General features: G+C 41.2%; 6 protein-coding genes across 13 annotated transcripts in view; 4 read left to right on the plus strand and 2 right to left on the minus strand.

Moving 5' to 3' along the window:
• Positions 1 to 3,976, plus strand: part of LOC145425727 (uncharacterized) — a 14,216-nt gene extending 10,240 nt beyond the window's left edge. Inside the window, exons 2-3 of one of the 2 annotated variants that reach the window (XM_080299033.1) lie at positions 579 to 719; positions 1,172 to 3,976. In XM_080299033.1, coding sequence (XP_080155159.1) covers positions 702 to 719; positions 1,172 to 2,164 — 1,011 coding nt within the window. In that variant the 5' untranslated portion in view covers positions 579 to 701 and the 3' untranslated portion in view covers positions 2,165 to 3,976. The remainder of the gene's footprint in view (positions 1 to 578; positions 720 to 1,171) is intronic. The other variant, XM_080299032.1, reaches the window with a different exon arrangement.
• Positions 3,977 to 14,438: 10,462 nt separating this feature from the next.
• Positions 14,439 to 23,932, minus strand: LOC113011357 (Fc receptor-like protein 5). 2 transcript variants are annotated; one of them, XM_080299043.1, is made up of 6 exons: positions 23,744 to 23,932; positions 18,923 to 18,958; positions 18,530 to 18,796; positions 18,205 to 18,450; positions 16,342 to 16,481; positions 14,439 to 14,789 (listed from the first exon to the last, which is right to left on the minus strand). In XM_080299043.1, the coding sequence occupies exons 1-5, from the start codon at positions 23,895 to 23,897 to the stop codon at positions 16,369 to 16,371; spliced, it is 816 nt and encodes a 271-aa protein (XP_080155169.1). In that variant the 5' UTR covers positions 23,898 to 23,932; the 3' UTR covers positions 14,439 to 14,789; positions 16,342 to 16,368. The 2 variants fall into 2 exon arrangements, with proteins under 2 accessions (XP_080155169.1, XP_080155170.1); XM_080299044.1 differs by lacking the exon at positions 23,744 to 23,932 and adding an exon at positions 19,769 to 19,880.
• A 1,801-nt stretch (positions 23,933 to 25,733) lies between these two features.
• LOC145425730 (low affinity immunoglobulin gamma Fc region receptor II-like) lies at positions 25,734 to 29,838 on the minus strand. Of its 2 annotated transcripts, none has more exons than XM_080299042.1 (7): positions 29,724 to 29,838; positions 29,234 to 29,269; positions 28,847 to 29,107; positions 28,522 to 28,767; positions 28,267 to 28,374; positions 27,412 to 27,496; positions 25,734 to 26,158 (listed from the first exon to the last, which is right to left on the minus strand). In XM_080299042.1, exons 1-7 carry the CDS (start codon positions 29,752 to 29,754, stop codon positions 26,152 to 26,154), a joined length of 774 nt encoding a protein of 257 aa, XP_080155168.1. In that variant the 5' UTR covers positions 29,755 to 29,838; the 3' UTR covers positions 25,734 to 26,151. The 2 variants fall into 2 exon arrangements, with proteins under 2 accessions (XP_080155168.1, XP_080155167.1); XM_080299041.1 differs by having other exon boundaries at positions 28,267 to 28,443.
• A 10,377-nt stretch (positions 29,839 to 40,215) lies between these two features.
• On the plus strand, positions 40,216 to 62,113 carry cysltr3 (cysteinyl leukotriene receptor 3). The gene is made up of 5 exons (XM_026149731.2): positions 40,216 to 40,294; positions 46,713 to 46,896; positions 53,045 to 53,212; positions 53,557 to 53,724; positions 56,852 to 62,113. Exons 1-5 carry the CDS (start codon positions 40,288 to 40,290, stop codon positions 57,366 to 57,368), a joined length of 1,044 nt encoding a protein of 347 aa, XP_026005516.2. The 5' UTR covers positions 40,216 to 40,287; the 3' UTR covers positions 57,369 to 62,113.
• A 2,643-nt stretch (positions 62,114 to 64,756) lies between these two features.
• Positions 64,757 to 97,954, plus strand: LOC113010288 (kinesin-like protein KIF1C). Of its 5 annotated transcripts, none has more exons than XM_026149303.2 (28): positions 64,757 to 65,374; positions 82,629 to 82,754; positions 83,716 to 83,792; positions 83,942 to 84,020; positions 84,368 to 84,468; positions 84,580 to 84,645; positions 84,721 to 84,899; positions 85,248 to 85,359; positions 85,447 to 85,524; positions 85,632 to 85,697; positions 85,793 to 85,871; positions 86,143 to 86,221; positions 86,340 to 86,488; positions 87,831 to 87,950; positions 88,083 to 88,210; positions 88,550 to 88,629; positions 89,201 to 89,276; positions 90,099 to 90,178; positions 90,749 to 90,843; positions 92,771 to 92,854; positions 93,062 to 93,242; positions 93,442 to 93,514; positions 93,584 to 93,682; positions 93,787 to 93,948; positions 95,292 to 95,609; positions 95,691 to 95,780; positions 95,851 to 96,085; positions 96,227 to 97,954. In XM_026149303.2, exons 2-28 carry the CDS (start codon positions 82,649 to 82,651, stop codon positions 97,156 to 97,158), a joined length of 3,924 nt encoding a protein of 1,307 aa, XP_026005088.2. In that variant the 5' UTR covers positions 64,757 to 65,374; positions 82,629 to 82,648; the 3' UTR covers positions 97,159 to 97,954. The 5 variants fall into 5 exon arrangements, with proteins under 5 accessions (XP_026005088.2, XP_026005097.2, XP_026005106.2 ...); XM_026149312.2 differs by having other exon boundaries at positions 96,245 to 97,954; XM_026149321.2 differs by having other exon boundaries at positions 96,269 to 97,954.
• A 4,732-nt stretch (positions 97,955 to 102,686) lies between these two features.
• On the plus strand, positions 102,687 to 107,582 carry gp1ba (glycoprotein Ib platelet subunit alpha). The gene is made up of 6 exons (XM_026149420.2): positions 102,687 to 102,981; positions 104,127 to 104,222; positions 104,332 to 104,523; positions 105,386 to 105,481; positions 105,601 to 105,780; positions 106,119 to 107,582. Exons 1-6 carry the CDS (start codon positions 102,820 to 102,822, stop codon positions 107,436 to 107,438), a joined length of 2,046 nt encoding a protein of 681 aa, XP_026005205.2. The 5' UTR covers positions 102,687 to 102,819; the 3' UTR covers positions 107,439 to 107,582.
• Positions 107,583 to 115,684: the final 8,102 nt, after the last annotated feature.

Here is a 115,684-nt window from a genome sequence, read left to right on the forward strand (position 1 = left end):
GCAATATCTTTCCCAGAACAAACACCAATTGCAAATGACATACTAAAAATAAACCTGAAAAATCTGTTTAGAACAGCCTACTATGTTGCAAAGAGTGAACTACCACTGGCACGATTTAGCAGTCTTTGCAAACTTCAAAAAAGCAAATGGCCTAGATCTTGGTTCCACTTGTCTCTTACCCGTGACTTCAGTGGAAATTTTAAATTTAGGATCTGACACAGACTGATTCATGTTCTACAGTTCTTACAAGTTCATAGAAATTTCTGTTCAAGTAGAACCAAGTATTTGAGTTGATGATTGTAATTTTTAAACAATGTTGTAATTTGTGTTTCAAAGATTTTTTTGATTAATGTTTCTGTTACAATATTATACTTTAATGTATAATATTGTAAAGGAAACAAAACAGGAAACAAAACATCAATCAAAAAATTGCTCTCTTTTTTATTTGGGCTACTTAAATTTGATTTGGGCTACCAAATACCCTTCCCTGCCCGAAGGGTTACCAGGGATTTTGAGATTTTGCGAGCCCTGCACTGAGGAGTGTAGTAATGTTTATTTGCTCTGCTTCTTTTTGTCAGGGATAAAATATGTCTATATACTTTTTGTGTCCCAGCTGAGTAAAAGGAGGAGAAGAGTCTGGTGGAGCAGCAGAAGGACAATTTCAGCCATTTGGACTCAGCTCAGCCACTACAGAGGAAACAATGACTTCAACACAGAAGGTGAGAAAAACATCACAGTTACACTGTTATTGAAACTGTGTGTGCAACTGGTTGGTCTTTAAAACACAATTAACAGCAGCTTTGTCTTTTGCATCCTGGGCTCCTCCATATATACAGAATCTACATTCACAACCAAAAACCACAGAAGTTAGAAGAAAATACAAAGATCATATTTTATCAGCACATATTGAAACAACAATATCATCAGTTGAACTCAAAATATTTTATGAAGTAAAATATTTTCTCCACTTATATATTTCTTCAATAAGGTAATTTTCATTACACCTCTCATTGTGTCACATCATTGTAATGTGATACTATTACCAGAAGGTGGTGGAAACACACCAACAATGTGTTTGTTGACATGTTTGTTTCCACTGACGGAGGGAGTTTCAGTTTGTTCCACGACTGCATTTCACTCACTGCCTCTGTTTGTATCTCTGTCACTGCAGAACCAACATGGAGCAAGAAGTCAGCGCTCTCAGGAGGCCGACAAACGTCAAAGAAGAAAGGGAGAGAAATCCTACAGCTGTGATGAGTGTGGGAAGGATTTTACCCGGAGTGACAGCCTAAAAACACACCAACTCATCCACAGTGGAGTTAAACCTTACAGCTGTGAGTTGTGTGGAAAGTCTTTTACCCTGGCTCGAATCTTAAAAAAACACCAACTCGTCCACAGTGTAGTTAAACCTTACAGCTGTGACTTGTGTGGAAAGTCTTTTACCGAGGCTGGAAAATTAAAAAAACACCAAGTCCTCCACAGTGGAGTTAAAGCTTACAGCTGTGACTTGTGTGGGAAGGATTTTGCCTGGGCTAGAGGCTTAAAAATACACCAAGTCATCCACAGTGGAGTTAAAGCGTACAGCTGTGACTTGTGTGGGAAGGATTTTGCCCGGGCTGAAAGCTTAAAATCACACAAACTTATCCACAGTGGAGTTAAAGCGTACAACTGTCACTTGTGTGGAAAGTCTTTTACCCACGCTCAACCCTTTAAAACACACCAACACGTCCACAGTGGAGTTAAACCTTACAGCTGCAAATTGTGTGGAAAGTCTTTTACCCACGCTGGAAACTTAAAAACACACCAACTCATCCACAGTGGAGTTAAAGCACACAGCTGTGACTTGTGTGGTAAAGCTTTTGCTCAAAAGCACGACTTACAGAGGCATCTAGTTACCCACTCTGGAATTAAGGCGTATAGCTGCAACTTTTGTGGAAAAAGTTTCAGCGACAAACACTACCGAAATAGACACCTACGGATTCACACTGGAAATGATGTTTCCCGCTGTGATCAGTGTGGGAAACTGTTTATAACAGACGCACAGTTACAACAACACATGTTTAGCCACACTGAGGAGAGACCTTATAAATGTGACCTGTGTGAGAAGACTTTTAAATCTCCACATCACGTGAGAAACCACCGACGGATCCACACCAGAAAGTAACTCTACAAGTGCAGTTACTGTGAGGCTGTATTGATTTTTTTTATCTTGTAATTGTAACCTGAGTGTTTGGAACAAATCTGATCAGTAAACTTATGGAGTTATACTGAATGAATTGTTTGGAAAATTGAAGAGTCATTTTTGTTCAGTAAGCTCAGTCTTATAATGTAAATGGTAAAATGTAATTGGACGTTGGCAGAGATGCTCTTTGTTTCAGGCGACATTCAGGATAAAAATAAAAAAGCAGAGCAACACAGATGGATCCAGTTCTCAACTCTGTCGTCACTGTGGTGGTGGGAAAGAGTTTCTTTGTGACCTTTGTAAAAAAAACTTCCAATCATCAATGGGACCTAAAACCACATCAACGTAGACACACTGGAGACGAAATGAACTACTGCAAAGAATGTGGGAGAGGCTTCCACACACAAGTACATTAAAAATACATGAACTCTTCCACAGTGGGGTCAAAAAGCACTGTGACCAGTGTGGGTCATCCTTCACCACTGAACATGAGCTCAATGAAAAAGCATAAGGGAATCCACACAGGAGAGACACCATACAAGTGCAGACACTGTGACAAAAGCTTCTCACAATCAGGTCATCGTAACAAACATGAATGTACACACATGGAAGTGAACTTCAGCTGTGACCAGTGTGACAAGAGCTTCAGGAATTTCAGTTCATACTCTGAACACAAACGATCCCACACTGTAAATAAACTGTTTCACTGTTACCAATGTGCAAAAACCTTCACTTCATTATCTGCTCTGTGCAAACATCAGCCTGATCATGCAGGACTGAAATCACTGGATCACAATGACTCTGAAGAGAGAGAAAGATCCTCTTCTGGTTTCAGAGTCAGACTTAAAAACCTTGAGATCAGGCTCCACAGAGTTCAGATGGAATCTCCTGTAAAGAGTGTCAGCTGATGTCACACTTGGATCTGATGAGGTAGCTCTGATTTCTGGACCTGCAGTGAATAATCCTGAATGTTACATTTAGGAAGCTGCATGTATAGATATGCATAACAAGTTTGTTTTTTCCTTTGAGGGATCTTAATTCTCTAAAATGTTATCCCTGTTACATTTTAACCTTTGTTCCCTTAGGACACAGTAGTGTTTAGTAGTTGTACTATTAAAGTTATAGGAATGTCTTTTTTACCAAACAGACTTTTTATCAAAATTGCAGATATGGATATATATTTCAATTTCTTTCATTTGAACTTAGTGTTTCCAAAATTAACTTCTTTTTTTAAATGTATTCATTTAATGTGTTACCTCAGTTAAATTTCAATTCTTCATTCATATTTAAACTTTTGCTTCTTCTTCTTTTGAACCTTTTCTCCCAAAATTGCAAATAATTTCACAGCAGTTGCTCTTAAAACTTCCAAAATGAACTAAATCTGTCCACCAGCTTTGAAACGACACCTGCTGTGACTTTATGTCCAGAAAAAAGAAACTCAAGCTGAACTGGTTTTGGGCTGTACTTCCATGTAATACCAGTTTGTACCAGAAGATGGAGCAGTGAGTCAGAGTAACCTTTATTCAATTAGGCAAAGACCACATTCATATTCACAGTGGCAGCAAAGAACTGTTACAAGATCAAAAATTCAAATTCTATTAAACCTCTATTTTTGGCTCCTTTAGTGTGTTTACTGTGTTCTTGAACTCCACATGTTGTTTTTTTAATGAATTCATTTCATTTCCACATGTTCTGCAGCTGTTTTCTTGTTGATTTGAAGTTTGTATTATGAAATCGTGATTTGATTTGATCCTATATTTGATGAACTTTGAAAAATAAAGAAATGGTCTCACAGCAAGTAGTTTGAGCCCTGATTTCAGATTCAAAGTAATTTAACTGTTTTCAGTCGTACATGTGGAGGAGGAGGAGACTTGGCTGTTCTCCACTCACAGCACAGGGTTCCTGCAGCTCATTAAAAACTCTGAAATGATCTTCAAGGACAAAGATGTTTGATTTTTCTTAAAAACAAGATTGTAATGAACATCTCACACAAGGCAAATGTTCCTGCATTGCAACAGCGGTTTGCAGATGTGTTCTCCCCCCTGCCCGGCTGCATGACTCTCATGGAGCACCACTTTGAAACGCAGCCTGGCGTGAAAGTGCGTTCATGACCTAACATGTTGTCTGAGCACAAGAGACCAATTGTGCAAAAGGAATTGGCTGAAATGGTGAAAATGCTGTTATCATAGGATGAAATGAGGATTTGTTCCTCAGTGTTTGGTCTCCTGTGCTTACCTGTTCTCCAGATGATTTGTCGCAGCTGTTGAGAGGGGCCGGTTGTCTTTAAGGTGCTTCCAGGTAATTAAGAAGTGAGTGCAGGGTTTTATACGGTTCTGTGATGATTATCACAAAGTGAACAAGGTTTCATGGATTGATGCTTATCCCATGCCCCAGGTTGACCTGGACTGGTTAAGCACTGCTTATTTTTTATCATGTTGGATTTAACCAATGCCTACGGGCAGATTCCCTTGTCTGCAGAGTCCAAAGACAAAAACGAGCTTCTGCACTCTGTATGGTTTGTACCATTCGTCACTCTTCTGTTTGGCTTCTTTGGAACCGCGGCCATTTTTCAGCACGTGCTGGAGCGATAGATGCGTCCTCACACTGCATATGTTAATTCCTACCTGGATGATGTTGTCATTCATAGTGATACCTCGGTGGATCATGTGCAGTGGTTGGTCACGGAGTCCGTGAGGCAGGCAGGGCTGATGGCAAACCCAAAGAAGTGTGTGGTTGGATGGAGGGAGGTACAGTATGATAAAACTGGCACAGAGCTTCCCCCATGTATTACCAAAGATTCACATTAAACTTATCCCATTCTTGGTTGGTTTAATGAACATTTTTTATTGTCACAGTTTGATACTGATGATTTCTTGTGAACACTCCTTCAGTTTGAACCCAGTGACAGTATCAAGTTATTATGTTTATGTCTTCTCTCACCCCCGTTCTCTGCGGCCCGCTGGAGCGGGGGGGCTAAGAGGAGTTGGCCGTCCGACTGCAGTCTGGAGTGTGGGGCCTCCCTGCTGCTGCGGAGTCGGGGCGGTCTGCCTCTCCCCACCGCAGGGAAAAGGGTAACACCACCTGGGTCTGGGTGCAGTTCCCCCCTCCAGGGGCAAGGGTACCTAGACCCGGTTTGTAGAGTACGCTTGGGGAGTGTGATCGTGTGTACAGCGTCTCTTTATGTCTGTCTCCACGTTGGTTGAGTGTGGAGTAAGTGCATATGAGAGCATGAGGGTGGGAATGGATGTTTGTGTCTGTGTGTGCCTGTATGTCTGTGTCTATATGTCAGGTTGGGTATCAGACGCCACCTCTCTGGGGACACCTCAGGCCCTCCAAGGTTTGGAGGCCTATCTCCCCCTACCACCACTTCCCCTGCCAGTGGCGGACTCCCTCAGACATCGGTGCGTTGGTGGTTCTTTGTGTCTGGGGATGGGCGTCCAGGTACACACCGGCTCACTCCTTGGCAGCCGCTTGTCGGGGCCTGGAGCCTGGGGCTCGCTCGGGCCACTTCGGGGTGGGGTGGGGTGCCCCCGGCCTCTCGGCCTGGGGCTCGGTCACTCAGGCACGGCTGGCTGCCGGCGGAGCTCACGGACACGTCACTGCAACCCCCCCTGGCTTCTGCTCCGCGGCTGCTGAGTGAGCCCTCATCTGGGACTCTCCTCAGCTCTTTCCGGGACAGTGGCGCAGCTGCCCCTCTGTGGGTCTTCCTTGGTCTCTTGTGTTCTGGGGGCCTCTGGATGTCTGGAGTTTTGATCTCCTCCATACCTGCTTCATGCCCTGGAGGACGGGGCTGTGGCCCCCCCACACCCTCTAGCAGGTCATTACATGAAGGAACCTTTTAAAAAAAAACAAAAAAACAAGCGCGTCCATGCTCACAGGTGTACACACGGGTGATCACACCCACAAACTACACCCTTTTTGGCTCCTACCTCAAAGCACACTGTGTTCTGTTGATCTTATGTGCTGCACAATAATGTTTAATATTTAGTATTTACTGTCATATTCCCATATATCATTGTGATGTTGTTTATTCTATTACTCTTGTTCTCTTCTGCTTGCTTTCTTTTTTCTTTCTCAGCAGGTGATCCAGGTGATTGATATATGCATTTTTTTTCTCTGCCCGTTCTGTTGGTTTTTGTCTTTTGCCCTTCTCCCCCGTCCCTCTTCTCAGCTGTTTCTCTTTCCCTCTTTCTTTCTCCCCTTCTTTCCCCCAGTCAAGTCTGTCCCGTATTCAGTAAGTGAAAATAAAATAAACAATAAAAGGTGAATCAAATGGACCATTACGGCAAGGCTGGGATGGTCAGTTTGGTAAAGTAAATCCGTTGGGCATCTTTCTTTGCCTTTAGACAACAATTCTGATGGCAAAAGAGCCAAACGGGACAGGCAAAAAAAAAAAAAAAAAAAAAACTAAACTGGGAGAACTAAAAATAACAGACCTGGGAGCATATGACAACGGATGATGAATAGCAGACGCAGACGAGGAACAGGGTAACAGACTGACACGGAGGAACACAGACGAACCGGCAACAGGCAGGAGAACACACAGGGCTTAAATACACACACCAGTAATCAGGGGATGAGAGACAGGAGGGCAACACAGCTGGGAGGAATCTGAGCTGACGGGACAGGGGAAACGTAAACTGAGCACACTCACATATGACACAGACCTTCACAATAAAACAGGAAACTCAGACACATGGAACCAGACAAGACATTGAACTAAACAGACAGATTCACAAACAGATGGGGAGACACCATAGACAGACAGATACAGATGCGGACTCAGAGGCAGACTGAATATAACACAGAACTTAAACAATCATCATCAAGAAAATGATAACGAACTAAAAGCGCTGGGTCACCGACCCAGGACCATGACAATATATATACTTTTAGCTCTTAATTCTGCTTCAGTTTGTTTTCTGTAACCTTGAACTTCACATGTTAAGTTTGCAGATGGTGAGCTTAAGTTTCCAGAATGTAAATTTACTACAGAAAATATAAGTGTTTACCTGTGTGAGTGTTTTTACTGAGGAAGCTCAACAAAGCCAGTCCTTCTTTGTATTACTTGACCTGACAAAACCAACAAACCCAGGCGAGAGATAAAGGGTATCACAACAGCAGTTATCTGTTTTCTCTTATTTTGTTCTAAAACAGGAGACATTAAAGTCACTTTAACAAAATGTATTTAAATAGTTAAAGGTTATTGGCAATAACCTACAAATACGACTGACCTCTGTTCTAATTTTAGCCCTGCTAGCTGAAAATCACAATATTTTCATCAATCAACAAAATGCAGTGAATGAACAAAAGATGCATCTAAATCAAATCAATACTTGGTTTGAACAACAAGAGAGGAGGAAAAGAGTTCCAATGGATCACAACAGTGAATTCTAAGAAAACAAGATGTATTTAATTTCATCCAATCCAAACCATCTTTATTTATAAAGGACTTTAAAATACCCAGCACAGGACCAAAGTGCTGTACAATAAATGAGTTAAGAACAATAGAATAAAAGAAAACAGTAAAAAAAAAAAAGCACATAATACATAAAAATGAAAATAGCCTTATATTTAAAACAAGATAAAACAGTACAGAATAATTAAATAAAAACAAAACAAAAAAAGAAACAGAAGTGGCCTGTCTTATCTCTAAAGGCAGATTGTTCCACAGTTTTGGAGCTGTTACAGCAAAAGCACTATCTCCTCTACGTTTACACTCAGTCCTGGGTAGACTCCCAAACAGCTGATCACCTGGTATCTAAATACACATTTTGGGGTACCAAAAACCATCACTGCAGTCAGGTCTGGACTGTGACAAAAAATTGCCCTGGGCATTTTGACTGGATATCGGCCCACCAGGTATTAAAGCCATAAAGTCTTTGAATGAAAACAAACACAGCTGTGACAGTGATTTACACTGTCTTCTTGGTATATGTATGATTTCTATACATTTTACATCAGATAAAACTTTGGTTCAGATAATTATTTATTAAAAGTTACACATTTTAAAAGAGAATAAGAAAGAAAAGTATTTCTTTGTGCCCCCTTTCCCTGTTAATGCCCTACCTGGCCCCCTGGCAAAACTTTGCTAGATCCACTCCTGCACAGTTACCAGCTGTCAGCTACGTAGAAAAGGATCCTGGTGTTATTTGTCTCTCAGAAACCTGTTCAGCTCTGATGATTCAATAAGGACATCTCCTGGTTCCATCTTCACGTTTCCTTCTCACCACATATCAAACCAATATCATCAACAGCAGCTTTTACAGCTGTGGCTCCAGCAAACATCAGCTGATGAAGCTGCTTAAACGTGCTGCTGTTGTTTACGAGACAATTACGTTTTTTACGGGACAGTTGGCAACTTTACTAACTAGCCTTATGAATAAAATAAAGTTCACTATCAGTAACATCATAGAACCGGCCCAGCCGTATATAAACTCCGTCATGCTAGCTAGTACACAGGACGCGTTATTGTAACTGTAAAAAGTCAGCACAACAAAAATAAACTACACCTAAACTTGGTTTATATCTGACCCAGATCGACTGCAGGTCATAACTTCTTACCTGAAGTTCAGTAAGAAGCGGACCGCCGGCCGCCTCGGGTCTGTCCCTATGACTGTAGCAAACATTAACAACACCTCCTCCCATTGTGCAAAAATGAAGCCAAAATATCCTGCTTGTGAAGGCTGCCATCTTGCATTTTTAGTATTTAGTATTTAGTATTTATTTATTTATTGTCATTGTCAAGAACAATGAAATTGCGTTTGGGGCTTCCATACAACCCAAAAAAAGAAGAAAATAATAAATACCCCTTAAAACCCAAGTGTACATATTTAACCCAGTGTGACTCCAATGCAATAAGACAATCCTTAGCAATAATGTTCGTAGAAATTCAGACAAAGACCTGAGAAACATGACAAAATACAACAATGCAACCCATTCAATATTATTGTACTGTGAGATATGATATCAGATATGATAGTTATCTATTTAAGAAAGAGGGGGGGGGGGGCAGGAGGGGGAAGAGAATAAAGATATGATGCACCAATGCAGACCAGTTCATTGCTATTAAGAAGTTGGATATATATATATATATTTTGGAGCCAGAGTCTGCGCAGTAGTGTCTTGACGTGACCGCACATACGCCCCCCCCCTACACTTTTTACGTAGCCCGGCTGCTCCAGTTTATTTGCTGATGGGTTTACCGCGACTGACAACTCGTTCAATTAAGGTAAATACAACCATGTCACTGTTATGAAAAAGGCACGCAACTTATCATCTCATAGTTCTAAAACATCTAAAATCACTCTGTTATTAATTTGTTTGCTAGATTAGTCGCTAGCATACGCAATGGGTTGGAGCCTTGTTGCTAGCTAGTTAGCGATGCAAGATGCAGATGTGTAGCGATGTAATGCTGTCCTTTGAGATTTTAACATTTAAGACTGTGAGTGTAAAGGATCTAAAGCTGTTTAAAATCTTCAGAGCTGTCTACGTCCTGGTAACATGGAAACTTTAAAAACAGCAGCAGGTTTCAGTGGTGTAGTCTAATTTGTTCTTTTCATTTAATAATAGAGTCCATATTATATCAATAGCTACATTCACGCTGGGGAGAAACTAGTGAGGGAGACCATGAGGACTAAGCTGGGTTTCCTGGGTCCAGAGGTTCGGAGAAACTTCTTCCCTTTCTTTCATCACAGCTGTCCTGTGCCAGATGTTCTGTTGACCCACTGAGAGAGGCTTTATTTAAGAAACACCAGGAACACTGAAGCTCATCGCATTGATCAAGCAGGACTCATGATCTTCACCAGCAGCTCCCTCACAGGGAAATCTTCAGCACTCCCAGGAGATGGATAAACCCAGCATTTCATGAACACTGTGATGATACCTTTGGTCTGTGTAATGCTATAAATACTTAGATACTCCCCAGAGGCTCCGGACTTTTACATACAGATATTATATTCAGTCCTGTAGAAAGTTATATATTTAAAAATATATGATCCTCTCTGGTTACTCTGGTACAAATACCTCTTAATCACTTTATGGTAAATAACAGACTATCTGCAAAAACTGTGAAAGAATTCCAGATCACAAGTTTGTAGTTCGACATACAAGTGACGACCTTTGACCTTCATCAGATTTTATTTAACTGTGTCAGAGAAAATCAGCTTGTGCTCTTCATGCAGCTGAGTACATCAAGTGTTTAAAACAGAAGCTGTGCAGGTCTGAGATCAGCAGCTTTGTGAAAAACCAAACTGAGATCCTGTTAATGCTGATATATAGTGACAAAGTGACATGGATGATGAATTCTTTGTCTTTAACTTTATCAATAAAACAGCTGCAGCTTTCACTGCAGCACGTGTGGTACTTTAACCTTTGTACTGTTTTCATCAGTTAATTTTGCTGTTAACATGTGAACATGATGGATGATCTGTCTGCTATCACTGGGTGGTGCTGAGGTCAGAATCTGAGGGCAGCTCCTGTAATCACAAACAGAACAGAATTATCACAAACTGAAATTCAAATCTGAAATAAAGCTGATCCTTCTCTCACCAGAGTTGGGCAGTAATGCGTTACTGTAATCTGATTACTTTTTTCAAGGAACGAGCAAAATAAGGGATTACTATTGCAAAAAAAAGGTAATTAGATTACTGTTACTTTCCCTTAAGCATCTACGTTACTGCGTTATGAGGAATATTTAGCTGATGTAGAGTTTAGAAATGTGTTATCATAGAATGTAGAACTATTGTAGAGACACTGTCCTTAAAGTAATGAAGGTCTCATTGTGTTGTGAACTTAAGAGTAGATTGTAGAAGGCTTCTCCCCCACTGAGTGGAAATTCCCCAGAGGATGTTTTAGGGTGGGGGTCTCTACATGTGTAACTGGATACCTGTGGTCTGGAAGTGAGAGGGGTTTTATGACCTCTAGGGAGTTACCTACACCCACAGTGTTTTAACGGTCACGCACACACATCCACACGCACACTTACTTACGTGCTCGTGCACATAGACACAGACACAGAGTTTGCAGCACACCGTAGGGGGGGGGGGGGGGGTTTATGATGGGGTCGCCCTATAAAACTGTGTTTCACAGACAAAGGGGTGAAGATTTTTGCAGAGGGGCACCGGCCTCGTCTTCCCTTCTAGAAGTGGATGCTTAAATGAAGATGAGTAAATGAAGATGAATAAAGGTGAATAAAAGTTTTGTGAAAATGACTACTGAGTCCGGTGCCATCTCTGGATGCTCGAGGAATAAAAAGAACCGGGGTAAAACTGATTTCCCGACAGTTTTGGTGCCGAAACCCTTGGGAATTCGCTCGAGGCCCAGAGATGAATTGGCAGAGCTGAGCTCGTGAAACGAGGCGAACAGAGAGCTAGCTCACATGATTAAAAGGTAAGCACGACCTGTTTATTTTCGAACCGTGCATATTGTTTAAAGCCTAAATTATCTGTTCGCTAAGTTGAACGTATCCCAGTGTAAATTCACTCAGTAGAAAAAAATAAAAGGCGGCTAGCGTCCGTCTCAGTGCGTTAAAGCAAGAGACTTTTGTAAGAACTCCAAGTTGATGTTTAGCGCCCCGTAAGAAAATCTCAGTGCGTTAAAGCAGCAGATTTTTGTTACGGATTAATAGAATCGGTGTTTCATCCGTCTTAGTTATTAGGAAAAAAGTGGCGGTGATCCGTCCTCTTGCGTTAAAGCAGGAAACGTGTGTTACTATTAGTTAGAAAGCGGGGCTGAGAGGCCTCGTCGCCAGCTGAGCGCTGCGCGTGTCACGGGTTTGGTTACCCCACCTAGTCTCGGACGCGGGGCTAGGACCTGAAGGCAGGAGATCCAGGGTGGTGACCTGGGGATTCGTGGCTCCTTAAATAACTAAGTCGGGGAGAGGTCCCTGTCACAGTCTGAAGTATGCATAAAAGCAGGATCGGTTGCTTTCGCCGGTTAGATTCCAAGCTGAGTTGAACCGGTGCCTGATGCTGGGCAGGGATAGCTCAGTAGGTAAAGTGGTCGCCCCATCATCGGAAGGTCGGCGGTTCGAATCCACTTAACGGCTACCCTGAGGTACCCCTGAGCAAGGTACCGTCCCTACACACTGCTCCCCGGGCGCCTGCTTAGTGGGCTGCCCACTGCTTCACTGAGTGAATGGGTCAAATGCAGAGAAAAACAAGTAATTTCCCCATGGGGATCAATAAAGTATCCATTATTATTATTATTATGCAGAAGGAGGACGGTGTAGTGTGTGTGAAAGCGCCGTTAGAGTCTCATCTGAAGTACGGGAGTCAATTAAAGTAACAAAAAGAATTCGTGTCTAAAAGTGTGTGTTTGTGGTGTGCAGAAATCGCGGCAGGCATCCCCTGCTGGGATGGACGAACAGTTGTGATTGAGATGTGTGACTCTAGGTCTTCAGCACTCTCGGGGGTCCATGAACAGCCTCAACCTCATTTCCAAGTTCATTTTCATGACAAATGCTCAACACAGACACTCACATTCTCTCTGTCACTTCTAATATCTTAGCGTTCTTCTCCTGTCTTCTCCCAAAGTGGCTTTCATCCACTTTTTTGCTCTGGAAGTGATAATGAATTAAATAGTAATAAAATAAATAAATAAAACAAAAAGATAAAAAAGAGAGGAGCCTACAGAGAGTCCATAATGCATCTCTTTGTGTTTGGCACAACAAAGCATTCAGACGATGATTCTGCTTCTAAAACTGCCAGACAAAAAAAATATGCTCATCCACAGACTGTATGGGAGCATCACACAGACTCAGATACCTGCTAATTAATGCTCAGTAACATTTAAATCAAATCCCAGGATTTCTCTCACCAAAACTGGGGAATTTTTTTAAGTGATAGAAAGCAGCTCTGATACCCTTAACAAAACAAAACCGTGACTGACTTCCTCACTGTGACTCAGAGACAGAGATAAATATGACCACATTTTGTGTCTCAGACTTTTGGACCAATCACAAATATGTCTGTCTCGTCTCTTTTCAGTTCCATTTCTTTCAGACAACCAGCTCATTGGTTTGTTATATTATCAGAGGACAATGGTGAGTAAAACTGCATAAGTGTGGTAAAATACATGAAAATTATTTATGATAATAATAATAATAATATCAAGCAAATGTATGTAAAGGTTGAACAGTTAGAACCTTTTTCCCACTTGTACCTAATTGAATCCACTCAGTTTTGTCCATTTTCCATTAGAATTTATACCTCCTAATATGTGGGGTTGTTAGAAATGTTGCCCAAAGTCCATTTACGTATGTGACACAAACACAACACAAAAATAGAGGACCCCTGATTGCCTCCGATTGCTTTGAACCCTGTCCAGTATAAAAAAATTACCTGTTATTAGGTACTACCCCCTAATGGAAAACCTTAAAAACAAAGTCAATCTGACCCGAGTAGATACTCGTGAAGCAGGGCTAATAAGAACGAAGGACTAAACTTTGCAGAAGACCTGATTGAATTTCTCTTTGAGCAGATCTAAAACTAATTACAAATGCTAATTCAAACATAATGTCTTTAATTTGGCCTTCAGTGCTACTTTCAGGAACTATCGTTTTTTTGGCTGATTTTTTACTGGTTTTTGCTTTCTGCTTCTTCAGCCAGGTCTCTGCAGCAGGTCAGAGAGTATTCCTCGTGCTCTTTACCAGAGCAACTTTTATCCAGCCAGCCTGTTAGTGGATCGGGTTAAGCTCACAGATGGTTTGTAAGGAATGAAACCATCATTTAGCATGTGTTTAAAATGCAAACAAATCCTAACCTTACCTCTAGGGTCACCAGGTGGGCACTGAAAGCTCAAGCTATAAATGACTGCTGTCATTTAGAAAGAAGCTGCTATGCTGTAACACCCAGTATTACCAGTAGATGGCAGCAGATTTCAAATGTTATTCCTGGGATCACTGTTAGTAAGAGGAGCTCTGAGCTGAATCACGAGTCACATGTTCATGAGTCTACTTTCTCTCTTCAGCTCTCCGTTTTCATGTTATGATATTTTTTATTCTCCTGTATCACTAAATAAGTAAAATATTTCCTAAGAATAAATACACAGTGTACTGTTTTCCCCTTTTTTGTCAGCCAGTTAATAAAGAACCTGTGATACATTTATTGGTTAGTTGACCTCGAACAAGTCAAATTTTCCATCTGGCACCTTTTTGAAACTGCAGACAAGCAACAGACAAACCAGGTCCCCAAATGTAGTATCCAACAAAGATAAAGAAAATATAGAAAACAGTAAAACTCCAGAGGACGCAGCATTATAATAACAAATGACTTTTTTAATGTAAGACTTTTAAAATGGTGCTTTTACCAAAAGGCAAAAGTAGAAAATCCAAAGGGTTTAATAGAGAAATTAATGAAAGACTGAAGGCTGGTAGAGAAAAGACAACTAATCAACTGAAAGTCGGTGTTAGATTCTATTCAATGGAAACATATTCAATTATATTTTATCTGATTCAGATTTATTTCTAATGTCATGGATTATATGTGGATGTCCTCTGGTCTGAAGTGCTGGGGGGACCAGTTAGAGACCAGCAGCTGGACATCAGTGGTTGGACTGGTGGACTACTTCAGTGAAGAGTAGACGACGTCTGGCTCTGGTTTAAAGTCTGAACACAAACACACACAGTTCAAACAACAGGAAACATGATTACAAGCTTTGTAGTTCAATCAAGACCTTCAATCTCCACCTCTCTGCATCACACACAGTCCCAGTTCAGACTTTACTGGGAACCAGCTCAGGTACAAATCACAGAGCTTCCATACTGCTCACATGTTAACTGCTTCTTCAAATTCAAAATCTCAAATGTGGAGCTCACAAATCTGTAACCGTTAGCTGAAGAAATGCATGAAAAGTCATTTTTCCTGCTTCCACCTTCTCTCTCTCTTCTTTCTCACAGTCAGAACAATGTGACTTAAATGTGACTTAAAACAGGAACCATTATTTAGTTTTTATTAAAATCGTTAACAAATGGAAACTGTTACACTGGAAATGATACATTTGTCTTGTGGATTATTTACATAACTCATATTTTGGGTTACAAGCATCAACAAGGAGATATTTTAAATAAACATCAATGTAGAGACCAGGCCCTGCTGACAGGTATATGAGTCAGGTGTTACATGTTATTATTATTTGCAATGTTGCATCACAATGCCAGTAAGTTTATTTTAAAAGAGCAGCTGGTTTTCTGACAACAGAGAGATGTTGTAACAAACACACACAGCCTCTGTTGTGATCAGAAGCTTCCACTGTGGTTAAAATGTGTTAAATGTTCACTGTGTTGCAGATGTTGAGAAATTAGAGTAGTGTGACAGACACACACTGTGTTTTCACGGCGTAGTTGTTATGTTGTGAAGGTGTTATGCACCATGTTGGTGTTTGACACATTAGCATGAAGGTACTTCACCACAGCTGTGTCACAGCTGTGGTGAAGTACCTTGTGTTTTTCCCAGCTGTCAGCACTTCTGCTGTGAACCAATGAATGACGGACAGAACGGCGAGGTGTTTGTGTGAACAGGAAGGTAGCGTCCACAAAGCTGCCATCTTCTTTCAGTGCAGAGTGAGACGCCTCACCACAAGCTGGAAAAACAGTGAGAACTCTCACCAGCATCAGACTAACTGCGGTCGTCAGCAGGATGTTGCTGCTGTTTAACATGCAGAACTTTAGAAATGATGCTGTAACCAAAGGACCGTTTGAGAGGCTGAAAACACACATTTGATGATCTTGGGTCTCTTTATGTGTCTCAGGCCCAGATCTCGTTCACACTTGTTTGTGAACGACATCTGGGCCTCATATGTGCCGCTACTGTACTTCCAAATACTCTGTGATCCAGATGTGGCCCAAAAATCATGATATTAAAGGTTAATAATTTCAAGTCTATATGACAGCTAGCAAACTACATGCAACAGCTGCCATCTGGCATCACAGATGCTAACAGAGTAGGAAACAAGCTGAAGTTGTCTAGAATGGTTCATAAAAGGTGAATTTCCATCATTGTTCACGACCACATGTGGCTCTAAGAAAATGCAGATGGGCCTCACTTAAATCGAACAATTCTGAGATATTTTACTCCTGCTACAGCAAGTCAGCGAGCTGTTGAACTGACTCCTTCATCAGCATCAACACAGACCCGTTAATGATGACGTGTGAGTCTCACCTTAAGGTTTCCTGTCAACATCTTATCTCACCAGAAGAACCAATAACACCAGTAGACTGATCCAACAGATGACAACACAGAGAGAACAGGAGGAGAGAATGATGGAGGAGAGATGGATGTAGGTGTGGTGGTGTGTTTGTCTAAAATAAAGCAAACGCACTCATTAAGTTCTCGTCACATTGTGAATGTTGAAACCTCTTGATACATGCTCAATCATTCAGGTAATTAAATCTCCAAATATTGATTCTGTTCATCGGCACGTAGCGTTTTTAGTGGGAGAAACGTCATGAGACCGATTGTCTGTATGATCAACTCAGTCACCTATAACATCTCCAAGTCTCTTCACTTGTATCCTAGTCACAGAAGCGTTGGAGGTAGTCCGTAAGAGATTACAGGATGACCCCAACCTCAGCAACAGGACCTCTCTCAGCATCGACCAAGTGTGTTTGCTTCTGAAACTGTGTCTTCATTCCACCTACTTCACATACAAGGGTCAGTTCTACAGGCAGAAACGTGGGTGTGCCGTGGGCTCCCCAGTTTCACCCATCGTGGCCAATTTGTACATGGAAGAAGTGGAAAAGAGGGCTTTGCTATCCTACCCTGGAACACCACCAAGCCATTGGTTCAGATATGTGGATGACACCTGGGTGAAAATCAAATCTCAGGATGTACCACAATTCACGGATCACATTAACTCGGTGGACCGACACATCAAATTCACCAGGGAGGATATGAAAAGTGTCAGGTTAGCCTTCTTAGACTGTGAGATTTCCATCAGTAATGGGGGACATCTAAAAGCTGACGTGTACCGTAAACCTACACATACGGATCAGTATCTAAGGTTTGACTCTCATCATCCACTGGAGCACAAACTGGTTGTCATCAGGACGCTACAACACAGAGCGAACACCATCCCCACTGACACAGCGGCCAGGGAGGCAGGAGGACATCACATCAAGAAGGCCCTGAGTAAATGTGGTTATCCCAGCTGGACGTTTGTCAAAGCTGGAAAGGCACCTAAAGAAAGTTCCAGCCGATCCAGGAGAGAAGGACAACCGCTGCCTAAGCGAAAACCTGTAGTGATCCCATATATGTCCGGAGTATCGGAGCAGTTGAGACACATTTTTTCTAAACACCGTGTCTCTGTGGCTTTTAAACCCCAAAACACGCTGCGCCAAAAATTGGTCCACCCCAAGGATCGGGTCCCCCGACACAAACAGAGTAACATAGTGTACGCTGTTAAGTGCAGGATTGCCAGGATTTATACATCAGGGGAAACCAAACAACCTCTGGCGAAGCGGATGGCACAACACAGAAGAGCCACCTCGTCAGACCAGGACTCTGCAGTCTATTTACACCTACAGGCCAGTGGACACTCTTTCAATGATGAGGATGTACACATCCTGGACAGGGAGGAACGCTGGTTTGAGCGCGGAGTCAAGGAGGCCATTTACGTGAAAAGGGAAAGACCATCTCTGAATCGAGGAGGGGGCCTAAGGGGACATCTTTCATCATCTTACAATGCTGTGATTGCAGCCATTCCCCAACTCTCTGTGAATGGTACTCATGGCCATTGATCAGTGGGTTTTGATCAATGGGTTTTGGTCAGTGGTCATGTGAATTTGCATAATTATGATCAAGGAACTGACCTCCCAGCCCATTGTTCCTTCAGTGGGCTGGTTTCATTCATTATGCAAATGTACTGTTTATAAGTTTGGGGAAACCTGCAGTCAGCTGAGACTGAAGAAGTCACTTGGATGAGTGACGAAACGTTTCTCCCACAAAACGCTACGTCCAGATGAACAGAATCAACTTTTGGAGAATGTTGAAAGCTGCAGAAACACAGACAGGTGAGTGTGTCACCTGTGACAGTGATCCAGCTGGAGGGAGACTCTCCATGACCGCTGATGTCACACTTGTAGAGGCCTTCATCAGACCTGGAAACATGCTGGATGGTCATGTGACCTGTAGGCTGCTTCCTGATGAGGGAGCCATCTTTATAGAAAGCAGCTGGGAGGTTGGAGGGAGTGGTCTTTGTTTTACAGAGCAGAGTGACGTCATCTCCCTCCATCACAGGGAGGACAGGACTCTGCAGGATCACTGATCCACCTCAACACAGAGACAAACTACAGCATTTCATCCATTTACACACAGCTTCATCAACACTAACTCCACACACTCAGCTTACCAGTGACTGTCAGGTTAACCATGTTACTGATGGGACCCTCTCTGGACTCACACCAGTAAACTCCACTGTCATGAGGCACCATCATAGTGATGTTACAGGAAGAACCAGCTGGTTTCCCCCACCCATCTCTTCCACACTGAGTCCTCTGTCCTTTGCTTGTGTTTCTCCTCAGAGTCCATCCAGCAGAGCTGTCGTCCTCCTCACAGCTCAGAGACACAAAGTCATCTTCAAAGAACTGAGAGCTGCTGGGACTCACAGTCAGACGAGCTGTGAGGGTTACAATGAAAAACTGATGATCACGTCTTTGAGATCTTTACTGAAAGTTTTAATCCAAATGTGTAAAACTTGTCAGAGTTTATCAGGTTTAAACTGTGACAGAAGAAGGTTACTGACCTTGGTTTGTTGTGCAGCTCAGCAGTGAGATCAGAACTAAAGAGAAATGACACTCAGGTTGATTTGACATAAACACACAAAGGTGATCACTCAGAACAACTTTGTATTATTTGATGTTTCCCTCTAAGACAGAAACATCAAACTCTTCATGTTGTGTCGCCTACAGCCCAGTTTGATCTTCCTGTCAGAGGAAACGTGGATCTAAACCAGGTCAGCAAAAAGCTGCTCGTACTAAACCAGAGACTCCAGGATTTCACTTTTCAACTTCTCGATGATCAGAATTATTAAATAAAACTGATCACATCATTTCATGCTTCATGAGCTGCTTCTGGAGTTACTGTAGAACAAGGAAGTCCTTCAAGTTACATTATAGTTACACTGAATACATACAAACAACTAGTACTGAACTAAGGTCTGTCCTCTGCTCTGTTCACACAAACACCAACATTTTATTTCAGCTTTTCACTCATAAATTCATCAGTAACTCTGTTTCAGTTTCTATCTCAAAAGCAGCTCTTAATGTTATCACAGTAATTATGTGCCCTGATAACACCCATAGTATATAAAAAATATCCACAGCATTTAAATACCACAGTAAAGTCATGTGTCCACTGTGCAGCTGTGTTGATATAATGAGTGAATGATTTGATCTTTTCACTGCCTGCTGTGTTTCCTCGACTCCTGAGCAAAGATAAAGAGTCAGTTCAGACCTGCAGTTGGTCCTCGTGGTGTTTGAACTTGAATTCAGCCTGATTTGTTTTTCATGTCTTCTCCTCCATCATCAGTTATCAGGAGAGCAGACAGTCAAAGTACAAGAATTCAAACAAACACAGAGATTCTACTTACAGAGCAGACACAGCACAGATGTTTCCTTCATCGTCCTTCTCACTCATTTGAGCTTTTTTTCATTTCTGTCACTGACACCAAGTAAAGCCCGCCCTCTTCCTCTGAGTAGGAGCTGTTCTATTGGTTCAAACACAGAGGTGAGAAGTATTTCCTTTCCATGTAGTGGACGTCCCCTCAGTGAGAGAGGCAGATATGAGCTGAAACACAGGAATCAAACCAGGGACGCTGCTGTTATGGAGCTGATCTGGAACCATTCAGACACTGAGGCCCTCTGAACACACTGAACACATGCAGAGAAGTGTAGAGGGAGTAGAGCAGTGGCGAGAGGACACATCCCTGAGGTGCTCCTGTGTTGATGTTGATGCTGTTGGAGAAGCACCTGCCCACCCTCACCACCTGAGTTCTGCCAGTGAGGAAGTCCAACACCCATGCACACAGACGGCTGTTAAGTCCCAGATCCCTCAGCTTTGTGAACAGTCTGCAGGGCACTATTGTGTTAAACGCTGAACTGTAATCAACAAACAGCATTCGCACATAGTTACCCTGTTTCTTGTCCACGTGGCTGAGAGTGGTGTGTAGGACGTGGGCGATGGCATCCTCTGTGGATCTGTTGGATCTGTAGGCGAACTGCAGCGGATCTGTGGTGTCTGGGATGGAGGAGGAGATGATGTTCTTCAGCAGCCTCTCAAACACCTTCATTACTACCGAGGTCAGTGCAACTGGCCGGTAATCGTTCAGGGATGAGGGTTTGCTGTTCTTGGGCACAGGGATGATGGTGGATCTTTTGAAGCATGTGGGGACCACAGACTTCGCCAGGGACTCGTTGAAGATGTAAGTGAACACACCTGCTAGCTGGTCAGCACAGCAGCGCAGCAGACGGCCGGTGATGCCGTCTGGCCCCGCCGCTTTCCTTGTGTGTGTGTGTGTGTGTGCGTGTGTGTGTGTGTGTGTGTGTGCGTGTGTGTGTGTGTGTGTGTGTGTGTGTGTGTGTGTGTGTGTGTGTGTGTGTGTGTGTGTGTGTGTGTGTGTGTGACCCCATAAACGACTTCCGTAAACCTGGAGCAGTTCATCTAAACAAAAGGCACTTAGACTAAAACTGACATAGCTACGTTTATCCTACCACAAAACAATAGGAGAAGGTACGACCTGTCGCATGCTCCCAGGATGTGGGTGTGAATGCTGGAGCACTCTGAAATGCACACGAAGTCTTTGCAGACTATTAGGGATCAAACCTCTACCAACATGACATTGATTATACACTCTAAGCATATATGAGTAGATATTTCTAAGCATAAATGACAATCAACAATACAAATCTAACAGGATGTGAGTGAAAATTTTCTACTTAAAAGCTCGTTAAAAAATCACCTTGCTGCATTTACATATAAAGGATCTTCACATACTTTGCCTCCCCATGTAAAATTTCCTAGATCTTCCGCCAGTCAAATGGTATACCTGGGGTATCATACTGTTGCTATTTGTGTAGCTGTTCCCTCGCTGCCTTGGTTTCATAAATGACAGTGTTAATTTTTGTGAAGGAGATAATAATAATAATAATAATGGATTGCATTTATGTGACCCGTGGTAGGTATAGTAGGCCACCCACACTGAACCCCAGCTGGGCAAAACACAGGCAAATCTTCAGTGGTGTCTTCACTCAGGCGGTGCATGCAAAAAGCGGCAAGACCAAAGAAAAAAGGATTTGTATTTCACGCAGCGTCTTCACTGTCTGCAACGATATGTATATATATATATATATATATATATATATATATATATATATATATATATATATATATATATATATATATATAAAGGTGTTTTCATGTAAAAAACTAAAAGACAATCAATATCTGCTGTGTCTACTGATACAGAAAAATAAAACAAGAAGCAAACACAATCGACAGCCACAGCAGTCACAGTCCATCGATTTACACCAGTTTAAAACAAATTAAAACACACTGATGTGTCGGGTCCTTTGCCCGCAGCCAGAAATCCACTTGGCAAAGCAGCAGCTCGGTACTCTGTAAATGAAAGCAGGAGATGACTTACGCTGGACAGTAAAACACAGGAATATCCCTCCAACTGTATTGTTTTCCTTACCTGTCCACAAGTTCCCGTCACACCCTAATAAATATTGGTCAGTGGCGGTGGAGTCCACTACACATTTCTCACAAGAACGCAATGTTTCCCACCTACAAGGGTGCAAATAACTTTAAATCTCTGCTAAACGGCCAGAACTCATCTCATGACTCATGAGATGCCACTGACAGCCAGTTGGTGGAAAATAGTCTGCTCATGTCACATTTTCAGATTGCTTAGAGCCCCAACAAAGTAGGTACTACAGAAGTACCCGGTGCCAGGAACTACCACCTAATGAAAAACTTAATTGGAACTTCAGTGGAGCAAAGTTTCAGGTCAGACTCAGTGACACTCAGTGACATATCACAGCACTTCCACACTCCACAAACATTAGCTGTGAGACATGGATGAAATAAACCAAACCCAAACCTTTAACCCACAGAGACCATCAGCTTGTGTCTCTCTTGTCTCCCCCTCAACAGGCCGAGCTGTGAGACTTAAACACAGGAACCACCAGCAGAGTCTGCAGCCTCTCTGTCCAGAGCAGCTTTGCAGAATTCATAGTTCACAATAATTTAATCTGATATTGGTGCAGCTCCTCAGTCCATCCTCAGTCTGACAGAAGCAGCTTTAGCTGTGTGGAAACTTCTCATCTGGGTTTTATCTTAAATATTTTGCATTCAGACGAAGAAGAAGATGTCTTGTTCACACATTTTTATACACTAACTGCATGTTACAGCTGTGTTTAAACAGTATTTATAATGATGCATCGGTGGGTGAGTGCAGATATTTTTCCAAAGAGCCAGTGGTTCCACCTCTGGGCGGAGTCACCGCAATCCAGCGTGCAGTCCACACCTGTTGGGAATCAAGCTGTTGGTACTTAAGACCAGCGATGGTCCTTTGCCAGATCTTCCTCTAACCTCTGTTAGTGTGGGCCGCCACAACGCTCGTGAAACTTTGCTCATCTTGTGCTCTCTCTGTTTACAGTAATCCACCTGGTCACCTCGCTGAAACATGACTCACCTTCAACACTCACCTTCAGTAGGATACTGGTCTTCTTGGCAGCTTCTTGGTCACTCCTTATGCTCACTTCACTCACCTAACTCGACTACTTGATTCCTCTAGATTTATCTCTGCTCACCTGGTTCACTTACCCTCTCCACGCCATCAATCCACCTGCAATAAGTAAGACATTTCACGACCTCGTTTTCACTCACCTGAACTGCATCCAAACACCTTTTGAACCTCGTCTCCTCTCATTACTGTAACTCTGAGCCTCCTGGTCCAACCCCTCAGTCTAACTACCCCTTTGCCCCAAAGTCACAGTGTTCAAGTGAAAACTGCTTCATAGTATTTCCTGTTTATTTCATAGCTCACGTTTGCATCATAATTCACAGTTCATGGTTTGAGTCTCAAGTTGTATATTTTGTTATCATGTTTATCAGTGCCTCCATCTGTGTCTGTGAGTCCGTTCTCCTGGTTTGGCCTCCCAGCTGTGACGCCATCTTCTTTCAGTGCAGACCGACACACTAACCACAAGGAAGAAAGCCGACACGTTCTCGTCAGTGTCCTCAGATTCAGTCTGACTGCAGCCAACAACAGGAAGCTTCTGCTGTCGTTTCACTGAACTCAGTTTGCAGAAGTTAAAAGACGTAAAAGGTTTTAAAATGATTCACTGCGTTATTGGACAGTTCGGGAGGCTGAGAACACTTTGTTTTGTTCAGCCTTCTTCTTCTTCATATAACTCATATTAACAACTAACTCATCTTTTTTAGAACTTATGTGTGAGCTGAAGTTGTGCGACTTCTGAAACACACTCGAACACAGACGGATAAAAACCACGTGAACATCATCAGGACGTTTTTATGCAGAAGTGAAGAAGAGCAGCTTTACCTCTTATCTGTGATCGTTTGTTCTTGTCTGTGATGATTTTTCCATAAGTGACGTCTTCAGTTCTCACTGCTGAGTAAACTGCAGCTGGATCAGTGTCTGCACAGTAAAACACACAGAGGACGTCACTGCAGACAGAACAGCTGAGAACAGACATGAAACTGCTGCCACTCACCAATCTTTATATGAAACACTCAGAGTGTTTTCAGTTACTGCTCAGGTTATTTTAGAAATTTAAAATAGTTTAACATGAAGTCAAATGTGAGATAAACACACCTGATAAAGGAGGAACTGAATGATCTGCATTCAGTTCCTCACAAAAGCTGAATGTTGGTTATTTGCACTAACAGGATATTAAAGTCAGCTCACACGTTAGCCAATCAGACTAACAGGCCGTCACTATTAAAATATGAACTTTATCAGAGGTAGGCTCAGAATTTAGATACTGAGACAGAAGGAATGTAAGATGCTGGTGTCATAAATATGAAAGACTAAACGTTAAAAGGAAAACTGTGAATAATACAGCAGGAAATGTGCTTAATTTACACCAATAATAAAATATATTTTCATGTTTAGTAAATATGATAACAGTGTCTGACCTGTGTGAGTTTACAGAAATGCTCTTACAAATAACTCACGTGTTTCTTCCTCTATTTAAAATTCACACCTCTGTGTTGAAGCACACGTAGATGAAGCTTTTTTTCCTCAGAAACAGTCGCAGACTCGTTAGTGTTAACCACAGACGACAAACACACAGAACTTAACATGGTGTGAAAATCTACAGACAGACTGATATATATTTGACTGATACCATCATGCTGTTAAATGTAAAATCATTTACTCATAATCCAAACTGGGTTTATTTTACACATCGTCACAGGCTTCCAGTTTCTTAAATTCAGCTACTTTTGCGTCTATGACATAATTAATCTTAATCTAATTTAATGTTAACCTAATTTAACATTAAATCTTAATTCCGTCCAACTGTGTCTCTGACTCCTCCCACTACAACACTGAACAAACCAAGAGCACCAAATGCTGCAGTTCCTCTAATGTCCACTTGAGATTTGTAAAGTCAGTCACTCTCCATAGACACTCATGTGAACATGTTCAACTTTACAGCAGAAATAAAAATGTATAGAACCTGCTATTAAAAATATATTTGGTCTCTATAGCTAACACTACCCTTCATACAAAGTATGCATGAGTTGAATGCCTTCATAACGCAGCTGTTCAAATGTTAATGAGCCTGAAAGTTTGCATTATTAGGGGCGTGGCCTCTTTGAGAGGTCGATGGACACAGGCTGCTGTAACTGCCAACTGTCTGTTAGGCTTCACCTCAGCCAATTGGACCTCTGGACCATCTCTGTGCTTTGGGGGTATTTTTAATGCAAATGTGTAACCAATACTATGTGGCTTATTGCATAAACAAACATTACCAGTTCTGGTAAGTTTAAATCTAGGATCTTGTTTTTATGTTACAAAGCTCTATTTAGCAGCTATCAGTGCCTTTCTGTTGACTCCTTACAGTCTATGGAAGCAGCTTGATAACCAAGCTATCTGACACTAGCTAATAAATTAGCACTGCACCCTTTCATCAAAGCTAAATCGCTCTTGACAATAAAGACAAACATGATGTTGGTAAAAATGTTAAGGCTGGAAAAAGCAGTGGAGATTTAAAACAGAGAGATTCAAATCTCCATGTTTGAATGAAGTGAACATACAGTTCACACCTCACCCTGGGGCCCCCCAAATTACTTCTGCTTTGTTTGACTGTGTGCTGTTGGTATGTGATACTTTAATATCAGTGTATGTGAATCATCTTCAGCAGCTTTGTCTGAATATGCTGAAATTCCACAGTGATATAATCATAATTAAATCATAACGAAACCAGATATATCAGGAAGCATCAATGTTTAAAACAAATGAGAACAAACCCTCAGAAGCAAGGCGTTTGCCATGGGAATAAGTGCTAAGAAATCAAAAAAAGAAATACAAATCACATTTTTATTTTCTTACTGCAGATTTGCTGCAAAATGCATTTTTTAAATTCCAGTTAAAATGTGTTGTATGTAATTTTTTTTGAGTTGTTTAACTCATTTCACTTCTACAAAAGAGGCACATAAAAAACACATAAAAAGCATAATTTTTAAGACATGAAACATTTTTATAGAACCATGAAGCTGTGATTCCTTATTAAAGGACACTTTAAAAAATCCATGATGCAATTTTTGAGTCCTATGGGTCTATGGGTTTTCTCAGTGAGAAAAAAAAGACTTAAGACATCTAAAAATCTGTGGATGTCCTCTGGTCTGAAGTGCTCGGGAGACCAGTTAGAGACCAGCAACTGGACGTCAGTGGTTGGACTGGTGGACTACTTCAGTGAAGAGTAGACGACGCCTGGCTCTGGTTTAAAGTCTGAACACAAACACACACAGTTCAAACAACAGGAAACATAATTACAAGCTTTGTAGTTCAATCAAGACCTCCAGTCTCCACCTCTCTGCATCACACACAGTCCCAGTTCAGACATTACTGGGAACCAGCTCAGATACACATCACAGAGCTTCCATATGAATAACATTGTAGTCTAATTCAGATGTTGGTTGGGGTTGACGTTCTGATATAAGATATTCACAGCAATTGACCTTATTTTTATCAACTCAGAGACCTTGTTGTACGACCTTCTCTACTCCGTTAGTACATTTCCCCCAGAAAAGGCCAAGAAAGTCATTTATATCATTTATGGAGGCTTTTGGCTCTTGTGCAGGTTGTCTTCAGACTGTTGGTGGCCTACCTCACTCGTACTGATTCCTAAACAATGAATGCAATAGTAAAGTTGAAAGTTTGCACTTCAATCACATCTTGATTAATTGATTTTAAACCTGCTGTGTTGGTGCACCGATGCAAAATTACAAAATTATATCCAATAAATTTTGAACATCACTGTAAGTTTGGGTATCTTTAATCTGATATTACATAACAGATGCTGTATTTTACATTTGAGGTGGACATTTTCTGCCAATTTCCAGCTGCATGTTTTTCTTTTCTACTACAGTAGCTTTGTATGATTCACAGTTCAGTATAATCCTTCTTTACATGGGGCCTTTGTGCAGCCTCTGTCTGATGCCAGCTGTGTTCCCTCCTGTCCCTTTAATCAAAACTCTCTTCTGATTGGTTGATTAAACAGCACGTGGGTGGGGCTTGACTGGTTGAGATGGACATATTGATACCCTGCCTCTGTGACATCATTCACACACAACAACAAATAAAAATAGACTGTGGTAGAGTGTTTGGAGCACTCTGCTTTCTGAGCTTTTGGCTCACAGAGATGATGATTATCATTATCATTATCATTATCATTATTATTATTATTATTATTATTACTGTGATGATATTTGTTGTATAAAAATGTATTAAAGCTTAAAACGTAATATCATAGTTGTTGTTCAGCTTTGTTTCAAGACCAACAGGGGTGGATTTAACGAAGCTCACATCTTGCTGCTCATGTTTCTTTAAATGAACTAGACAACTTAACAGGAAATCATTTGTCACGGAGAGCTCACAAGTCTGAGCTCGAAGACTGAGCAATGATGTGGTTAGCTTAGCTTAGCATGATGTGTGGAAACAGGTTGTGCGGTTGGGTTTTCTCTGTTAGAGAGCAGTTGTACCTTGGACTCCTCTTTCTGATGGTTTTGTCTCCAATACTGACGTCTTCAGCTCTCACTGCTGAGTAAACCACAGTTGTATAAATCTCTGCAAAATAAAACACATTTAAATTACAGCAGGAATGAAATCTGCACATTTTCTTTATTATTTGTCTAAAAAAAATCACTCATTTTTTACAGAGAGCAGCAGGTTTTTGCTTTTTCCTCATTTTAACACCTCTGAATAACAGAAACCGCCGGCTTTTGTGTGAAAAAAGAACCTAGTGTCCACAAAGCTGCCATCTTCTTTCAATACAATCAGACACACTTCATCATGAAGTAAATATGTTGTCCCAACATGAAAACTGTTATTAGACAAAGTAGCACACGCGGCAGTAAGCAGTCTAACCAGAACAACAAAACTCTCTCTGAGACTGGAAACCACCTAAGATCCCAGATACAGTGTTTCCAGTTAATGTATGTTACATTTTTTCCTGTGTTGCAAGTGTCACTCTGCATTTAACTTTCAGCAACAGGAAGTTGCTGCTGTGGTTTTACACGCATGAGGTAATAAAAATATATTTACAAATATATAGACAAATCATCACATTAAGACCCAGTCTGAAAGAATGAAAGAAAAACACATAGTGATATTTTTCTCTCCATACCTTTGACATTACAATTTCTTGACAACTTGTGTGTCACCAAAACCAAAATCAAACACATCTGAGCAGTTACAGCTTTGACACCTGTTCTCTGGGCCAGTTAAAATACAGACGAGCCACATTTGAATCAAACTATTCAAATGAGCTTTTTTTAAATTCAAAACAACTGATCATCTCAATGCAGTGCAGGTAATACAAACTGACAACAACCCACCTTCAGGTTTCAGGTCAACATCTCTTCTCACCAGTAGAGCCAGTAACACCAGTAGAACCACAACACAGACTGACCCAACAGAGATTAACACAGGAAGAACAAGAGAGGCTGATGTAGGGATAGAGGTGGATGTAGATACAGGTGTGGGAGTAGATGGAGGTGTGGTTGTAGGTTTCCCTTAAATAAACAACATGTAATCATTAGTTTATTGTGAATGTTGAAAGCTGCAGAAACACAGACAGGTGAGTGTGTCACCTGTGACAGTGATCCAGCTGGATGGAGACTCTCCATGACCGCTGATGTCACACTTGTAGAGGCCTTCATCAGACCTGGAAACATGCTGGATGGTCATATTATTTGAAGTCCTGTTGCTTATGAGGGAGCCATCTTTATAGAAAGCAGCTGGGAGGTTGGAGGGAGTGGTCTTTGTTTTACAGAGCAGAGTGACGTCATCTCCCTCCATCACAGGGAGGACAGGACTCTGCAGGATCACTGATCCACCTCAACACAGAGACAAACTACAGCATTTCATCCATTTACACACAGCTTCATCAACACTAACTCCACACACTCAGCTTACCAGTGACTGTCAGGTTAACCATGTTACTGATGGGACCCTCTCTGGACTCACACCAGTAAACTCCACTGTCCTGGGTGAAAACATCGATGTTACAAGAAGAACCAGCTGCTTCTCCCCACCCATCTCCACACTGAGTTCTCTGTCCTTTGCTTGCATTTCTCCTCAGAGTCCATCCAGCAGAGCTGTCGTCCTCCTCACAGCTCAGAGACACAAAGTCTCCTTCAAAGAACTGAGAGCTGCTGGGACTCACAGTCAGACGAGCTGTGAGGGTTACAATGAAAAACTGATGATCACGTCTTTGAGATCTTTACTGAAAGTTTTAATCCAAATGTGTAAAACCTGTCAGAGTTTATCAGGTATAAACTGTGGCAGAAGAAGGTTACTGACCTTGGTTTGTTGTGCAGCTCAGCAGTGAGATCAGAACTAAAGAGAAATGACACTCAGGTTGATTTGAGGTGAATGTTAAGAACAACTTCGTAATATTTGATAATAATGAATTCTAAAATAAAACTGATCACAACATTTCATATTTCATGCTCTAATGTAGTTACTGTTACACAAGGAATCACATACAGTTATGTTATAATAATACGTAACTGTATGTATTAGTAAATACAAAAGTCTAGCACTAAACTGAGGTCCACGTAAGGTTCAACGGTCTGCTCTGTTCACACAAACACCAACATTTTATTTCAGCTTTTCACTCATAAATTCATCAGTAACTCTGTTAAACTTCAGACCTGCAGTTGGTCCTCGTGGTGTTTTGAACTTGAATTCAGCCTGATTTGTTTTTCATGTCTTCTCCTCCATCATCAGTTATCAGGAGAGCAGACAGTCAAAGTACAAGAATTCAAACAAACACAGAGATTCTACTTACAGAGCAGACACAGCACAGATGTTTCCTTCATCGTCCTTCTCACTCATTTGAGCTTTTTTTCATTTCTGTCACTGACACCAAGTAAAGCCCGCCCTCTTCCTCTGAGCACGTATTCTTCCTCTATTTGAGAGTTATTGGTGGATTTCTAACCTCTTAATGATTCATGTGATAAATTTATTCCACAATATGAACTTAGACACTCTGCAGTTCCTCTTTTGTTGCAAAACTAAAATTAAGTTGTTTTTTTAAGTGTAACACACAGAAACACATAAAACCTTTTGTGCTTTCAAAAGTTAAGAAACCAGCAACGTTGTTTTGACATAATTTCAGGTTAACTGAGATGATTACATGATATTTGAGTTTCTCTGTGATAATCGATAAAGCACATCCTGACATTATGACTTCATTCACAACAAATCAATTAAAAATATCATTTAAAACGTCGACTCTACTTCAGTCTGCTGTCAGTGTTGTAGCTTAGTCAATGAAACAAACTACAACCATTATAACCATTTAGTGGACGTCCCCCTGAGGCAGCATGGTGATGCTGTTGTCTGACTGGAAGAAGGTGCTGGGTTTGAATCCAGCCTCCATCTTTCTGTGTGAGCCAATCACATTCTCTCACAGTTTCTCCTCTCAGCACCTTTGCTGTGAGCCAATCGGTGAAAGGATAGAACTGTGACGCCTTTGTGCTAAAAGCAAAGCCGCCATCTTCTCTCAGTGCAGACTGACACACTAACCACAAGCAAGAAAGCCGACATGTTCTCATCAGTGTTGTCAGGCTCATACCATAACACCTTTACTGATAAAGCACTTTAACATAAACCAGGGTTCACAAATGTATGTTGTTCATATATAAATAACATAAACAGAAAATAAAATCATATAAAATAGAGTCACCCTCTTAAAAGAGTGCCAAAGGCATCAGCACATAAACGTGCTTTAAGAAGCGTTTTAAATTCAGAAAGCAATGAGGCCAACATGGCTAACATGGAAGGATCATTGCACAACTTCGGAGCAGCTACAGCAAAAACGTGGTCACCTCTAAATTTGTGCTTAGTTTTTGGCACCATAGGCAGAGTTTCAGGCTGAGAGCAGCCAACAACAGGAAGTTTCTGCTGCGGTTTTACTGAATTCTGTTTGCAGAAATTAAAATAAAAGGTTTTAAAATTGTGTTAAAGAACAGTTTGAGAGGCTGAAAACACTGTTTGGTCTGTTCAGCCTTCTTTATACGACGCATTAACAACAAATTCATCCTTTTAGTTGTGCAACCTTTAAGGCACAAATAAAAGAGAAAGAGCTGCTCCAGTGTTACAGATCACATGACCATCCTCGGGATGCTTTAATCCAGAAGTGAAGAAGAGCAGCTTTACCTCTTATCCGTGATCGTTTGTTCTTGTCTGTGATGATTTTTCCATAAGTGACGTCTTCAGTTCTCACTGCTGAGTAAACTGCAGCTGGATCAGTGTCTGCACAGTAAAACACACACAGAGGACGTCACTGCAGACAGAACAGCTGATAACAGACCTGAAACTGCTGCCACTCACAAATCTTTATATGAAACACTCCGAGTGTTTTCAGTTACTGCTCAGGTTATTCTAACTTCATGTTAAAATAGTTTAACATGAAGTCAAATGTGAGATAAAGGAGAAACTGAATGGTTAACATTCAGTTCCTCAGAGCAGCTGAATGAAGCTGTGAGGAACCGAATGTTAGTTAATTGCACAGAATATTAAAGAAGTGAGTTATTAAGTATATTTTCATATTTAGTAAATATAGCAGTCTTTGATCTGTCAGAGTTTAAAGAAATGCTCTTAATGATAATAACAGATTGCATGTATATAGCGCTTTCTAGGCACCCAAAGCGCTTTACAATTCGTTCACTCTAACATTCACACACTGGTGAAGGCAAGTTACAGTGGTAGTCACAGCTGGAGCAGACTGACAGAAGCGAGGCTGCCATATCGCACCATCGGCCCCTCTGGCCAACACCAGTAGGGTGCTGCAGCCACTGAAGGAGCTGCTCAGGGATGACAGCTTAGCCACCATTCTCCCTCACTCACCACACTGGAAGTCTACCACCAGCTTCTTAGTTTTATTAGTGCTGATCTGGAGGTAGTTCCGCTGGCACCAGTCCACAAAGTCTCTGTACTCCTTGTCGTCCCCATCAGTGACGAGGCCGACTATTGCAGAGTCATCAGAGAACTTCTGCAGGAAGCACTGGGTGGAGTTGTGGGAGAAGTCTGCAGTGTAGATGGTGAAGAGGAACGGAGCCAGAACCGTTCCCTGTGGGGCCCCCGTACTGCAGACGACCCTGTCTGACACACAGCCCTGAGTCCTCACATACTGTGGTCGGTCGGTGAGGTAGTCCAGAATCCAGGTAGTGCGCTGATGGTCCACTCCTGCTTGTCCTTCAGGACTGTGGGAAGAATGGTGTTGAAGGCACTGGAGAAATCAAAGACCATGATTCTCACAGTGCTCCCAGTGGTCTCCAGGTGAGCGAGGGAACCATGTAGGAGGTGAATGACGGCATCATCCAGTCCAGTGCCAAGTGAAGCCGTCTTCCTCTGAGCACTAGCTTTTCTATTGGTTCAAACACAGAGGTGGAGGGCTACGTTTTTTCTTTGTGAAAAGACAACTTAAAAAAAACATTCAAACATGAAGCTTTTTTTTTATAGACAGTGGCAGAGAAAAGGACATTAAAGAAACTGATGGACATTATGAACAATGCCAGGCATCCTCTGCACACGGCCATTAACAACCAGAAGAGTCTGTTCAATGACAGGTTGCTTCTCCCCAAGACAAGAACTAACAGACTTAAAAACTCCTTTGTCCCACACGCCATCAGACTGTTTAACTCCTCTCTGGAGGGGAGAGGGAGGGGAAACAGGAGGACAAAGGAGGGGGGAACAACTAAGCTGTAGTGCCTCTTCACCTCACTGTGCAATACCTTTTGTAAATAGTCAACAGTGCAATAGACCTCAATACTTGAAATGTGCAATTCACTTGTATTTTTATTTTTATTCCTATTTATTCTATTTATTTATTATTTATTTATTATATCTATTTATTTATTTCTATATCCCCTTTGTATATTTTATTTATATTTGTCTCTGTATTTATATATGTGTGTGTATGTGTGTGTGTGTGTATATATATATATATATATAATATTCTGTAACTTCTGTCGGTGCTGTGCTTTTTTTGGAAATCGAATTTCCCAGAGGAACCCACCCGAGGGATTAATAAAGTTCTATCTTATCTTATCTCTTATCTTATCTTTTATCTAGAAAAGCTAAAAAATGTATCATTGAGTAGTTTTTCAACATAATTTGAGTTTTTGTGGTAAATTTTTATATGTACTTATATGCCACAATTTTACTCTCTTAAGTGCTTTCTGTCTAACATTCAAACTGATGGATGCATCAGACAAAAAGTTTTTATGGTAAATGGCCTGTATTTATATAGCGCTTTACTAGTCCCTAAGGACCCCAAAGCGCTTTACATATCCGGTCATCCACCCATTCACACACACATTCACACACTGGTGATGGCAAGCTACATGTTGTCCAAGGATATTTGGCATGCAGACTGGAGCATCAAGGGATCAGTTCACAAGCTTTATAATTAGTGGGTGATCTGCTCTACCTCCTGAGATGAAGCCACTCCAGGAATGCCAACAATTATCCATCTGTTTAATGGAGACATCAATTGCCCCCTTGTGTCAACATCTTGTAGTTTGGTTAATGAATAAATGTATTTGCTCCCACATGGTTTATTTATGGCCACTAGAGGGAGATGTTGGACTTTAAAGACTAACATGGATATAAACAGATCATCAACATGTCGTTAATATTTTGTCAATAATAAAATGACAGTAATGTGATTACAGTAACAGTAATGTGATTACACTCACCAGTGTTAGTAATGAACAAAATCACATTAAAAAAAAATTAACCACCATCTGGACACTTATTTATTTGATGGACTTTATTGTTACCAAACAGAACTGTTCTGGACTCACACGTCCAAGTTAATAGCACCAACATGTACAGATAAAGAGCAACAAATCAGAAGTTCATCTACTGCACTGATTCTTTTATGTGCAGCAGGTTTTAAGCATGACAGAGATTCTCTGCTTTGTTAAGCCGCACACTAGACAACACTATATACCACTAAACAAAGCTCCAACTGTGGGTCTTAATGTTATGGACATGTGCATATGTTATTTGGAGAATGTATAAATATTGTTGTACTTGATTCTAATCTGCTGTCAAGTCTCATATGCACAAAAAATGCAGTTACCAGAACACAGAACAAACACCAGGTAAAGCTGTTCAATCAATAAAACTAATTTCACCTGAGACAGACTGAAGTGATTTACACATCTCTGTTATCAGGCTGTGGGACATAAAGTTTAATGTTTAAAGGGGTCCAGTGTAAAGATCCACAGCTCTAATGTGCAGCCGTCACCTTAGAAATAAACAGCAGCACCGAGAGTGTGCTAAGTGGTTAAAATATTTCTCATCACCATCTGATAACAACTGTTGTTGTGTGGAGGAAGGGTCACATGACTTGCAAAACACTCCTTTTAATGTGAATGCAGGCAGGAGTGTGAGCAGAAAGCCCAGCTGAACAGACATCGATAACCACATTTCTGAAACCAGTTATCTGCAGCCAGCTAATGATTGACTGTGTGTTGAACTACACCCACAGTGTACACTGCAGGTTTCTCTAAGTTTCATCTCTGTGAGACTTGAATGTGTTTTAATATGAGTTATATAGGAATATATAAAGGAACTCACAAACTGAATATTTTGTGTTCACAGGCTGAAGTTACTTTTTTTTTATCTCTATCAACAGAAAAAAAAATGTTTGAAAATACAAATCCTGTAATTTCCAAATACAGGACATAAATAGGAAAACCTATGCTACAGAAAAGTACAATAAGATGAGCAGCTGGAAGCCAAAAAAATTCCCATCAACAAATCGCATGAAAACTGTGAAGATGAACAAACACTGTAGTTCACAGAGTCTCTGACAGACAGCACAGAGACACACTGACACAGTCTGAACAGGTTTGATGATAATCAGGGAAATTTAACGTCAAACCAACTCTGGACATGTTTGATGTCTGTCTGCTGCAGAACATCTGTCTGTATCTGAATGTTCAGTGACAACACTGAGAGTCTGAACAGCAGCAGGAGAAAAACTCTGAGACATTTCAAACAGGCTGCAATTCAACAGGAGGCTGGTCTGAATCCTGATTCTGCTTCTTTTTATGTTTTCTGTAGATCAGAAAAACAACAAAATCAGTAACAAGAAGCACAGCAAAAATTGACAGACCAACAATTAGTACTAGAGATCCATTCTCTGTGTGTCCTCCGTGGTGAGCCGTGGTGGGTTTTTGATCTAAAAGACAAAACAACACAGAGCAGAGAGGTTAAAGGTTGGAGACTAGGAGATGGTGAACTACAGAGACCACAGAGCTTTATTTATTTGTAAAACAAACTTCCTGAAATTCTTAGGTTTTAATATCAACACTTTTGACTACTGCAAGTCATTATCATCAGGATTATTAAATCTTATGATTTAATAAAGAAATTTGCAGACTTGCACAGAGATGGTAAAATTATGATGACGGACAATGGAGATGAAGACAACAGACGACGAGGACAGAGAGGAACAGGGGTTTACACCAAGGAGGCAGTCAGAGGGAACTCGGGACAACTGGAGACATTTAAGGATGCAGGGACTGACAGAGACAGGGAAGACGTCTCATTGGGACGAGTAAAGTTTACCTTGACTGGATGGGCAGCTCTCTGGGTGCTCAGCAACCCCAAATCTAATCTAATCTAATCTAAGATGTGATATTGATGAGCCCGTTAACTTTCCAGGCTTCAAACAGGTTAAACTTTATTGATATAGCAGCTCTTCTCCCATCTTACTGGCATAAACATTTAAAGCACTCACAGCTGATCTGTCTACAGCAGGGGTTTTAGTTTCAGTCTTCATTGTGTGTTTAACCTCTTCATATTTTTCTGATATTGTAATTTTATCTTCCTTTGTAACATCTGCCGCCATGGCTGTGGTTGGTCAGATGTTGCCATCAACGGGGAAAATCCAGGATTAACTTAGCGAGTTGCTAATCAGGTTCGTGTGATTGTTTTTCTCCTGACTGATGATGTTAGTGTGAATCCAGATAACAGAAAGATCCTGTAGCCCTACAGAGACAGATTAAACCTCCCCGAGTGGGTTTAGGACCAACAGTGAAACATGACAGACTGCTGTGGTTGACCTCTGACCTCTAACTGATCCTGTTTGATCTGTGAAAGGATGAGCTCAGATGAAATCAGGTGTGTGAGGCAGAGAAATAAGAACAAGGACTTAGGCTACGTCCACACTAATGCATTTTCGTTTGAAAACACCGTTTTCTCTCTGTTTTGGCTCTCGAAAACGCATACATTTGAAAACGGTGCTTTCACATCGCAGTGTGCACAGCTAAAATGGAGACTTTTTGAAAACAATGACACATTTTAGTCATGTGATGCAGTCAAGTGACCTATTAAACTTAGAGAGCAGAGGGCATCATACAGCAGTTGTTTTGTTTGCTCTCAATTTTGACAGCCCTATCAGTTTGTGCATGCTTCAGATAGATTTTCTTCCAATTCTCTAATTCTCACTCGCTTTTGCCACTTTGTACTGTTGTGTTACTCGCAGCAACAACTCCATCTCATTGTTAGTCCATTTAAAAACCTCGGTGCTTTTCCTCAACATTTTCCCGCAACGTTTCAAAGAGCCGAGGCAGCTGAGGCAGGCCTTGCATTTCATACTTGTGCTCAATGTGGATGCACAACTCTGTTAAAATGAATGAAAACAATGGTGGGGACGCCGAGCATTTTCAGACAAAAACGCTGTTTTCATATCTCTCCGGGGTAGTGTGGACGTAGCCTTAGTTTAGGTGTGGTTTCTATTAAGGAAGGGTCTTAAGTAAGCATGCAAATCGTGACTATTTTTTAACATTTGACACATTTATAATTCTTTGTATTGCTTTTGTCCTTCAGCTCCGGGACTGTTCATTGTTTTGGGATGTTTATCTTCCTGACCGGGTTGGAAGGATGGACAAATTTTATTGCTCTGAGTCATTTTGTAGGCCACACTTAAGTTATAGTATGTTAATTCCCAGATTGAATAAATTTTTTTTATAATTTTGTCACAGATCTTAAAACAACCTGTAGCTGTGATCCATGCAGAGAAGGGCGAGGACCATGGTTGGTTGGTTCAAGGATCTGCTTCCTTTGGTCGGCTGTCAGTCTGAGAACTGCCTTGTTTTAAACGTAGGTCAGGTTTTATAGAGGTCCGACTGTCTGACTTATCTGAACATGTAGAGAGCGTCGCTGCAGCTTCCTGTTTGGCCCCTGATGAAAACACCAGAACAAACGTGCTTATCACAGGAAAAAAAATCTGTACGAGAGCTTTTCCTCTTTGATAAAGTTTTTGTGAGAGCTGGACCGGAGGGGTTTGAGGTTTACAATCAAGAATCAAAAGTATGTTAATTGAAATAAAAGGAGAATAAAAGCAGTGTGACCGTTGTCTGTTAACTCCCAGTGCTCATCAATGGGACCAATGACAGGAAGGTAAAAAGATAAGATTACAGCCAAACATCCAAGTGCTTGATGATAGTTTGGAAAACTTATGAACAATGTGAGTCCTGAGCCTCTCCTCCTGTCTTTATATTTTGTAGAAAATGAGAAATAAAAGCAGTGACGGAAACGTGTCCAAACATTAATGAAAAAGCATAAAAGGCAAAACCAGAGTCAGGTTAAGAGTCCATATTTGGTGTGCCCACCTTTGTTCTACAGCACAACCTGAACTCTCTTAATCAGATCTCTTGTCATTTCTTTAAGTCGTCTTTAGGAATAGTTCTCCAGGTGTTTTGAGTGCTTTTTGCTTTTTGTTCTGTTCTCTGTGAAGATGATCCACACTGCTTCAATAAAGCTGAGGTCCGCGTTCCGGGGAGGCCAGTCCATGACCGATAGTGTCCAGGTATTTTATTGCATTGTTAGTATGTTTAGGTTCATTGTCATGCTGAAAAATAAAGCTGTTTCTTTGCAGAAGGTATTACATGGTGGCTCAAACAACGCCCGTATGTTTATTCATTTATAATTCTATCAATTTTAACACGGCCTCCAACCCCTCTGGCTAAAATGCAACCATGCAAACCATGACGGAGCCTCTACCATGTTTTACTTGTGTAGTTTGGCGTGCCTCAGCCTTTTCCTTGACAACTTCTTGGCAGACATTTTTCTACTGAGACCATTTCTGATGAGGCTTCAGTATACAGTCAGGTCCTGTGTCAGCTGTTTGCTGGATCTTTGCCTACTTCCTTGTAACGTGACTTTCAGACACTCCTCAGCACTGGTTCATTGCTTGTGTTCGGAGCTGTTTTTATGCTTTAATGATTCATGGGACTGGATTCTAGGATTTAAGGACTAGACAGGAAATGAAACAAAAAGCAGCCAATGTAAAAAAAATAAAACAAAACAAATAACACTACTGCTCAGAATAAAGGCAAGAAAGAAATTTACAAGAAAGCCTCCAAAGAGATTTCAGGCTTTGCTGAAGAATAAAATACTGACATTGTAGCTTGTTATAACTGTACAAACTCTCTTTTTGCCGTACAAGCTGTATTCCCACATGTTTCAATGAATCAGTGCACCTTTTTTCCATTTTCCTAATGAAATATAAAAACATGAGGGGAGGTTTGAGACTTTGGGGCATCTCTGTAATTACACAGAATGTTCTCCGGCCCATTTTCTTTTTCTCACTTCCTTTTCCATTCTTTATTAAGCCCTCATCCCAACTTTTGTTTTAGATGTGTGGCTGCCATCAAACTTAAAATTAAGTTTGTGCATTTTATGTTCAATATAGGTATTTGTTGTGCCTGGAAATGAACAAATAAATGAATGAATGAATGAAGTAATACGTTTCCTAAAATGATACTGTTCTCAGTTTGTACGTTTGATATTGTCAAGTCCGGCAGGAGCAGGACAAAAAGCTAAACTAAGTGCGGCAGCTTTATTGCTGTAGCTTGAAAACTCAAGTCAGGCAAGGGGGGAAAAGCCTGAGTGAACGACACAACAAGGAATCGAGGGAAACTGAGGACATAAATGCACACAGGCTCAGGAGAGGATGGCCAACAAGAGTAAAGTGACACAGGAAGCAAAACTGATGCCGGATGAGAGATTATCAAAATGAAATGAATGAATGAAACTGGAATTAACAAACACAGAGACGAGGACAAAGACATGTGAACTTGACCCTGGGGCTAAGGATAGACAGACAGAACACAAGTGGGATGACAATGGGACAAGAAGGGAGAAAACACAGGGAATACAAACATAAACCTAACCTGAGACAGGAAATGCAGAAAGACACTAACATTATGAGGAACCAAAGGACTAGAAGCAAAGATAAACTCAGAAGCACAAAGAAAAAAATATTATACTAAATAATACAAACTGAACATAAATCATCACTTTAATCCAGAAAAAGTCAAAACAAAAAACTAATTACTGGGTCAGACGACCATGACAACAAAGCTTTTATATGTTTTTATTTATATGTTAGTCAGCATGCCAACTAGTTATTCTTCATAACTACTTCCCTGAATCGGCAGTGGGTGATTTATGCACCTGCAGCTTTCCTCGCATGTGGTAGTCATTTCTCACGGTCAAGAAGAAGAGAGAGAGCCCACGGCCCTCATAGGAGTCGTCCTTGAATAACACCACTACTGTTAGTCAAACACGTTTATAATTTTGCTGCTTAGTAAATTAGTTGGACTCAAAATACAGAAGAAAGAGGAAGAGACATTATTACAATCAAAGGGATGTTTAATTTTGTGTAACTCCTCCTGTGTAACTTATGAAATTACACAGATTCTGTATTTTTTTAACTAAATTAGAAGAAATATTTTTTTCTACCAATTTAAATATATTTGGTATTCATTCAGGTGTTGGGGGTTTTTTTCCGGGAGAAATATCACACTGTGGATGTGGAGGTGAGGATGACTGAGTTGTGTGACGTTTTTCTCTAAGATGCCTTCAGTTACAGGTAATTTTCAGAGTGGATTTCTGGTTAATCCTTCACTCGGTCATGTAAACAGTTTGGTGCTTTCCCCTAACTAAAATGCATTTCCACTTTTAGAATTGGATTTCAGTTAAAAACTGGACCCACACAGGTGGGGAGCTGTAAACAGGAAGCAGCTTTAAATGTAAGTGAGTCTATATTTGTCGGCAGATTCATAAGAAGTCATGAAAATAAGAGTTGTGTGTTGGCTCTCTGCCCAGACTGTAAATGTGTGTGTGTGTGTGTGTGTGTGTGTGTGTGTGTGTGTGTGTGTGTGTGTGTGTGTGTGTGTGTGTGTGTGTGTGTGTGTGTACACGCCTACTTCCAACTAAAACCACACGACACACCCACAAACTCAGTGACTTGGAGAGCGGTACAGTGCAGCTGTGAACACACACTACAGGACAGACGGGTAAACGGATGAGCCTGTGACGAGATGAGCGGTGAGTGAAAATGTTCAGTTAATTAATGGAGAAAATAAAAAGCTGGAAGCAGCGAAGGGTTAAAGAAACTCTTTACCCAACAGGCTCAGATTGTGCTTTTCCTTCACAGCCTTACATGGACTGCAGTAGCGTTAGAAACTGACGGCTCTGTGTTCTGTTTACTGACACATCAGCTGCTGTCTTTGAACTTCTGCCTTTAATTTTAACTGGATCAGGTGGAAACCTGTGTCATCTCTGTGTCTTAAGTTTGTACTTTATGTTTTTAAGACATTAAAGAAATGACAGAAAAATGTAAACTGGAGCTCAAAGATGTAAAATAAGAAGAAGAAGAAGAAGGAAAATAACTGTGAAAAAAACTTTTCTATAAGAAGAAACCTTTGAAATGTAGTAAGTCTCTGTGATTTGAAAACCTTTCTCCTTGTCATTACGGTTAAACAGAGCTTAAGCTTTTGAACAATGAGTGATGCTGAAGTAGGTGAACCTGATCTGAAATCCTCAGGTGCAGCTATGTGAAACTTGATGCGACAGAGAATAAACGGGAAATAAAGCAACATCAAACATAGAGTGCTTCCAGATGGGCTCTTTCATAACATTGAAAAAGTGGCATCCTGGATCCATTAGAGGGGCCGTAAAGGTGGGCAAGGTTTAAAAAAGCATTTTATAGTCTAAAAAAAATAACTCAGCACCTACAGACAAGCAAACAGAAGAGCCAAAGGACTTCAGGGAGATGCTAAATAACCTGAAGGAGACACAAAACGACCACATGAAATACTACAACGAGGTTTTATGTGACTGCAAACTCAAAGTGACGACAGTGAGAAACACAACAGGTTGAAAGCAGCCAGGAGACAATAAAATCATAACATGGCGGGATCACAGAGCTGTGTTCTTAATCACAAATCACTGCTTTTTTACTATTGAATAAGGTTTGCTAAAAAGGGTAAAAATACGCTATAAAAATAAGACACAATAAAACATGTTTGCCTAAAAACGTCTTCATTATTAAACAAGTTGTAATGAAAATATTTACTCCACTGCTCTCCAACCTGGTTGTGAAAACAAGTCTGGGTGTATGGGAACCTGTGGGTGCGGTTGAATATTCAGTCTTGCTTGGGAAGTTTCCCAGCTAAGACAAGTGGCCTGTTATTAGTTGGGTGGCAGCCATAATGAGACCTGTTTGAATTGTCCCAATACCACAGAAAGGTGCTTCAGTGCTTATGTCATCCTTCAGCAGAGGAAACACTGCTTCATCCTTTTTGACGGAACAGGAGGCAACTGCATCCTATGATTCATAGCTGTGCACCATTTTTTTTAATGATTGCATGTATATTAGTAATAAGTTTTGTGCTGTAACCTGTAGATCAGTTTAGAATTTTTGACAACAACTGAAAATCATACTGCATGAAGAATGTAGATCGTATATAAGCTCTCTAAATTATTACGACTTTAATAAAGTGGAAAAAAAATTTAAAATTGATTCATGTTTACTTCAGGTATGCTGGGATAAGTGATGGATGGTGAGAATTTTTCATCAGCCATAAAAACCTCAAACAAAGAGCAGCAAAAAAATCAATAATTTAACGGTTATTTGTTTCTTTGTTTCTAAAACTCCAGCCTTTATAATGAACTGATCTTTTTCACTGGTTTTACTCATTTATACAACCCAATTAAAACAGCTGGGGTGAGATGAACATTTTGTACTCCATGTGGAAGAGAGCTGGAGATTAATAATAAGTAATATAAAAGTATATAATAATATATAATAATAATAATTAAATACACAGTGAGTGAAAAAGAAACACTGACTGTATCATATCACAGTGTGAGAGCGAAGTGCTCTAATAGGGTGATATGGTACTACAAGGTCATTGAGATAAGATGGGGCCTGATTATTTAAGACCTTGTATGTGAGGAGCAGGATTTTGAATTCAATTCTGGATTTAACAGGAAGCCAATGAAGGGAAGCCAAAACAGGAGAAATATGCTCTCTCTTTCTAGTCCCTGTCAGGACTCTTGCTGCAGCATTTTGGATTAGCTGAAGGCTTTTCAGTGAGTTTTTTGGACATCCTGATAATAATGAATTACAGTCGTCCAGCCTGGAAGTAATAAATGCATGAACTAGTTTTTAGCGTCACTCTGAGATATTCACAAAAAGTTAAGTCAGTGTCTTATATATAAATTATATAAAAAATATACTGTTCAGCTGAGACTGGAGAAATAACTTGGATGAGGTGGCAAAGCATTTCTCCCACTGAAAAACCTACATCCAGATGAACAAAATCTCTTTACCTATATGATTGAGCATGCATCAAGGCATCTGAGACAGGATGTTTCTAATTTTAGAGACACAAGAAAGCAGTCATCCATTTCTGTTTAAAACCAGTTAAGCCTCAAATGGCTTGCTGAGCTTCCTGCTTGAAAATGACATGCACAAAATGAATAGAGTATTTCTCTGCAACAACAAACTCTGTGTAAACAGTCTTGGCATAAAAATGAAGCTAACACTTGTGAAATTTCATCAGAAGTGTAAATATTAAGATGAGATGAAATTTTACTTTGTTACTGAACTTAGAACACAAAAAAAGTAAGTAAATTTTTTCCTTGGCTAAACTTTTTTTTTTTAGCATATAATATTAGCCTACATTATTGGTACATGCTTTAGTTCACATTTTAATACAAGAATTCAATAATCAACATAGAAACATAATCTGTCCAAAGATTTATGCTAGCAGAAAGTTAGCGGCCATCCAGGTCTTTATGTCTTTAAGACATTCCTGCAGTTTAACTAATTGGTGTGTGTTATCTGGCTTCATGGACAGATAGAGCTGGGTGTCATCAGCATAGCAGTGAAAATGTATGCTATGTCTTCTAATGATGCTGCCTAAGGGAAGCATGTATAATGTAAACAGAATTGGTCCTAGCACTGAACCCTGTGGAACTCCATAATTAACCTCAGTGTGTGAAGAGGACTCTCCATTTACATGCACAAACTGGAGTCTATTAGATAGATATGATACAAACCACTGCAGTGCAGTACCTGTAATACCTACTGCATGTTCTAATCGCTCTAATAGGATATTATGGTCGACAGTATCGAACGCTGCACTGAGGTCTAGCAGGACAAGCACAGAGATGAGTCCACTGTCAGAGGCCATAAGAAGATCATTTGTAACCTTCACTAAAACTGTTTCTGTGCTGTGATGAGCTCTGAAACCTGACTGAAACTCTTCAAATAAACCATTCCTCTGCAGATGATCTGTTAGCTGTTTGACAACTACTCTTATCTTTCTTGGATAGTTTGATCATAGTGGCTTATTGTGTATATTTGGTGCATGTGCTGCTATGTCATAATGACCAGAGAGATCTCTATCATACACAGATGGAGCTACGCCTTTAGCCCTAATGTTTCCTCAGTTGAGATTATCATCAGATACAGAATGACCACACAACAAAATCATTTGAGGGAGCAACTGCAGAGCTTTACAAGTAACAGAGATAATTTTACTGTTGTTTTGTTGTTGTTGTTGTTGTTGTTGTTCTTTTTTTGTTTTTTAGCAGAGTGCAAATGAAAGCAACTGTAAGACCTTCTATCTGTAGGCAGTCACTGTGGGCCAAATGCAGTAAACTATTTTCCAAAGAGTCAAAGTTTGCAGCAGCCAGGCCGAGCAGTGCTCCAGTATTTGTATTCAGTGGATTAAATATATATGGGGAGATCAAAAGTAAACAATGTTCAGAGTTGATGCTGAGAAGAGAAAAGTCAGAGGACAAACTGTTTCATTGTTTAGGTGCTAAATGATGCTGAAGTAATGAAAACTAAACTGTATGTAAATTATAGATATTTCACAGACACAGAGAACAGAGTGAGTGGGAAACACCAACGCTTACTTTAGCGGAGGTTTTTTTTATTCAAACCAATGCTATGTGCATGCTTTGGAAAGGATTGCTGGCTTTTAACCTTTATTATAAATGTGTCAGTTTATATTTAATGGTTTTTTGCAAAGCTCATATAAAAACGATGTACTTGTCTTTTGATGAAAGGTCATAAGTACGTTAGCTGCCAGCTCTGTTAGCATGTTCACTTAGAATGTTACATCCATAAAGTCTGCAGATAATATGGATGTGAGGTTGAAATTTTAATGATAAATTCCATCTAAATACAACAGGCGAGGGAATACTTCTCTGTTGACTTTCATTGAAGTTATAAAATAAGATCACAGCTTTTAAATCCTGAGGTCTCTAAATTGGCCTTAATTTCTTCTCATTCATTCTTGCATTTAACATCAAAACACTTGATTGGAATTATTAATCTTTTTAAAGACTTTATATTGACTCTCATCCATTTTCAGCCCCAAAACACAAAACCACTCATTTTCATTCAACATAACCTCTTAGCACCAAAATTATCAATGAAATCTCTATTTGTATGAGATCTCTGCATGAGTTTTAAGGTATAACATCTGAAGCTTTCTGAAACTATGCGTGTTTAGCATGTGGCTAAAGGGCAATTGTTGGGTTTCAGTTTTATTTGAGATGAATAAAATCTTTAGTTTTTTACTGATAGAATAATTACTTAGAAAGCTGTAGACATATCAGTAAAAAAGAATTTGTGGGGGCAGCTGGAGACACGATAACTGGCGCCTGATAACGGTCATAGCCACCTTTTAGCTCAGTACCTGCAAAACAAGCAGCTTGTCCCCTCCAGTTTTAACTGATTAGATAGATGCACATTCTCTACCTGCTACTTTCATTTTTAAAAAAGCATAACTCAAACTGTTGTTGTTCATCTTTTTATATATATTGTCAAAGCTGCTGGCTTTTACTCTAAAAGCATACTAAAGTTCACCAAGACACAGGTCTGTCTTAGCCAAGTAGAGCTTTTCTGTTTTGTCCAAACCTCAAAAGGGATTAACTGTTTTTTTTAGTGGACATTGTAGGCTTTCTCGCACAGTTAACCCTGCTTGTGTAAGTCAGCTATTCTCCACCTCAACACATGTTAGCCTACAACATTCTTCTTTTCCATTGGTATTTTCTTGAATGTAGTCACTGATCGTTAAAGTGCTGCTTGTTTCTGTTTTTGTGGACACACCTTAAAAGGCTGGTATAAATGCAGTGCAAAATGCAAAGGTTATATTGCAGTAGGGAAATGCTCTGGGAAACCTTCATCTTTTTTACTTTTCATGAGAGAGGTTTTATTATAAACTCCAGAACATGTTTCAGCTCTATAAGGCTACAAAGTCACACATTCACCCCATCATAAGCAGATCTCTGCCAAACTTTGAGTTAAATTTAAAAGGATGAAATATAATCGTTTATGCCGCCTCCTCACAAACAGTGGATTTCATAAGCTATTTAAGTCCATGATTATCATTTTGCATTCAACAATTTACATTTCATGAGATAAGCATCCAGCTGGACAGCCTGAATTCAAATATAGAGTGCAGGAACAAACAGCGCTTTTCTCACCTGCTGGACCTATTAATAAAAACAGCTTTATTTAAAACAGGCTGGCTGTTTTGGTTTTGTATACCTCATATGGATGCACAAGAGTGAACAGTTTCCTGGTTGTGCCTTTTTTGTTTAGGCTCATTCAGACATCTCAGCTCTTATCACAAAATTATCTTCAGTTGATTGGCATCTGCAGTCTGACCCAAACTTCACCCATGTGCTTTAGCCCTGAGATAACAGCTGCACGAGGAGGAAATAAAGCAGTATTTTCCTTTTAGCTGAATTTTAATAGAAGCAAACATTAGACTAAAAAGTCCCTCTTCTGTGACCTGAAACTTAAAGGTAAAAGAAATGCATAATGTCCCCATCACCAAAGTGTTACTAACTAATTGTTTCTATTAACCAAAGCTTTTGCTCTGAGGGCTGCTGACTAAAAGCGAACCAAATATTGTTTTCGTTCATTTACAGAGCCACTAAATATTTATCCTGCATAAAAGGAGACTGTACATAAGCCCCCTCCTTCTGAATTTTTGGAGTCTCATTATTAGCATTTTGCCACAACAATATTAGTGTTGTGAAGCTGGATTTGAACCTATTTCGATAAGATATTACATACCAGCTAAAACAAACTAGCTTAGTTAGCTAAAAATGGGTATTCCAGTATTTAGCCACATCCTGTCCATTACCATCAAACTTGACAACAATACTAATTTAAATAGCGTTTCCAAAGAAAAAAAAAACTTTATTCAGTTCTACAATCTTTTAAAGACACTTAGCTGGGCCTCAGTCATGCTGAGCTTTGCCCTGTTATTTTAATACACTAATGGTATGTATAACACTTCTGATATATTTTGTATTAAATGGTGCATTAAAAATTTAATTCTATTGAGATTACAGATGATTGTAATCTCAACATTCACATTTCTGACACAAAAAATCATCTTCTACTAAAAATATTTGTGTGTTTCACCAGCACGACAGATGAGCATGACTGTTGCCACGAACAACAACACTGCAAAGTCCCACTTGGCATGCTTCCACGAAGATGATGCCTTCAAGTACAGCGCGTACAGATACACATATCTGCTCGTGTTCCCTGTGGCGTTTATCTGCAACATCGGGGCGCTGGCGGTGTTCTTCAGGCAGAGCAGCCGCAGGTCAGGACACGCAAACACAGAAACATGTGCCTCTCTTTTCTTGGTTCTATGCATTGACTTATATTCAATTTACTTTATTCATATATGTTTTAATGTATTTCATATATATATATATATATATATATATATATATTAGGGGTGCAACGATACACAAAATTCACGGTTCGGTTCGGTTCGATACTTTGGTGTCATGGTTCGATATTTTTTCGATACAAAAAAATGTTCATGCATTTTTAATTTGTCATTTATTAAAATTATAAATATATATATTTTAACTCAAAAGTACAGTTTTTAAATTTAACCCTAACCCTTGTGCATGTTTTTTATTTTGACAGCGAATGCGCACCTGCGGACCACTTATGTGCAGCCCTGGTTATTTAGCTCGTCATATTGCAGCCACAGAAATTCTTTTGTCCATGAAACCATAAAGCTGCACTTTCTTTTTGCCTTATAGTCTGATTTGTCATAACTTCTCCGTTTTGTGGTAAGCTTTTCTTTGGCTGTCACTTCTTCACCCTGACCTGTCTTATTTGGCTCAGCAGAACTGAAATGCTTTTACACACGCACTCACATAAGCTCAGCGATTCTCTGCGCGATCAACCTCTCACATGTTTAAGCTGCGGGAGATTTCACTTGTCATGTTTGCATAGTAAGCTAACGATTAATAAGACGATGTCAGAGGAATTGGTGCACAAATTATCATCACTCACAGATCAGTGCTGTCGCTCTCTATACACAGTTCGCACGATTGCAAAGTGAAAGCAAAAAAACAAGCGCAAATTCAAACGCGACTTCAATATGTCACATATTGACAGTGGCTCACCGATGCCAATGACATAATTACCCAGCTACATTTCTGAAAGAATGCAAAAGCATTGACATATATTTTTCCTACAATAGCCCGACGGGCAGGGAAGAGATAGATTTTGGTAGCCCGACTGAAAAAAATCGCTAGCTCCAGGACGTCGGGCTAGCGATATTGCAAGCCCTGTATCTGATTGAGGAATCACTCATCTTTGGAAAAGAGAGTTTATTACAGAGAAATGTCTCTTTCCAAAATAAAAGCTATACTATCCGCTTCTTCTGGGCTATATTCTCAGCAGCATAAGGAGAATCATGTGCTAACAGCTGTCTAAATGACTCGGCTAAAGTTAGTAGCATGCTTGCTTTTTTTTGTCTTTGCATTAGGATGATGTCGGCGTAAATGTGCAGTCATATTCGTTGTGTTCCCACTAGTGCTTTCAGGTTAATCTCGTTGAAATGACCTTAACGCCACAACACGGCAAATCTCCGTTAACGAGCTACCGCCGATCGCTCCGTGCATGGGGCTAGACGGCCAACACGTTAACGAGCTAACTGCGCTAACACACTAGTTCACACCAATGTAATTGAGCATTGCATGGCACATCCAACATACTGTTTTACTTTAGTCCATGACTCGCTTACCTTCAGGGTCATAAGTCACATGAAAACCAAAATAATTCCAAACGCCAGATCTGAATGAGGTTCAATTTGCCTGTTGCAAGGAGAGCTTAACTTCTGTCTCGCTAGCTTGCCCTGCGCTCTTCCTTCTGACTATGCTGTCTGTGTTGAGCGCTCAGTGGATCTGCGCTGGACAGTGCAGCCTAGGCGGAGTAGTCGAACACAGATTCACTGAGCGCTCAACACAGACAGCATCGTCAGAAGGAAAGTTGATAAAATAAATTACAAATGTTGTATTGTTCGATACATATGCGTACCGAACCGAAAGCACTGTATCGAACGGTTCAATATCGATATGAATATCGTTGCACCCCTAAGATATATATATATATTACATAATTGTTACTATGCAAACCCACAAACACACATCAAGTTTCTCCTGTTCTCATTGTTTACCATTACAATAGGCAATTAGCAAACAAAAAGCATGTCTCTATCTCCTGAGTACTCTGAGATTATTGTAATTTGTTCTCATTATATAAAACTACTATGAACATCCCTGTGGTGAGGTGTGCGCACACCCAAATACAAATCCCAGAGGCCAACTTAAACATAAAAAAATCCCTTTACTGGGGTGTTACAGGCCATCTGGAAGGCAGTAAATAATCATACATCTAGGGGGGGCTCATACTAGGGAGCGCAACAAGTATGCAAAAAAAATAGATGCAAATTGAGGCTCTAATAGACACACAAGTTAAACAGGGAAAGAACAGCTAGGTGGGGAGGTGGATAGGACCATCGTCTCACAGCAGAAGACCAGGATTTGAATCTAGTGTGGGGCCTTCCTGGCATGTTTTCTATCTGGTTATGTTCCCCAGTCCAATTGCATGCATGGGGTTAGTTTAACTGGTTATTGTCTCGGTGTCTTAGCCCTGCAGTAGATTGACAACCAGTCCAGGCTGTAACAGGTCTGATGCACTATGACAGCAGGGATAGGCTCCAGCCCAACCACAACCCTTAGTCTGACAAGTGGAAGAAAATGGATGAATGAGTAATCAGGGACAGTGAAAATACCAAGTTGACAGCTCAAACTAAGAAATTAACAAAAGAAGTAAAAGTAATAAGCACCAAAAGACAAACGGCTCTAAGAAAATAAACAAAAATCAACATAAAGAGGATCATTTCAAAGATGAAGACATCCAATGAGATCCGAGAAAACATTAAGGAGGTTAGGCTAACTGGTAGTCTCAACACTAAAGAAAACCACACTGTAGCAGAACCAGTTCTTGCTAGAAAAGTAGCAATGACTAATAGTCTGGACCGTAAACAGAAACTGGAAATGATAAGTGCAACCATAATACGTTTACATTAAATATAAACTTAGAAGTTCCCACAGAAAACTGAAAATAACCCCACAGATCCCCACAGGCTGCGACACTATGACTTACAGCCATCGTCAGAGCGTTGTGTCAAAGGGGGTAAACAAGAATCAAAGGTTCTTCTCCACTGACATCCATCCAACTCCAGTCTTCATATTCAAAACACACAAACATGTGTCTGTAACTGAGATCTAAGCGTCGGCTGTAATCCGCTGAGGCCATTGTTGCTGTTTATCATTAAAAGAAGTAAATATTTCTGTTATCTGCACTTTTGCTCTGAGTTCAACTTTTTTTCACCCAGCAACATCAGAAAACTCAAGCATGCTTATCTTTGAGGACTTCAGTGACTTTCATCAACTGCTAAAATTTTAAAACATGAGAATTTTACTGTTTAGTATTAAAATATTTTGTATTTATTCAGAGCAGAGTATAGAGGTCTGATACTGGCATTGGGAGACGGTTGCAGTTCCTGCCAATCCCAGAGGAGCACTTTGGTGTCGTACAGTGAACCATTGTCTAAAAACCCCAAGAATCTGAACCAGAAAGACGTCCTTTTTTATCTAATGATTCATTTCAGGAGCTTGAAGTTCTTTTTCCTCAATGTTGGCGGAGGACTTTCTGTTTACTCCTGCTGCTGTTTAACTGATGGGCTTTCATTTTTTTTATGGATGTGGAAGAATGTCGTTGAACTTTCACGGCTTGATGGTATGTGGGTGGTTCTTTGTCTCGTACTGCTCAGCAGTGCGTTGAAGAAAAACACGTTTTTTGTCAACAGGTTTATTCCTATTTCACAGTACTGAAATATTTCACACAGCAGCTTTTGCTTTTTAAACAAAGATACACCAGTAATAAAGTAAGCTTAAACCTGTAGTTCCTGTTTCATTACATCAGAATTCCAAGTGCAGAAAACAAACTGGTGGCTTTAATAACAACGACATACTGGAACTGGCATTTTTCCATTATTTTATGGGCAAACGTGATGAGTTTGTTTTTCCAGCTCACATCAGGTTTACTGTAAGGTAACCAACCTGCTGCTCTTCTTCTAACAACTCACTGCATGTGCTTTTTCACATCCCTCAATTTCTCATGCAGATCCTTTCTCGATAAAGGGTCCAAGCAAGACAGATATTTACATATTTTCATATTATATTGTTACAGCTCTGCTCACAAGCTGCAGCAAGTAAAGGGACCTTCTTTATTTGAAAATAATTAATCATTCAGATTTAAAACAAAATAGCAGATGGCAGAGAGCAAGAAGTGTTGCCTTCATCCACACTTGATATATTATGTAGACAGTTAACAATTAAACCCAGGCAACACCCAGAGAAACTTGCACTGCCACTGCATGACCAACTTCTAGAGCAGAGCTGTGCATGCTAGTGTAACAGAGAAACACCAATAAGTTCCTATAAATACTTCATCATAAAATAAAATAATGAATGAAATGAACAAACGAAGCCCATATGTTGCAACGCTGCAATACTTCATTGGTAACATCATGTTGGACCTTGATAGACTTTTATTGAATCCTTGTGTGGTGTTCAGGTCTGTTGGACCTGTTTTCATAGTTTATCAAAAGAAAAGTATCCAATTATTTATTATTTGAAACTCTGATTTCTTTCTTTTGAATTATTTCTTACATAAATAACACATTCATGTTATACTTCAGGTGCTTGGGTCTTTGTGTATATGTGTGCTGTGTCTTTCTACTCCAGCCTTTCCTACACACAGTTGCAGTACCGTTACATTTCCTTGCATTAAATTTATTGCTCCCACATCCATACACATTTCTTCTGGTACACAACGGACAAGAATTCCTTGTGTGGATGTGCAGGGGCGTAATTTCCAGGGTGGTATATATATATAACCCCCCCCCCCCCCCCCCCCAATAAAATTATGAACTATCTTGCATAAATAGGCTCTTGATTGTCTTTACTGATTTCAGGTATTACCAGCAAAATAGCATGTTTTACCCAGATTTATTTATTTATTTATACAGTGATCTTGACACCCCCCCCCCCCCCCCCCCCCAATTTTCAGCACAAAGTTACGCCGGTGTAGTTGTGTATCGCTCAAGATGGGGTAAAGATTCCCCGCTCAAGAGGGAAGATGATGAAGAGCTTCAGAGCATGAGACCTTTTGACTTCACCAGAAAAGATCTAAATCTCTAAAAAGTTAAAGAGTTATTAATATCTAACAGTCTGTGATTGGGCTTCCCTGACCCGTGTCAGCGTGCATGCTGTACTGAAGGCCGACCTCATATGACTGCGTGAAATGTCTGTTTACTTTTTGTTCATTTCGTGCTCGTGGGGTTAATTTGCTTATCAAATTGCATACAAATTAGGGGCAATATTATGGCTACCAGCTTGTTTATGCACCATGCAAACTTGATCTCATGATAAGATCCAAACTTGGGATAACCGTCACGCTCTGTAATTATGTGCAGGTGCGTTCACAATAAGAGTTCTATGTAGTTAACAGTGACCTCCATGCAGCCTTGCTGTGCCTGTGACTGACACCTGACATATGTGAGTGATGAAGCCCACATAAAGGCTCAGATCTCACCAACAAGGTCATTATGCAATGTGTGAAACTTTACAGAGTCACAATAAACACAAAGATATCAGTAAAATACATGTGTCTGCTGGTGAGATCAGCCTGGAGTCTCAGTGGATTATGATGTTTGTGAGCAATGCTGTGATCTGTAAGGAGTAGGGAACAGGTGGAGGAGAGCCTGGAGAGGTGGAGGCATGCTTCAGAGAGAAAATGACTGAAGGTCAGACAGAATACATGTGAGTGAATGAGACAGGTGGAAATGTGAAGATGCAAGGAGTAAAGATACCAAATCAACCAAAGCAACAGCAAGAGTGCAGTCAGGGTGGAGGGGGTGGAGATGAGTGTCAGGGGTGACATGTGACAGAAGGACAGCAGCAAGAGTGAAAGGGAAGGTTTATGAGATGGTAATGACCTACTGTCAGGGTTGGTTTGGAGACAGTGGCACTGACAGAAAGAAAGGAGGTAGCAAAGCGGAAGATGTTCACCTCTTCATTGGAAGAGAGCAGGATGGACAAGTTAGAAATAATGCATCAGACGAACAGCTGATTTACTCATTTCCCCTTAGAGAGCCCCTCTCCTGTTCTCTGTTAATCTACTGGCCTACAAAGCTGTGAGGTAACACACGCCTAGTTGCCTAAAACTGAACCTCTTATTAAAATCCACATTCGGTTGCTCTTCAGCTGTAAGTTCTTCAATAATTAAGTGAAAATGTCAAAAAACAAAACAAAAAATGACTTTTTTTGTCCCTTTAAGAGACTTTAAATCATCCATCTTTTTCCTTGTCCCCTCAGGAGGTCGGCCTCCTGTGTGATCATGATGAACCTCGCCATATCAGACGGCAGCTTCTCCCTGACCCTCCCGCTGCGATTGGCTTATTACTTTAATGAAGGGAAGTGGTTCTTCCCAGACTGGATGTGCCGACTGTGCGTCTTTGGCTTCTACGTCAACCTGTACACCAGGTAATTCACATTCACTGATCATCACATCCCTTTAGGGAGCATAATTAAGTTTATTTGTAGTCCCCCAAAATATGTGTGAAATCATTATGTTCAGAATATGAGTATATATAAAAGTAATAAAGTAAAATAAAAGTAAAAAACAATCAGTTAGTGACATCAAACAAACAAACAAAAGCAAGTATTGGAATTAAGCATTTGCATTATGGGGACGTTACGTCCTCAAACAGGATGAGTCCATGTGTAAGACCTCACATCACCAGCTATACCAGTAGACAAGCACACATACACACACACTTAAAACAAACGACAGACATTTACTAAAATAACCCTCTTCCGCCCATCAGCATCCTCTTCCTCACTCTGCTGAGCGTGCTGCGCTGGTTGGCTGTTGCTCAGCCGCTCCGTCACCGCTCTTTAGCTACGCCTGCTCGAACCTTATGGATCTGCCTGGGAGTCTGGGTGTTTGTGGGCGGATCCTCTGTGCCCTTCCTGTCCAATGGGGTTGTACATAGGTGAGACATCCCGCAGCATGTTTTGTTTTCTTCTTTGTTTGTTTTCTTTTTTACGAGACAGAATCTAATAGTTTAACAAATACTTTATTTCATGATAATATCTATTAATTGTTTTTTTCATTAATTTTTTTAAATTGGATTTAAAAAAAATGTTTAGTGAAGGTTCATTTCAAATGTTTGGATTTGATATTATGACTTTTTTTTTTTTTTTTACATATGTAGATCCTTTTCAGGTTTTAAATTAAGGGCTCAGGGCTGAAAAATGTTTATTGTGATAAAGCCAGTTGAAGGTGTTTTTCCTTTTTTGCATGTCGTTGTTCATTGGATTCACTGGACGTTTTAGAGAGATATAAAAAGTTGCGTCCATGTGGTTTTATCCTTGATTTGGCTTTAATGCTTTCGCACAAACTCAGGAGGAACCTTGTTGGAGTGTAATCAGATTAGCTGCTGACTGATCCCGTGCTTCCTGCTTTGTCTCATTTTTTTCAATGACAAAATTAACTCACTCTTGAACAAGTTGTACAAGGTCTGAAAACCTTTCCCTGACAAATGAAACCCCCCCAGGTGTTTTCATGTGTTACAGTTCTCTCTCACATGTGAAATGAATAAGAGAGCAGATTTAAGCACATCCCAAGGCCTTAAAACCATTAAACTGGTTTCCGTGTGGTTTATTAGTAGGCATTGTGTCTTGTGTTTGGATTTCCAGTTAAATTAACAGTGATTTCACGCCTGTGATCAGTTTGTGTATACTTATCATGATAAATTTCGCCTGATATTGTCACGGTTACTGGAAGAACTTAAACAAACAAGGAGGCAATGTTTAGCATTAACAACAGTACAGCAAACCTTCCTCACATATTTTCCAACTGAAAAAAACAACATTGTCATTAGTTACTATCTCTCCTCTGCACAGCCTTTTCATAGACTCTGGAAAAGACAGACTAAGCTTTCCTATCTGACAAGGGCTGAATATACAGAAGTGTTTTAAAATGCCTGCATTGTGCTGTCTGATAGCATCAGAGACTCAGAGCAAAAGAGCCTCACTCCATCTTCTTTTTATAATATGAATGCAAATAAATACAGATTCTTTTTGGATCATCAATCACATAAAACTGCTTTAGTAGAGCCCTAAATTATAAGTGTATAACTGGAAATGAACAAAATCGGCCCACTTTCCCTGACAGTGGTCTTTGTAAAATTGGTCCGAGGAGCAGGAAATGTATGTCTTCCTGTGTACAGGAAAACTAACAACTCTGTCCTGATGTTGAGGGGAGATGATAAAAGCATCAGGGAAATGTCTCCTCTGGGAGGTGATGATAGAACCGAGTCTTGCATGTTTTGGCCTACTGAGCAGAATTAAAGTTGTTTTTTGGCTCCATTTGTTATGGAGTTCTTGTCCACCTGAAGATGCAAGATTCCCAAATAAAACAACAGTCTCTTTAGACAAATGCCCCCCAAAAACTGACTGAAGATCTTTTTTATCTTTACAGTATTGTAGTATGTCATAAATTTCTAATCTGTAAAGTAAATTTGCCTTTGAAAAATAACTGAAAAAAGTATGAAGAAAAATTATTTAATCAGCATATTTACCAACTGTTGGTTCTCATCACTTGTCAGGCAGTCAGACCATTTCCCCAATACTGGAAACCTTAAGTCTTAGCACTATTTAAACGAGTGAAAATGTAAAAGAAAATACTTCTTTTTTTACCATCAGTGACGGCTGATGGCAAAAATTCTTTCTGGGGTGGGGGCACCATTGGGTCTGTCGACTTTTCATTCTTGTCTTTGACTGAGTGCCTTAAATATGTTGCAGTAAATAAACAATCAAATTTTACTTTTACCGTTTCAGCGCTTGAAGTTGCCATCCTCAGTCAAAAACTAGCTAATGAGTTAGTCCTTGTTCTTCTCCAGGACAAGAGTCCCTGTGCTGTGGCGATGTGTGAATGTGTGAATGATGCTAAATTGTCCAATCAAATTCTTAAACAAGGCAGATTTTTAAGGCAAGTGATCAAGGACACATAAACCAACTCCAGACTTCCATTTTGCGGCTTCCATGGAAGGAAGTCGATATATATGAACTTAATGCATAATCTAATGAAGTTTGACCACTACACACACAGTCAGCCTCAAATAGACACCTGAGCTATGGCTTTTTTTTCAGCCACTGCACACATGGTGTCAAATCAAATCAAATCAAATCACTTTTATTGTCACATCACATGTGCAGGTACATTGGTACAGCACATGTGAGTGAAATTCTTGTGTGCGAGCTTCACAAGCAACAGAGTTGTGCAAAATACAAGAATGGCTACATCTGGAACTAATAAATATATGTACAATATATAATAGTATATGCTAGTATATGTCACAGCTCTAAAAAGCTAGCTTAAGTGTCTAAGCAGTTTAACATTAAACAGCATCACAACACCAATATGCTTATTATTATTTTTAATGAGCAGAGTTGTAATACTTTATTTATTCATTGTCAAGCTTCCCTGCAGGACTCTTAACTTAACAGTTGAATGTTTCTAGTTCAATGGATGGTGGCTTATGTTGGAAATCTTTGTGCCAGTTTATAATTTTCTAACCATTTGTGAGGTGGTTCTGTTGGATTTCAACACATTAGCTTTATCTGGTAATTCTGAAATATATAAAAAAATATTGATATGCACTAACGCCTATAACACTGCACTGCCGTAGAGTGATTGAATAAATAAAGTTCAAAAAGGTGGCGGCTGGGCTGTGGGGTTTTTATTTATGCCTTTCCTCCTGTCCTCTTGATTGTATTTGGAAACAATCGGACATGCTGCAACATGCTCAAAGAAAACATGTTCAATACTCATGCCAATGTTAAAAGTCTGTGAAGGTTCTCAGTCATCCAGGTCATCGTAGTCAAAGGAGCTTGCAAAGAAATGTTAAAACAACAAAAACAAATATAGGTTATGGTGCTTCTAAAAGGTGCTTCCTTAAACCATAACATATGTCAAGCTAATCCAAAGTTAATAATCTACAAATTTAATAAAATGTCACAGAAACACAGCTGAATCTATTTAATTAATTTAATCAAACAGTTATGTAGGTATGATGGATAAAACATCATTTCTTTGCTTGTCTCGCTCTCTCTCAGGAACAATGCAACTCGCTGCTTTGAGCCAGAAACCCCAAAGTCCTGGTCGATTATCCTGGTGTTAAACTACGTGGCGGTGACTTTTGGTTTCCTCATACCTTTCCTCACCATCATCATCTGCTACAGCAAAATCATTCGACAGCTAACGGCCGACTCGAGCCCTAGCGGCACCAACCTGGCCAGCAAGAATCGCACTCGCAACCGGAGGCGCTCGGTGCATTTGGTCAGCATGGTGACAGCGACCTTCCTGCTCTGCTTTCTGCCCTATCACCTGGTCCGCTCGCTCCACCTGCACGCTGTGTGCAACCGCTGGAACTGCAACATCTTGCTGGCCCTGCAGCGAGGGGTGGTGGTGACCCTGTGTCTGGCAGCGTCGAACAGCATGGTCAACCCGCTGCTGTATTACTACTCTACAAGGACGTTCAGGGAAAACATGAGGGAAGCCCACTCCTCACTGCGGTCCAGCAGAGGAGGGTCCATCAAAGCATCAAGCATGAAACGGAGGAACACCAGCTGAGGAGGCTGTCAAAGTGAGGCTGCTAACAATGTTCCTCATAAAAGCTTTGAGTTAGACTTTGTTTTATCTACTCCAGTGGAAATATAGATGACATTCCACTAAAGCTCTTCTTTCCTAATATGGAGTGAAAAGCCGGTGGAACTACATGACTGAACTTTTCACTAGGACTAAGAGTCCCTAAAGGGACAAACAGACCAAAAAGCTACCAGGAAGGACCTGAAGGACTGTGAGGAGTTGAGAATGGTTCATGAGTTTTAATGGACTCCTAAACCCTTCTCAAATGACTTTAATGGGTGGTTCTGAAGCGTTCTGGGGTCTTTGAGTTCAAGGGTTACCCAAGAGTCTGAGAGGTTGTGAAGTTTCAGGAGTTGTTGAGAAATTCATATCAGATTGATAAGAATAATTCTGTTCAAATGTTGCTTTTGCCAAACTGTAAAGTACTTCTAGACGCAAATCTTGCCACTCTTCACATTCCTCTGAGCACTTATTTCATCAGTTATTTTGAAGCAAATTCCGTTTTAATTTTAGTAAAGGTGGGTCCATAAAAACTGCATGTAAAACTCACCTGTCAGATCAGGTAAAATTCAGCTTCTTTCTTTTGATTTTCCTGTCGTGTGTTTGGTATAAAACCCAGAACATGGAAAAGTTGCAGAGTAAAAGCAGCCCCATTTCTTGCAGAGTAACAGCGCCCTCTTCAGGCTTTAGTGAAGTGTTTGGAGAAGTTACTGAGTCCTTTTCTTAATTATATGCAGCAGGAGACTGCAGACCATAATAAGCAACTCTGAGCAATTTTGACTTAGGGAGAGGCAATTAATTCGATTTTGATTTAAATTACGAGGTTGGGTTCATTTGATCATTTTCATTGGAACATTATTAGAATAAGATAACTGGCATGAATGCATTTATTTTTTCTTTGCGATATAAATCAAGTGGACCATTTTGCTTTCCAGTGGTGCATTTTTGTTCCCTGCTAAGCTCAGTCGCTTTTTAGTTCAGCTCTACAAATATCTCGTCTAGGGGTCTTGAACCCACAACTATTTTGGCAACGAGTAAACTCGATCAATTACAAAATTATCTTATACATTTTTCATGGAGAAAAATAGATAAGTTTATGAAGTCCATCACAGGCAACCAAAAGTCTGAAAATCTTTTTAATTACAGCAGCAGGTGAAATGTCAAGTTAAACACCACAAATGTAGCTTAAAAACAGGATATTATCATAGCAAGACTTGTTTGTGGCTATTTCGTGGGATTCCTTTGGTCTAGAATTGCTTAAAATATATTTTTTGATAATGAAGGTGAACCAGTGGAAAGACATATATATATATGGAGAGAGAGAGAGGGTTAAAAATGCACTTTTCATAAGTTTAATGAAAATCTATGGAAGGTTTCAAACTGTGAAACAGCTTATACTGAAACACTGTTGTTGATTACTTCTTCCACCTCTGACTTCATCTTTTTGAGGACTTTGGATGACATGATATGTACTAACACTGCGCTTTGTTCCCGAGTGTGAGATATTTGTGTCCGTGTGTCATTATTGTTGAAACATATGATGCTGTTTCCAGTGAAGAGTTGTTGTTTACATGTTTATTTATTTGCAAATAAAAACTTCAGGGACATTTCACATGAAATGGAAACATCTCCGTTCCCTCCTTTCCCCCAAATTCATCTTCCTGTTTATTTTCCACAGAACAGAATTTTTTTTCTTTGGATTTACTACATTATATATTTATTTATTATTGAAGGTCAAATATGATTGTCTCATCCCTGTAGGGGTCGCAGTGGGACCCTGTGTGCACTGAGCAGCAGTGAATGATGATGTGTTTATTTGATGAAAATACACTGGCCCTGAAGTTAAACAATAACGATAACGCACAATAAAATGTGTGCTCGCTTTCAGTTTTAAGGTTTTAGATATCAGAACATAATGCAAAGTCTGTTCATCACCTCAGATTAATAAAAACATCCATATTCCCCCATGTCCTTGTTTATTTAACACGAATTAAGCCAAAGCAGTGAAAACCTAAGCTTATGTAGGAATTGAGAAAAAAAAAGAGCTGCTAATCAAATGCAGTTGATTAACTGATGATCAGTAAGATGATGATCAGATAACCACCTGCATACAACCAGAGTCACAATATTTATTGTCATTGTACAAAAGCTAAAACCTAATTGTATCAAGTCCCACTGAGTGCAAAGAGAGCTGGGTGAGATGCGTCCTTTGGGAGACTGTGGGCTTTACTGTGGCAACTGTGATGATCTTCTGTGCATTCAAAAGAGCATTTGTAGAAGAACAAGCAGCACCTCAGCTAGGGTGTTGTTTTACCTTCTTGACTAGTGATGTGATTTTAGTTTTCCAGAATAGATCATCATCCAGGTGCAGGCCCAGAAATCTGAAGTCAGAGACCCTCTCCACAAAACTGCTATTCATGTATATAGGCTGAGCGTCACATCTGTTTCTCCTGAAGTATTTCCATAGTTTTTTGTGGCATTGAGGACCAAGTTGGTATTACTAAAGAGTGTACAGTAAGGATTCAGCATCTGTGGGGAGCCAATGTGTAAGCTGAGTGTTGGGATGAGGTAGGGCCCTACTCTGACACTCTGGGTGGTCGCTGAGGACCTCGTCAATTCAGAAGCAGATGTGTAGCCAAGGTTCATCATTTTTGTAGGCAGTTTGTTATGGCTGCGTTAAACATCTGGCTAGAGTCAGTGTAAAGAAACTCAGTATAATTGTATTCCAGATGGGTAAAAGCAGTTTTGGGTTGATGAACCTTTCAGTGTGTTAACACAACGCCAAAAGGAAAGATATAATCTCGAGAGAAGCAGCTATTGTTGCCCGTCAGTCTCAGAATAGTTATAAGGCCATTTCCAAATAATCTACGGTCCATCATCTTGCAGTGAGATAGATTATTCTCATGTGGAAAACATCCAGAAAAGTTATCAGGACTCCCAGGAGTGGACATTCCAGGATTTAATCCCATGGTCATAGCGTGCAATGCTCAGAGAACATGCAAAAGCCCAAGAGCTACAACTCAGACTCTGCAGACCTTGATTAGCATGATAGAGGTTAAAGTTCATGACAACACAATTAGAACAACACTGAATACGTTTGGGTTGTTTGGAAGGGTTGCTAGGAGATTGGCTCTCCAAGAAAATTGGTTCTGTTCATATGGACGTAGCGTTTCGTGGGAGAAACTTTTCGTCGCTCAACCAAGTGACTTCTTCAGTCTCAGCTGACTGCAGGTTTCCCCAATCTTATAAACAGTCATGTGCATGGCTGTGCCGTGGTGGCAGTTTGATGATTTAGCTTGTTCAGCAGTCACAAGACCTGGACACCTTCAAGCCATTCAGTGGACCATGAACTCCTCTGTATGCAAAGGAGTTCATGGTCTAGAGTCAAACATGAAGCCATTTGTACAACACCTATTGGTTCATGCTACAGGACAATGATCCCAAATGCAGCAGCAAATCTACAATTTGATGGCAGAAAAAGAAAAGGATCAAGGTGCTGCAACGAGCCAAATTCCAGACCTCAGTCTGATTGAAGTCCTGTGCCAGGACCTTCAGAGCTGTGCATAAACAGATGACTGCAAACTGCAATAAACTGAAGCAAAGTTGTAAAAGTGAGAGGGCAAAGATTCCTGCATCATGATGTAGTGACTGCTAAATTTATCCTGGACAAACTTTAGGTTGCTGCTGCTAAAGGTGGTTCTACAAGCTAATGAATCATGAGCTATTCTCAGATTTTCCACACACACTTCTTCATTTTGTCTTAATTTTAGAACCTTTTAAAGAGCAGAATGTTTTTCTAATATGTCCTAAAACACCGAAACCTTTTCCACTGCTGTATTGTTGACTGGATGATTGAAACAGCTCAGTTAGTTTGAAGCATTACTTCAATTAATATTACTTTCAGGGATCATAGGGAAATGAAAACTGTGTGTAAACAATCAGCTGTCAGGGCTGGTGAAGTTCAGTGCTTACTGCCGTGTGGCTACGACATGGAGCAGATGAGACGCTGCAGAGTGAACGCTGCTCTTTTTCCTGCAGAGTAAGAGCGCCCTCTTCAGGCACTACACTCAAAAACAAACAGTCTGATTTCCTTTGCTGCCTGTTAATCTGGTTTTATTTGAGGCTTTTAGCTTTATGAAAAAATGCCAACATCAAGAAAATATTAAAAACACCTCTGTCAGTACTTTATTATTATTATGAATATTATCATTGTTGTTGTTGCTTTTGAACTGTTTGATCCTATACTTGTATGGATATGTTGTGTCTTAAAAGCAGAACCAGGGGCAAGACCTACAAATTAGCTTTGGCTAGAAATCCTGTATGCACTGCATCAGCTGTATACGTGTTTAAATGCTGCAATGTTAATATGTGCCATCAAATAAACACAAATACAAAGCTATATGAGTCTCTGTGGTGGCTCTGAGGTTGGAAAACAGCAACAAAAATGAGGGGAAAAACAGTAAAACCTTTTAAAACATAGTTTAAAGTTTGTGTAATGATAATATTTCACTTTGTGAAAATGTTAGGGGCCAGGTTTTGTTTTTGTTTTGGGCAAATGCATGATTTTTTCACATAAAGAATAGTTGAAGCAGGACTCTAAGGAGCAATTCTGAAATACCTGTACTGAGGAAGTGGCCATGAAATGGATTTGGATTTAAGCCATTTGAGTCTCCCTGTGATCATTAAAACAAGATAATTAGGATTTTTAATAAAAGTATTTTTGCTCTGGTTCCTTTTGTCTTGTGTTAAATGAAGAGCACTTATTTACTTTCCAAAGATGCATTTTCGTGCCATCCTAAAAATTCACTCACTGTTTAGTTCAGCTGCAGCCACAAACATCTAGAACATCTCAAACCTCCAGGTCCATGTGTTTTTTATATCGATAAGAACAAAATTTAATATGTCATATCTGAGGCCATTTTTAAATAATGTAATTATATAATGTAATTATATAATTTAACGAATAATTTAATTCAAATAATTGTAACCCCTCATTATAAAACATGAAATCCAGAGAGTAGGAGTTCTATAAAGTTTCATGTTTTGATTTTGACTGCCTATCAGTAGTGATGCAGACACTGTGCTGTAATGTTCAGTGGTGTCCAGCAGAGGGCGCAGCAGCTGTGGGGGTTTTCCCTTTAACTCGGCAAAGTGTTGACCTTTGACCTCTGAGCTCCACCTCAAATTTATGACATCACAGGACAATCCCAGGCCTTCCTGAAGGAGGCAAAATGTGGACCAATCCACTTTCAACTATGCTATGAGTCACAAGAAGGTCAAAGGTCAGGCACAATCAGCAGCATGTTGACAGAAACTCTGTAATGTATATGTGTGTGTGTGTGTGTGTGTGTGTGTGTGTGTGTGTGTGTGTGTGTGTGTGTGTGTGTCTGTTTCCTGACTTCCAGGTGTTTCCTGACTCCACCTTCTCTTGTTTTATAGACACACACACACACACACACACACACTCAAGCTCGTACTGCTATCTTTGTGAGGACCCTCCCTGAGATAATAGAGTCACATGTCCTTGAAAACCAGAACTGACCCCTCCAGCAGTCCTTTAAAGGTCCCAAAGGAGGACTGCCCACAGTCCTCACAAAGACAGAGAAACAATAGACACACAAAGTAGTTTTTTTGTTGTTTTTTTTCACTTCAGAGGACGTCACACAACTTCCAACCTTTCCCGGGACTCCCACCCTAAAGTCCTCACCCAGAAACGGAATAACCTGTCTTATGGGGATGTGCTTTTTGTCCGTTAAAGGAAGTCAAGTCGCCACAGCATGACTGTGTAAACAGCATAAAACACACACAGGCACACTTGTGATGTTTTACCTTAAACACGCATACAGAAAGACACAAGATAAGAACGTGTTTACTCATCAAACAGAGAAGTTAATTTACTTTAATCACACTGTGGTGCTGTTCAGTTTTAAGCATTACACAGAGATGTATTTCTTATATCGGCGATCGTGGCTCAAGAGTTGGGAGTTCGCCTTGTAATCGGAAGGTTGCCGGTTCGAGCCCCGGCTTGGACAGTCTCGGTCGTTGTGTCCTTGGGCAAGACACTTCACCCGTTGCCTACTGGTGGTGGTCAGAGGGCCCGGTTGCGCCAGTGTCCGGCAGCCTCGCCTCTGTCAGTGCGCCCCAGGGTGGCTGTGGCTACAATGTAGCTGCCATCACCTGTGTGTGAATGGGTGGATGACTGGATGTGTAAAGCGCTTTGGGGTCCTTAGGGACTAGAAAAGCACTATATAAATACAGGCCATTTACCATTTATATTTCGCTCTGCCCATTAACACAAATACAGTCGTGTATTTTTCAGATTTTTCCAGTTGTTAAGAATAGCTAAATTAACTATCAGTAGCTCCTGTGTGCAGTAAACCCATGAATGTGCACACAGCTCCCACTACTATACTCTGAACCTGAAAACTGACAGATTCTTAATGAAGTTCTGCAACATCTGCTGAATCTAATGTAATTTATGAATTTTTATTATAGTGGACATCAAAAGCGATGGTTTCTGTAAAAAATGAAGACCACATCGATCTTATCTTTGCCGGAGGCATGATGCTGCACGTTTCCCACAAAACACTAATATTTGACATGACTCTGTTCAAGTGTGGCTGGAATTTACTATCTTGATTAAAATGATAAGAGAGCAGTTTTCCTACAGTCTCTGGAGCGTTGCTCAGAAGTCCATCTTAGATTGAATCACTCAGTTTGGATTGCATCAGTTACAACAGCTGATCAACCCTCAGGGTGACTGTGGTCTGGGAAACAGACGGACTGCTCCTTTAACTCCTCCACCATCAGGGACGACATGGCGCCAGAGATCGTCTCGGAGTGAGATGATTCACTCCACCAGGCCTTCAGTTAGCGATCCTGTAGACTCAGAGTTCATTAGCGGCTCATGCCTGTACGTTCCCCACTGATCCCAGAGCAAGTCACCACTGTCACGGCAGCACTGGACGATTTTCAGCTTTTAATTAAATTATGTATGTATTCTGAATTATGTGCGTTATTTATTAAACATAAAGGTTTTTAGTTGAGCACAAAGAGAAGCATGTTTAAAATGTAATGCACTTATTTATAGAGAAGCTCAGATCAGCTTCATTTCAACGTGGAAACACTGGCATGACGTGTTCAACCATAATGTAGCTCCTTGTTCCGGTTGTCATGTTGCTTATGAGCATCTTTAATGATGAACGCTTTTACTAGTTTTTTCATCAGTGGTGGTAAAAGTAACACTTTGTTACGTTTTTGTTACAAAGTCCCGCGCGGACAACTACAATGTAACTAAAAGTATCATAAGTCACGTGTGCGAGCAGAGTGAGACCTCTGTCCGTCTGTCTGTCTGTGAGCGTCCCAGCTCCGTCACGGGGACGCGCCCGCACACACACGCACTCACCCGCCGCGCGGCCAGGCCACCGGCCAGCCTCTCCGCCTCTCTCCCCTTCTCTTCTCTCTCCTTTTCCTCCATTTTTCCGTTCAAACTCTCCGCTCACTCCCGGCTCGCCGCTCGAGGCCCGCTCCACGCGGACAGGAGCGCGAGGAGGCGGACTGACCACCGGATTAGCAACTTTTTCCAGCGACGGGCTGTCCCGGAGCTGCCGTGATTCACCGCCCCAGCAGCCAGCGGCGGGCCTCAACTTTCCCCAGCCTGGGCTCACCGGACGGTGACGTCAGCCCGGAGAAAAGTTGAGCTCGAGGCGCCGGTGCTGCCGTTATTCCCGGGAGCAGCTCCGGTTAGTGTACGCTGGAACTTTTCTGTGAGGCAGCAGCGCCCCCACCCAAATCCCTCCACCCCCACCCTCTCTGCCCGGCTGTCCCGGTACCGACAGGCCCGCACCGGGACCGGAACCAAGAGAGGCTGCTGCCCCGCGTGCCTTTGTTTGTTTATTTGTTTGATTTGACTGAAGGTGGGCATGGAGAGAGAGTGAGCGGGGCATCGTGTGGCTTCCACGAGACTCACGGTTTCCTCCGGTCCTGTACAGGTGAGTCATCTCCGGTAACGGGATCCAATCAGAGCGGAGCACACATAGTTATTAATGCTGTTATTATGACTGAGGTACTTTTACTGCACTTTTCCACCTTTATGTGTTATTAATCCATTTAAGTGTTAATTCTTCTTTTCATGTATTCATATTTTCAGTCATTTGTCGTTTTTATTCATTTGGAAAACAGATTCGGTTAGTTTAGAAGTTCAACTTTACAGTAAATAAAAGTTTAGAAACTTAAGAACAGTAAATACAAATAAACAACCTGTGGATTTAGTTCATTTCAACTCAGTTTTATTCATAATTTAAAGTGTGAGGGGTTTCTTGCCCCGCATGTTAAATGTCTTAGTTGTTCTAAATGTATTTTTCATTATTTTGAGCACAAATGTCTCCATTTGTTTCAAGCACAATCCTGTAAAGAATGCAAATCTCTGCGGATTTATGCATCTGAAAAGGAAGACCTGCTGATTTATTTCCTCTTGTTTTATTATAAAGTGAATAATGGGGCTGGAGTTAAGACTAAATGAGATGCATCACCTTGAAAGCGGCACCGTGTCTCAGAGTTAAAGCTGCCCGCTGATAATGAAAATGATAATCGTTTGCAGCAGTGCTCTGTGAAGGTCAGGCTGTGATAATCAGTGTCATGTTTTTTGGTATTCTTGGTATTCTCAGGTAATCTGCAGTTTTATTGCTAAATGGTAGTTGGAGCTCAATCTGTGCTAGAGAACATTTTCATTATTGATTAATCTGCAGATTATTTTCTCGGTTAGCTGTCTTGTCTGAATCAGATAAAGATTATCAGAAGACAAAGTCTGTGATGTCAGCAGGGATTGATGCAAAATATTAAACATTACATCATCAAATTATAACAAAAACTAAACTAAATCTACTTTAAACACATTTTCATTCATCAGAACGGAAGCCTGTATATAAAAGATGGACACAGCTACTGCGACATCGCCCACTGGTTTCTGGATCCAGAAGTGATGTCTGTCACTAGAACATATGCACCAACTTTTTCTAAACATTGGCAAAGCGGGTTTCTTCCTGTTCCTGCATTTCACAATAAAAGCCCTCAGATGCATTCCAGCACTTTTACACTCACCTAATTGGTCGCTTTGTGCACAGTGATGTAACAACAGCTTTATACCAGCTGTTGTTGAATAAGTGCTGCATAATCTGTAATTTGTATTTGTGTTAGAACTAGGGCTGTGCGATATGACCAAAATCTCATATCCCGATATAAGAATTCTATTGTCCGATAACGATATAAATCATAAAAATGTAACATTTTCTGTAAATTCTGTGAATCTCGGGCAGCTCGACTTGCGTGAAGTGTTTCCAGCTGGGCGTCGCGTACCTGGAGTCGAGTTTTTAACAGATGCATGAAACTACACATTTTTAGACATAAGTTGTAACGGCCGCCGTTTTTTTGTGAGTATTTATTACACGGCGTGCTGCGGGGAAAAGCCTGTTCTAAGGTTTGAGTCTAAGATTTATTTTTTAGCACCTGGTGGCTCTTTTTTGCTTCTCATCCGTAAATAGTCTGCATCTTTCACGTGATGCAGTTTATTTTGAAAAGTCTCAACAGGATCTTGAGCTTTATTGTGAAAGGTTTATGTGGAAAATAAACAAGCGGACACGCGATGGTTTTACCGTCGTTGTTGCTAACCACAACGCATAAAAACAGGCGCTTGTCCGTCCATAGTGTGGTTATATAAAATATAAGAGAAAGAGAGAACTTTAAGAAATGAATATAGCCACTACAGTGACCATCAGAAATATCAAAATAATGAAAAAATATTGCCGTGAACAGTTTATTTTGCGACACCACGAAACAAACGATAGCGTAAAATGAAACGATAGATGTTTTTATATCGTCATCCGATATATATCGTTATATCGAACAGCACTAGTTAGAACATATTAAAATAATAATAATTTACACATTTAGACCAAGCTGAATAAAAAACAGATCTTTACACTGGTCATTTTGCATTATGTGAGTTTACATTAAGGTAATTTACATTAGCACAATGCTTCTGTGCATGCATGTGCATCGACACAAACATACAGATGATAGCTTATTTCATCCGTTCGCTTCTCAGAAACAAGGAAAGCTTGATAACTCCGAACTGAGATCCTGAACTGGTCGTTTGCTACAAGTCACTAAAGATACAGCTCATGTGACTCACTCTGTTCAGGTATTTACTTTGTATACACGGATTAAAATTGTCTAATGTTCATCATACAGTGTAAAGCAGTTTCTCTGGGAATACATCTTTGTTTTAACGTGTTTTATTAACACAAAATAACAATGTTAACATTTGTCAGGCCTTTGTTTACTGTATCTACATCAGCCTGAGGGGGAAAAACGTTGCCCTCATCTGCTTTTGTCAGTCCTTCATTTTCATTTGTGATTAGTCAGTTACTGAGTCAGTTTCCAAACAGCCGCTAATATAATGTTTCTGCATTGAGAAATCACAGCTGAGGCTCGTGTTTCCAGTTTCTCCGTGCCGCTCAGTCCTGCGCCGAGATGATCCAGGTGATCAGTCGGGGCTGTCTGCGTGCTTTCAAGTGCATTTCTCAGCTTTTATTTTGAAACTTGTGTTTACTAAACTGCCAACAAACCGGCTCTTTCAAAGAACTGCCTTTTATCTCAGCCTCAGGTTGTTTACTCACCGTTACATCAATGTCATAGCTGTTCATGTGACCATAAGTATGTGGACGAATGGACTTACTTCATCCCAGAAGCGGGAGCGTTAATCTGCTCATTGTTTACAGATGTAGTCGGCTTAAATCCTGCTATTACCTGCTGAACTTTGCCCTCAGCATGAGCACAGGTGTGTCCACATACTTCTGGCCCCGCAGAGTTCAGCATATTGAGACTCTCCTCTGCCGCTGCTCATGTCGGCCTTGCTAAAGTTAGCCCAGGAGGCTAAAGCATTTCTCAGCTGGCATCTGAGCTATCTCTGTGTGTGTGTGTGTGTGTGTGTGTGTGTGTATTTTTAGCTGCATGCTGTTTGAATTCTGCTCTGACGTTATTGGGTAACGCCACAAAACCTTAAACAAACCGTCTCCTCGTCATGTCAGAGTGTGGATATCTATCTTTGTTTGTGGTTTAGATGAGGGAAATGAGGACTATTTCGCTGGTCCTCACTGTCTGAGAGAGGAAGTATACACATGTCAGAGGCTGGGTGGTGCTTCTCAACCATAGACTGTAGATAAAAGATGGATGTAGTTGTATGTATTCAACCTAATAGGTCAAATGTAGATTTTTGAGGACTTCATCTGAGCTTTTTATCCTTTGCTGTCTTGGTGTTTGATGACTGAGGGGAGGACCTGATGGAGAAACTGGTGACTTGTCAGATCCTCCACCCTAAATCTTCACTCCTTTCCTTCACACCTCTGTCATCCTGTTTGGCTCAAACCAACGACTAAGACCATAAACTCATCAGAAATGTTCATGGAGCTCAGAGTTCCCTCACTTTATATATTTAAAGGTAATTTAATTAAAAATAATCTGTCTTTCCAAAAAAAAAAGTTTTTCCAAAGTCTGTGGGTAGTAGAGGTGGGAATCACCATACATCCCACGATACGATATTCCTACAATACTTAACGCACGATACGATATTATTGCAATTTTTAAAAATATTTTGCGATATTCAGATTCTGTACATAAAGGTAAACTTTATCAATATTCATTTATCTAATATCAAACACTCCGTCTTTCTCTCATTTCAGTCAGTTTTATTGTTGACAAACTGAACGGTTTGTATTACAGTCTAGTCCAACTTAACTGAATGCAACCATCTGGTACAATTATAGCTATTTATGAAAACTATGCAGCCCCTTCAGCAACTGAAGAATTTGAAAGTAAATTAAAACAAAATAGAATTTTACATTAAATAAAAAAGTTTTAAACTTAATTAAAATAAAACATGTCTTAAATTAAAATAAGTAAACCGTCATGTTTATTGATGCCAAAAAAAAGTTAAACACATTTGGACAGTAAAGGAATGTCAGGGTTCTTGCTCAGAAAAAGGATCAACGTGCTCTGAAGTCAGAGCACAAAAACCTTTTTTTGTAACAAAATATCGATTTCTGCTGTCCCTGTATACCGTATTTTCACGACCATAAGACGCACTGTACTAAAAGGCGCAGTCTCAGTTATGTGTGCCATTACTGTATTTAACACACACATAAGGCGCACTGGATCATAGGGCGCATACAAGTACCGTATGCGTATTTAAAAATAAAGCGGGAGCAAACCTGAGTTCGATACCTTACTCACATTTTTATTACCAGTAATCGTCATCATCAACAACACACAAGCATACAAGTGTGCGTATTTAAAAATAAAGCAGGAGCAAAACGAAGTTTGGTACTCACATTTTTATCATCAAACCCATGGAAGTCCTCATCCTCTGTGTCTGAGAATTGAACAGCTGCGCTAAATCTCCATCAAACATGCCAGGTTCACTTTCTTCACCGTCAGAGTCACTTTCCGTGCCGTGCGGCTCCTCGGAAATGATGCCGGCTTTTGCGAAAGCTTGAACAACAGTGCCAGCAGACATGTTAGCCCAAGCATCTACAATCCATTCGCAAATTGTGGCGTAACTCGCCCGGCGCTGCCTTCCACTCTTGGTGAAACTGTGGTCTCCACCGGTCATCCATCGCTCCCAGGCCGCTCGCAGCCTTACTTTGAACGGGCGGTTCACACCGATGTCCAGCGGTTGGAGTTCCTTTGTCAGGCCTCCCGGAATGACAGCAAGCTCACAGTTCATTTGTTTCACTAGTTTTTTCACATCGGCTGTGAGATGGGCACGCATAGAGTCACAGATTAAGAGCGATGGTGATGCGTGGAAAAAAAAACAAAACCACCTGGTCTCCTTACATACACCTCCCTCAGCCACTCTTTCATCATTTCCTCTTCCATCCAGCCCTTTTCATTTGCCTTAATGATGATTCCTGCTGGAAACTTCTCTTTAGGCAAAGTCTTTCTCTTAAAAATCACCATAGGCGGCAGTTTCTGTCCATTAGCATGGCAGCCAAGCACAACAGTAAAAGAAGACTTTTCATACCCCGTTGTGCGTATCGCTAGCGTGCTGGTCCCCTTCTTCTCCACAGTGTGACTCACCGGGATGTCAAAAGTGAGTGGGACCTCGTCCATGTTTGTGATGTGGCTGGGCTGGATGTTTTTGTCGCCGATGTGTTTGCTGCAGTAGGAGCGGAAGATGGCCAGGTTTTCCTTATAATGCGCTGGAAGTTGCTGCACTACCGTAGTCCTGGTCCGGATGGAAAAATGGCACCGTTTCATGAAAAGTGAAAGTGAAACTGCTTTTAGCCAAATGGTGACCGTCAAAACGCTTCTCCCGCTCGTTCTTTGCTCGATGATCCACCGCTCGAGTCTTTCCTCCAACTCGGGCCACCTCGCCTTATGTCCGCGGAAACTCAGCTGCGTTTTCTTGACCTGCCGGAGCTTGTTTTCTAGCTTCCTCCATTTGCGAACCATCGATTCGTTAATCTTAAATTCTCTCGCCGCTGCTCGATTTCCATGTTCCTCCGCGTAGCTGATGGCCTTCAGTTTAAACTGTGCTTCATAAGCGTGTCTCTTTGCCATTTTCAGGGTTGCGCCCACACTTCACCCTTTAGCGTTCTCATGGTGTTCTCTACTACGTCCTCCTTACAACACACAGGGCGCACTGCGCTATAGTGCGCGCCGTACTTTTTGAAGAAAATCTAAGACTTTTAAGTGCGCCTTATGGTCGTGAAAATACGGTAGATACATTATTAGCAAGCGAAATATCACGATACTACGCAGTATCGATTTTTTCCCCCACCCCTAGTGGGTAGTTGTGTAAAATAATCGTGACCGAAAATGTTGTTTATGATTTTGGCCTCCACAGACTGTATATAAAAGATGGATGCATTGTTTTGATCAGGCGACTATTTTCAAAATAAATAGGTTATTTTCAAAATAAAAGCTCCAGGACATTGCAATTGAACAGAAGTGGTTCTTTACAACTCTTTAAACTCCTATCATCAAACACTACTGGGATGCTATAATGCTGTGAAATTTCAAAATAAAAGCCCTCTGGTAGTTTAACGAGTTAATGGGTATGTTTTAAGAGACAAATCTTAAAAACTCAAAAGCATGTTGTTTAGGTCTTTTCATCATTTCATGTTTTTTGATTAACTTCTCAACCACCGTCTCCATTCAGGTTTTGTAACCAAACTATTCACCTCCAGCTTTTCAGCTGAAAGCTGCAGACCGAGTCTGCCATAACAACAGTCTCACTGCAATTTCTCCACAATTTATAAAGTAAAGTTTGGGTTTTTTTCCCCAGACCAAGAACAGCACATTTCAGTATTTCCTAACAAAGAAAGAAGAAAGCAAAATTAAACTAGCTTTTGAAAAAAGTTTTTGTGACCCCAAGCGTTCCCTCGCTGAGTTGTCTTACTGTTAACCGTTCCCTGGAAACAGCAGGATGCTTACAGGGAACATTTGATAATTCTTCTTTGTCGGTTTGCGGTCAGAAAGTTGAAATGGTTCCTGAAAGCTTCAGATCACAGTCAGAGTCAAGCTCATTAGTCACCACATATACGATACACATAGAAACTGGGAGGAGTGACTGGGAAACCGGAGACTGCAGGTGGATGCTGGGGCGGAGGAGGGGTTAAAAAAAGCAGTAAGATCTGCCTAACCTGCAGATCCTGCAGGTTACACCAACACTGGGAGGGTGTTTGGTGGAGAGGCAGGAGCTGTCTGTGCAAACAGCTGTTTGTAATGTAGTGAAAGAAATGAGCTGCAGCACTGACGATGAGCACATGCAGAGTTTATTTAATGCAGTCTTCTAGGAAACGTGCTGGATTGCCAAATAGAGTCGTTCCATGCATGTATGAGTGTTGTGTTGCAAGAGTTGAAACATCACTGGTGTTTTCAGAACTCTGGTCCTCAATATGAGGCCTGCAGACCAATGGTGGCCCCGCCAAACATCCACAGTATGTAAAGCAGCACAACATGAGACTGAAGGAGAGTCTCTCTTCAGGTAAAGTTCTTCTGTTTGAGCCGTCACCAGTCTAAACCTTCCTAGCATAAACAAATTCATGTGGCGTTAAGAAATACCGCCTCACTCATGGTGACACCATCAATCAGTACAAAGCTGACAGCCACCAGCCTGAGCCAGCATTATTGTCTGAGCAGACATTAATCATACGCACATGGCATCCTAAAACTGGCACTCATTCAACATTTTTGCAGCAGAGCGTCACTGCTGCTGGTTTCTGATGGAAACAAATATGGCTGCAGCGGATTGTGGAGGTGATTGGAGATCAAGCATGAGCCTGACTGCAAAGCGGTAAAGTTCAGCCTCCTCCTGCCCACCTGTGTTTACAGGTTTCCTGCTTCTTCTCTTAAATCTCTAAACTTGTTAACCAGCAGCTGTTCCCAGTAGGGCTGGGCCATATTATACCGTTCACGGTAATACCGGTATAATGTTAGGCAACGATAGGAAAATGAAATATCGCGATAGAATGGGAGTAAAACGCGCATGCGCAGTGCCTTTGTTTTCATACGCACATGGCCGATTGTTGAGTGAAACAGATGAACCAGAATTGGTTTGTAAAAATGGTGCAACTTCAGTGATGTGGAACTGGTTTGGTGTTTGTCCGTCAGATACACAACAAAGCACATTTTTTTGCAGAACATGCAAGCGGCCGTTATTGTCGTATTTGTCGGACTAAGATGCTCTTAAATCTGGGAGTAATCTGGGTCCTAAACTCCGTATACTTCAGGTCAAACAACACTGCAGCATCACTTAGAGTTAAAAACTGTCTAAATTCTTTCATCTTTAATAAAACGATCAGCATTGCTGCTTTACCAGGTGTAACTATAAAGTTTAACTTCCAGGCATCCATGAAAACAAAAGTAATTACATTTAACGGAGTTAGAAGTTAGCAGGAAGCTAGCGGAAGTTAGCTCGCTAGTTTCGCTAGTTACCTAAGCATGATATAGCATGTTCTGACTGAGAGATTTCTGAAAAAAAATCAAACGTACAGCTCTGCTATCACTTCCAACATAAATGAAGACAGGAAACTAAACAGCAGTGACGTTTGTAGGGTTACTGAAGTTGGGCTAGCTGGTATATAATGATGTGCTACGTGATCGCTAGCGACACAGCTATGTTAGCATAACATAAACAGTGAAGCTGGAGGACGAACACTAACACTTTTCCACTTATAAAAGTTAACGTGAAGGTTCTTCATGGTTAGAAACAAATGCAATCGCATGGCAGGATGCTGTAAACGGACCAAACTTCAGTCAGGAGAACAACTGAGATAATCCATCCACAATACGAGGTTAGTCATTAATATACTGCAACAACATGGGAATAGAGCAGCTGCCAGAGAATTCAACATTAATGAATCAATGGTACAGAAGTGGAGGAAGCAAGAAGAATGAGTTTAATAAAGTTTGATTTATCTGACTGCTTTGTTTCGCTTAATGTGCCTTATAATCCCGTGCACCTTATGGTCCGAAAAATGCGTACTGCACACTGCAGTTTAATGTTGCAAAGCACCTCTTTTTAACTTCAGTGGATATTATACATGGTTATGCTCAGGATATGTCAGTCCATTTCTACTGGAAATGCCTTTTGGTTAAACTTTCAGCAAGGAATTTGCATTTGCACTGTTACATTTTTATAAAGCTTTAATGTACATAAAAACCAGCTTCTTGTTTAAGTGAAAATAAATGGAAGGTTGTCTTTTTGCGCTAGTAATGTTGTGGAGTTGTATTTTGTCTCGCATCAATTATATCGTCGGTTATATCGTTATCGCAAATTTTCAAATATATATCGTGATAAATATTTTTGGCCATATCGCCCTGCTCTAGTTCCCAGGTAATCCGATTACTGATAAGGACCACAGAGAAGAGAAAAGCTCTTTTATGAAGACTGAACACTGAAACACCATTTAGATGTTTCCTTATTCATATGGAGAAGAGAAAGTTTGAGGAAAAGAAAGAAAACTAATGATTGCCGAAGCTTAATTTGTGTTGATGACTTTTAGTCTGATCGGATAGAAAAAAATGATGCTTCAGTTATGATGTTTGGACTTGTTTTTCCTCTGAACAGACATCAAACTGCAACCTGACAAACAGGACAGGATGTTTGCTGCAATTAGTTAATGACTTTATTTGGTTTGTCCCATTTCCTGTTTTGTCTTCTTCTGTCTGAGGCTGTTGAAAGCTGGAGTCTTAAACTACAAATGTTGTTGTGTACATATCAGGCTGGGCTGCTCCGCTGCTCCATTTTAAACTTAAAGTGAAACTCATGTTGCTCTGTGGAAGAAACTTTGAAACCAAACTGTTCCCAGATGGCTGAACTGGTTTCAGCTTCATCTTTCTGTCAATCCGGCTCAAACTGACCTGCCACAACCTGTCGGGGAGTGAGTCTGGGGCTTTTAGAGAGAGGGCTGGTTTTATAACATAAGACCAAAGGAGAAAAGTTTGCAAAAAAGGAATGCAAGCATTAAAAGCTTTCTTTGGATCGTCTTGTTTTTATAGTCATTAGAAGCCAGTGGTTCTATATTTAGATTCGTTGCACAGCTGTAATGTCAGAGTAAAAGGACCTGTTGTTTTGATTCAACTCCTCAAACATCAGGACTCAGTGCTGTTCTCTCTCATCTGCAGGATTTATGCCTATGTTGGACCAACAAATAAAGCCATGTAAATAGAAGCCCTTTAGCTTAGTGCAGCTTTTTGAAAGTGTTTGAGGCCTGATGGAAGATGGAAGTCATTGACTAGTACTGACTGTAAACTGATGTATTCATGACCAACTAAAATCATAGACAGTTATGAAAGATGCCAAAGCTACCATGTTGGATTGTTGGAGTCGGAGCTGATTGTATTTGGTTGAGAAGGTGGTCATCAGCCATCTTTGTTATCAGTCAGGATCACAGCTGCTACTTAGTGTTAACTAGCATCCATCCATCCATCCATCCATCCATCCATCCATCCATCCATCCATCCATCCATCCAGTTCAGGGGTCAGGGGAGCATTGTAGCCTCTCCCAGCAGTCATAAGGGAGAGGCAGGCTGTGTTGAGGCAATTTCACCTAACAATACCGGAGCTCAGAGTCTTGGACAGCTTGTGCAAAGGTCATTGTTTATTCTGTAAAGTTGGAAATCGCAACGTGGAAGTCTATGGGGACTGAATCACTTTTTGGAGACTGCCTCAAGTGGCCACTAAAGAAACTGCAACTTTGTTTTCCTGCTCTTGGGGAGTTTGATGAGTCTGACTGTGTGTAAGTGTGAGGCTTTCATTATCCACGCTGAGTCTGCACTGTTAATATCTCCCACTGCACTGAAAGCAGCACGGGGTTCCAGGTCATGTGACCAGGATGCAAAGCCAGCTCTGATCAAACAGTGTAAAAAGTTTTGTGCAAACTGGGCGTCGAGTGCAGCCGATGGCTATCTTTAGCTTTCTGTGTGTATATGTTACCATAGGACGTGTGTGTGTGCGGTATGAAGACCATTCATTATCACATTCCTCCACAGAGGCCGGCACATGGGAGCGGAGCTGTGGGAGTCTGAACACATGACTGTCAGATGGTGATGATGTCTTTACAGCAGATCAATAATCAACCCGTGAGATGTTTTTGTCTGCAGGATGATCCCACAGAAAACTGAACGGTGTCCTTTAATCTGTGAAGTTTTTTATGGAAACAGTGTTTATGAATAAACTTCAGTAGAGTGAAGAAATCCACACGTTTCCAATTTACTCAGGGTTTAATGTCTGAAGTTAATCGAGCATAGATGAAAACAGCCACTCGTTGCATGTGCAGAAGTCACCTGAGAATCTGTCAGTTTTTAAGTTTTCTTCAGTATCACATTAATAAAGTGAACTGTGTCCTTACATTTATGACTTCATTGCATAGAGGTGCTGTTCAGGCCTCATTCGGCTTTGTTTAAAGTGGTTTTTTGGATCATTTCTGTCCTGCTTTACATGAAGACGTGTTTAGTTACTGGCTAAAGTTTGCATTTGTCCTTCACTCAGTGATCTGAGGAGACTGTGCACGGTGGAAGGAGTTTGTTTCCTGTATGCTGAGCTGTCATGTTGTTGTTTCAGGGTGTCACAGCGATATTGCAGCTGTGACAAACACAGAGATGCGTTTGTGCAGGTCCTCGTTTAAAGGACTACAGAGTCTGAATCAGGATGTTGGAGGGGTCAAAGTGTATTGACAGCAAGGTTTACCTGAGATGTGACGTCGGGGGAGAGCTGGCCTCCTGCTGCTGTTACCACTGTGACTCCCAGCATCCATCACTCTTGGTTGGCCTGAGCTCCACTCCTGCGAGTCCATACCTATCAAGTTTTTGATAAATGTTTAAGAAAACCCCTACAGTCATTCTTTAGATGTTTTTTGAGGGAACTGATGACAGCAGGGACCTGAAATTTTGCATGTTTCCCACTAAAAACTGATTTTTTTCTTCTGGAAGATTTCTTGAACCCCTGTGAAAGTTATGTTGGAGGCTTCTGATCCAAATATTATTCTGGAGTTCAGATTGAGATCAGATTTGACTTTTTAAACTAAAAAGTTGTATGTCTTGAACTTGTTCACCAAAGGCTCACTTTTACTCACCTTCAAGTCCCACTCACACTGACCTCATAGTAACCACCTGTTGCTAGGGGAAAATGTGCATGCCCCAGCTGTGTGTGTGTGTTGCTGACTGTCTCCAGGCTTGTGTGAATTTGGCCTTACTCGACCTACAGCACACAGCGAGTTTACTGACTGTGTTTACAGACGACTGCTCCTTTTATTGATTTCTCTTGCTGAGCGTCCTTTCCCTTACGTTCTTGCTGTTGTTCAGAAAGCCGAGTCTCTCTAAGGTTACCTGGGAGCGCGCAGGTAGCGTGAGCAGGTAAACACAAGCGAGCGCGGGACTTTTCCATTTTCCCGTCAGTCACTTGAACTCTTGTTATTGGTGAAGTTTCCCAGGTCGTGTTTATATCTGCAGATGCAGTTTCGTGTTTCAGGCTGAGATGGTTATCGTCACATGACGCCATCAGAGAGGCATCCGATCGCCTCACGTTCGTCCTCCTTTCTTTACCACCTTTGTGTGAAAACTTGTATTTGAGTCTGAGCTGCTGCTTCAGTGCAGAGAGAGACAGATGTTGAGCCTGAGACGGATTCTCTGCAAGACTGCGGCTGCCTCTGTTTCCAGACTCCTGCTCATGTGGTGTGACTCTGTGTGTGTTGTGTAATTTCTGTCTGAGTTCGCTCTGTCTCTGTCTGAGAGGTAGCTGATTGGCTGGCAGACGATCCAGCTGGTTTAGCTGTGAGATTAAAGGCGAGAGCTGCAACAACGAGCACGGCTGGATGTTTTTTCCCGTGAAGCTGGAAACCTCTTTGTTTCCCTGCATGTTTAAACAGCTGGTTAGTCTGTCCAACAGCAGCTCGACCAACCGGGCCCGCAACACTCTGAATCACTCCCTGTGTGTGTGTGTGTGTGTGTGTGTGTGTGTGTGTGTGTGTGTGTGTGTGTGTGTGTGTGTGTGTGTGTGCTGGGATGCCTGTGGCGTGAAGTCAGCGTTTCTGCCGGGCTCTATGGTATGAAGGCTGCTTGCTCACCTAGAGACACACACACACACAATCCAGTATCTGTGTCCACCATCTTGTCTGTTAGCAGAGTAAACACACACACACACTGTAGTTGCTGGTCTGTGTGCATGCTGCATTCACTGTCCCCTTACAGCAAAGGACATTTACAATCATTAGGAGTTCAGTTTAAGTCATTAAAGTTTAAAATAACTCACATCTGTTCACATCTGTCTGTGATCAGCTGTTGGTAAAGGAGAAACCACGAGAGATCAACAATAATCTTTAAATGAGTTAATTAATTGTAATAATTAATTAATGGTGTTGACAGGCACAAAATATGTACATTAAAAATGTCAAACAAATATTATCACTGGAAATTTTAAATAATGAAGAATGAAATAAAGTATTAGGAAAGTAATATCAGATATTACTGTTTAAAAATTGTAATTGAAACTGGAACTCGTTTATTTAAAAGGGCAAAAAAATGTATGTGAAAAACCAAAAATTATTACAAATATTGAAAAATATCTTGAAAATGAATAATTTAATGTCACAAGAAATGTCAGAGCAATCTATGAAATGTTAAGAAAATGTAAATAACGTGTCTTACACAGGAAATAAAGGATGTTTTAACAAAGTAACAAAGTAAAAGGAAATTTTCTATAAATAAAAGATAATATAAAAAATGTAGTTTTTTAATTGTGAAAATTGGAAATCCCTTAGAATTTCTTATATTATTTTTTAAATTAAAATGAAAATTTTTATTGTAATATTGATAATAATAATAATAATATTACAATTTCAATACATTTAAAAATAGAAAATAAAAAAGCTTTATATAAAAGGTCATAAAACATTAAAAATGTTTGCAAAAACAGAAAAATTGTAAAGTATAACATAAAATCTTTTAAATGTAGGGTTGCATGTAGGGTTAAAAAGTATTTAAAGAATTAATACAAAGTCAGAAGCAGAGGTGCTGCAGATGCTGCAGATGTTGATGCAGCTGTGTGGAAATGTGCAGCGAGACTGACGGTGCTGATCAGAGCGATGATGTCACAGTGTGTGTGAAGAGCTGACCACGATTTGAGGACCTGCGTTTGTAAATGGCGTCTGGATTTGTGATGCTTGAGGAAACTCGTGATGTTTCATATTAATAATGATCACATTACTCAAACAGAAAAACCTGTAAAACCTGATCACAGAGTTAAATAAAACTGGCTTCAGACTGAGCCTGAATAAAAACAGTCCAGCCTGAAAGGAGCTTGTTTGAGGTTTATTAGTTGTTTTCCTGCCGCATGTGTTTAAATAAATGACACAACTGTAGCTTTCATAATGTTGAGCTGCTCTGTGTTTAGTGTTAAACATTCCTACGTGTTTGCAGGTTCCACCATTTGAAATAACAGTTTCTTAAATATGTTTTTAGATATTTTTTTTAATCATTTTCATCGCTTCATATTTCCTCTCTTATTCAGGACTGATTACATCATTTCTGAGCATTTAACCAGTGCAGGCAGCAGATAAATATCAGCCACAGACGTCAGTGGATGTTATCGCTGGCATTTCTAATAACTGACGAGCATTAAAGTTTGTGAAATATGAAAGGGGACAAATGTGTGGGGGTTTCCATGGTTTAAAATTCGTGTCAGCAGAAAGAATAACAAACGCGGTCGTAGTGACGACTGATTTGTTGTTTGCTATATTTCACACAAGGAGAGAGAAGAAAAAGTGAAACGATGTTTTTGTTGCTCTTTAATGCCGTCCTGTTGTCCCTGTGAAGAACTTGCTGCCAGCTTTGCTTCAGTATCTCCGGGTTTGATCTGAGAAGCGTCACCTCTGTGCTATGAGATTAAAGGCTGAGATGGAAATGAAATCAAAACCGCAGCAGATCAAATTTACAGCAGGAATGTCAAACAAACTTGAAGTAAAACCGTCCGTTGGTCCTCGGAGTCGCGCTCTGGTTTCATCAGCCTCACTTCACTGAGACGACACACAAAGATGATTCGCTGCTGCTTTGGTTTAAACGTGTGATGCTTCAGTGCAGTCAGCAAAGGCAGAAGTTGGGCGCCGCTTCATTTGTTTCTCTTTGCATGAGCATCCCCATACTGACATCTCACTCAACCACAGAGGAAACAAACCAACCTGATCTGAGACAGGACGTCACAGAGACCCAACAATCGATCCCCCAATTCCTGCGCTACACACTCCAACAAAGTCTTATCGTCATTAATGTCGCTCTTATAGTTTTTTATTTAATGTTGAGGAGTTTACGCGTAAGCAGGGGGAAAGGTGTGTATATCAGGGACTAGTTTTAGTGGCGGATTAATCCGTGTTTGTTTCTAAACCTGCAAACGAAGCTGTAGTGTTATGTTTCACTATTTTCCTGAATCAAAAAGGGAACAAGATACAGACAGAGTTAGGTTTACTCGATAGTGAGGCCAGGATTGTACTCAGTTAAATGTACTTCCGAGGGTGGTTTCGTTTTTTTATTTGAATAAATTGTTCAGTAAAATCAGGAATACATTCACACACAAGCGTCTCCAAAGATGGAATAAATGCACTGATGTTTATATAGCGTGCCTTTCAACTTCATTTAAGCACTCGAGGCTCGTACTTACTACAAGATTCAGTCACTTATTCATACAGACATACAAACATTTTTCTGTTTTATTCTAACATTCACACACTCGGGTGGATGACTCTGAGACAGCTCTGGGTTCAGAAAATTGACCATGGAGGATTTGACATGTAGGTTGGAGGAGCTGCTCCACCACCTGAGCCACACCTGTTTGGCTGATGTCCATTGATGTTCACTAGTTCACTCATTTGCTATTGTGAACGGTGCTGTTGGAGCTACCACACAGTTAGTCCTTATATATTTTGTAGGTGGGTGGTGAAGGGGCCTAAAATGCTCTGGTTGAAGCTGGAGTCTGATTGGAGGACAGGGTGGAGGTAGAGCAGATCGTCCACTAGTTGAAATGTTGGTGGTTCGATCCCTGGCTACTCCAGCGTGTGTGCCAAAGTGTCCTTGGGCAAAATACCGAAGCATTAGTTGCTCTGTGTGTTTATCGAAGTGTTAATGTGAGGTTAAAAGTGCTTAGAGAAAAGCACCTGTGTGAAAGAGACTGGTACTCTGGATTAGAAAGCACTGTGAAACACATACTCAGAGAAACTGAACATTTTTCAGCAGACACTCTCCTTAAGCCTCAGAACGAACTAAAATGCGCTTGCTGTGGATTCATGTGAACTCTGAGCTGAACCAAAGGTTGTTTTTTCAGAGGAGATGTCCACGCTGTAGCATCACGGTGCAGTCGTGTCGCGTTTCCATGGTTAATCAGTGAGACGACTCCTCTACCAGAGGATCACACACTTTTCATCCACGTCAGATAGTTTTCTCTATAAAACAGTGAAGCGATGGAAACATTAAGTGCTCAGGACTTCCCCGAGTCGCCGCTCAGTGAGCTTATGTTGGAATGTCAGTCATGTGATTATTACAGACCGCCGAGGACGAAATTATAGAGCAGCCGCACACACGTGCTAACACATCAACACCAGCAGACCAATCGCAAACAGGCTGATGATCATCCCACTCTGATAGATGATTGACTGTCAGATCAATAACCTGCTCACTGTTTAACAGACCTCACGCACACACACACGCACACACACACGCACACACACACACACACACACACACACACACACACACACACACACTGACTGTAACAGTATCTGATGAGGTTCCTTCCCACGAGAACCCGACTGGAGTGTAAAAATGCCCGAGGCGAGGGAGATCGGCATACACTGGCACACAAAGAGACATAAAGGTTTGGGAAAAAGAGGAACAATAAAAAGGAAAAAAGTAGGAAAGCGGGTGAAAAAGAGCCTCGTGGAGACGAGGAAGAACAGGAATGTCAAGAGAGGGGAAAGAATGAAGGGAGGAGCTTAGGAGACGCTAATGAAAGGGGGAGAGAGGAGCAAACATTGTTTGAATGCTTCGGATGAGTTAGAGGTAAGAAAGACGAATAAAAGCACGAGAGAAGCTGGGAAACAAAAGCATAACGAGAAAGGGAAGAGGAGAAAAGCAGAAAGATGAATAGAGGAAGTAAGAGTGCATTAACAAGAAAAGGAGGAAGAAAAGGAAAGATGGAGATGAATGGGAGAAGATAAGAAAGGCAGAAACCGTAAAACAGAAAAGAGAAGAAAGAAAAGAAAAGGCAGTTTAGAGAGTCGAGGAAAACTTAAGGACGAGGGGAAAAATAAGCGGTGAGGACTATATGAAAACTGTATGGAAGAGGACAGAGAAGAGAAGGAAAGGAAAAAAGGATGACGGGGGAATGGAAAACTGAGGACTGGAAAAAGAAGAGGAGGGAAAGAAAAGAGCGGGAATGAGGAAAAACCCGGCTCGTAAAATGAAGGGAGGAGTGCTGGGAAAGAGGAGGAAAAGTGGTCTGAGCAGCCTGGAGGTCCATGGAAAAAATAGATATTAAAACCACAATAAAAACAGTAGAAACACGACTAAAGGATCAGCAGAAAGACACTAAAATTGACAAAAGTAGTGAAGAAACCCTCTGTGCTGTGTGATTTGGATTTTGTTCTGTATGTTTATGACGATTTTTTTAAACCGTGCTTTCTCATTGGCTGTCCTCAGGTGGTGGGCGGAGCTGAAAAATGGCGGGTGCATCAGTGAAGGTGGCGGTGCGAGTCCGCCCGTTCAACTCCAGAGAGATAGGACGCAACGCAAAGTGTGTGATCCAGATGCAGGGAAACACCACCTGTAAGAATGACACACACACGTTCTGTCCTTTAGGATTTGTGGGGCCCCTCGCTGAGACACTAACCTGAAGACGTCCTCACAGGATCTGAAACATACAGACGTCCTCAAAAAGATAAAGAAAGAAGAACAAATAAATTAGAAACCATAGAAATATATCACAAAGGTTTTTAGATAACGAGAGGCCTGTCACTGTCCTCATAATAAGACACAGCATGATGAGGACACACCACTGGCTAAGAGAACAGAGTTTTTATGATCACCATCTCATTATGATGTAATGAGGATTTTTATTGTGACCTTGAATCATAAACTGTGTATAACATGGATATATACATATTAAAGCTTCAGGTGTAGCATTGTGGCAGCACCCATGTTGGTGTTTTGGAGGTCAATCTTCTGTCACGAGCGTTAATGAAGTTAAAACTGACCTTCAATTTAAATGCTGTGAACCTGCTCGTCGCAGATTAGCCATGACATCACTGTGACATCACTTTAATGTGACTAAAGAATAAAAAAGTCCCTGAACTGGAATAGAAATAGCAGCATTTAGCTTGAAGCTAACAGTCACTATTGATTTTAATAAATAATGCTGATGCTCTCCTTACCTAACCTTTCTGTGGGTTAGGGGCTTTTATGGCCTCAACGTTCCCATGGGAACGTCATGTGACGTCTGATCCTATTGCTGCATAAACTGACAGACACACACAGGCTGTTTATTAATAGACTTTGCTGCAGCAGGGCTGTTATTAGCAGCTGTGTGTCCATCTGACAAATACTTATATGCAGAGCCCGTCATATATTCTGTGAATGCTGGGAGTGGCCACATGCAGATATCCCCACTTCAGTAGTGACACTTTGTTGCCTCCACATTTGAAAGTGAGGAGAAAAGAAATAAAACTGGAGTGTGTCCACAGACTTCTCGTCATGCAGTGAAGGTTGTTTCTTTTATGATTCTTTCCAGGCATCTCCAATCCCAAACAGCCCAAAGATGGAGCCAAGAACTTCACCTTTGACTACTCTTACTGGTCACACACAACGGTGATAACACACTCTCTCTGTCTCACACACACACACACACACACACACACACACACACACACACACACACACACACACACACACACACACAGAAAACATCAATAGTATAACCCAAAATCAGTGATAACAGTGTGTTTGTGTCCCTGCAGCCCGATGACCCCGGCTTCACCTCTCAGACACAGGTGTATAAGGACATTGGAGAGGAGATGCTGCTGCACGCCTTCGAAGGTAAGCCTGAACGCCCTCTCAGAGGTCAAAGAAGAGCCCAACCTCTATTTGCTATAATGGAAATATTTTTTTTATTAAAGTCTAAATTATTTTGGCGGTTTCGGTCCTCCACAGTCCAGCTCCAACTATGTAGCTAATGAGACTAATGGTGACCAGTAACAACGCTGATACTTGTTACTCTACTGATACTGATGTGTAAAATGATACTGTTGTTGCTGATGATGATGCTGATCATGACAGCACGATTATATTCTACATAGGCTGGCTGATGGTCTTAATGTCTAATACAGGAATGAGTTATTTATAATTTTACAATAACTTGTAATGTTGTGGTTGTTGTTTTCCAGGATACAATGTGTGTATATTTGCTTATGGACAGACGGGTGCAGGGAAGAGCTACACTATGATGGGCAAACAGGAGCCTGGTCAGGAAGGGATCATACCACAGGTCATATCACATCATTGCTGCATTAAAATGCTGCTGTCGCTTTAATGTTTGCTGATTCAAAGGGATAACTGATGAAGAATTATATTAACGTGCGTCTGTCTGTGTGTTCAGCTGTGTGAGGACTTGTTTCAGAGAACAGGAGAAAACACAGATCCTGACCTGACCTACTCCGTCGAGGTAAGCCCTCATCTAACCTAGATCAGTTTTAGTTAAATCGATTTCCCTGATTAAACATCATCTTCTCCATCACAGGTGTCCTACATGGAGATCTACTGCGAGCGGGTTCGGGACCTGTTGAACCCAAAGTCCCAGGGCACCCTTCGGGTCCGGGAGCATCCCATCCTGGGGCCCTACGTGGAGGATCTGTCCAAACTGGCTGTGACTGGATTCACGGACATCCGGGACCTGATGGACGCCGGCAACAAAGCTCGGTCAGTTTTCTTCCAGATAATTTCAGAGGTCGAAGTTTTAAAGAAAGTGCAAAAGGCTGCAGATGTCTGAGGAAGTTTGAAAAACATAAACGGTTTCCTACTGGTAACCAATCCACCACATAATACAGCAGCTCTGTAGACTTGTTGTCTATCTTTTGAGCCAAGATCAGATTGATACCCAGTCAGTCCATCACTGGTGATATGTTATTTGCCCATTAGCCGATGTTCCTTATTCTAGTTAGGCCTGGTTAAAACATGCAGATTTGTTATAAATATAATTTTTTTATTATTATTATAAAGAATGAATTGCAGTAACATCAAAATAATCAAGTTCATTTCTGATTGCAGGACGGTTGCAGCTACAAACATGAATGAGACGTCATCCAGGTCCCACGCCGTCTTCACCATCGTCTTCACCCAAAAACGACGAGATCAGATGACCAGCCTGGACACTGAGAAAGTGTGTCTGCTTCTCTATTTTGTCCCCGCGGGGCATTTTCTTCCAAATGTCAGGTCTTTATTTTGATTCTTGAACTTTTCTCTTCAGGTCAGTAAGATCAGTCTGGTCGACCTGGCTGGAAGTGAACGAGCAGACTCCTCTGGGGCAAAGGGCACGCGGCTCAAGGTTGGAGATAATGTGGAGCAATCACATTATGTATCTATTCATGTGCTGCTCATTTTCATACATCCAGTGCCAGATTCATCATGTATTCACTGTATGTTTGCATGCAGGAAGGAGCAAACATCAACAAATCTCTGACCACATTAGGAAAAGTGATTTCAGCTTTGGCTGAAATGGTAATTCTACACTCTTCATATTTACAAGTCAAATAATATCAGATGTGTGCAATGTGGGAGATGATTGCTGACTGCTTCTTGTCTCTGATCTGCAGCAGAGCAGTAAAAAGAGGAAAAGTGATTTTATTCCCTACAGAGACTCTGTTCTCACCTGGCTACTGAAGGAAAACCTGGGTAAGTAGAGCATTGGTAGGTCCAGTGTTAAAGGAGAACAGTAGAAAGAGTCATTTAAGGCTAACAGCCATTAGTAATATTGTCAATACTAGGACCAACGGCATGTTTCTTTGACCAAACTATTAATAAGACTTGTTGTATCAGGACTTATAGTACATCTTAACCTGTCAGGGCTAATAGTACACTTAACCACACAGACATGTATGGAGTTGCCGAGTTAATATCAGACTTAGTTTAAGTACCTTAAAGGTTTGATGTGTGCTTCTTTCAGGAGGAAACTCTCGCACAGCAATGATTGCTGCGCTAAGTCCTGCTGACATCAACTACGAAGAAACACTGAGCACTCTGAGGTCAGTTACTGGGTGTCATCTGTCTATGAGGCTTTTTATGGATCAGTTAATGTGTTTTTAGGCAGCAGATGATTTAGTCAGATCAATATAATCTTAATTCTCTCCGGTTCGGTTCCAGGTATGCTGACCGTGCCAAACAGATTCGCTGTAACGCTGTGATCAATGAAGATCCAAACGCCAAACTGATCCGAGAGCTGAAGGCTGAAGTGGAGCGACTGAGAAATCTGCTGTTTTCTCAGGGCCTGCAGGAGCTGCTGGACAATGCTGGTATGCACACATTTTATACAGAATAATGAACCTTATCTGCTGTTCAGTCTGACGCCCGGGTCCAAATCCTACTTCTTCCAGGTCTTACAGTAAAAGTTTAACATCAAAGTAAGCATGAGAAAAAGAATGAATGAGGCGATTTTCTGACTGAAATATTTGTAAAACTGAATCTTTTCAGCTCTGCTGTTACTTTGGATGTAAAGAAACATTTATTTTGGTGAAGTTGGGCTAGTTGGCTAATGATGGTGGGAAGCTACACAGCTATGGTGATTCTAACACTTCATTCACACAGGCCTGAAAACCTGTGAAAACCTGAGAAATGTCACAAAGAAGGTCCCGACACCCAAACTTTGCTTGCGATTGCTTTGGGTGCTGACAGATTACCTTTGTCGCCAATAGCTTTTATGGAAGATGCAGATTGGTCAGCATTTATTCACAGTTTACTCTCTCTGCTGTTGTGGAACTTGAACTACATTATAACAGCCTCACTACTGAAACCAGCACATTTCAAAAGATGCAGATTTTTCAAGGCAAACGATCTCTGCTCATGGTTTGTGCCACACATTTCACTGCATCTTCCAAACAAACTGCTGGAGACCAAGGCAATCTCTTAAAGAGCAAAGCAGTTGCAGGGCTTTGGTGCAGCACTGTAAATTTCTCTGTAACAAGTTTTTGTGCCAACAGCAATCATTTGGGGAATACAAGTTTTTCAGTTGCAACAGGTGGTTGTCAACGGGTCTCCAGCCCCGTGTGACTAGAGCCTAATACAAATGCATTAGCAGAGGGAAGGAGCAGGGCTATAGCTCATAATCTTTAACTTCAACCAAGAGAAAATGTGATGTTATCTGTTATCTGTCCACAACATGAGGTTAATCATTATCTTGCTGCTGCATGATTTTGATCTCTCCATGTCAAAAAGTGCATGTGCTTTTCTATTGTGAACACTATGCATTGCTAAACACAGAAACGCTGTGCATGTGATACTCAGACTGCACTTCGTATAAACATGGAATGCAGTCTGTTTACAGCCTAATAAACTGTACACATCACATGCTGTTGTTCTTTCATTTGGACCTGGTATGAACGGCATGTCTATGTGCAGCAGGCTGTAGAGACGGTTATTTACAGACAACAGCGTGTCTGTGTGTGTGTGTGTGTGTGTGTGTGTGTGTGTCTGTGTGTGTCTGTGTGTGTCTGTGTGTGTGTGTGTCTGTGTGTGTGTGTCAGTGAGGATATTTACAAGCTGTCGTTACATAAGCAGGATTGCTGAGATGCCAGCATGTTAGAAATTAAACCTCCTCCTTTTCACTTTTTTCTTCCCTGCTCTCTTTCTGCATTTCAGTCAACAACAACAACAACATCAACAACGGCCCCGGTGGTGTCGCAGGTGCGTCCCCCTCCCCTCTTCAGCTGGCTCTCACATCCAATGGGATCACGCCTGAGAATGGCCCCGCCCCTCCAGGTCACCCTATGTGTTTATGTGGATTATTGGGAATCTAATAAGACCGTGCATTTGTGTTTAATCACTTAAATAAAAAAAAATACAAAAGTGGTCCATTATGTTTTTGTAATAAATGTTTTATTTCCTGTGCAGGCGCTGAGCCGGTATCTGAAGGGGACACACCCGCTGACCCTGATCAGCTGATCGAGGATGGAGAGGAAAGGGAGGAGGGAGAGTCCACAGAGAACATCAGCAAAGAGGAAGCAGCTGAGAGACTGATGGTAGGGCGAGACGTTTTATCACCTCGCACGTTTCCGGGTCATAATTCCATCATATCTAAATTTGTGAAACATGTGGCTTCCACTGTCAGAAAGATATATTATTTTTTGTATAGTTTTCTGGAAATCCAATGAAAAAACGGACTTACAACGTCAGAACGTGTCTGGGAAGCCTCAACTTTTTAGATTTTCTCAGTTTAAAAGAAATCCACGAACAGTTTTCTGTACATCTATGATTAAACTGCAAACAGGAGCTGCTATTTCACCTTTTTTGAGTGAGAATGAAGAAGTTTTATAGTCATGCGTTTATAGTACAATACGTTTGTGTGTTTTTGCTTTAAGGAAACAGAGAAAATCATCGCTGAGCTGAACGAGACATGGGAGGAGAAACTGAGAAAAACAGAATCTATTCGTCTGGAGAGGTTCGTTTTATTTGACTCTGAGCTTTTTACATGTCTTCAGTTAATTTAGTCAATGTGTTTTGTTGTCACTTGTAAAAGTGCTAACGCTACCGTGAGCATCAGCGTTCGTACTGCTGCCGTGGGCTCTTTTTCTCCTGCGCTTATCAGACAAAACCTCAGGGCAGGTGTAGGAGTAGAAAAAGTCTCATCTCAGCTGCTGCATCTTCGTCTGCATTAGCAGGAAGTCTTGGAGCGTCTGCACTGACATGGAGTCAAAAACTCTTGTCTGTAACCCGGCAACAGCAACCACGCAAGGTTTAAAAGTCTAGAAACCCACCGAAGCGCGGTTTATGTCAGTCGAGTGATGCGACTTTTGGTATTTCACACGGTTCATAAAGGCAACAACAGGCTTAACGACCCTTTATTCACCATGGCACACGAGGCTCATGGGAACTGTAGTGTTTAGAGTGTTTAGGTGGAAAAGCTGAGTGTGTTTGTTCAGTAACTCACAGGGGAAAACATTTGGAAACATGAACAAAGAGAAGAAACATGGATGGTGACTGATGTCTCTGTTTCTCATTCACTCCCTCAGAGAGTCCCTGCTGGTGGAGATGGGCGTGTCCATAAAGGAAGATGGAGGAACACTGGGCGTCTTCTCTCCTAAAGGAGTGAGTGTATATTTAACCTTTCTCTCTGGTTTAGTAATACTTTAAGTTTAGGATTGTGTGATCACCTGCTGACGCACAATAATGCAGCTGTAGTTCCTGCTGGTACTTCAAACTGTGTATTTATTGTTTGAATTCACCTTTATGTCAGGTTAAATCTACCCTTTGAGTTAGTTGGAGATTTGTTTTGTTAGAACAGCCGATAAATGGGTTTTACTTCATGCCTGGGAGTGTTCGTCAAAGTCAGAGCCGAGTGTCTGCTGCTCATAAGCACCTGTGTCGAGTCACACTCAGCTTTGGAAGTGATGATGTCACTGTTTGCTTTTAAGTCTCTCTGGTCTTTGAGGTAAAATCGTTCTGCTGAGCAGATGTTTGAAATCCAGATTAAAACTCAGAGATGATCGATCACGCAGCAGCTTTTCTTTCCGTACCACGACCTCACCAACACTTTTAAATCTTTGCCTCATAAAGACGACATCTGACAGCCTCCACTCTGCCCTTAACGACCAGTTTTGACAGCTCAGCTCAGTAAAAACAACCTCGACTCAATGTCAGCATTCACTTTAATTGTGTTGTCTTCATTCATGCTTCACTTTGGTAAATTACGCTGTTTATAAAAGTGTTTATAAAAGGATCTGACTGAACACAGTCGTGGCTCCAGTCCTGTGTTCAGTGCTAGTTAAAAGTCAACAGCATCTAATCGTGTTTAGTGTTTTCACTAATAATAATAGTTTTCACTTTCACTGTGGGGATCTGCCCCACTTTTAAAGGGAAAAAAAGATGTCCCCATCAAGTAAAACTCAATTTTGTGTGTATGTGTTACAGACGCCTCACCTGGTCAACCTGAATGAAGACCCTCTGATGTCTGAGTGCCTCCTGTATTACATCAAGGAGGGCGTGACCAGGTCAGCTGTGATTTCATCAGTTAATCGATCGCTTTGCTGGTCTTTGCTCAGAAAATCTGATAAATTGAGTCTAAAGTTAGAAATAGTTTTAGTCGTCCTGTGAAGAGACCAGAGGTCAGAGACGCCTCAGCTCACCTCCGTGTGAAAGCAACAAATTACATACAGACACAAGTCTATCACTAGTTTAGCTGCTTTACTTCAGTAGTAGTAGTAGAAGTAACGACACTGTTTACATGTAGTGCATGCAGAAATCTGCTCGTGCAGAGGTTACCACATCAATAATGATCCACAGAGTCCTTGTTGAGAACAATGACAATGAGTCTCGTTACAAATCATCTTATCAGACACGAGACTCGCAGTTATCTAACAACAACACGCAACAGCTTTATGATTTTGGACATCAGAAGCTCCTCCGTTAGTTTTATTGCAGGAGAAGTTGCACCTTCATCTTTAATCCTGGTGGAGTTGTATAACTAACTTGGCAGGTGTTTACATTAAAGTTTTTTCCTCTGTGTGTGTGTGTGTGTGTGTGTGTGTGTGTGTGTGTGTGTGTGTGTGTGTGTGTGCCAGGGTCGGGCAGCAGGACGTGGACATTAAACTGTCGGGTCAGTTCATAAAGGAGATTCACTGCGTTTTTGTCAGTGAGACCAACGAGCAGGGAGAAGGTGAGATTTTTACTCCTTGTATAAACCTGGTCACATGTCTGACACTCTGTTCCCTGATTGGCTGACTCTGCTCCGCTACACTGGTGTTCTGTGTTCAAACAGCTTCATTGTGCAGAGTTTAAGTAGCCTCGGTCCTGTGCTTTGAGCGCCCTCTGCTGGTATAAACTGATCAGCTCCTGAAGTTCACTGCGTGATAACCTGGCCTGAACCACGAGCCGTTCAGTACTTTACAGACACCAGAGAAACATATTCTACTCTTTACCTGGAACTGTTTAACATCTGAAGTTATAAAAGAATAAAAGTACAAACTACAGTTGTAATTATTATTTATTAAAATCCGCTTCATTATTACCACCTGTTGCGTCATAGTTGGCCTATTCTACAGTCTGCTGTCATGGATCTCCTGTACAGTGCTGGAAGTTTTTCTTATTATCAAACGTGGTGTGAGGTTGTAATAATGATGTAGTGAACATATCTGTCAGCAGCCTGCCCTGCTCACTGTGCACAGTTTTGTTTCTATTATAGGATCTGTATGATGTCATAAAGAGGTCATATCAGTAATATAGCCAGCTGTGAGCACACCTGCAGTCTGTCCTTCAAAGAAAGGAGCTCCAGCAGCTTGTTTCAGACAGAGGGGCTGCTCCCAGGGTGACATAGATAAAGATGATTTTGAACGGTTAGTCATGCCGTGCTGCTGTGGCAGTGTGAGCATAACAGAAATAAAAACATGGATTTGAAAATGCATTTTTAATCAGGTTTGGTTTCCATCACTCCTCAAAATAAGCTCTCTGACATGTTTGAGCAGCAGCTGGGTTTAAAGTCAGACCTGCAGACGGCTGAGTTGATCATTAACATGACTAATGACTCGACTAAGTCACCATGGCAGACAAATGTGCTCTTGAGTTCTGTCACATTACACCTCCTGATTTCACTGGCTTATGTTCATCTTCAAAGACTGAGAGCACACTCAAACCTGTCTGTGAAAGTTTCTTCACAGTTTAAGACAAGAAGGAATAAAAAGGTCCTGCAGTACTTTTCTTTAACACATGATGGCGCCACATGCGCGACGTGTATGATGTGTGGATTTAGAAACCTTGCAGCCAGGACATGTTGATTAGAAAAGTTTGAGTGTGTGTTTCTATATATATTAGCTTCAATTGCGTACTGACACTAAAATATATTATACAAATGTGGTATCACATGGGGCTAATTTGCATAAATGTACAGTAGATTATGAGGGGGAAGGTTCCTGTCTCACCTTAGAAGTCTGGTCTGTGTGTCGGCATTAGATCTTTGTTCTAGGAGCGTGTGTGGAGTCTGAAGCTGTGAAACCTGCAGCTCTGTTTCTGTTTTCATTGAAAGCTTGAAAAACAGCCGTGTGTGTGCTCAGTGAGTGACTCTCTTTCTTCTTCTCTTTCTGTGAAAGCTGCCAGGAAATCTGTCAGGTATTAGTCCCTGTTACTTGTTGTCATGGTGACATCATCCTCATGTTCACGCCCATGTTTCCTGTGCCCACCCTCCAACCTCCCCCCAACCCCAACCTCCCTACACCTGCCCTGCTCACCCTCTGTGTGTGTGTGTGTGTGTGTCTGCTGCTGTTACCCTGAGCGCTGTAGCACAATCCCTGGTTTCGGTGCATGTCTCTATGTGAGACCTCGAGGCCTCTGCAGTTGTGGCCACACCACTTTCAGATCCAGGTCTCTGTCTCTGGATTTTGGATCAACCTTTCTGCTAATGTTACAGGAGGAAGCCCAGATATTAAAGTCTTTGATGAAGCCCCCATAAAACATCCATCACTGCTGCTGATTCCTGCCTTCAGACTGTTTCATGCTCATGAGTCATATCCTCGTGTTTCACAGTTCTGTCTTTCAGTTCTCCTGATGAGTTTTTCTTCCTTTGCTTGGACTCTCTGTGTCTCCCTCTGCAGTGGTGGTCACTCTGGAGCCGTTAGTCGGAGCAGAGACCTACGTTAATGGGAAGCAGATCACAGACGCCGTCATATTAAAACAAGGTACAGAAACACACCCGGCAGCTTTAAACAAACAGGAAGCACCTGCCGTTACACGGCTGCTGCAGCTGTTACATCAGGTTTCCCTTTAGTTTACAGCTTATTATGCATCACGTGAAAAACAAAGAAGGTTTGATCGATGGAGTAAATACACCACCCAAAACCAGCAGCCGGCCTCAGACTCCGCTTCCTGTCTGTTTCCGTCTCTAGGTAACCGCATCGTCATGGGGAAGAACCACGTGTTTCGATTCAACCACCCGGAACAGGCGAGGCTGGAGAGGGAGCGCAGCGCCACGATGGAGCAGCAGGAGGAGCCGGAGGACTGGAACTATGCCCAGAAAGAGCTGCTGGAGAAACAAGGCATCGACATCAAGCTGGAGATGGAGAAGAGGTAGACGTACCTTTACTACACCCTGAAGTTTGGGTTTCAGATAGCATCTCTAGACACACTGTAAACCACGTCAGATATCAGAGCTGTTGCCTGATTACTGATCATCTCATTGGTTGTTTGGTGTGTGTGTGTGTGTGTGTGTGTGTGTGTGTGTGTGTGTGTGTGTGTGTGTGTGTGTGTGTGTGTGTGTGTGCTGCAGACTGCAGGACGTGGAGACTCAGTACCGTAAAGAGAAGGAGGAGGCTGACTTGCTGCTGGAGCAACACCGACTGGTGAGTTTCTCCTCCACGTGAGCTCGTGTGGTGACCGCTTCTGGTGTTTAACCTTCTCTGTGTGTGCAGTACGCAGACAGCGACAGCGGGGACGACTCGGACAAACGATCCTGTGAGGAAAGCTGGAGGCTCATCTCCTCCCTGAGAGAGAAGCTGCCAGCTAATAAGGTACCAGCTCCTCGAGCTGCTCCTTCATAGCTCCTCATGTAGCTGTGACTTCACATAAAGACCTTAGTGGCTGTTCCCCGGCTCACCTGTGTGTCTGTGTCCAGGTGCAGTCCATAGTAAAGCGCTGCGGTCTGCCCAGCAGCGGTAAGAGGAGGGAGCCTCTGCGAGTCTATCAGATCCCTCAGAGGAGGAGGATCAGCAAAGACCCCAAACGGGTGACCATGGAGGACCTCCGCATGCAGGCCGTCAAAGAGATCTGCTACGAGGTCTCACAAACACACACACGTGATATCAGTGTTTTCTGTCTGGTTTCAGAGGGACAGATAAACATTTTTGAACGTTTTCTAATAGATGCTCCCATATCTGTGCATTCAGGGGCAAAGAATTAAACCTTTACCTTGAAAAATACACTGGACGTGTCCTTTAAACCATTAAACCCTCCTGGAGACGGCTCCAGGTGGGCACTTTAGACTGCTCTGTAGTGTTGGACGTTTTGGTTTAATCCAAGATGCAGTTTACCAAAGATTAAGGACTTACTTAGACAGACTCCCAATTAGTTAGACTCCATCGCTCCAGTCAAACACAACATATGAGTGGTAAATCATGAGAATCATATATGATGCATTTCCCATTAAAGCCAGCATAAGTAGATTGTTACCGACTTTGCTGCGTTACCATAAACTCTGTATAACAGATAATCGTAGCTAATGCCACATTTCCTTTTCCTTTCCACATTTTGAAGCCTCGGCTGTAGCATTTTGCCTGCCACTGTGTTGAGTTCTCAATCCATAGACTGTACGGAGCGTCACACTGACACTGGTATCAGCTAATTAGTGTAAAAAATAAGTCCACTAGAGCTCAGAGTTCTTGGATGGTCTGTAGTACAACTAGTACATACCCATGATACAGTGTGGATTGGTCTGTTCAGCCTGTGTGTGATAAATTATGTGACTGTCTGAAGATATCAAACCAAAACATAGAGAGGCAAATTACAAACCTAAGTGGGTCCAGATTTGCCCATTTTTGTGGGTTCTGTGCAACGCTCAGGCCCTGCTTTACTGTGTAAATACCATTGAAGTCCATTGCTAGGTGGCTGTCAGGCAACCTGACACGTCATAATATATTGTGCACTGTACATTTAATGAGGTGTTTCCGGAGCCTTGATACTAAAAAAGGGTTATTGTAGCCCATTGATATGTGGTTCCAAGGCCATGTGATGATGTCATTGTATCTGATGTAGATAATAACCTGCAGGAACAAGAATCTGTGGAAAAATTTGGTGGATTAACAGTAAATCCAGCAAATCCAGGGGCAGGGATTGCTCAGTAGGTCGAGTGGTGGCCCCATGATCGGAGGTCGGGGGTTTGAATCCACTAAACGGGTACTATTAGGTATCCCTGAGCAAGGTACCGTCCCTGTCCACTGCTTCACTGAATGAATGGGTTAAATGCAGAGAGGAATTTCCCTATAGAGATCAATAAACTATATATTATTATTACTATTAAATTAACCAGCACAAACAGTCCAGAGGACATTAGAGGAGGAGCATTTTGATGTTTTCTTTTTTCTTCTTCTTTAAACTGTTCCTCTGTGTGTGGCGCCCCCTCAGGTGGCTCTGGGAGACTTCCGTCACTCCCGTCAGGAGATCGAGGCGCTCTCCATCGTCAAAATGAAGGAGCTGTGCCGCATGTACGCCAAGAAGGACACCAACGAGAGGGAGAGCTGGAGGGCCGTGGCCCAGGACGTCTGCGACACTGTGGGCATCGGAGAGGAGAGGAGCCCTGCCGCTGAAGAGGGAGGAGGAGGAGGTGGAGGTGGAGGAGGAGGAAGTGGTGGTAGTGGAGGAGGAGAGACAATGGAAGGTGGAGAGAAGAGAGGCGTGTACGATTTGAAGGCTCACATCGATAAGCTGACAGATATTTTGGAGGTGAGTTATGCTAAGCTTGTTTTGTTCACAACCTGAGGATGGTGCTAGTGGAGCAGAGCTAAACGTGTGCGACTTCTGCAGGAGGTGAAGCTGCAGAACAACATGAAGGACGAGGAGATCAAAGCTCTGAGAGATAGAATGATCAAGATGGAGAGCATCATACCTGTTCAGGTAAGTTCGCACCTCCCGTCAAACCATTGTTGCCTCCTCCAGTGTTAATTTTTGTTTGACTTGTTTCCAGGACGACGACATGAATGGTGAGGGAGGAGAATCCCCTCAGAGAGAGAGAGACGGGGACGTGGACGAAGACGACGACTGCCCCAACCACCCAGAGGTCAGAGTTCAGCGGCTGATGGATGAGGACCCGGCATTCAGGAGAGGGCGGCTCCGCTGGATGAAAAAGGAGCAGCAGCGGCTCCTGAACCTGCAGCAGCAGAACATCACCAAGAAGCTGCGAGGACAGAACCAAAGCCAAGGTGAGCACGGGGGTGTGGCTGTACCGTTATGGCGAAAGTTCCATTAGAAGTCCCCACTATTGATCGTCATCGATAAACCTATCAAATGATCTGGAATTAGTTGAGTCGGTTGCTTGTACTGTGTCCATCTTTTATTTACAGTCTGTGCCCTGACCCCAGCCCTTGCTCCTCCAACTCTTCCAGGTCAGAACACCCCCACTGTCCCGATCCACCTCCCGGGAACCGGTCGCTTCATCCCTCCCCAGGAGTGCAAGCTCAAGTTCCCCTTTAAGAGTAACCCTGCCCACCGGCTGTCCTGGGGACCCGCTAGCGCTGCCCTGCAAGCTCTGGGTCTGGGCGAGGGAGGAGGAGCAGGAACTGATGCTGGTGAGCAGAAGGAGAACAGGGGAGGAGAAGCTACAGGTTCTCCCTCACCTCCGCCTCCCCCACAAGGTCAACTCCCTGGTCTCTTGCCCCTCCCCTTCCCAGCTCAGCCTCCTCGCATGCGCACCCCCAGCCCTCATCGTGCCTGGCAGCAGCGTAACCAGGGCAACCAGGGTGGCTACCACTACAACAACCAGGGCAACAACCAAAACCAGCAACGTCGTTACCGCCGAAACTCCCTGGACAGCTCGCCACAGGGCAACGGGAGCTACGACAATGACCAGCACTTCAGCGGCGGTGGCAACGGTGGTCACCAGGGGCGACCAAGACAGAGGAGGGGGTTTTCCCCTGGGCCAGGGGGGGAGAGAGGAGGAGGAGGCAGAGGAGGAGGAGGAGGAGGAAGCAGAGACGGGGACAGAGACAGAGACGGAGGCTTCCCTTATAATCAACGCCAGCACCATCAGTACCACCACCACCATCCCTACTACAACCCCCACAATGCACCATTCCAACCTGGACCTCACCCTCACCCCCATTACCACAGCCTGCCGCGGTCAGGGGCCCCGGCCCTTCCTGCTGACATGCTACTGGGCATTGTGCCGCCGCCAGGGGTGTGGGCTTTCAACACTCCGCCCAGGATGAGGCGGCAGTTCAGCGCACCGGACCTCAAAAACAACAACAACAATAACAACAAGGAGACACCGATCTGACCTCTGACCTCCTGAACATGGAGGCTCCTGATTGACTGCGGGACATGGGGTGATCCTGATGCTGTAGAGAATCGGCTGAGAGTGTGGTTGTGTGTGCACGTGTGTGCATTTGAGCACTTTTACACACCCTGTATCCTCTGTCCTGCTGTGCGTGTGTTTGTGAAGCTTTTAGCTTAGCACAGGTGAGCTGTTAGCAATGCTGACGTGCAAAAATTGAATTTCAATTTGTTTTATTCTATTTTATGGAGTTTGTCGTTCTGTCAGACTTTGATCACGTAATGATTTAGCTTTTTTTTTCTTTTTTAAATTTCACCGATGGCTGATGTTCGGGCGTTGATCACTGTGTTAACGAGGTGCCTTAAAGCCGACATGTCTGCTGGTGAAGCTAATTTTGTTTTAAAGATAAAGGACGTCAGTTAGCAGGGTGGTGTTTTTGTGTTTGATGAGGGGTTTTTTTTAGCTTTTAGTGCTAGCAGGTGAAGAATAGGTGAAATTGTGAGCTTCGCCTAGCCTACGCTGCATTCAAGTTCCATGGGAATTACAGATTGTACAGCTTGTTAAACTCACTTCAACCCTCAAACTGATGATTAGGAATTTAATCAGAAACAGTAAACTTGTATTTACATCTTCTCCCATGTGATTTGAATGCAGCATCGCTGAGTGCTACAAACCAAAGAAAGCGGCTGTGCGGCACTTGCTAGTCAGGGTAAAAGCGTCAGTGCAGGAATAATAAGTGCCAATGGGGCATTTGCAAAAACAGCAAAACAAAAATGGAGAAGTTGAGGGTGAGAACGGCGAGTGTAAATGGGCCCCTGAGGAAGAAGAGGTGCAGAGAGGAGTAGTAGTAGGTGCTGCGCTTGTCTTACCTGTCAGATGTTTGTTTTTAAGAGCTGTGTGTGTATATTTGAAGTGTTAAATCTGATTTTTAAACACGTGAAATGTCCTGACGGTAGGTTCACCGTCTCTGGCAATCGTGGGAAATGCAAGTGATGCGTAACACATGATGATGTCCCAAGGTGGGAGTTGATGTTGGAGCTCAGAGACATAATCATGAAGGGATGGATTTGTTTATGTAGGGCTAGATAAGCAAGGAATTCTGGGAGATGTATTGAGAAGGAGAAGGTTTTGAGGGAGAGAAGAAGCTGATATACAGTAAGCGTTTTGTTTTTGAAGAAGTAACAGACACTACAGCATGTCAGGTGTGATACAAGATTCCTGCTGTAAGGATGTGACACTTTTTACATTATATCCAATTCAAGAAGGATGGGAAAATTCACTGCTGCCTTCCTGGCACGTAGGGATCCTGGAAATTGTGGCCTCCACCTGTTTCAGGTTGCTTTTAATTTCTTCTCTTTTTCAAACATGACATTTACACACACATATTTTTGCTGGTGTTGTGTTCACTTCACATCTTTAAGATAGGAAACAAATTTCCAGCTTCCTGCGTCACAGCGAACGCAGCGTTTTATGTGCGTTTTATTCGCACTGAATTAATGAAGACAAGTTTACTGCCAAGAGGGGCTGGGAGAGTTGGCGATACTGCGCACACTCCACCCACTCAAAGCAGAGGATTCTGGGAGTTAACAAGTGGAGCAACTATGAGCTCTGTGGCTTTTAAGGCTTTTTTCATAAAAAGGTTAGAACCAACCAATGGCAGCGCTCCTTCCTGCTGCAAGAGGGAGTCAGTGCCATGACGATGACGATAATTATGATGAAAATGAAAGTGATTGCAGTTGGCCTGAGAAGCATGATGTCAGCAGAATCTCTGGAATTGACCAATCACAGGACAATCTCTAAACCTGCTTCCACTGCCGGGCCTGATGGGAAAATTAGTTTTTTAATTATTATTTTTATTTTTTAGATTTTTTTCCAGCTTGGGCCTCCGATTGGCTGTTTGTTTTTCATTTGTGTATCACATCATGTACTGCGTATTTTAACCAACCTCCATGTTTGACCTTTGGTTTATGATGTCATCAGTCATCATCACTTATTAATATAATTATCCTAAAGTTATACGTGTCATTAATATTTGGTTATTGTGGATGCTGCTAAAGGGAGTTTCTTTGCCCTCACGCAAACCGTTGAGTTAGTGTATGTGTTTGTGTATGTTGAGTGTGTGTGTGTTGGGCATCTGTTTGTGTGTTTGTGGGTTAACTTAGAATCAAACAGTAAAGTTTGTTTTACTTCATAAAGCTGATTTTAGTCATTATTCTTTTTCTTTGGTTAGTTTTGTTGTTTTTTGAGGTGGAATGGGGGAGGGACTTGGAGGGGGTGGGGTGTTGCCATAGCAGCCATGACTCGGCAGAATTCCAGAACATTCTAGAACTCCCCTCACTGACAGGCTGTGCCCATTCCCTGCACCTCTGCTCTAATCATGACCTCAGAATCTGTGACATTACGGCGTGTTATCGCTTTAGAACTCGAAACACGGATATGGATATGATGACATCATGGTGTAGCCCTCTTCCTGTTGGCCCAGACCCCCTCAGTTGCTTTTTTGTTATTGTTGTTGTTTTCTCTCTGTATGTGTTGGGTTGTCTTTTGTTGTTGTTTTGGTTGTATCAGGAACCAATCTCAGGCTCTACCTGCAGACAACATGATGGCAATAAACTGTCTCCAAGATTCAAAATAAGACTCACTTCTTGTGTTTTTATTGGGTCTTCATCCATGAAGGATGGCTATGGAAGCTGAGAGGTGTCAGTGCATTCAAACACCCCCCTGCCCAAAACAAAACATTAATGTGGGTGTAGTTTCCAGGGGCCCGTTCTTCGTACCTCGCTAAGTAAGTTAGCTGGATTAGATTGTTGACGATTTCGCGTGATCCTGGATCGTTCGGTTCCCCGAAGCTCATCCGGGACTTGCTGTCATAGCAACAGAGCCGTAAGCGTAAACCTGCTCTGGAGCAGGTTCACTTTATGTAAACAGGATTAGATCGCGGCCACGCAGGTATGTCCGCTTCATTTATACGAAAGCAACAGCGATATTCCACCACTGTTTCACCATAAATAAATAACATCAATGTAACTAAAGATAATGCAGCACTTGATCCTTGTATTGATTCCATACAGATACATACAGGTCATTTCCTAAAAAAGGGAAATGTACTATTAACATTCTATTACATGTATGTGATTATTTCAGATGTAATTCATATTTCAGAGTAGTAATTGTAAATCACTTCATGTAATCAAGATGAGAGACCACGGCTATAAAAGCGAAGGTGGATTTGGGAAGCCTGTCGCAGCCATGTCCTGTCCGTATACGCGACCAACCCATTGCAGAAGGTGCAAGATTGATATCCAGCATATATTGCGGGATAGACAGGATCCTTTAGCTCAGCGCGACAGTGTGCTCATAGAGAGATATCGATTTTCCCGTGAGGGTATTATTTACTTAACCAACTTGTTGATGAGGGGGTGCAGGACCACCACCTGTCTTTTTTTTGCTGTTGTTAAATGATTTCCATGACAAAAATGAGCCTGCTGTTTACTGGTCAAGATCCACTGCCTGTTTGAGAAAATAACTTTTCCTATTAGTTTGTTGTAGTAAGTGAAAATTGTTAAGTAATAACCCAGAAGTTTAATTTATGGATGGCAACAATGTGTTTTTCCAGGGTGCAAACAAGTTTCCCCATTTAAGAGTTGCTTTAAATGAGTCCTAGAATAGAAATGACAACTCAGATAGAATCGAAACGACAAAGCGGAAAGTATTTTTCGTTGCAAAGATCACAAGCAAAAAGAGCTGTACATTTATGCATTTTTTGTGTGCGTAATGTGACGTAGAATTCATCTGTATGTTAATTATTTTCCCTTTAAGGCAATGTCACAGTGGCAGTGGACTAAACACAGTCGCTCTTAGGGGATTCCCAAGAGGGGTTTCAGACCAGATGGCATATAGAAATTTTCCATTGAATTCTGGATTTACATCAGGGTCTCTTCCCAGGTAGCACTTAATGCATTTATATGAATTTAAAAAAAATGCAACCTAATATAAAAACATGATAACGGAACAGCAGCTGCCAGTCAGAAGCAGGAACCTTTACCTGGAACAAAAAACACTAGTTTAGATCAATGCATCTTTGTATTCTCTTGTAAAACAAGCTTTTTCAGGTGTATCTTCCAATCTGCAGTAGTGTTTATCATGTTGGCTGATGGCTGCTTTGTTAGAAGTCAAATCCATGTGCTTTAAATTTGAGTCCCAAACTCACAAATTCTATTTTTTTTTTCAGTGTAACACTGTTTTTCATTTTAACTAAATTGAAGTCAATTCTATCAACCACTCCAGCTTTTCCTGTAGCTCCAGAAACTACCTGAGAATCTCTGTTCTCTGTTGTGAAACCAAAGGTTCCTCGGTTTACCCTGGGGTCTCTTCCTTTCCTGTCTGGAAAATCACCAATTGGAGGTGCCCAGGAGGCAACCGAACCACTTGGCCAAATCACCTCAACCTCACCTGCACCTCCGTGCAGTATCCTGGCTGTTTTCTTTCAATGGACCAGGGAGGTGGACCCCATCCAGAAACGTTGGCGTTATGGATGCAGATCCAGCTTAGAAAGTTACAGGGTCAAGCTTGATGAAGAGGCCAGGTGAACAATGTTCATGTTCTTTAGCTCCCTGCAAAACTATGTTACATTTGGGCCTGATACAGCTACTGAAGTGAGTGTATGAATGTGTTTGTGAATGGGTGAATAAGGCCTGTATTAGTCAATTTGCCTTTTAGTAGACACAGGCCTCATAGCCATAAATGCTGACAGCATTTTTACCTATTTAATACTGCAGAATGGCCACTTCCGTTTTCTACAGCTTCAACTATTCATAGATTCACATAAATGAAGCGTAGTGTTATGCATACTGGTAATGTTGGGTTGCCTCTATTTTAAAAACTCAATTTTCTTTGTTGCCAGGTTGACATGTCTTTGTTAAAGTATGTTAACAGCGGTCACAAAGTATCCTTCTATCCATTGAGCCATCATCTTTTCCTTGTCCAGTGTTGGGTATTCACAATGTCCTGACAACCTAAAATGGCACAATTTGACACTCAGGAGGAGCAGCTCTACTCCGAGGCTACATCAGTACTGCCTTTGGGATAGATGTGGAGAAGACTTTCTCCTTTGCTTACATGGAGGAGACGTTGTTCATTGCAGCCATACACTGTGTTTATTCACTGTGTTTATTCACTTTAGCAGATCCAACTTTATTTCAGCGAAGTTTCAAATGTAACACGCCTTATTTTTTCACGCCGCATCAGTTGGATTTAACTGAAACAGAGACCGCTTGACTCAACAGATTTCCTGCAGTAACCCACACATCAGTGCTGGCAGCTCTGCTGTCAGAATGCTTCAGAACATCCTTATCGACTCTGGTTCACAACAGCAGGAAGTTTGAACATGCAAGTAAACATTATGTGAAACACTCAAAGAGGAAGCTGTCGAGAAGACATGAAAAAATCGAAACACACATGCCGTGAGGCTGGAGAGTCAAACATACACAATCTGTCAACTGAACAGTTATCACACTTCCTGCTTCAGTAGCTGTCAGTCAAAACACACACACACGTACACAGGAAGTGCTCACTTCCTGTTCTACCAGGCATCTCCTCCTTCACTTTCTCCATCTCTTCTCTAAGACTGAGACATACCGACAGTCTCTGAGAGTCTCAGTGAAGATGCGGCACCTCCTCCTCCTTCTCATCCTCCTGTCCTGTGTTCCCATGGGAGTAGCAGTGGCCGGTTGCCGCAGTGACCGGGACAAGGACCACCGGCCCAGGGAGAACTGCACAGCAGCCGGCTTCAGCGACATCGCAGTGGGGCTTGAACCCACGACAATGGTAATGCCACAAACCACAGGAAGTCAAGTGTGAAGGAAATAACTCCGTTTAATTTTTTAAAAAAAACTGTGAGTGTGAAATTATATTTATAGTTTAATTCTGTAATTAGATTAAACCATTTTAAGACATCAAATTTAATTTAAACAAATTAGAATGATGATGAATGAGTTAAAAACATGTGACTAATAAATAAACATGTTTATTATGACAAACATAAATCCTTCGAGGAGCTTTTTTATTTTTATTATTATTTTTTATTGTAATTGGCTTGAAGTTTATCTTTAAAACAGAAATTTCAGAATGAGCGGAGTTTAATTAATTTCTGCAGAGAAATGTCTTTCTTACAACTGCTTAAACTAGTAATATACTAATGATGACGAATTAACATTTAGTGAATAGAAAAGATACACCTGTAAATATTAATATTAATTTGATAAAGTAGAAAAACTGACAAAGGACATGAATGAAAATTTAGGAAGTTGAACAGACTTTAAAAACCAGCAGCATTCTGAGAATTTACAGTAATAAGCAGCACAGTAAGCAACCTTATAACACATTTTAGGTTCCGTTATCCATATCCATGAACCTGGCATCCATTTTTTGTAATTTGTTACACCAGTACATTATAAGTAGGTATTTTATTCGGTGAGCATATTTTACTTTCCCAATAAATACACAGGATTTACTAAAATGTAAAACTTGACTTAGTTTCTCGTAATTACAATATTTATGAAGAAATTCTTGTCTTGCTCTTTACTTTTTAATATCTTTGTTTTGACAAACTGACCATTTTGGATCTTTGTCAAGAACTAAATGATTATCTGGGATTTGCAGACTTTCCGCTGTGACAACTGCAGCTAAGACTGACAGCCAATATCAAAAACGTTTAGCTAATCTCTCCATGCAGCTAGACAATTACCATACACTTACACAGCTAAACACTCTTTATTTTAACACATGCAGTGAGGAAAATGAGAAAATTTTGTTTAAAGTGTTGAAAAAAAAGTTTAAATCCCATAATGGATCAAGTGTTTGACTGACAGGAGGAGACCAAAGCAGAGACACAAATTTCCTGTTTAAGAGATGACACTTTACAGGAAACCACCACAGCTCTAAAGGCTTCCACATTTTCTGTCTATCTTTAGATCCTGTTGTTTCCCAGTAACCTGTTCTCCAGTCTGTCCTGGTCCTCCTTCCAGGTCTTCCCAGAGATCTATGAGATCGACCTCACAGGAAACAAGGTTTCTGTCTGCCTGTACAGTGGCCACAAAGTCAACAGTGGTTGTAAATGAATCTTAGAAAACATGAAGTTAGTCAGCTTCTAATACAAAGGGATGTTTTGTTGTCCAGGTTCCAGAGGTAATCCCGACTGCTAGTCCCATTCTCCCCACACTTAGTGTCCTCAGGCTGGGATCAAACCGTCTGACCTCCCTCCCTGACGGCTCCTTCTCTGCCTGCCCAGGTCTGACTGAACTCTACCTGGAAAACAACGCTATCAACTCTCTGAGTGATCACACCTTTTCTGGACTCACTAAGCTGGAGGTCAGTATGTGCAAAATCATAAAGGAGGTTTAGAAAATACAGACAGTCAGTGTCATGTCATCAACACTTGAGAATTGAAGGTAGTGAGAAACATAGCTGATAAGATTCAAGAAGTAAGAGTGTAGCAAAGTGGTCCTTGGCTCCCTTTCATTATGGCCAAAACTTGATTGGACTTGAAGTCATTCATTTCCACTCACCAGCTAATGTGTTAAATACACACATTCAACTGCTTGTTAATACAATTATAGAATCAGCCAATCACATGGCAGAAACTTGATCCATTTAGATCTGTATGGTCAGAATCAGCAAAATCAGCAGGATAACATGCCATGTCTCAAGTCTCAGATCATCTCAAGCTGGTTCCTTGAACATGTGAATGAGTTCACTCTACTCATATGGTCCCCACTGTCATCATATGTAATGCCAGTAGAGACTCTTTGGGATGTATTGGAACTGGAGAGTCACCTCATGGATAAACAGCTGAGAAATCTGCAGCAACTGTGTGATGCTCTCTTTTTAATTGGACCAAAATCTCTGAGGAATGTTTCCAGAACCTTGTTGAATCCATGCAATGAAGAATTAAAGCAACTCTGAAGGCAAAACGTGATATAAGAGGGGTACAAAGTATAAAATTGATTTCTGGTGTGAGTGTCCACGTGTGGATTATTTTCTTTTAAATAAACTTTTTGTGTATTTAGACTCAAACCAGTAGAAAGTGCATTCATGTAAATTAATATACAGAAGAAAATTGAGCAAGTTGATTTTTTTGTGGTTCAGGTGCATCAATCAGCTGATTTTTTGATTTTTTTTTTGTATTTCAGTAGCTTCAATGTCACATTTTTTTTTCTTTATTTCCCTCTAGATCCTGGACCTGTCATCTAATCACATCAAGGTGCTTCCTCAAAGTATGCTTCACCCCCTCCCAGCCATAGAAACTCTCTACCTGGAGAAAAACAAGGTGGGAAATACACACCAAGGAGTATGTGAATACAAGTTTAAACCTTCTCTCAGCTGCAGCCACTCATGGCACAGCAGTTATTTGTCTCTAAAATTGTTAAAGTTTCTGTTCCATTACAGATCAGCATGATGCCCGATGAATGGTTCAGCCAAAAGGAGGAGGTACCTTATCTCTACCTCTCAGCCAATCCCTGGTCATGCACCTGCTCCCTTGGTTATTTGCGCAGGTACCTTGATGACTATGAACACAACGTCTATGTGCGGGATGGTCCTGATATCAAGATTGATGTAGAAAGCGTGGTATGTACTACAAACAGAAAAATTAAACAAATACAGACACATCTAAAAGAACACAAAGACTGTGGGCATTTTTGGTTCTGCACAGTTGCTATTAACTTTTTAAAATCCAACAAGTCACTGGTAAACCACTTAGGGTTTAGGTTATAGAGGCTACTAAACATAGTTTCTGAAACTTACCTTTCAAATCAAGCTGCTCACATTTTGGCCTTACAGTTTTTTCTGTTTGGACATTTCTATATAAAGATGTGTTTGAGTGTGGTGGGGTCATCGGTAATGGTGGAGATTATATATATTAAAACTATACCTGAAGTATTTTTAAATGGTCACTGTCTTTTTAGGTGTGTGACTCTCCCCAGCGGCACAAAGGTACACCTGTAACAAGTCTGGAAGAATCCGATCTGTGTTCAGCATCTGGTCCACGAGGAGATTTCTACCAGCCAACTACTCAGTACTCTTTTTATCCATCAACTTCTCCTCCAGACACAGCTCCTTCTACTTCTTCTCCTCTCGATTCCACAACATTTGTAGATTTATACACAATGCACACAACAATCAGAAGGTCCTGGCATGAAGCTATCACCAGCCTTATTGAATGGTCAGAGTATTCACACAAAGAGACAACAACAGAAACAACAGTTGGGTTTCATGACTTGACCACTCATTCTACTACTTCTACTGCCAGACATTTGACTAAAACTCAAACAACACCTGTTGAAACAACCACAACTATTGCTGTAACTACAACACTGCCAACAACAACAATGAACATAGTCACAACCACCACCATTGAGGCTACCACAGCCTCTGAGGCACTCACCACCACCACTAAATCCAGCCCCGATGAAAAACAGGAACGTGAAAAATCTATTTCTTCCAGGCCTGCAGGGGTGTTCTGCATTTGGCTTTTTGCGGGCTGCCTGGTGCTCTGTGTGGCATCAGCTGCATGTATATTGGCAACTTTAGCTAGTATGGCCATCTGGTACAGGAGAGTGTATAAGCCTCTATGTTTGCGGTTAGTGAGGAGAAGAGGAGGAAGTGAAGGACTGATGCTTTTAACATACAACAGGGTGGAAGGGAAGGGAGTGGGAGGTGAAGGAGTAATGGCGCTTTATCGCTCTGTTCTTTTGGTCCACAGAGAGGCAGGAGAAGGTATGCAAAGTGAAGATGTAGGTGAAGGAGGGGAAGGAGACAGGAAACAAGGACAGCTTGTCATTCTAAAACCTGCAGGTGGAGAAGCAACAAGGGAGGAAGAAGGAGAAAGAAATGGGAAGGAGGAGCGAGCAGTATATAAGAAGACTTTGTACCGTCTGTTAAGCAAAGAGGAGGAGATAGAGGGATGGAGGGATGTGGTGGAGGAGTGCAGAGTGTCTGAAGAAGATGGAGGTCAAAAAGGATATCGGGGGATAGAAAGAGAGAGGAGCAGAGGTGGAGAAGGAGTGTCCAAAAAGCGCTACAGTGTGATTCTGAGGGAGGAGAGACAGGATGTGGGGGGCGGTAAAGAAGAGCTGGACTGGGTGGTGGGAGGGTGGGAAGTGAAACGAGGAGGGGCGGAGACAGAAGAAGAGCCAAGGAGCAGCTGGGGGGAGTGGCTGGCACACTATTTACCCAGCATGCCGTGGGGAGTTACCACACCTCCTGAGGCCGAGGCAGCCCTCTGATGTCATCAGTGGAAAAGAACCTCTAGTGCTTTGAAAAACTTGTATGCTAAATCAACTGATACTTGAAATATTCAAGTTTTTATTTACTTTAAGTCCCCTTCTCCACTCCTGTAGCTCAGTCCAATTCTTACGTTCATTTTTCAGGTCTTCAGTGTGCATTTTTATGCTGATGACATCATCTTTTTTTGCCATCTGACTAAAAATACTAAAAGAAGGCTGGAGCCTATCCCAGATGTCATGGCAGCACGGTGGCACGGTGGTTAGCACTGTTGCCGCACAGCAAGAAGGTCCTGAGTTCAATTCCACCGTCAGGCCGGGGTCTTTCTGTGTAGAGTTTGCATGTTCTCCCCGTGTCTGCGTGGGTTCCCTCCGGGTACTCCGGCTTCCTCCCACCATCCAAAGACATGCAGCTTGTGGGGATAGGTTAGATTGGATAATCCAAATTTCCACGAGGTGTGAATGGTTGTCTGTCCCTGTGTATTGGCCCTCTGGGCCTTCTTATTTGGCTAGCATGCAAAAAGACCTACAGATCTTTAACATTAACCTCACCTTGCTTAAAAAGAACAGCTTGATTCATCTTTAAACCATTATTATACAATTCACTGTACTGTTGCCAAAATGAGAAATTAATTAGAGATGTCAAACATACAATGAAAAGGGTCAAATGAGGTTCAAAAGTGAAAGCTCAGTAGATGAAAAGCACTTTGACGTTATTTGAATGTCATTTTAATGAATATGTATTTGTACAACTGCAACTTGAGCCATAACATACATACAGTACAGTAATATACTGTCAGAGGTGGGACCAAGTCATTGTTTTGCAAGTCTCAAGTAAGTCTCAAGTCTTTATCCTCAAGTCTCAAGTCAAGTCTCAAGTAATGTCAGGCAAGTCAGAGTCGAGTCTCAAGTCACTGGTGTAAAAGTCCGAGTCAAGTCACAAGTCTGAAACTTTGAATTTCAAGTCCTTTCGAGTCTTTAAAAAAAAAAAAACAACGAAAAAATAATGTTGCAGTTATATGCTAAATGTAAATGTTAGACCATGTAATTTTAAAATCTGTGTTTTTCTCAACACATGACAAAATAGTGAACTTAGAAAATATACACAAATTGTGAAATTGCACCTCTTTAAAATGCAGCTCAATTAAACCTAGCTCCAAGAATAATTTTCACCGACAGTTCTGAGATAAGCTGCATGTTATTCTTGGATGCGGTTGTAGGACTGGCTTTAAAATCGCATGACAAAAATATCATACACATTAAAAAAACTGTATCACCAACGTAGCCTGGACAACATTTGCTAGTTAGATGAAGTCAGCTATCTCATCTTAGCATATTTATATGCATATTTATAATCATACGGTTCTTGGAGTGAGTGCATACACTCATGAAGTTTAGTAACTTCAGGTCACTGTAACAAGCCCAGGTACAGTTTACCGACGGATGGGTGCAGGACCTTGAAATGCACCGTGTAGAAAGTAAAGACCATCGTACGTATCATAAGTTTACCAGTCTCACAAATTGTCGTCATAAATACACATTCCTTAACCGTTTATTAATAGGACCTTTGAGCTCAACGGTAATTAATTAGTAGTGGAAATAATTTCTGGTAGCATCACAGAAATGTAGCAGTGACAATAATACTGTATGCTGTAATCGTACTGGGCAATTAGTGATACAAAAAACCTGTTTTATCCTGTGAATAAAAGTATATGTTTTTGTCAATGTACCATAATAACAGAAGCGAAACGCAATATTGTGTCAGGACAATTCACTATTTATGCACAATAAATAAAGGAGCATAGCGCGACAATTTCTGTTCAGCGCCAGACTTGCTTGTAACCTATATCACCAATTATGTTATGAAAATGACGTATTAACTACTAAAAAACACTGACCTTCGTGTAAATGCTTGGAGCAGACTAACCTGTGAGCTGGAGTGTTCTGGGACGTTATATTTGACCTTTGAATGGCTGCAATCCAGGCCACCCGTCGCCTCTTTGTTACTTCGGAAACATGGCTTGAACAATTTCTCTTCAACGAGGTAATCCGATAACAACCGATCTCTTTACCCGTCGGCTTCCCGTGGCTGTCATGCGACCGGCTATTGCAGTTAATAATACAACAGCTTCTTGTGTTTCTTTTTATCGCTGTATAACTGATTTTAATTGAAAGCCTGCGTGCGCTAGTACCGCTTGCCACGAGTTCCCAGAATCCTTTGCGGTTCTACCCGTGAATGACGTCACATTTTCAATCTCTATATAATATGCATGTTAAATTTTGTATTTGGGGTAAAATATCAAGTCTTTTCAAGTAAACCGGTTCAAGTCCAATTCAAGTCCCAAGTCATTGGTGTAAAAGTCCAAGTCAAGTCACAAGTCTTAGAACATTTTTTCAAGTCAAGTCTAAAGTCATAAAATTAATGACTCGAGTCTGACTCGAGTCCAAGTCATGTAACTCGAGTCCACACCTCTGTATACTGTTGAACAAATCACCATACCATTTATCTTCGTGGTAAAATTGTTAGACTCTATAACCTCCAGGCCAATAAAGATAAGCTCACCATGTGCCACAAGATGGAATAAAAGTCCTTTAACGTGTGAACATTGCATCGCCGTCTGACCACAGGAACTATCAAATATTGATGTAATCTACTGAAAAGAATGAAAATAATTCATAAATAAAAATACATAAAAATGTTTATTAATGTTATGCAATTATTATGTATACACGACTCCAGAATTGTTTATTTGTCTTAAAATCATGTAATAAAGACATCATGTTATGGTTTAAAAGTGATCTTTATTTAGTCTGAGATCTTATGGCTGTATGAGAGCTACAGCAAACGTAGCTTTGAAACTGGGTCAACTACTCAGCGGTATCGGTGATTTCCAGTTTGTTGTTGCTGCTGTTTAAAAGCATTACAAAATGTAATTGCACAAGACCACCAGATTCAGCCCTATAATTTTTGTAAAGGGATAATATTGTCATTAATGTCATCCAGAATGTATCAGCAGTCCTGTTTGGTCTTTTATGAAGCCTTATTTGTTTAGGTTATCAAGATCTTTATCATCTTTAGTGAAGTCAGAGCTGAAACATATGAAATCAGACATTAGTGGAGAATATATATAAAGCGCCTTGAGGCGACTGCTGTTGTGCTGTTGGCGTTGCAGATTTTATATAAATAAAATTGAAAAAACAAAAAGAAAGAAGAATAGTTTCTCTCCACAGTGAACATTCAGAGTATGTTGGATGTGTGGAAAGCTTCCTCACATTGGTCTCAGCTGTAGGGTTTGAACACAGAGTTCATTAGTTCTCTTTGCATTCAGAACATGTGATCACACTGCTGGTGTTTCTGGGGTTTCTCTGCAGTGTAATGTTTTCAGTAGCCGCCTGTGACTTTTTCATGGTGCAGATGTAAGTAAAGCAGTACCGTTTTTGAGCAACGTTTTATAGTTTGTCTGCTACCTAATGCACAGTTACCATCCCAGAGAGAGACAGAGGAAAAACTCATCAATGTGGGAGATCTAGAAAGATGTAAGAAGGACAGGACAAGAGTGGAAGACGAGAGTTTATTTTTAGAATGAACTACTCAGTGACATCTGATGAAGTGGATTCTTTTTTTTTAGTTTTTGTGCAGTATCTTGTAAAATAAATTCTTCCAAGTTTTGGCGATCATGGAACAAAGTAAAATAAGAAACTAGTCGGATTTCTTCACTTGCAGAAAAGATCTGCAAGTAAAGAAAAGATTGTTGTTTCTGGTTCCAGTTTCAAGTGAGGATGCCTGAGCTTTGACAAAATAGCAATATCTGATACCTCGATTTATAAAGACATATTTTACATTTGTATTGTTCTTTTTTTAAAGTTTAATCTTATAAATTAATTACTTAAATAATATAAAAATATGAGATTAATAATGAACAGATAGCAGTTATGTTTTGTAACAGTAAATTAATATTTACTAAAATCTAAGTCAGAGTCAGTTTTTTAGCACTGGTTATGGCCAGGAGGAGTGAAGGCAGCTTATTGATGGGGCCGCCCAAACTTTAGGATTACCCCTGGTGACAGATTGCCCACAGAGGGGGTGAGAGAGTGGGGGGGAAGAGCAAACGAAAGCCTAATCTGTTCCACCAACTCATGTCTAACGCAAAGATCTCGACACTAAAGTGTGGGTGAGTAAGAGCAGACGACAGGAAAGACACTACAGCCACATCTTTAAGCTCACACTCTCACTGAGAGAAACTTTTTTTTGATATTTGCCTATTACCTGATGATCAGTCAGACACGTTAGAGTCTTAGTTAGTTAGTTTCCGTCTCTGTTTGAGTGTGCAGCGATGGAGGAAGTCCGGAGAAAATTTTTTTTTTCAACGGCTGATTTTAAGAAGAAAAAGCCTGAATTATCTCAGTAAAACCCGTGTCCGGTAATATGTAATAAACATGCAGTCACACAATGTTTTTATCTCATTTTCTTCACATTAGCATGTACCCATGTGCCAACTACTTTAAGGCTAACGAGAGATGAGGTCACGTGACTGGATTTTGATAATAAGATTAGAACAGAGTATTTTATTTAAACAATGTGTTATTAGGATCATAGTATCACACCAGAAAACACCGTAAAAGAAAACAAACATGATTTATGCTTGGCATAAGTTACTGACCTCTACACTGCTTTATTTGGATTTTTATTTGAAAATCTGCAAAATAAGAAGTGCGAAAAGCTTTAAAATTAATGTTTTGGAGTACACCCACCCAATGTTTAGAAAGCAGCAGAACATAGAAGTACTTTGATCGAAGTACAAGTACATTAAAGGTGTACTTTAGTAGTAGAGTAAATAAGCTACATTCTACCTCTAACAGTCAGAAAACCTACCTTTGCTGACTTTTTTCATACATACTCAGGGTGATCTGTGAGGAAGTCAGATGGTGTTCAGTTCATGAAAATAAGTCAGGAAGTCAGAGGCCCCGATTATGAAGCCTGATAATGGGTTTAATATTTACTGCCCAGAGAATCCCTACAAACTTCAACAAGACTTCAGAACTAGATATTTCAAGGATCTTTAAAAATCTGATCTGGTAGTTTTCATTTTTGTTAGTTTTCATGTGTAAACAGGCTGTTTCAAAATTTCGGCAAAACTAAAAATGGCAGCAAAAATGATAAAAACCTTCACAGTCAGCATCCTGATCCACGGGCAGCTTTATAAGAAGCCGCCGAAGACCAGCAGACTGCATCAGCATTGAAACTCAGGGAGCCAAATAAGAGAGAGCAGCAGATCCTCTGCTTTTACACGAGCCCCAAAGTCCCAGAAATGTCGCTGCTCGCTGTCACACGCATTCCTGACTGTCTGCAAAGCTTCTTATTTCAGCTTGTCGAATGGGCTGAAACTGCTGTGACAAAAATAAGGAGCAGCCAAAAGATCAGCCGACCCCCCCCCCCCCCCCCCCTTCTCTGAATGAATCAGAGGTTTGAGCATGTTACACAGGCAGTGAGTCATTTTCTCATATTCACTGAGTCTCAGAGCCTCCTGTTGATCAGCTTTGGCTGCAGAGATGAAGCTTAAAGAGAAGTGATGTGCTGCAAACAGGAAACTGAACAGGAAATGGAAAAAAAAAACTCAGATGGTTTCCTGAGTCTGACATTTATAAAGATGCTCTGTTGTACTGCTGCACTTTGAGACGATTTCTTATTAAATAACAAGAAGAAATCGAGAAAATTGTTGTGTGAGAGCAACAAAAGGTTAAAATCAAATCTCAGAAAGGTAAGAAATTACACTAAAAAGGAGCTCAGTTAAAGGAAAAATAGAGAAATATGAAAATGAAGAAAAAGCCAACGATTGTGTGGTTTCGGTCCATAAGAGGAGAACACGAGACTGAGAATAGCACACAAATAATTCAGTTGTTTTGCTTCTAAATAAAGAGATTTAAAGGTAAATGTGGTGGTGATATCTTTAATTTCTCATTTTTTTGTAGTCAAAGTTCACACTTATTCTCAGCAGTGATATTAAATACACTATAGGCCCAGTTTGGTTCCAACCCCCCATAATTTTTTTCTTAAATCGCCCGTTTTCGATTGCAGAAGGATTTCTACAAGTTTGCCTGTTACAGACTTTTCATTCTTACCAAACGAGGAACGAAGACTCATGAATCGAGATCCGGTCGACTGAATCCCTCGTCTGAAAACTGGCTGACTTCTTCCTAAAGGTGGAACAGAAACAGCCTCAAACTCTGAGATGGCTTTTTCCTCGTCTCTCAGCAGCCTCAGAGACTCCAGGCGAGCGTCTGAGTCGATCTTCGTGGTACTGAAAACTCAAACACCTCGCTGTTTGAGGTTTGGTTCAGGTCGCTGCAACTTCCTGTTGTCAGACTCGGTCTTAACGTACAGGAAGCCGAATGAGAAAAAAACACGTGAACAGCAGGCTCAGCTTGTCGTTCTCAGTGGGCTGTTCATCGGAAAGGAATGAGCATAGTGTTCACACGCTGGTGGGTGTTTCTTCAAAGTCTTCAGACGTGGAGGTTTTCACAGCTTCTTTTGAATTTCCAACGAATGCTTCGACCAGAACTTTGGGACGTACAAATATGCATCACCATCACACCACAAACCTTCATTTGTGTTATTTTTTAGTTTAAAGATGAGCAGGAAGGAAAAGCCGCAGGTTGATCTCCCTCACTTTGTCTCTCAGAGCCACAAATACCTCCTTCCTGCTTTCTCTTTTTCTGTCTCATAAAGAAAGTGGATTTTTCATCAGTTTCATGCAGCAGATTTCCGGTCGCATCACCCCACAAACCCACTGGCACTCTCTCAGTTTCACCCAGAGAGTCACACAGACACACTTTATTCACATACTCTAATTTAGCTGTAAATACACGTCTCACACATGGTTCATGCGTCATCAGCCAGACATTAAAGTGAAAACGAGGCTGGTTTAAAACTTGGGGCTGCGCGTTTTACACGTGGACCACTCACATCTCCTTTTTCTTATCATCGCTGTCTTGCGTTCATGCATGTAGATACCAATAAAGTTGTAAAACGTATTCTCAGAATCCAGCCCACTGAGAAAAAACAAAGTTACGTATTTAACTTCTGATTATGATGTTGAACCTGTTTTTTTCATGTCAGTGCCAGAACCAGACAGTTTAACCCAGTGCACACTAATCTGTCAGTTTGTATGTGGTGAAGTTGGAGATAATAATGAAGTGAAGGACTCGAAGGAGCTCGGTGCTTGGAAAATCAGCCTGCTTTCACACTCCTCTGGTTCATTATGTGATGGTGGATGTTGGTTATGTGGGTCTGTGACAAGAAAAGCTTAGATACTTCACAGGAGAACCATGAAAAACATTGTTTCAGTTCAGAGGCTGTGATTTTAAAGGAAGGAGTAAGAAGAAAGATGTTTGTCACATCAGGTGCTCATTTGTCCTCCTGCTGCAGAGATGATCCAGTGTAACTCTGGACACAGCGTTTTTAGCTGGAGAAACGTTTCATCATCATCAAAGTGACTTCTTCTGCCTTAAAGAAGTAAAACTCCAAAATAAAACAGGAAACATACCAAAGACAAATTTTTACAACAAAAATAATCAATTCAAAATACCATGTCAGGGCTTACCAGAGCACCTATGATGCACGATGTAGAGGTGTAGCATTTGTGACATCTGTCTGTGTTGTGAATTTAATTCAAAGTGTCCCTAAATATAAAACGTGCCATGAGCACTTTTACATCTGAAAACTTGAAATAAAGCTCTAGTTGTGTTTTAACACAACTAATTATGATGAAGCTGTGTCAAAAGTCATATTTAATTGATATCAAAACATTATTAGTAATCTGGCAATCCAGTCATGGGCAGGAGGATGGAGGAGACGAGGAGAAGAGCTCAGTAGGGAAATCAATGATATGCACAACAGGAAATAAGAAAGGGGGAAAGAAGAAACAAGCAGAGAGGGAGGAGTCATCACACTGAGGAAGCATCACTGATGATCTGCTTGTATCCATGTTAGTGTTTAAAGTCCAACATCTCCCTCTAGTGGCCATATGTAAACCATGTGTGAGGATGGTGTTAATGTAAAATGTGAATCATACTGTTCCAGTCAGTCATCAGCAGAGATGGGCAGTAATGCGTTATAAGTAATGTGTAACTGTAATCGGATTACTTTTTTTCAAGTAACGAGTTAAGTAAGGGATTAGTATTGCAAAAAAGTAATTAGATTACTGTTACTTTCAGAATCAGAATCAAAATCAGAAAGGGTTTTATTGCCA

Source organism: Astatotilapia calliptera, chromosome 3 (genome assembly GCF_964374335.1).
Source record: "Astatotilapia calliptera chromosome 3, fAstCal68.1, whole genome shotgun sequence".
NCBI lineage: Eukaryota > Metazoa > Chordata > Actinopteri > Cichliformes > Cichlidae > Astatotilapia > Astatotilapia calliptera.

Coding starts and splice junctions, on each gene's coding strand:
- LOC113011357 (XM_080299043.1), bottom strand. CDS start 23,897: ATGTCTGTTCTCAGCTGTTCTGTCTGCAGTGACGTCCTCTGTGTGTTT. Junction 18,797..18,922: donor GAGCTGCACAACAAACCAAG/GTCAGTAACCTT, acceptor TAACCCTCACAG/CTCGTCTGACTGTGAGTCCC. Junction 18,451..18,529: donor GGTTAACCTGACAGTCACTG/GTAAGCTGAGTG, acceptor CTCTGTGTTGAG/GTGGATCAGTGATCCTGCAG.
- LOC145425730 (XM_080299041.1), bottom strand. CDS start 29,754: ATGAAGGAAACATCTGTGCTGTGTCTGCTCT. Junction 29,270..29,723: donor ATCTGTGCTGTGTCTGCTCT/GTAAGTAGAATC, acceptor ATTTCTCTTTAG/TTCTGATCTCACTGCTGAGC. Junction 29,108..29,233: donor GAGCTGCACAACAAACCAAG/GTCAGTAACCTT, acceptor TAACCCTCACAG/CTCGTCTGACTGTGAGTCCC.
- cysltr3 (XM_026149731.2), top strand. Junction 53,213..53,556: donor TACGTCAACCTGTACACCAG/GTAATTCACATT, acceptor TCCGCCCATCAG/CATCCTCTTCCTCACTCTGC. Junction 53,725..56,851: donor TCCAATGGGGTTGTACATAG/GTGAGACATCCC, acceptor GCTCTCTCTCAG/GAACAATGCAACTCGCTGCT.
- LOC113010288 (XM_026149303.2), top strand. CDS start 82,649: ATGGCGGGTGCATCAGTGAAGGTGGCGGTGCGAGTCCGCCCGTTCAAC. Junction 84,021..84,367: donor GCTGCTGCACGCCTTCGAAG/GTAAGCCTGAAC, acceptor GTTGTTTTCCAG/GATACAATGTGTGTATATTT. Junction 93,949..95,291: donor TCAAAGAGATCTGCTACGAG/GTCTCACAAACA, acceptor GCGCCCCCTCAG/GTGGCTCTGGGAGACTTCCG.
- gp1ba (XM_026149420.2), top strand. CDS start 102,820: ATGCGGCACCTCCTCCTCCTTCTCATCCTCCTGTCCTGTGTTCCCATG. Junction 104,223..104,331: donor TCGACCTCACAGGAAACAAG/GTTTCTGTCTGC, acceptor TTTGTTGTCCAG/GTTCCAGAGGTAATCCCGAC. Junction 104,524..105,385: donor CTGGACTCACTAAGCTGGAG/GTCAGTATGTGC, acceptor ATTTCCCTCTAG/ATCCTGGACCTGTCATCTAA.